The sequence below is a fragment of the Haliotis rubra genome, unplaced genomic scaffold (assembly GCF_003918875.1).
Source record: "Haliotis rubra isolate DU_JTF1 unplaced genomic scaffold, ASM391887v1 Scf1097, whole genome shotgun sequence".
Lineage (NCBI taxonomy): Eukaryota > Metazoa > Mollusca > Gastropoda > Lepetellida > Haliotidae > Haliotis > Haliotis rubra.
In genome coordinates, this window is record NW_025765000.1 from 153,585 (window position 1) to 297,763 (window position 144,179).

At 40.6% G+C, this 144,179-nt stretch overlaps 3 protein-coding genes and 3 long non-coding RNA genes across 6 annotated transcripts; 4 read left to right on the forward strand and 2 right to left on the reverse strand.

The window, feature by feature from the left end:
* Nucleotides 1–19,082: 19,082 nt before the first annotated feature.
* On the reverse strand, nucleotides 19,083–20,209 carry LOC124283906. Its single transcript, XR_006900432.1, has 3 exons — nucleotides 20,101–20,209; nucleotides 19,691–19,742; nucleotides 19,083–19,161 (listed from the first exon to the last, which is right to left on the reverse strand). It is a non-coding gene; the product is annotated as an uncharacterized LOC124283906 (long non-coding RNA).
* A 1,597-nt stretch (nucleotides 20,210–21,806) lies between these two features.
* Nucleotides 21,807–25,065, reverse strand: LOC124283888. Its single transcript, XR_006900429.1, has 3 exons — nucleotides 24,974–25,065; nucleotides 24,527–24,617; nucleotides 21,807–21,824 (listed from the first exon to the last, which is right to left on the reverse strand). It is a non-coding gene; the product is annotated as an uncharacterized LOC124283888 (long non-coding RNA).
* A 211-nt stretch (nucleotides 25,066–25,276) lies between these two features.
* LOC124283895 lies at nucleotides 25,277–35,659 on the forward strand. The gene is made up of 8 exons (XM_046719935.1): nucleotides 25,277–25,566; nucleotides 26,276–26,484; nucleotides 30,149–30,496; nucleotides 31,487–31,544; nucleotides 31,888–32,140; nucleotides 32,822–32,953; nucleotides 35,226–35,299; nucleotides 35,544–35,659. The coding sequence occupies exons 1-5, from the start codon at nucleotides 25,384–25,386 to the stop codon at nucleotides 31,984–31,986; spliced, it is 897 nt and encodes a 298-aa protein (XP_046575891.1). The 5' UTR covers nucleotides 25,277–25,383; the 3' UTR covers nucleotides 31,987–32,140; nucleotides 32,822–32,953; nucleotides 35,226–35,299; nucleotides 35,544–35,659.
* A 571-nt stretch (nucleotides 35,660–36,230) lies between these two features.
* On the forward strand, nucleotides 36,231–40,101 carry LOC124283840. The gene is made up of 7 exons (XR_006900413.1): nucleotides 36,231–36,417; nucleotides 36,669–36,792; nucleotides 37,471–37,647; nucleotides 37,891–38,034; nucleotides 38,141–38,352; nucleotides 38,746–38,808; nucleotides 39,358–40,101. It is a non-coding gene; the product is annotated as an uncharacterized LOC124283840 (long non-coding RNA).
* Nucleotides 40,102–40,104: 3 nt separating this feature from the next.
* On the forward strand, nucleotides 40,105–44,172 carry LOC124283831. Its single transcript, XM_046719862.1, has 6 exons — nucleotides 40,105–40,120; nucleotides 40,420–40,516; nucleotides 41,548–41,733; nucleotides 42,065–42,262; nucleotides 42,920–43,110; nucleotides 43,574–44,172. The coding sequence occupies exons 2-6, from the start codon at nucleotides 40,513–40,515 to the stop codon at nucleotides 43,847–43,849; spliced, it is 855 nt and encodes a 284-aa protein (XP_046575818.1). The 5' UTR covers nucleotides 40,105–40,120; nucleotides 40,420–40,512; the 3' UTR covers nucleotides 43,850–44,172.
* An 11,579-nt stretch (nucleotides 44,173–55,751) lies between these two features.
* On the forward strand, nucleotides 55,752–116,929 carry LOC124283848. The gene is made up of 26 exons (XM_046719879.1): nucleotides 55,752–56,018; nucleotides 86,994–87,058; nucleotides 87,390–87,497; nucleotides 87,619–87,771; nucleotides 87,888–88,029; nucleotides 88,330–88,513; nucleotides 93,173–93,221; nucleotides 94,172–94,274; nucleotides 94,493–94,609; nucleotides 100,694–100,768; nucleotides 101,175–101,291; nucleotides 101,603–101,866; nucleotides 102,971–103,109; nucleotides 103,335–104,508; nucleotides 105,022–106,216; nucleotides 107,160–108,562; nucleotides 108,839–109,520; nucleotides 109,629–109,745; nucleotides 110,014–110,327; nucleotides 110,420–110,527; nucleotides 110,836–110,992; nucleotides 111,207–111,390; nucleotides 111,607–113,219; nucleotides 113,378–114,661; nucleotides 115,096–115,602; nucleotides 116,144–116,929. Exons 1-24 carry the CDS (start codon nucleotides 55,865–55,867, stop codon nucleotides 114,592–114,594), a joined length of 9,834 nt encoding a protein of 3,277 aa, XP_046575835.1. The 5' UTR covers nucleotides 55,752–55,864; the 3' UTR covers nucleotides 114,595–114,661; nucleotides 115,096–115,602; nucleotides 116,144–116,929.
* Nucleotides 116,930–144,179: the final 27,250 nt, after the last annotated feature.

A 144,179-nucleotide genomic window follows, 5' to 3' on the forward strand; every position in this document is an offset into this window, starting at 1 on the left:
AGAGGTGGTCTTGATTTGCGCGCCCGAACTCTTCGGCGGACTCCTCCCCGCTCACCTCGTTTCCTAGTAACTTTTGATCCTGAATTTGAATTATTCCCCTTGTCTGATGCACATTCCGGGGGCAGTCTCTAAGTTCTTTCAACTCCAACGCGGTTTCCTTCAGCGCCAGCAGCTCTTCGCGTCCATACTGGTGCCAATGACGTCCATCTTGGTTCGCCGTTACGGAGTCATCTAACGGCCTCCAAGACAATGACACGCAGCGGACAAATATACTTAGCGTCATCGCTAAAATCACACACCGGTGGAATCCACCCATACTTGCAGGGTTGTTAAGCACAAAGATACGGTTCCTCAAATCTTACTGACTTGTGTAAATATAAAAACAATGGGAGTTGATGTCCGTCGCCAGCAGAGCAGCGCCATCTATGGTGAGTATGCATATTTTCATTGATAAATAGTCATGTCATAAAAACGATAAAAACACCCATGTATTTCCGTGATTGATAAGGTGAACACTTAACATGCCTTTGTATGTGTTTATGCGGGGTGCAATCATTATTTGGTTTTGTTTGCGACCACTTGGTTTAATGGCTATTTGAGTAAAGGTAATGGAAATAAATGTTTTGGTTGAGGAAACTGATTCTTCGTAGAGGCGGCTGAACTTACATATGAGCAAACAGTGATGTGTTGATATACCACGATTAAATCCTGTTGTTGTTGTTTTTATGTTATTTTGGAAATGATATTAACATGTTTATACTTGATGAATACATGCAATAGCAGATTTTCAAATTTTCGAAGCCAAGTCTCATGAATGACGGCTGGTTGAATGAGTCGTATTCAATACGTGAAGCAGGCTGATTATGACATTTTGTGATGTTTTCAAATCCATGAAGTTTGATAATTAACGCGCACTACCGCTGATTTTTTTCTGAAATATGCTGTTTCAAGGATTCGCTTCACTAGTCTCATCTCAATCTTTCTCAATCATCGTCAGTCATCTCCATCAATCATCAATCTTCTTTAAGGTGTTACTTACATATGACAAATACAACAATCCCTGCTGGATAAGGGAACGTCATTCCACCAGGTCCGAGGAAGGGAAAGTAGAGGGGTTTTCCATTTGGATAATCCTGCTTGTCTTCATAATCATCTTCAGCTTTCATCTCCTCAGTTAAAGCCCCAACTGGGTCAGCTTTTGCTTCTGTTATCTGGAAAGAAATTATGATTATTAGAACTCCATTTTGTATTGGTATTCAGACTATTCTGTAAGATACAGCTTTCATATAAGCTTTTGAAATTTGCCAAACACGTGGCATTCATCAGGCAGTTCTCACTGCATGATTCCACTGGGTAAAAATATATGTTTAATACACTTAACACCAGGACAAGTACCAAAATGAATGAACAGGACTTTGAAACAAAATACATGATAAATGGTTGCCAAGGGTCAAATTGTGACCAACAAGACATCGTTTCATTATATTCAGTGACGTCCTATCCAATTTATTTATCGTAAAATGACGCAACAAAGCTAAGAAAGATACGCTAAATATAAATTTGCTTTATTTCTCTCCTCAATAAATTACATTCTGAAAACTCAGATATCTTCCACCTCGCATCCATTACTTATAGTTTTCATGACACCAATTTTCGCACCTTTGTTCGTATCCCGTCCAACATTTCATTCATCTGCCCTATGAACTCTGTGCCCGGGATATTGAGGTTAGTCAGCTGATCCGTGATGGAGGACAGGTCCATGTTTTCCAGGCTGGTAATGCCGTTCTGTATAGTAGCTGTTTACAAATACACACGTATGGATAAAGACAGGAGGGCTTAAGATGGATTAAAGGAACACATAAATAGACTACTTTCTGTCACCTCTTTAAAACGCGCATTTTATATCATTCAGGACATGACCAATGAACCATTTATATTTATTCAGTACATTTTCAACACAATTTATCTATTTCGGAAAGATCTAATCGCCCCATTATGAAATGATCATCTACTAAAACCTGATCAGTTTCAGTTTTGGGGTATTCTGTAAGGCAGTAAGTAGAAAAATGAATTTGAAATATATCCATAATATTATTGGAAATACGGTGGTTCAGGATATTGATGAAATTAGCTATAACTCTCAGGGACATTTTAAACATTTAAGAGTGTGATATCAAAATATGAATAAGCATTTTTAACAAAATTTAACTTCATATGTCATCTATTACCCAATACATATATATCACGTTATACAATGTGTCCACATCTGTCCATTGCCTACATCTGTACATTAAGATTCAGTCGATATGTATAATTCTCAAATACATTTAAGGAAATCGGTCCCCAGGATATGTTTTGTCAAGCCAGTTTGGAGGCAGTTTTGTACTGGTCATTTGAGTGAGTGAGTGAGTTAAAATTTAACGTCACATCGGCAATATTGCAGCCATATCGTGACGAGAACAGTTGATATCAATATTCAAATCAATAAATGTCTAACGTAAAAACCTGTCATCGAAGGACAGTAAAACCACTAGAATATCCCAGCTCTTAATTCAAAACTAGAACGCTATCATGAAAATAGATCACGAGAGACAAGAGTACAATATAAGAACGGGCTATAGATCACCAGAAAGCTGAAGGTTGATCACCATCCGGTCATTTGAAAACAGGCGGTGACAACGTTAAACAAAGAATAACAACGGTATCGTTAGTCTATCCTAAACAGCCATCAACATAAATGCATTGTAAAACGACGTACCAGAAATATCCCGCTTGTGCCTGTGATGAAAAGCTAAATGCTTGATGATTTTGATGTCATGAAGACACATCGATCGGTAGCATGGTTTGACAGAAAGAGAGACTACCAGTCCGCCTCTCTGTATTTCCACAGAACTCTGGAGACTGAATGAGACTGGTCCAAGTCGAACCCCAGTCCTGGAGACACTGTTACCTATTACAGAGGCACTATTACCATATGTTATACAACAATGTGGAAAGGACGTTATCAATCATTATGCCAAACTTTCATTCGTTTCTATAATTCCTATAGCATATTTTTTAGTTTTGGTTTTGTTATGTTGGGAAAATAATCTATATGCTAGTTAATATATGCAATGATCAGATAAGTGCATGAGTACAATCGATAAAGGCAACATCTTGAGAAAGAAAAACATATTAATCTAATCATAAGAAATCTTTGTTAGGCAGATGCTGACTAAATCAACTGCATCGATAAATCAATAAGTGTAAAAAGTGGCCACATCTGGTATTCGCGAAAACGTGGGCATATCCTGTCCCTCTGTCATCAATTACAAACACAAGAAAAGCCAGGTCAATTGTCATCATAATTTATAACATGTCTACCATTACTTGCGAATTTAAAATCCATAGCGTTACCTTTAGGAGCAATCTTTCCTTCACCATTCAGTTCAACATCAACCTTAGCCTCAAGAGGATGAACCCTGACTTTCAATGAGATCCCACCCTTAATACGGCTCAGCGGTATATCAATGTGACAAGAGAATCCAAGACAATCTTCATCAGCTGTACACATCTGGTCATGTCCAAACAGGAAGCCAGTCTTGAAATTTTCACACACTGAAACCAAAATGCGACAACATGAATCCAACTAAGTTACATTGATATTTAAACTTCATACTAAAGACTGACTACTATGAAATTTAGAAAAGGGTATATTTGCTCAAGAGTGAGGAGGCACTTCGGACAGCGGCTCAGTTGTACCAGTTGTTGTTTAACGTGTTTTCGAATAATACTTAGTAACATGATGTACTTATGTCATCTTGACTTGGGATGAAAGCGTTTAAGAGGTTGGATACCGTGGTTTGTACGCATACCGTATGCGACGGGATGTGACAGTAGGAGCCCGTATTATGTTATGCAGTTATTTCCCTTTATCTTACTTCTAATCATACTTCATGATATTTTGGCCACACAAACATTTATCCTGAGGTAAACCTGGGCAAGAGTTATCTCCCCTTAATTTGGGTATGCTGTTTTAATTGGAGATAATGTTGATACTCTCTGGTAACATATTTGTTTTTGATTTTTGAATATTAATCTAGTCTGAATTTACTAAATAAAAATTCATTTTATACAAAAATCTTGTTATTATTAATCATTTTTTCATTGATGAATCACTGTTTCTTTTTTTAATTCCTGTTTTTTAAGAAGTTAATTAATCGGTGAAATCCTACATACAGCCCTTGGAAATTTATTTTCCTGCTTTATTTCATTTCAATACTGAAATATCTTTATAAAAAAACACATATTGAATAACAAAAGTAAACAATTTACTTTTAAGAGAACCTTTATTGACATATTACTTTTTACAGACCGTGCCACAAGGGGGCGCCACTTGTCAAACAAATGCCGTGATGACTTGCTATGTTTATTATATAATTAGATTCGGGACACATTTTTCTACGAAATGATACCAAATTTAGCAATTTCTTGACATTTTGATATTTGTATCCAACCTCCTTAAGTCATTAAAGCCCTTAGCGTGTACAGCCTTGGTAGAAACTCATGAGCACGGATGTGGTACTGGCAAATCAAGGTGCATAATTACGACGTATCTTTGCCCTCCGAAGTACACCGCCTTGTTCTACCATTCAACGACAGATAACGCAAGTCATATTAATATATTAATGACATGAAAAGCGCATTCGTGAAGAGTCAAGTCGTAATAACTACGAAACTAGCAACATATATTATATTTGGAATTATACTTTCTTAGGAAAGTACATATTGTAGTACTTTTGTTGGGTTGTGTCCACATTTGACCGCATTCTAAATGACATTAATATTGTGTATTCACTAAGCCATGCTATTTCTTATAACATATGAATAATGCTTTCCTTAATCAAGGAGTTAAACGGTCTCTAACATACATATGCATGGTTGCTATATTAATTTCTATGGATTATGAAACTGTAGAGTTTTATTGACATCGTTGTGTTGTTCTTACTTTTAAACATGGAAGTCTTCAGGAGAGACGTGCTGGCTAATCTCCCTCCTTTGGGTAGAATTCCAAATCGTCCAAGATGTTTACCAAGACCACCAGTAGCAAATGTTTTCAGATTCCCGATTGGTACTTTCTTCAGTAATGACGTTGCGTTTCCAATCAAACGAGACAGTTTTGGAAAACGGCTCTTCAAGCGGTCATTTGCCATTAACATTCCAGAAAATGCTCCAAAAGCCTTCCCCTTGACATTGGCTTTTATTGTTGAGAGGAAATGATTCATATGGCCCCTGAAATATATTCATCATAGATTTATTGCGCACACTTGAAAACATGTAAAGGTTTGTAAGTTGAAAAATGCTTTTGAATATAATATGATAGAAAACAATTTATGTTTTCACAATTATGCAAAGTTCATCTCAATCGCACACAGAATAATTATGGTAATTACCCTAATCCTGTGAACAGTTGTGTTACGTCAGACAGAGATCCGAGCTTACTGCTTATGAAGCTCATGGCCTTCCCTAGTTCCGAATCTGGGGGAATGATTTTGTTGAGCAGTTTAACAGAATACCCTTTCAGCCAGTCTAGTGCTTCTCGCTTCAGCTTTCCGATGACCTCTGACAAGACATTTGGCATCGATATCAGATCTGCAACCTGTCCGATGTGTTTAAATGTGAAGTCTTTGCATTCTTGATGCCAGACAGGTTTTAGTTTCAAAGTATCGACAAAGGGTGAAGGGTCCATGTAGAAGCACAAGTCATCACCCGGGCCTTGGGATTTCTTCTTAACAGCAAGATGGATGTGAGGCCAGTCACACCCGTTGTTGCCTCCCGATGTTCCTATTACCTGTGCCTGTTCAAAATGTTTATCCTCATCGCCAACTGAGGGATTAATGTTGGCTATGATAATCTCATACTGTTTGAAGTCTGAATCAGTTGGTTTGATGGTGACCTCTAACGCACCAGTCTTGCGAACTATACCAGCTACCGGGTTTATGACCTGATGAAGGAATAGTGCATATAATAATAGCTTTCCATATATTCACACAAATGTTTAAATAGAGACTTATCTTTACACAATTGGTTGATACTATTTGACCCCTACGACTGTTTGAATAACTGGAAGTATAATATTTGTGTTGGTTTCGAGCATGGAAATTCACACGATCAGAAATGGAATGGCTTTAAAGTTCCATATTCTGTGCTCTCAGGAAAACAGTACAAGGGCACTAGATGCAGCTTGGTTGCCTTTCACCGACTTGTTTTTTTCACTCATTAGTCAGAACGGATCCATCAGCTACTCTACGAGCGACAAAACAATACATTTACAAAATACTTTTACCATACTGTCAAAATTACATATATATATTTGTATATTCGTTAATGATGACGTATGTATGCCATCTGCCAATGTCCATAAACTGGGAAGAGTGTGTTGGTCAACAAAACAGTAAAGACGACGTATTTGCATGTATTTCACACAGACATTCAATAGGTTGTAACAGTGTTCAGTTAAACCCTCTTCAAATACTAGACACACACTTATTTCAAAACTGAAGAACAGAAATGTGTTGTAAAAATAATTAAACCTTGTAACAAAAGTGTCTTAAACTCCATACCTTCCATCCTTTATTCAACACGAGGTCGATTCCTGCAGTTCCATATTTGCTCCTAGTGTCAGAGGGATATGTCCCTTTACCGCAAATAGAATCTGAAGGACGTCTTTGACCAGGAAATGAGGGATGAAACTTCGATCCAAATAGTGACTGTATGGTGGACTTTATGTTTTCTATACTGAGGATTGTAAGTAGAAAGTTATATGTACTGCCTATGTACTTCGCTTTTCTGGTACACATTCAAAGCAATGCTATAAGAATTACGTCAATATAGAGAGACTACTACAGATCACAAACCTTCTTCAGGTGATGTTCAGGCTGGTTGAAGTGTATTGGCCATAAGAATCGAAACTGGGCAGCTGATATGCAATATAATATGTTTTCACACAAATTTAATCATATGTCAATAAGAATGAAGTTTTGGTTTTCATTAATATCCAGCCAACGTGCTACTTTGTGAAATCTAGAGATAAGACATCTTGGCAAAAGAAGGCATCTCCTAATGTGATCACCTTCTTGTTCGTGAGTTTATGGAAAGGAATCTCGCTCTTCAAGTTGCTCATAAAGTTGGCCAAATGAAAACGAGGACATTTGGCAGAGAACAATAACTCAGGTTTTAGGTATCTCGATGATGAAATATCATTTAAAAAAATTATATAGGTTTGTGTAAACCAGTGAGGTGCTACTTACGCCTCTTGAAACAATTGGAAGTTCTTTTGTATTCTTTCAGTGGTGAGTTTTTGATGGCCAAGTCCTTCTTGGAATGCTTGCGGTTCTTTGTCCCTCAGGGATTCAAGATGTGAAATGACTTGATTGGTCTGTGTCTCAATTTTCCTGTATATTTCATCTGATGAATCACCCTGTATATATGACTTCAACTTAGAGTCATATTACTGCTGATGTTATTCGCAGAATTCTTTAATCAAATTATACCAACATTCGATAGTAAATAGGGGCCTGTTACTGCTGCCCGTTATTTGAACCATCATACTGTCTGTTGCAATTGTAAACCTACAACTGTGTTTTGATATAGTCTGTTCATTGATAATTATTGACCATCTATGTCATTTATTAAATTTTATTTAAACTTTTAACTCTGTACTAGCCGATTTCTGGGTTAGTTTCTGCGTTTCAGTTTCCAAACATCCTCATACGAATATATACATTTGTCAGTTGACCGTTTTACCACTGTTGAATGAATCAGTTAAAGATACAGTGAGTTTGTACGTACCACTTTGTCGAGGAGATCATTAACCTGATCAAACGGTGACGGTGTTCTCTTCTTTCTCCTGTGTCTTTTGAACCCAGTCGACAAAATGCTTTTTACTGAAGATATGACGTGTGTAATCTCGCTTCCTGTTGACATCCAGGATGAACTTTGCCCTTCAACAATGTATCATCATCCTGATTTATGCTCTTGAAAAAGTAGGTGAGCCTATACTTTCAATGTAGATAGGAATTATAATCTTTTCAAAGACAGACATCGTATGAACGCATCATCAATTTTCATTATCATAACCCTAAAACACAGCGCAAGGGATGCACGTGCACTACATGGAGTGACATTGTTAATTTTGACAGTTTTCAGGAAGGTCGATAAATCACTGTAGTTCATTAATTTTGGAATCATCTTGCATCACACATGTTTGAAAATGAAAATCGTACACATACAAATTCCACGACATATACCAATCCTTTTTTAAGAGCGATTACTGTGCAAACAATTAAGGTCATAAGGAAGTGCAAATATGAATGCACTCTAAACATTCATTATGTGCATATCAACATTGATTGACTCCGATATATCTCCCATTTTTTTCAATCGTAAATTAAAAATAAAGTTTCCCTACTTTTTTAAGAGTATTTTATCATGGTGATTCTCTGCTTGTCCTTTTCTTTTTGGGAACTTTATTCCATACATTTTTTGTGACGATTTTCACTGACAAAAACACATACGATGAATAATTTATTAACTGTAAATATAAACATAGGTTGATTATTCGAAATTTCCTAGTCTAGAACCACCATGACTATTAATTTATGATTACACATTTTAAAGAATGAAGTTACCTTTCAGCAAAGAAGTTGCTTTCCTGATGACAGAATTTGCTGAGAATATTCGACCCATTCCAAGCTGGAATCTGAAATGTATATTTGTCAATTAGTAATGTCTTTAAACGTAGGTCACGGATTCGAGGAAAAACAAACGAAACTTCAGAAATAAATTTGCCAGAATATATATTCTTTAAAAAAACATTGGACATGTCAAACAAGACGCTTTGTAGATGTTCACTTTTGTTGACACTTGGTGTCTGAATTGATATCCCATTAACACATTCAGATTTCATTATGATAAATAATGTCCTTGAAATTATTCATATTTACCCAAGTTTGGCCTTTTCTAAGTGTGAGAACGCTTGCTTTGGAAATTTGGCTATTTTGCCCATCAGGCTGCTTGCTGTGTTGACACTGTCCATTATTTCCTTTTCTCCCACCGGCAAGGCCACGATACTTCCATCAGATATTTTCTGTAATTTCGAAACTAATACATGAGAAGTATTTGGGCTACATTTCAAAACACGAGCATATTCTTCCTAGTCTTCACTCTAAGGCCCCAAATCTTCCACATCGGAAACATGTAGCATGAACCATTTTGAGGTTTATCAGGTGCCTGTTGACCTAAAAAATTGACGTTTTGTTTGTTTCGCACTATATTTGCACAATAATCGATCTATATGACTGCTGTCTGTGAAACAAAGTATGAAATTATTCTATTTCTGTTAGCCTAACAAATGCAGGTAACAAACAAGTTGTATTAATATATTACTGCGACATAGAGATACCTGGTTACCTTGTAGAAATTGAGGGCATCAGTGTTTATTCCTTCTACCAATGCTTGCGCATGGTCCACGGCTTGCTGAAGACGAGTCACCCAGGGCATACTCTGAAACTGCTGAGTCAGCGTATTTAGTTCCAAAACCGAGGAGAGGGCCGCATCGGTTTTCACTGGGAGATCTTTTACTGCTTTTGCAAGAGGCTCAAAGTTGCTCTTCGTTGTTTTGCCATCTGGTTCCAAAAACTGAGAGGTCATCCTAGTGGTTTCATCAGTCATGGGCTTCATGATCTCTTTGGCCATGTCATCGAAGGCTCCTGCAATGTTCTGGACTAACCCAACGCTGATATCCTGAAGTGGAAAATAGTTATATGAGTTATTATCATATGCTTGTTACATTGCGAGGTCTAAGTACAACATGAAAGAGAAGAAGAGACTTGGTACTTACCTTAAATTTGTTTGCATTGTACTCCAGTCTGCCCTTGTAACATAGTTCAATGAGGAGGATGTCGATGTGAATGCCAACGATACTAATGTGTGCCTCAGCCCATAATTTGTCATGGATATCGATGTCCACGAATCCGCTTAGAGGTCCTAAAAGTAGATTACAAACTATAGTGAAAAACAAAACACATTACACAATGTTTATTTGAATTGTAAATATAGTTTTTTAAGCATTGATTTCAGTGACAGAGAAGTTGTTTCAAACAGGGCAACATGGTTATTGGTCGAGCTACTAGACAAGAAAAACGTAATACATAGCGCAAGTGAATTACCTGGGTTTACCCCAGAATGCCAAAAGTGGAATTCCTTTGGTGATTAAACGTCATTTACGAGAGAGGGTGTAGATAACGCCAGTCAACTTATTTCACAAGCCTTTCACAAGTGCTGTTTGATAACTGGAACCAGGATTTAACTTATTATCAGCTGTTTGCTGTTTACAGAACTTACGGAAAACTGCTGACATTTCGTTTTCAAAGAGGACTCCAAAACTGGCCCCAATGGCACTGCTCCCTATCTCTTTTTTCCAGTCCACGTGAGGCAAAGCTAATCCAAACTGGAAGAGAACAGCATCTAACACGCTTCTCCTCATTCTGGCAATTACTGGCCATGCGTAAGAGTGGCTGAAACAAAAAGCAAAATGCGCATTTCCGGAATTACCCTCAGGTCGTCAATATGAACGTGTTCAATATAATTGTGGCAAAGAAAATGATTCACAGAAACTGCTTTGAAGTAATTGTTGTATCTGTCTTTTCGATTGAATGAAAATGTGGTTGTCGAAATGCTTTGCACATGCAATCACGTTATTAGTCTATAACAATATATTTCGTTGTACGTTCTTTGCAGTAACCAGTACCTCAGAATGATGTTCTGTTGTTCACGTGTTAAGTTGTTTGCCCTTGGGTGCTTGAGGTACAGGTATCTGGCTGCTCGCCTAACAGTCTGCTTGGCGTCTCGAAGAGCACTCTCAAGCAATGCTCCCGCACTCTGTTAAAATGTTATCAAAATTCACAAGTCGTGTCGTGTTGAGTATAAATGATTGCAACTGAGCAACTGTAGAGCATACTGTAACTGACTGACAAGGATCAATGAAAAATCAGCAATAATTTAATTTTGAGTTCTATACTTCTTAAGGCTTTGAGGTTATCTGGTTGATCCTAACATAAATAATAGTTATTTTAATTTGTTTGATAAGTTCAGTAATGAGAAAATGACAAGTTATATACATACCAATGTATGTAACCTACGGTTTATAACTTCTTTGAGTGGCATTTTAGAAGTTGGGACGTACAATATTGAACAAACTTTTGGATAACAATTTCTTTTAATTCTTGAGTGCGACCTTTCGATACAGATTCTCCTGCTTGACAACGGTACAAGAATCTGTATCGAAACATTTAATATTATACGGTTTATATGCTCATAATTAATGACTAAAAATTACTTTTCAGAGTATTATGGAAATTGTTATATTTGTAAAACCTGCTCTCTGTCTTTACAAAACATGAAAATTAAGATATATTTCTTTGTTGTCTTTGTACCTGGTTACACCGATAGTGCCTTAGTGCCTCAACTGCCGCACGTCTCCAGTCGTGGTGACCGTGTCCAGGTGAAGTAAGGGAGATAATTCTGTTGAGTGATTGTGGATGACCAGCATTTCCAAGGCTGTGAAGCAGTATCTTCTTGGAGATAATGTAGTGACTATCCTTTTCAATACGGACTGACCTTTTGTGTCTGTAGTGAGGATCTATGAACAGAGAGCATACACTTTTAAATATTGCTGTGTATCATAGGTCCAAGTTTATCTGAGTTGGTTTAAACGGTATTCCTGTTATAATACGGTCTGGTAGTCTTTGGATCGAAAGGCGGAAATAATGCAACACCTAGACACATGCCGTCATGGCATAAGTTACCCTGACATGTGTGTACATTATGGTTTAAAACTGCAGTGAAAGATTTTTCTCCTTTAAACTCTTTGACATGTTATGGCTGATCGAACAATACACATTATTATCAAGATGTCCTGTGTCTTAGCATCAAAACACAAAAATAACAGACGCATCTAATATATCTTAAACTATCAGTATTTTGTAAAATATTGATTACAGTGTATAATTCAGAGTACAACAATGAGAGTTATCTTTACGCATTTCGTGTTTAGTGATCCATGACTCGATCTTCTCAACCAGTCTGACAGCATCTGAAGAATTCGAGTAGAGATGAAGGTTCCTAGCAAGAGATCCCACAGCCAAACACGCCCGAGTTTGTACCACTGTCAGATTTATTGAACCTGTCAAACATACATAAGAAACATTGTTAATAAAAAGATTGATACATACCCCAAGAAAGAAAGAACTTACAGTGTAATATATGAACGAATTGCTTTTTTCTTATAATGAGTAATATACAGCTGCTTACTGTCAATGTTTCAATGACATACCATGATGCTGATCTCCAACACCAAAGCAGTAACCCTCTACAGCTCGGACGACTTGCTAAAATGTGAAAATATATCATTTATTGGCTAGAAATAGTAATTACACACATCTATAAGCCATACACAGATTACATGGTCTATGATAAATTCAGTTGTTACAGACAAAAATGTTTGAAGAACATTAGTATCATTGCAGGATCAACACTACTTTTTTAGGTCAAGTTTCTTCTATATTCCATATATTCTATATAACCATTCACGGTTATATGCACATGTACCAACCATGATCGGCTTCGCTATTGCAATGCAGTGTATAAACACATGTCGTAGTTCCTCTTCGTTGGGGTCTGTCCTGTTGAGAACATGTTTGACGATAAGTTCTTGAGATATTTCATCAGCAATTCTGGCGACGATATCTATGAAGACGAGTCTTTCCACCGAACAGTTGGACTCCGCTGCTCCACAAGACACGTTAAGAACCGAGTTGACGAACTCCTTGTAGTCCTCTGGGTGAAGTGCCTGTAGAATCTCCCGGAGTTCCTGTACACACTGGGTTCGGTTAGCGTCACCTATACAACAGGTCAATATAGTGGAATATTATTGTACGTGTAAATACAAGAAAAATAGTCACGGCGGTACGCCCATAAAAAAACAATGTTTTTAATGTTTAGCAAGCGCCTCCTGTTTCATAAATTTGCAATTATTGCATGAAATATTTTCGTTCAATAGAATTTACCACTGTCACATTCTTTTCATTGGGAGAGTAGGATCCTCTTTACTGACGAGTTTTACCTTTCTCGGGATACATATGCACACACTGCAGGTAGTGAGATATGTTTTGTTGCACGTCTTGGATTCGTTTATGCACCTTTCTCTGCAGTGACAAAAATCATCACATTGCTGTCAGTAGAGAAAGCAAAGATTTCACAGCAGTGAGGGACATTCACCTCATCAGCGAAGCAAACGATACTTGGGATCATATCCAAAGGCATATCATTTGAGACTGAAACACTTTTAACCTCAAATAGCACAATCACCACAAGACTAATATAAGTTACCAGGGACCTGTTCTGTCCCAGAATACCAAGGATACTTTCAAGTGCACCCATCATCCAACACAAATTTCAAACCTGTGCACTTTCCACATACCATTTTGATTTCAAGTGTGTCCTGTGCCAGACCCTGCACATCTTTATCCATCAGTGGACTGTTGACACGGCTGGAATGAAATACACCATAAGACATATACCCTGTTTCCTAAGAGTAAACATCATCATTTATTATCGTCCACAAAACAGAAGGTTGTATATATGAGACGATACTTATTAATAAACTTTCAAGTCGTCCTTTAGTTTCAGACACATTTTGTGACAACATTTCCATAACAAACCTCTTTCCGTCCAGTTGTATGTTGGTTGTCGAAGCAGTCCATATATCAGGGAAATCTGTTGAATTGAAAAATTGTAAATGTAAATTATTAGCGTACACATGTCTATCATAATTACTCACCTTTCATGAAGATAAATATTACATATGTTTTCATGATCATTCTCATAATGTAATATATGTATAATGCATAATGAAATGAATTATGTCAGCTTTATCACCTACCTCCGGAGGTTGATATCTCGTGGACCTTCTCGCCCGGTTGTAAAGCTCTTGAAAACAAGATAAACCCATCAGCTGCTCCAGTATTCTTTATAAATGATTCTGTGGATTTTCTGTTAACTCACTCACTCACTCACTCACTTTATATTCTGTACTGAGAAAAATGACACGCTTCTTTTTATGCACATAAGTTTAAAAAAATATATATCATATCTTATTTTTACCAAAGACGTAAGAAAATATTTTAAGACACATGCCATTGAAGAACATCAAGATCACTTGATTAGAGAGATAGTAGCCGTGTTTTTCTGACCTTGCTTTTTCCTTTTTTGACGTGTTTTTCCTTCAGGAGGATCTTGTCATAGGCATGACCTCTGTGTAACGTCCCGTCGTCATGATAGTGTAGAGTCTGTGCAAATGAACATGTGTTATATTTATAAGGCATATAGAATAATAGTGCCTTAAATGTTAATGTTTTTGTTTGATGTTTGGTTCATTCCACCACACGATGAAACAATGCCCAAATCTATGACCATATGTCCGAATAATCTAAATATTTTAGATATTTAAATACTTACCTTACGCCGTGGTAATGTGCATGTTACCTTGCTCATTCAATACAAAGATTGGGAACGTGATCGATAAGTATCCTTGTTGAATTCTACCATGAAACGGAAGCACGCCCCCAATCCCGTCATGTGACAGTGAGAACATGTAGTTTTATCCTAAATCCTGAGGTCCGGGCAGGTAGGAAGCGATCCAACGTAATGTGCGTGTTGATCGGACAGTAGTGAGTGAGTGGGTGATGTGAGGGACAAATTATCATTACCGAGAGAGATGGTAAGGCTGCGTTAGTTGCTGAGCTACCACTAGCGGGCCAAAGTACTGAAGTCCCTGAACACCTTCGACAGCCATCCCTGGCTGGTGAAGACTGTATTAGATCTCCAGAAACAACACTCGATAATGGTTGGGACTCCATAATGGCATGGTAGACGCCAAGGCCCGAATCTCACGTGGGTTGATGGCGATGGGGGTGATGTGAACCAGCTGAGTCGTAGGCTGCGAGGATGGTCCAGTGAAGCCACAAAGCGATGGTGTTTTTGTCTACCTCACCCTTGGCCACAGAGGAGAATGGGATGAAAAAACGTCTCCTTGAGCGTCTCTTGGCTAATGATTTATTTGTGTCCTCTTTGAGGGCTGTGACAGGACACAGGACGAGTTCCTCTGCATCAGCCCTTCCCACTGTGGAGGACAAAGAAGGAACAACGAACATTCGGTCCGGTTGTCGACCAACTTGTTCTTGGCAAAGTCCAAGAGGAAACCCAAATGGATGGAACCATGATGTGTCTGTTAGAAGCGAATTCTCGTTACTTCTATGGGATGAATCTCACTGACTCTGGCTACCGTAGCGAGAGCCAGGAGGAAGGCTGTTTTCCTGTACAAGTCCTCAAAAAGCTGCTCTCGTAAAGAGATGCACGAAGGTGTTGCAGAACCATGTTGAGATTCTAAGCTGGAGGTTGGAATTTGAACTTCAGGTCCTCCAACTCAAAAGCTTTAACTATGACCAGAAGTTCAGGGATCTTGGAGACGTTCCTTTTAGACTTGGCGGCCAACACAGATTTGAGGACTGCAAAGTAGGTGGAGATCGTACCACCCTTCAGATGACGAGTATTGCACAGGTAAAGGAGGAATTCCGCAATAAAATGAAGAGAATCTTTGACTGGGTTCTTAGAACACTCTGCACAGAACTTCTCAAAACGAGGACCATTTGTCATCATACAGGTTTTGGGTGGAAACTCTTCGGTTTAGAAGACTCTGCCTCAGACATTTCACTCTATCATCCATCGCTGAATGTAATATTGGAGGGGCAGTGGTCGTCTAACTGGATGAATGGTGAGAGGAAACGTTGAATCAGTCTCCCTCTGAGAGTAAGATCTTGGAGGGACTGCCATTCCCTTAGTGTGAGCGGTTGTGACAGTCCCCGTAGAGTGAGGCCTAGGAACTTCTGTATGGTGGAACCCTGAGGAGGTCTTGGCCCATCAGGAACAAATCCCTGGTGAATGTCAGTTGTTGAGACCGTTCTTGATGGGACATTTTGCGGTTGATAATCCCACCGAGTTGGTGGAGAAGCTTGAGCACAAAATCCCTTGGTCTGCGTAGCAGCTGACACTACATCAGACAATCGTCGATGTATGGGTCAAACTCGATCCCCAAAGATTAAGGTAACAACTGATCGGTGCTGTGATCCGAGTGAAAAGCCACGGGGTCGTGGAAATGCCAAATGTCAGGACTTTCTATTGGTAATGTTGGTCGTCGAAAGTGAACCTGAGGAACTTCCGGTGAGGTTCGTCGATGGGTAAGTGACCAGCCAATCCTGTGGGGACAGCTTGTAACACAGCTGGTCCAGTGACAGCATGTGGAAATGTGGCATCACCCAAAGATACAGCTTGTTGAAAACCGCCAAGTTCTGTATCATCCGCATCTTGTCTGAGTTCTTCTTGGGGACAAAGTAGATGGAGAGTAGAACCCTGGGGAGTCTCTGGGCTCTAACATTTTCTCTATAGCACTCTTGTCTAGCAACGTCTGTATGTTGGCGGACAGTCGCTGGTGTATAGCGCGGGAATACTCGTGTGACCAGGGCAGGTTGGTCAGAGGCAGCGACTTGGCTATTTGCAACTGGTAGCCCGTCTTGAGGATATTGGTTACAAAAGGGTCTTCTAGGAATGTCCAGATGGACCAGAAGACCCTGTGTCTCCCGCCTACGGATATATCGTGGATATGGACGACTGGGGGCGGGAATGTCCTGCATATTAGCGTCATTTGTATTTAGGCTTCCAAACGGGACGACGTTAAAAGTCATTGAAACATTATCTGTCGCGGGCTCTCGGGGCTCCACGAACCACATCCCTCCTTGACTGGTAGAGGTTGAAAGATCTGGAAGTCGTTGATGACAGGTTTGCTAAGTGATACAAAGACCTGAGCACTATCTCCGTTTGTGTTATGCTCCGATCTTGTCCACAAACAAAGTCCACAAACAAAGTCTCTTCATCAATTCCTCCTGCCAGTAAGGAGTAAGCAGCCCAGTCCTCCGAATCACATTGGTGGTGGCTAGCACTGAACGGATGTGACCTACCACGTCGGAATTGGCCCTTGCCAGAGGAACATAGTGGCTAGGTGATCCAAGAGTGAAGTATTGTCCACAGTTAGATCCTATGACATTGCCTCCGTGGCCGAGGCGAGAACTGAGAGGCTGAGGCTTCAAAGTCCTGTGTAGTTCAGTGTCTATAGTAACACCTTCACATTCAGAATTGTATATTGGTGCTGTATGCCTATTGCAGTGTTGAGGCGAGCGTCTGGGAGTGCAGCACCGAGCGTCATGCAATGGTAGACAACGGAAAGAAAAGGGCACCAGAAATGGTCAAACACAAAGTCCAGACTAACCAAGGGAGTACCGAAAGTGAATAATGACACGAGGCGAGAAAAAAACAACCAACCAAAGCTGTACAGCAAGAGAAAACAGCAAACTGTTTGTAGAATTGTTAGATCATGGTAGGATGATACAATAGGAAAACCATACCATAGCAAAAACCAAAGATACAGTAAAATAACCAAAATTAGTTAGTTTCCCACGATTCAGGTCCAAAGTGTAGGTGATAAAGTGATGTGTTCTCGTTGTCATATGATGGTATTGGGGGCGTGCTTCCTCTTGCCGAACGACATCGAGTCATTGGTTTCATGATAGGATACTTTTAGGATCAATTACGTTTCATATCTTTGTATCGGATGACAAGGTAATATGCACATCACCATGAGGTAAGGCTAGTTAAACATTTGTTTTTTGACTAAGGCAAAGGGCCAATCTCGTGACTATATTTTTCTTCACATACCAGTTTCCAGGTCGTTTCGTATGTCACAAAATACAGATTCAGTCTGAAGTGAATTGACGATATATTGTTTAACCAAACCGCCACCACCCAACAAACATCACCAACAAAAGGGTGCAATGGGTGCCGGGGATATTGGAACGTATTCTTCCGTCCTTCATTCTTCTCAAAGGGGTCACAATTCCAAACAAATTTCTAAAAGCTATTTAAGTTGGAGACACTGATGTAACTGGTCATGCTCTAAAATGAGTTTGAAAGAATGTGTCTCAAATTGATGTTTTACAGAGTTAGAAAAATAGTTTGGTGATCTATACCTTCAGTTGTTGGCGATCTATAGCCAGTTTTATATTGTATTGTCCAAATAGTGCTATTAGTTTTAATTTTCCACACTAGTTTTAGTTGTAATTTTGATATTCGAGTTGTTTTACTGTCCTTCGTCGACAGGTTTTATAATATACATCTATTCCATTTCAATGTCACATATGTTCTCGTCACGATATGGCTGAAATATTGCCGATGTGACGATAAATTTTAACTCACTCACTCACTCACTCGTCACGATATGGCTGAAATATTGCCGATGTGACGTTAAATAATAACTCACTCACTCACTTTTACAGAGTTATGCCCCTTGCTTTATAATTTTTAGCACACTGCAAACGCGTTTGATAAAATGGTGTCTTAAATTAGTTTATACAGACTTAAATGGCCCTTGCTGCATGTTTTCATGATAATGCAAACCGCATGAAGCTTTGAAGTTACATGAAGTTCCATGCATATGAAACAGGTAATTATCAGCACTTAATATTCCCCGGAGTTACTTCCCTTGCTACCTGTTTTCTGAAATTAGCCCATTTTTTTGTCTTTTTGTCCGATAGCATAGTTTTTAAAGAGGACACATATTCAAGAACGTTATTCAAGACTGCCTTGAAAAGTCGACGCTATAAAATAATATTTTCTCAGGGCGTTTTGTCTGTATCTATTTCCTATGTACTCGTTTCATCTGATGACATAAAGCGATCGTAGTGTCTATCTGTTCTTAAAGCTTTATATGTGTGTTAATAGTTTACATATATGTATAGTTTCATATTATTCATTACTATATGAACAGTCACAATTCTAATGTGCCCGCGGGCGGGGAAAGTGACAAGGTTGTTTTCTTGTTGACAATAGTTTGAATCACAGAGTGGTCTTACCTTGTGGTGAGTTCTCTCTGCCCTCTCTCATGACTGAAGTGGGAACGAGTCAATGTTCTTCCAGACGGCGTCGTAACCACGTTGTACTTGTGCGTTAGATTTCCTGGATAAGTAAACCAAAGCATGTGTTATAATTGAACTAAATTTTAGTTTTCAGTTAAGCCATGAAAATGCATGTCAGCTGTGCCCGTGAGCATGATTTTACGCCGCTTTCAGCAATATTCTCGCAATATCACAGCGAGGGACACCGGAAAAAGGGTTGACACACTGCACCCTTATAGACCATTATGGTCTTCAGCTTTAACTACCGGGTTCTTCAGCTTTCGCTACTACGCCCAAGCGTCCCTGTATCGTACTGAACGCATGCACGTCATACTTGTACTGTTTGATTCCTGCTCTATGACACCGTCCTCAACTAGCGATGCAGCACAACACGTGGCTGTTTTCTACAAGGAGTAGCGGCGGTAGGGTAGCCTAGTGGTTAAAGCGTTCGTTCGTCACCTCGATGACGAGGGTTCAATTCCAAAAATGTGTGAAGCCCTTTTCTGGTGTCCCCCGCCGTGATGTTGCCGGAATAATGCTAAAAAGGGCGTAAAACCATACTGACCCACTCACTACAAGGGATAACTCACCTAGGTGATCTAGATCTGTTGTCTCATACGAGTTCGTGCTTCCTCCAGAGTCCTTGACAACAATGACACAAAATGTATACAATGCATGTAGAAATATGCCGCTACACGATGGGATTAACTTAACATTAATATTAATCACCGCAAATGTATATCAGAACAAACTCATAATTATAGAGAAGAAACATGGAGCACAAAGTATGCTCAACAGAGTAGCCAGTGTGTCAACCTGTTAAATCTAAGAATTTGATTTTGTACAATGTAATAGCTAAGCTCATACAAGTGCTTATAATATTATATGTGATTTTCATATCGATTTGGCCTTTCACACCCAATGGCATTAGTCTGGGCAGAAAATCGTGGATGCTTTTTCTCTGACATTGAAGTTTTACATATAGTATCGCAATGTATACCCTGACAGTAACAGAGAAAAGACTGGTGACAGCTTTCTTGATGACCACCAGCTCGTCCTCGTCTTTAGGATGGACATGGACCAGGTCAATAGATCCTTTAGTACTTGTCCGAAACAGGAATCTGCAAGGTGAGTAATAAAAACCTATAAAGACGTCTAAAGAATCAGAAGAAGTCTCCAGCAAATGTCACCCAGCAGAATCAAACATGATGGTACGATCACCATGATGCAGGTGTATAAAGAGACAGGTGCTATACACAAGTGGACGAAATACAATTGTTTGATGACCCATAACACATACAAGATCCTAAAACATCAACACAAGAAAACAAATAAAACAAATGAACAGACTCATGCTCAACAGCATTCTTGGGCGGACGTCTCAAGGCATGAAGACTTCTTTCAAGAGCATCCCTTACTTGTTGGATGGGATTGCGGTCAGGTGATCTCGATAGCCACTCCATGACGTCAATACCAGCCTTTTGCAGGATATATGTCAAAACAGCTGTGTGTGGTGTGGCATTGTCATGTTGGAATTGGAGGTCTGGACCATGAGCAGCCATGAACCAGCTCGGGGACAAGGAAATGGTGACGATATCCCGCTGCATTGACGTTCCCACAAATTACGATAAGACGTGAGCGTACGTTCCCGCAGAAAGCTATCCGAACCATTACGATACGACCACGAAATCTGTCAACTTCCTGTTCGCAGCACTGGGCGTGACGTGACGCTCACCGCACCGACGCCTCACTAGCACTCTTCCGTCGGCAAATCGCAGCGTAAAACGAGGTTCGCCTCTAAACACAACCCTATTGCATTCTCTTTGGTGCCAGCGCAGCTGCAGTTGTGCCAGCGTTCATTACGGTTTACCTCAGAATCAGGACGTCGGGCACGAAGATGAACAGCGCGCATGCGGTTTCGTGTGGCCTGGGCAGTTAAACGACCCCTACACAGCTTATTTCTGGTTGACGTTGCGGTCATAAAACATCACGCAAATGATGTAACCGAATTTGATTGCCCTCGACATGCATGTGGTGTCACACGTGGCCGTTCTGACCTGGGGCGATCAGATGTCGTACCTGTTCGATGCACAAGTGTCCTCGGTTTGTAAATAATTGTTGTCCGTCTACTGCATCTCATGGAACGTACAGCAGCCATTGTAGACTGGCCAGGTTGGAGAATGCCAAATGCATGTTCACGTTCAACAAATCTCAAATCATCCAAAGGCGCCTGATTGACACTAAGCGTACCTATATAACGTGTATGTCAACGGTTTGGGAGGGAGAACGGACATCCGCACTGACACATATGCCCACCTCACACATCCCTCCAGCCCCAACCCCATTTCAATCAAAACAAACATTTGTCAATTCCAAACTGATGTAAAGAGGTATTATATCGATCGTATATCGATTAGTGCCATTCAGGACTCACGTTAATCTTCCAAAACGATCCGTTCGGTGCTATGAAAATAGTGCTCGCTTATATTACCTGCTATTTATCATCAACTCACTCAGTTCAGTGCTTAGGGTCATTCACTTGTATAGTTTTTATGTAGACATAACCATTTCATGACAAAAGCACCGGGAAGAACTCTGTCATGGCAACACGTGATTGCTACGTTAACCACCTCCTGCTGAAGACAAAACCATAACTACATGTCCGTAACAGCTTGTAAAGATACTCACATTGTTTCAAATTCCAACCTTTTGGGTTACTGAAGTCTGCAAAATAGGAAAACATATTTGTTTTGATAGTGAATACACATTTTCGAAACCACAATATCAGGTAGGTGACACATTGCGACCAAACGATTCTCATTTCCCTCGGCTTTTACGATCATTATTATCTGAACATATATTATGACAGGGTTTATCTGAGGATTGTATACTGAACAAAGGAAGAAACTTCACATTTGGAGAAATGAATTAAATTGAAAATGGGTAGTACAAGGTTGTTTTGTTGTTTAACGCCGCACTCAGTAATATCACGACTATATCAAGGTGGTCTGTAAGTAATCGAGTCTGGACCAGACAATCCAGTGATTGACATCATGAGCATCAATCTACAAATTTGGATACGATGACATGTGTCACAACAAGACAGCAAGCATGTCCACCCGATATCGTTAGTCGCCTCTTACGACAAGCATGAGTTGCTGCTCTGACCCGGATCTTCAGGAATCGACAAGGTAGTTAATGTGGGCAAATACCATAAAGCTAGGTCTGACCTGGATCTTCAGGGGTCTACAAGGTAGTTAATGTGGGCAAATACCATAAAGCTAGGTCTGACCTGGATCTTCAGGGGTCTACAAGGTAGTTAATGTGGTCAAATACCACAAAGCTAGGTCTGACCTGGATCTTCAGGGGTCTACAAGGTAGTTAATGTGTGTGAAGCCAGGGTCTGACCTGGAATTCAGGGGGTCTGCAGGTAATGGGCAACAAATGCTTGTGGTCTGACCTGGACCTTCAGGGTCGACAAATACCATAAAACTAGGTCTGGACCTGGATCTTAGGTCTGACCTGGGGGTCTACAAGGTAGTTAATGTGGGTCATATGACCTGGATCTTCAGGGGTCTACAAGGTAGTTAATGGGCCAAATACCTGACCTGGATCTTCAGGGGTCTACCAGGATCATAAAACTAGGTCTGACCTGGATCTTCATGTGGGTCTGGAAACTACAAGGTAGATTAATGTGGGAAGGTTAATGTGGTCAAATACCACAAAGCTGGACCTGGATCTTCAGGGGTCTACAAGAGTAGTTAATGTGGGTCAAATACCACAAAGCTAGAGTCTGACCTGTATCTTCAGGGGTCTACAAGGTAGTTTAATGTGGACAAATACCACGAAGCTAGGTCTGACCTGGATCTTCAGGGGTCTACAAGGTAGGTAATGTGGTCAAATACCATAAAAGCTAGGTCTGACCTGACGCATCCATGACCACGCATTCCAACTGTGGTAAACCACGCGGGTGCATGCAGCACGCTCTTTGTGAAATCGCGACCCTGCACGTGTGCGGGTTCACGTGACCACAGTTTCATGTTCCTTGCTACCAACCCGTGAAGATCCGGGTTAGAGTTGATCTTCAGTTACCCATGCCTGTCGTAAGAGGTGACTAACGGGATCGGGTGGTCAGACAAGCTGACTTGGCCGACACATGTCATGGTATCCCAATTGCGTCGATCAATGCTCACGCTGCTGACTGCTCACTGTATTGTCTGGTCCAGACTCGATAATTTACAGACCGCCGCCATACAGCTGGAATATTGCTGAGAGCGGCGTAAAACTAGACTCACTCACTCCTAACTGCCAGTGTACTGGCTAGAGTACTGTGGCTGTTACGCGTGCCCTGAGATGCAGAAGACGGATCGCCCCAGGTCAGGACGGGGGCGTAACGCCACATGCCGGCTGCGTCAGTTGATGACCGCAAGGTGAACCGGTATCGCACCATTTAGGGAACTCGAAACTGTTTATGCCGATTCTGACCGAGGTAAACCGTAAAAGAATGTCTACGCTGGGCACAGTTGCACATGCACTGGGACCAGGAGAATGAAATGGGGTTGTTTATACGGTTTACGCTGCGATTTGCCGCCGGAAGAGTGTGAGCGTGGCGTCGGAACGCTGAACGTCAACTCCAGTGCTGCATACATGAAGCTGATCGATTTCGTAGCGGCAGCGTAATAGTTTGGGGAGCTTTCTGCGGGAACATGACCTCACGTCTTCTCGTAATTGGTGGGAACGTCAATGCAGCGGGATATCGTGACCATTTCCTTGACCTGGACCTGGTTCGTAGCTGCTCATGGTCTAGACCTCCAATTCCAACATGACAATGCCACACCACACACAGCTGTTTTGACACATATCCTGCAAAATGCGGGTATTGACGTCATGGAGTGGTCACAAGACCAACTGACCACAATCCAATCGGACACGCATGGGATACTCTGTGAATAGTTTTCGTGCCTTGAGACATCAACCAACCCCAGAATGTTGAAGTGCTGGGCGCCAAGTTGGTACAGCAATGGTGCAGGTTGCCTAACGCTGTGTTCATGGGTGTTCAATGAGACAACGTTGTCTTGCTGTTGTGAACACGAGAGGGGCATACGCGGTACAGAACAAACATCAATACAGATGAAACAAAATAGCGACCCCAGCATCCTACCGTTGACTTTAAAGGGTGCACCTGACGCAGCTTAATGCCTTATCATCGATAACCCGGATTTATCCCTAGCAACACACTATAGGGGTTCCGCCATATAGCTGGAATATTGCTGAGTGCGGCGTAAAACTAAACTCACTCACTCACTCACTAAAACTAAAGGGGTATGTTTGGGACATAAAGTGACACATGTGAGGTTTCGTTTTTGTGTTTAGTATATATGTATCAAGATGTTGTTGGACAACAATACACGTGAAAGAATACTCACATCTGCCATTTGCAAACTGCACAATACTGATCACACGTAACGAATGCAGTCTCCCGCCATCCTCTGTCGTACTGAGGGCTCTGATCTTGAACTGAAGGTATTCAAAAACACCAATGCGGTCATTAATTCCGTCAAAGTATTCTAGTTTGGCTTACAATTTTTGGGGGGATAATTTACAAGTCAGCGCCATAGAATAAGTTTCGATTATCTCCGAAACAGATTTCAATAGAAGTAAACGGTATATCTGTGATGAAATTGGTATATTTTGCAATATATGAAATTACTACACTGTTCAAGCTTGAGTCCTATATATAGTTAAGCGGTGTACAAGGCTGTGGGAAAAGCGTGTCGACCACTTAGTTTGAATGTCAGGAGCTGAAGGTTTCCTATAAATATTGAAACTTTGAAAATGCATGTTCACATTACAGGTTAATAATTACAACTTACCTTCAGAACAGTGGTGATATTTTTATGGCCGAACAGTTCCGACACAGAGGAGTAGGTATACTGATGGTCGTAGTCGTCTTGGAAGAAATACCCTGACTGTATGAGCACAGTAGCAGGAGGGGGTGGCTCCCCACCCAGCCGGCGCTCTTCATGATAGCGGTGTACGCGCAGCTCTGGAGGAACCTTAGCTAACAGCCTACTGTATATACCTGACAAGTTATTTTTATTATCCAATGCACTTACAGCAGTTTAGCAGGCGTTACAAGCAATGTGAGTGACAGAAAGATAACGTATTCAGTTTGGCTGGGTTTTATTTAACTCCTAACCAGAGCTGTCGAAAGAATACATTCTGTCTTATCAAGCGTATATAACAGATCATGGCGTACAGCTGAACACACCGCAGGCTTGTCATGTTGCGTCTGGTTTTCTTCTTTGTTATATCGGGGCTGTTCCCACACGACAGTCATTCTACCGACAACTCCTTCCACCACAACGTGGACTTCACAACTGACGACAATGGAGAACGGTTCAAGCTTCACAGTTCTGGTGTCCTCAGTGATGTTGTTGATCTTGATAGTGTTGATGGACTAAAGGTATGTGGGTATGAACGGTTGCAATGAATTGTGTGTACATATATAGTTTGAGTGAACCAATCTGATACTCCATGCAGAGATACGGGTTGTCCTTCCAAAACTATGACGCCACAGTCCGTTGCACATTTAAAGTTGCGTCCCGCATTCGTGCCAGGATCCGATGGTCGAAATTGATAAAATGCTGTTCAAAGCGGTAAAATTCAGAACATATGCATTTACTCGTCTATAACATTTCACAGATGACAGAAAGCATTATGGATTCTTTAGCACAATTTGATTTTTGTGGAGACGTTCTGGTTCTAATTTCTGATAAAGTAGATTAAAAATATGATCATATGTACATGTATGACCGAGTACCGTTGACCAAATCTGGCGTGGGTTGGCGTGTCTTGAGGACAATGGGTACACAGGCGATACTGACATTTCAATTCCATATTGCAAAGTGATTTACTTGCACGTTAGGAATATCTTCCTTTCAGGCCTGACATTGGTATAATTCCTTTTTTCTGCTTATTAGTGTATATCCCCGACAATATGCTGTTAGTTGGAAACTAGTTTCAATAGCCACCCTACAAGGGTTTCATATTTATGATTCATTTTGTGGATTTTGATCTGATTTTGAAAATATTAGTAGAAACTCGACATCTACTTATATTCAATTTTAATAATTAGTAACAAGAATGATCACGAGAGGACACATATTTTCCAGCGCCTCGTGTGTGTGGATGACAGGATCCTGTTGGTGACCACCCAGAAGGATGTGGGCAGGGACTGGAGAGTGGGTCAGCTCATCCTGGGGAGCACAACATGGAGGTGTAATGCGTCACAGGGATCTGGTGGAGATGGAATCTATGCTAAGATCTCCAGCATCTACTTTCCAACTGAATATCGTATTTCCATACACGTTGTCCCTGCTGGGTGAGTGATTTGATTAGTTTTATACATGATGTTCAGAAAGGAATTTCGACAACTCCAATGTTCAGCAAATGAAGATTTCATAAAGATCCAGATTGGCTTCTGATTCAGTGGTACAGGTTCATTACATCTCTGTCTCTCTGAATCTAAATCTGTAGAAGGAAAACTGAAATATCACGTAAACCCGAAATTAGGCCAAACTGTCGGGATCTCGCATACCTGACTCAAATCAGGAATGACGGAGACCGGTCTCACGTGGACCATCACGTACTGTCTGAGTAAGCTTCACGTTAAGGGAGGTCAAGATTTTCAAACCATTTCTGGTTGTGACATGTGTAGTGACTCCGTGACGGAGACCGGTCTCACGTCGACGATCGCGTACTGTCTGAGTAAGCTTCACGTTAAGCCATTTCTGTGTGTAGTGACTGTGACGGAGACCGGTCTCACGTCAACGATCGCGTACTGTCTGAGTAAGCTTCACGTTAAGCCATTTCTGTGTGTAGTGACTGACGGAGACCGGTCTCACGTCGACGATCGCGTACTGTCTGAGTAAGCTTCACGTTAAGCCATTTCTGTGTGTAGTGACTGTGACGGAGACCGGTCTCACGTCGACGATCACGTACTGTCTGAGTAAGCTTCACGTTAGGTGATTTCTGTGTGTAGTGACTGTGACAGCGTGGTGACGTTTTGCTGAAATCAGGAGAGCTGTGTGCAACGATTCTATCACAATATATCCAAGCATAGGTTGTCAAACACTAGCTCTCTATCTGTTCACCATTAAACTGTGAAACTGTAGGGACACCAAGTCAGTTTGTACTGGGATAGTCATTTTAGTCATTATTTAATAGAATGTTTCTGTTTCTATCATGCAAAAGTAATCATTTGAGTAAATATATACGGGACAAAAAAAGAAACAAAAAGAAAGTAAATCGAGATTGTTCATGTAATTGAAAATGTAAGGAATCGTTGTTTAATTTCAGTATGTCTTGGACCAGTTCACATTCCTTTAACAGTTTGTACAACAAAGTGAAGACAGGGCGATATATATATATGAGTGATATTTGGTTATAGTATTAGTCTCACCAAATGTTATACGAGCGACAACAACTCTAACACTCACATTCATTGCCTGTATACACTGGACATTAATGCACAACGTTGTCAAATATTCAGAAAAGTATTGGATGAAAACTCCCTGTAAAGTAAGTAATACGTGGAATAAACCTATTCGAAGTTTAGTTTTCGCCCTTCTAAGAAAGAGCAAAACCGACACGATTACAGATGTTTGGTACTTAAAATAAGCATTTCTTGGACATAAAGAAACTCCTTCAGGTCTCTGTTAGCACTATCGGACAGATATTACTTTTGGAAGGAAATGACACACCGGACGAAATGATAATATAATCATGACGCCTACCGGGGATACTTGGAGATAGTAAAACGGATGACAACAATTTAGGAGGGTCTCCTGATAACATTGAAGTGGTGACAGCGCAGCTACTCAAGCTTTGAGCCTTGATAATACCTGCAGTGGGGGCTCGGCTCTTTTGTGACTGAACCGCTTTCGTAAAATGTAGAGGAATACGACCAGAGACAATCATGGTTAATATATTACCTTGAATTAACTAATTTTGCATATGGGGGCAGTCAAAGAATAACCAGTTTCGTTATCTGCCGAAACAGATACCATTTAGCGTAAAACACGGCAGAATATAATAACGGTGGAAATAATGTGGATGGACTGACTGACTGAGTTTAGTTTTACGCCGCTTTTAGCAATATTCCAGCAATGTCATGGCGGGGAACACCAGAAATGAGCTTCACATGTATTCATATGTGGGGAATCGAACCCAGGTCTTCGGCGTGACGATGTTTGGATGATACCGTAGAGGGTGTTCACGAAAGGGACCTGCCCAGTGTCCTTCACTGGAATCTGTTTCCCTCTTCTTCTTCTATGACGTTGATGTTTCGTATTGCACCAGTTGAAATAGTATCGCCTGCATCAGCAACATACAGAACAATCCATCACAAAATGATTTATGTGCACATTGGAGCTCTGTTTGACTATAACAGTGTTTTTCGTGTTTGATACGCCAAGTTAAAATTATTATAGCAAATTAACAAAATTTAATGTAATTACCTTTTGAGATTTGAGGCACTAGTAACGTGCGCTATTGACTGATTAAATCCTTAAAATGTCCACCAACTTCATAATTTACATCAATGTCAATAGGAGCAAGTGGAATACGTTTTATGTTTTATAGCCATAGGGACTTGTATGGCATTGCCGACATCATGGATACATGCGAGCATGTGTAAGCGAATGTCCGAGACAGGTTAAACTTTGCAGTTTTGTAGTTTTTTCCCAACTATAGGTAGGGGTATGATGTTGAGAAACCTACAAAGTCAGGGTTCGAACCCACCATCACGAACACTACCCGTACCTAGCGAAGCAGACTACTGGGGTGTATTTTAAGAAATTAATGTATATTCATAACTGTTTAGCTTGGTCATGTTTGCAGGGTGTGAAACTTTCATACAAAGTCTCTACAACAACTGGAAAAACTTCAACTGCCAAAAGTGGCAGATATGATTTTAAGCTGTCGAATTTCTAATCGACTTTCACAAGTAGCAGACAAGTTGAATGTGTTCAAGACTACGATAACAGCTGTCTCGCGTAGGCCACCCCGATTTCATTGTTCAAGACCCGTGAAGATCCGGGCTAAAATAGGTCTTCAGCAACCCATGCTTGCCACAAAGGCAACTATACTTGTCGTAAGAGGCAACTAATGGGATCAGGTGGTCAGCTTCGCTGACTTGGTTGACACATGTCATCGGTTCCCCATTGCGCAGATCGGTGCTCATGCTGTTGATCACTGGATTGTCTGGTCCAGACTCGATTATTTACAGAGCGCCGCCATATAGCTGGAATATTGCAGAGTGCGGCGTAAAACTAAACTCACTCACTCACTCATGCTCTTCAACGTGTAAAAGATCCGCCAGTAGTGTAACAATATGTCAATATGAGTAACCGTACCATATATTTCTCAACACCAGCAATATTTCCATGTCAAGCATCATGTTAAGCCATCATCAAGCATTGTTTCGGTCACTTGTTTATGACCATGCCACGCACCGTCGTTTGTTATGAACATTTCATATCTTTTATGCAATATGTTTGTCCTTACTATAGTGCCTGGTTCTGACAGATGCCTTGATCACAGGTAGTGCAGTAGGGCATAGATCGAGAGTGAACATGACTGAACGATTAATGGTTAAAGCCACAATAAAATACGTTTAAGGTTTTATATAGCATTGCCATGTTTTCCTAAAAGAATTTGTTAATTCGATTTCTGTCGACATCAATTGTCAAGGAATGCGATTCAAATGCTGCAAAGAATGGGCGGACTACCCTTGTGTATCACAGAGAAGATATATGCTGATATGTCCTGTATTACTAGGGTCCAATAAGATGCTGTATATATATTTTATTAAGTGCTAAAGAACTCCCCCACGACCCCCACACTCTAAAGACAACCCCATCCCTATCCCCTTTGACATTGTTCTCTTGTAACAAGCTGCCAACTTCTCTGTTAATTCACGGAAATACGAAAAGGGTAGCATAACTAAACATAACTAAACCTAATGGCTGTTCTTTTATTTCAAGGCCTTATGACATGATAGAGGAGGCCAACATTCACTTCCGCTACAGCCCTGGACGATCGGATCTGCCCGTTGAAACCAAGCAGCGTCATCGCCGTTACTTGTCGAACATCCTCACCAAAATACTCGGGACTCTCGACTGGCACGCCAATTTCTCAACCAGAATACCCTTCAATGAACATCATAATCTAAGCAGTGGCCCAGACAAATACTTTGCAGTCCACAAGACCTCAGGTGCGAGACAGTTAAATGTGACATTTTCTCCGTCGCAAGAAGACCTTCTTATGCTGAAGGATGACTTCACTGTGAGGTGCATGGATTGTCATGGAGGAACAGACATGTCATATGTGTTGTGAGTATGTTGTTATATTGTATATCAATGTTGTTATATCACATATCCATGTGTTCAAACCAGCTAGAGCAAGAGTGCAGCAAGAGGTCTTTGGTGTTTTACATGTTGTTCTACATGACTAGGCGTGTAAGTATTTGGCCTAAATGTTGACCTGACAGTCACAGGATTGATAGTGTGAGCACTCATCCACGTCTTGACGGTATGAGGACAGGTAATCAACCAAGTCATCGACCCTGACCCGTTATCCCTTTTTCGGGTCTGACGACCTACAGAATCATTAAAGTGTCGGTAATTTTGAATTCTAACCTAACAAAAAGTCGACACCGTTCACGGATGGTCAAATGGCATAGACTTATTCATCTCATCTCACCTGAAGTTTTTCTACAGATAGAGGTTAAGGCTGAGGTCTACCAGTGTGAAGAGTTGCAAACTTTTTAAACAGGGCAGCCAGACTGGATGGCGGGTGGAATGAAAGGAGGGGTGTATTCCGTTTGTGCATTTATTTTTATCAAGCGTTGGCTTGAGCCACCTACTCTGAAGATGAGGGATATTCCACAGCTTTTTCGTTCCTTTCCGACTATTTGTTTTGCCATATACACAGACAACGCCCATAAGAATTGTATAATTGTGGTCCCAATTCATAGGAGGCTGCTTGCGATATTTGGTCCTTGTTGGATAACAGGCAAAGGTATGTATTGTTATAATCACTTGTGATTATATGAGCAGAAAGTTAGTGGGAGTCTGGCGAGCAGTTGGTAGAAGCATGCTGTGAATGTTTCAGTATTGGTGAATACAATTAGTACATGCATGTGTCATCTGATGTGCTAAGGATCCCAATCGTGGCGAATTAGGCATCCTAATATACGATCGGTGCATCGTTGAAGCTGGTGGACTCAACTCGCTATCAGAAATCACTCTACCAGTCCGTGATATTGCATATCTAGAGTATCTTGAATTTGTCAAGACAAACCGTATACTTTATCATTACAGTGAACTGCTCATAAAGAAGGTAAACAACAAGCCGAAACTGGTGAAATACATATCACAGGTGAGAAGTATCAGTATGTTACCATTCCTTCGAAGAAGAAGTTCATTGTATTTTACGCTTCAGGCCCACATACAGAGTAAACAAAATATACATTAACTTACACAAGTAGATGTTACATGCAGTATTGCATCAATGTGGATACAGAATATGTTTCAATGCGTTATTTCTTAAGATTGTTGCATTATTTAGCTTAGCAGTTATTACGAAGTTAAACCTTTCTCTGCAATGTCACCATTAAATAAATTAATGATACAGCTGATATATTCTGACTGAAATAACATTAGCTTCTTGATAAATAACAGATGTTCGATACACATTCACATATATATTTCTTGCCCCACAGCTCGAAGGTGAATCCCAACTACGGGCTGATATTGAAGTGGAGTTCAACCAGGAGATGGGCGTGAACTACACAACCCCCTGTGGGAGACTGGGCCGATAGAACTCATCCGCATACCCGTGGCTGTAGTCAGGCGACTACCTCCAGTGGAGCTATCTCTTGCTTACAACACACAAGCTCTGGCAAGCGTCTTTGGTTACCGGAGGCTCTGGTAGAGGCAGAACAGGGTTCAGAGCAAGTGGCAGATATACAATATGTGAGTATATGTGAAGTTTACTATGTAGATTAACGTCTTTACTACCAGGTGATGTCATCTGAGAGTATTTGTGTACTAATGTCATGAATGGGATGTAGACATAGGTCCTTGATTGCAATATGCAGTGTCAATATTGTGAAGATTCAATTGCTATATTTTCTCGTCTCTCGTCTATGACACGACAAAGGAGGCGATACACTTAATATTTTAGCGATAATATTCTTATCCTGTGCCTGTCAATGGTGAATGTGTGGTCACTACATCGATAACCCTACATATTTTCTACTTTCGTTCAGAAGTGTGTCACCTTTAGCTTGTCATAGTATGAACAACCTAAATGAAATTGATAGATTTCTCGTTTGCACCTCAAATATTGTTTAAACGTTTCTGTTTTATCATATTTTTCCTAAGACCTTTATCAATATATTTTTTAAAAATACGTGGATAGATACACAATATATCAATAGATCTGTTTTGCCCATCATATATGAGCCATATATTAGTCATATGTATTCTGACAAGGAACTTTATGCTACCTTTTGGTGAAACAATTATCAACGTTATCTTTGATTGTATTGTATGTTTGCATGGTGTACAGTTGGAACATTTGCTTCAGCCTTTAAGATCTGTATCGACACCACACAGCCTGTAGTTATTATTTCAATGCTTAATCCGTTGTAGCGCAGAAGTTTGAGGCATCATCATCGCTACACGGAGACATAACATCTCACGCCTGGACATCGGATGGACAGGACACAGTAGAAGATGGCTGTTCCTGACACATTCAACGTCACCGTCAATGTGTTCCAGAAGGTAGTAGTTGAATGCATTCTTTGATTTGTTTTAGCATGCATGTACCATTTGAGCTTTCATGTACCATTTGAGCATTCATGTACCATTTGCCTTGGACGGTCACTGGATATGTTGTGTATAAGGTTAACGTGTTGCAATGTCACTAAACTATGTTGGGGACTACGTGAAGAGATTTACTTCTGTGTCCCATAGAAGATGAACTGCAATATATATACTGAATCAAAAAGAAACTTCACATTCTTTCTTCAGGGCACTATTAAATAACAAGAGATGGTAAGATGGTTAAATTGTTATTATTTCATTGCTGAGATCTGTGTGATGTACTCGATACACTGACAGTGTCAGACATAATCAGTTCCATTAGGCTACACCGCCGTTCCAAAACATAGGTATACAGAATGTCGAGTCACAAGAATAAAAATGCGAAATTTCTCAGTTCAATATTGTGTATGGCCGCCCCGCACATTCACCACTGCCAAACACCGTCTCTCCCATCGACTGCCTGATGCTTGTGAACACATGGTTGGGGATTCTGCGCCATTGCTCTTGCAAGGCAGCGCCAAGTTCCTGCAAATTCTGAGGTTGGTTCCTAAGACCACGAAGCCTTCTCCCAAGTGCATCCCAAACGTGCTCTATTGGATTAAGGTCGGGGACCACGATGGCCAGTCCATGACGTTGATTCCAGCGTTTTGAAGGAAATTTCGTGTCAACATTGCGGTATGCGGCCGAGCATGCATTATCATGCTGGAACTGTAGACCTGGGTCATGAGCCGCCATGAAAGGAACGAGTTCAGGGGTGAGCACCTGGTCGTGGGAAGCAGCCGCTTTGAGGTTTCCACTGATGACCAGAAGTCGGGAACGTTTTTTCCCACAGAAAGCACCCCAAACCATGCAACTTCCGCCCCGAATCTGTCGACTTCCTGTAAACAACATTGGGCATACCGTTCACGACGTCGTCTCCAGACTCTATGCCTGCCGTCCGCGAATCGGAGGGTAAACCAGGATTCCAGTCTCTGTGGGTCCATCGGAGGTGACGTTGGGCCCACAGCAGACGTTGACGTTGATGAAACGGCGTCAATATTGGCCCACGATATGGACGTCGAGAATGGAGATTGGCAGTCCGCAACCGATTTCGAATGGTCTGTGAGGACAGTCGACCTCTAAACATTTCAGCCCTGGTTCTTGAGCCGGCAGAAATCTGTCACGTAGGTGACGTAGGACGATTTGACGGTCTTCTGCTCGTGACGTCACACGTGGACGACCCGACCTTGGGTGATCAGAAGTGGTGCCAGTTTGTTGTAAACGACTTCGCAAGTCATACACAGTACGACGGCTGCATCCCATTGCTCTTGCGACGTCAATAACTGATCTTCCCGCTTGCAACATGCCAACGGCACGTTCACGTTGCACATTTGACAATCATGGAATTTTGAAGTACCGTTAGAACTGTTGTTTAAAAGTGTTTTTTCAATTCTTGAGGCCAATGCAAACACGTGCATATGAAGAAAACTTGGATGCGAAGATCACGTGATCGACTGCACATGCAAAACCTGATTTGGCACTAACGTCATTTGCACGACGAATCGATGGGTTTGAGTGGGTTTTGCTAACGTTTTTCTAGAGTCGAAAGATAAGGATCCCATTTCGGATACATAGATGTATCATCAGAGAAAAACTTTTCATTTTTTTTTTTTTTTAAATTACATTTTCTGAAGTTTCTTTTTGACTCAGTATATAAGTCAAATGTGAGGTGAGGTGAGGTGAGGTGAGGTGAGGTGAGGTGAGGTGAGGTGAGGTGAGGTGAGGGTGAGGTGAGGTGAAATTGGGTTTTACGTCGTGCTTGAGAATATTTCGCTCATATGACGACGTGCATGTGTGTATGTGTATGTGCGGCAGCTTGTACTAGCCCAGACTTATGCTGGTTTTATAGTGCTAGCCCACTGAGATACCATGCCGCAGTGAAGCATGAATGCCCTACTCAGACATATTATGCTGACTCCGAGCCGACCAGTCCTTGTTGTACCCGTTAATGCCGAGCGCCAGACAGGGACCAACAAGTACCATATTTTTAACGTGTTTTGGCATGATGCGGTCGGGGATCGAACCTGCTACCCTCCGCTCTCAGGCGGACGCTCTAATCACTACACCACGGAGGCGGTCTCAAATGTGAAGGTATACCACTAGTATATGTATTACCGTAAACATATCATGATAACAGCAACTGAGACTGCAGATTGGCTTGTACCTAAACAACATGCTGTCATCTTTTCAGATTTTCTTCAACGCATCTGTTTCCTGGAAAGTAAAGGACATAACCATCAACCTGTACCCGCCAATGGAAATAATGTACACATGTATAGCGTGTTGTGATGTGTCTGTCTGTTCAGTGTATATAGACCTGACAGAATACAGAATAACTAGTGATGAAATAATCAAACAGTTTGTTTGGCAGATGACTAAATAATGCCGTACATATATACGCGTGTTAAATGTAGACTACCAACCTGTCAAGTCGCCTAACAATATATGTACACTGCAATATGTACCTTACCGTAACACGGTTAATACAGTATTGACTTTGAATTTACAGAGGGAAGCCAAGCATGAAAATGGAATCTGTCATTAGTGGACTTGAAGTATGCACTGAAGCGACACTTGCAGTAGATGGATTGTTCTCTGTTGAAAAGTCAGCTCTTTCCGTTGAAGCATTTGGATTGAACATATGGTAAGCACCGAACTTGCTGAAATAGAAGTCATATTGGATAGGATGGGTACAATCAGCAATATTTCCGAGTTATTTTTGGAAATGACACCTTGAGACATAGCGTTATGTTGTGACATGAACTTGCATTACCAGTATGCAAAGTAAAGGTATTTGTTTCAGGGATGTTATGTTAAAATCCAAAATCACGAAGAGAGACACTCACAGAGACCAGCCTGTCCCTGACATGTTTGGCCCATTGTGACGGCCCTGCAGAACTTGGGCCTCCACTCACCTGGGACCAGGTATTGTGGCAGAAATGACTGACAGGGTTGTACGGGGCAGCAGTCTCTTCAACAAGTAAGTTGACATATTTGAATTATTCTGTCCTACAGCATAATCGATAAAGAAAGAAAAAGTAATTTATGAAGGTAGCTTTACTTTATTTCTCTATAACCTGTGCGCCATGCGAACTTCATGCTTCTTTTGATGGATTCAAGATCATAACATCGGCAGCTCAAAGATTTTTTTTCTGTTATTTCTGTTTAAGGATTGTTCATTCTGTTGTAGGTTCGAGGTTTTGGAAGGAACAGACATTGTGTTTGCTGCTGAGGAAAGTGCTCTTTGTGAACTGACTCCATCAGCATGTTCTGTATCTACAACAACCATTCAACAACCATCTGTGCCAGTAGATATGTGACACCTCGTCTTGCCCGTGCAATCACTAAACTGAGTCACTTGGTCAGAACAGAGTGGACAAACGGTATGTATGTGGAGTTTCTCGTAACAGTTTAAACTTTGGTTCGGCGGTATATTTAACAAAATAGCGTTTTCAATGCACATTAAAATACTGTAACACTAATAACATTCGATAAATTACTCTGCAAACATTTTTTGGCAATTTAAAAAAAATATCAGCAGCTGTTCCGGACACCAGGAATTTGTAATAGCAACATTAGAAAACTATGTCCAAGAGACCATGTGTGTGATATAACTAGACTGTATCTCCCATAGCAACACTCATAGTACTAGCTGCCTGGGATGAGCCAAGCCCAGCTTTTTCCTAATGGTCACCATGGAAACAATTCACTACACTACGAAGGTAGAGCTGCTGTTGTAACCTTGACAGGATTTCCAGGTATGTCTTCGTAACTGCTGTAACAGACATTGCCATGTTCTTGTTTGGGCGCAAACACATCACTATAATATTCTGCATATTGTCATCTACGGTCATGTATCAAAGGAATACATATATATTATTTCAGGTGAGACAGTTGTGTACAAAGTTAAAGAAGCGTAAGATGTTTGTCAGGATCAACATTTTTCATTTCTTAGGTTACAAAATGCGTAAGCAAATATCATTTGCTTTTTATGAATCACCTTTATCGAATAACTTATCTGAATAAAAAAGTAAATCTCTCTTTGTAAGGATTCTGTTTAATCGTGGAAGCAGGGGTTTGGGGCCCAGCAACAATTCACTCTCTGTGCGATGTTTTTCTCTGTGCGAGACTAGCAATCCAGAGCTTAGATTTCCCAAGCTCTCTTAGCGCTACGATAGTCGTAAAGTACCATTCATTAACAATAATAACGCATATGTTTCCAGATTCCAGAGTTAAATGATAAACGTCTTCATGGTCATGTTAAACGTGCCTTTAGAAACAAATGCAAACAATTACTGCATATATATATGTTGCTTTAGGATAACCTTTGCATATATGTTTGGTTTCAGGAAAGCAATACGGTGTTACACGCCTTATGTTTACTCACTAACAAACCATATCTTAAGTGTGAATACCATCGATGTATCCTCCTATAGCCGCCAACACCGTTGACAATACGACCTTTGACAGACTGGGTTCCTTTGCGTCTGTTCTGGATTCGACTTTGTCAGCATCAACAGAGACCTCGCTGTTGTGCGTGGCAATGAAGAAGGGCGGTGGGATGAACATAAGTACGGACAAAGCGATGTTTGAGGATCTGATTGCTGACGATGGTAAAGGATGATACATGTCATCACTGATTTGTTTTGATCTGTTCAATATATTTTCATTACACTTTTTGTTGTTTGTCCTCTAGGATCTAAAGCGAACATTAGAGACTGTTGTGTCTGTCATATGATATTATCAACGTTGTTAAGTAAACGTATCTCGTCACAAAAGAATGAGTAAGCACATTATAAAACACAACATACCAAATATTTGTATTTTTAAATATATGTATTTTTAATATCTTCCAGGTGATGACACTCGTTTGCAAAGTGTGCGAAAGAGGCCCCTACTCTGAATGTAGGCGACACCATACCATCCGGAGAAAGCGTGGATGAAGCATGTGGGCCTCCTCAAGGTGCCCTGAGCAGGTTGAACTCTGAAGATATGCAAAGGTATGAAAATACAACACTGCAGGGCTTCTGACTACCCCAATGCATAAACTGTATACAAGAGAACATGTTTATTCTGTACACTAATAATTCCGATGTTCTGTTCTAGGCTGTATCACTACGACATGTGTGATGTTGTGTTCAGGCCTGAGGGGAGTCCCATCAGTGTGTGTGGATTCTCCACCCGAAGATGTAGAACACCTTGTCTACCCTCCATGAACCAAACAGAACCTTGGTCATATTGTAGCACCCGGCTAATGACTCCAAGGATGGCGCTCAAACTAAGACAACTCGCTAAACTAGCACATACAGAAGGCATAGGTACATCCATATAACAGACATGATAATATTTCTATATTATATGTGTTTGTTTGTTGCTTATCCCCGTACTTAATATGCCAGCTATATGACGACGCTATATGCACAATCGGGTTTGGACAAAGAAAGTCCAGCAGCTGATCATCAGTCTCTGTATACAGTTGGGATACGATGACATGCACCGACCACGTCAGCAAGCCTACATCCCGATGAAGTCAGTCGTTTCCCACGAGCATGGTATGCTGTAGACCAATTTTATCACAGATGTTAACGTGTTGGACAGACTATCACCAAACTAAACGTCAATAAGAGTATTTATTGTTATATTGATATTGAAGTGTGATTAAAAAATACTGTAGAAATATATGTATGTTCCGTGTGTTTATTTTATTGCAGGCGTGAACGTTGAAGGGCATTTACTGAGCAGTCAGACACGCCACCGCACTTCAGAGAAGGAAGGTATTATCATTTGTTTTCCATGAACTACTTCCTCTACTCAATAATACAAAATGCAGGAACTTCATGTCCAAGATTCAATGTTAATTTACTTGGTGTTAAGAATACACCAGGGACTATGACCATTCAGCATCGCACCCTTGATAAAGCCACCTCTTCTCATTTCTAAATCTATTTCAGTATATCTGTAGACGGTAGAGATAGTCAGTTACTGTATTTGAAAACTAAACGATTCCAGGGACCTAAGATAAATTATAGGAAACTCGTAAAATATTATTTCTACGGGTAACGGTCATGTGAATAGTTCTGAACAGCAACATAAAAATCATGTATGACTTCAGGCGTCTAATATCTGATATACATATATATAGTTTTAACCAGCCTGGACGAAAATGTTTAGAAGCCTCTTATTTTGCTAGTTTTAGCGAAATTCCACAAACAATCAAACAATTAGTACTGTCGTCGGCAATAAATAATTATACTTTTATCCGGAAAAGTTAACATATTTTGTGATGAATTCCCTCATGAGGCAATGATACTTTATGTTTTCAGAGGGCTGGGTCTCACAAGTTCGCCAATTTCAAGTTTAAATAGATTGGCAGTTTTGGCTGCATGCTCTGGTTTCGATTTCATGAACTTTTCAAGCCCCAATTTATCGAAGTGTTTGTCAAGAGTCAGGACGATTTCATTGGAATACGGGTAGGGATTTTCTCATGACGACATTGCTAGGCTTGCAGTTGGCCCTCTTCCAAATGAACAAACAGAATATCTGTACCCGGAATCTCTAGAAGATGAAGCAATATCGCCAAACCTTTTTCTGGGCGTTGACAAAGAGACGTATCTCTCTGAATATTACTCAATCAAGATATGAGCTGTCCCAACAGACATTATTTGCGGGTGGACTCATCACTGCTCATGTGTCTTGATCTTATTTCCGAGGAATATGGTGATAAAGTAGAAATTGTAAAAGGTTCTGGGTATCGTACACAGTCCGTCAACATGGTGAATTTTGACATTAGGCATGTGGAGGAAATGTATAGATTCCAAACAGGTCAGGCCGTTGAGTTGAGGCCACCTCGATATCGACATAATTCCGAATTAGTGTATTTGGCTAAGACATTGTTCAGATCCTGTACGCCCTTTCTGAGACAGGAGATGAGGGGGTTTAGTGTCAGGTGTCACCAGGATCGACTGTATGTGGATATCAGACCTCTTCAAGTTGGCAATGAACTGAACTACATCACACTGTGGAACACTGGGAACACTACCTACTACAGGCAGATATTGGACATACAAGAGGAGGAGTTGCTTCAGGGTGAGATAACTACTGGGTGATGTGATGATTCTGTCATAGTACTACTTACAAATTTACACCAAAATTAGGCCTAAATATTGAACTTGTAGGGCATGACGAGTTTTCCCCTTTTTGCGAACAACCGGTGTCATTACAGATTCTTAGCTATTTGCTATTTTGCCCTTTACACAAAAAGGAATGTATTTTGAAGATAGTCAAGACCAAATATTCTTTCGCACAGACGTTAATATTTTCAAATATCTATATTTATATCATTTCATGTTGCATAATTATTATTTTCAAACCAATGTTTTTTAAAGGTGGTCCTGTTATTCATCCTTTTGACAAAGGGATCTGCGACATGCATCCTCTAGGTAGTGCGAAACAATACCTCACCTTCCAGTTTCATCAAAATGGGTATGTAAGACGGAATGATTTCATGTGATATTGACAGTATTATATTAGAAATACTGTCCACGTATTAAGTTCAAAACGAGATTCGAACACACGAACAATGATACACCTGAGTGAGTGAGTGAGTGAGTGAGTTAATATTTAACGTCACATCGGCAATATTTCAGCCATATCGTGAGGAGAACATTTTACATTGTAATGGAATATGTATACATTATAAAACCTGTCATCGAAGGACAGTAAAACAACTAGAATATCACAATTAGATTTAAAACTAGTGTGGAAGGTTAAAACTAATAGCACGATTAGGACAATACAAGATAAAAACAGGCTATAGATCGCCAACAACTGAAGGTCGATCACCATACTAGGGACCATGGGGACTTACAGTACCTTGGCTACCTGCATGGACCCTAGTTGGATTTACACCATCCCTTCAGCTGCTGGCGATTGTAAGAAATGTTAGCTACAATTAAAATGACAAAAATGCTACGTTTAAAATCCTGGTAAGTTTAAATGGATTTTCGAAGTTTTGGGACTTACACGTACCCTCTCAGGGGACAATATTTTTACGATACTTCAACCCCCTTGAGAGTACAGCCACTAACAATCCAAGTTACTAATCAAACTACCAATTATTAAAACACAGCTATATACAGAACATATTAATCAAAATTCATTAATGAGAAATCAATTTCTTTTAAAAACCAAGAATTAAATGAAGATGAACAGAGTTAAAAGATCCTTAACAGTTTTAACATTGAAATATTTATCCCTTATGATGGAGAATTCAACACAGTCAAGCAGGAGATGCTTGACTGTGACTCTCATCAAAGGGATACAAAATGGAGGATCTGATACACCTGAGTGGTGCAACAGTGTAGAAGTGAATTGTGGCACCCCAGACGACTGGAGCATACTCATTGTAAAGAGTAACTGTCTTGAGATGAAATGCATATCTAGTGCTTACTTGAAACTGTATGTTCAAAGGCTATATCGTCAGAGTGTTAAATGCTGTTTGAATGTTTCGCCAGACTCTGCTCCACGACAGAGCAGCCGGCATTCTGCAATCAAACCTTACCATTCCGCAAGGAGGAGGCTCGAAAGTTGCAGGAGCGGAATGACTTCAGCTGCTGGATTTGGTCGCCTGCCCAGAGCGGACCTCAATCCAGACATACAGAAATGTCTTGTTGATTTGTGCGGGGGATGTCCGGCGACAGGTAACTTGGTTTATGTTTATGACATAAGGCACAAACCACAAAGGTACATATACGTCACAGATCAGTTACCATGATGGAGAATAATAGTAGTAGTTATCTACTGATAATTGATGTCTCCATTGTAACGGCAGAAATACATATTTTCTATACATATATTTGTTACAACTTGTAATTTGTTTGCATGTAATTTGATTCGTGTCATCTCAATGACAATTTGGTTTTATGGTTAGTTGTACATTTACAGGCTTCAACAAACTTGTTTCCAAGAAATACAACTCCTTAGATAGTTGTTCTGATAAACTGAACTATTTGCTACACGTTTGTGTTTCAGGTCCACTGTGGGATGAGAAAGTGAAAGCATGTTCTTTGGTTGTGGACAAGTTCATCAACCGAGCAACCAGAGCGTTCCCTGATCTGACAGACCGGGCGACCTTCTTTGACACCGAGACGGCAGAGTCCAGCGTCCACTCCCTTGCCTGTCATGATGGCAGCATCTGTGTTGAAAACATTCAGCTGTACTCTTTGTTAAGTAAGATTTCATTTCACCCAAATTTGTGAGGTGAGTTGAAATTGGGTTTAACGTCGTGCTGGAGAATATTTCGCTCATATGACGACTTAAGCTGGTTTTATAGTGCTAGCCCACTGAGATACCATGCCGAAGTGAAGCATGAAGCTGACTAGCCCTTGTTGTACCCATTAATGCCGAGCGCCCCCAAATTTGTGTTTATGTATGCTAAATGGATGCGGTAAACATTGTCTATTTATCACAAGAATCTCGATTGTTTGATTCCATCTATTCGGTGAGCATGTATATGACACCAGGTACCAGCCTGCAGTGGAAAGTCTATTGTTCACCCAACATAATACACGAGAAGACGACTTTCACATGTCTACTGTAAACCCTTTTGAGAGATGTAGTACGGCCTTGAGGTGGATGTCGCCCCTGTTGTGATAAAGCCATGTGGAGAAATATTCACATCATCATACGTGAAGAGACATTGTGTTTGGATGAACATAGTTTTGTTCTTTCAAACTCAATGAGGATTCATGGAAACGATTTCCTTAAATGAACACATATTTAATAATTAAAATACAATGATTTATGCCTTAAACTTGTTCTTCGCGGGAACATTATTGCATCTCTTTATTATATCATTAGCCAACTTGTAATATTGCTTGGTTCCAGTGCTGTTGATGACGTCACGTTATCCAACAGAGCCTTCGGGCAGTATTGAGGTTTTGATGTTCAGCTCCGAGAAGAATCCGATGCCATTGATGGAACTGGTGGAGCAGGAGATGGCTTACAGGGCTGCGGGCAGGGTTCGAGTCTTCGTAGATCACCAGGAAGATATTAAGAGCTTAAAAGGAATTCTGAAGGTAATCACGATTAGGCAGCATTATAAAACACATTTATCACAAATTTATGGATGATAAAGTTCGTACAAAGAAATATACTGTGTGCATTTTGTATTTCCAATGTTCACTTCAACAACACCGAGACTGGCATCAATTACAAGTCATGAGCGAATTGTGTGTCTCCACGTTACGGATAAATATGTTATGAGCTACACTGAATGGTTACATGTCCGTATCGCAGGTAGTGTTGTGTAGTTTGGCGTCAAGGCATAGGAACAATAGTCATGCAAAATAGTGTCACCTTTAACTGACAATGATTGACAAACGAAGATCAGCGGACATGCCCTGTTGCAGATTAAGCCATGAGAGTAGCTTCCCCAGGATGTGCCCGAAAGTAGATTCAAACAACATACTCCCTGTAACTACACATAGTGATGACTCTCACATACTGCACAGTTAATTTCTCATGGGTATTTTTTCGAAGGTTCTAATGGTCTACAACAAGAACGTATCTGAAGTCGAGTTCCATGTCTATGATGACCTTGACATTGATCTGATAAAGGCTGACGTGCAGCGCAACCTGGACGTGTGGGCAGGTCACACGTGTTCCGATCACAGCAGATTCGCAATATCACCCTTCACATTTCACCAACTGAGTCACTCCCGGAGGAAGAGAAGCCTTGCAAGGAGTCAACACAGGAATGAGGCTCGACAGAAAATATTCGACTGGGAGATGGAGTGGATGATGAAGCTTCTGTAATCCTTGAAATACATTTTGATATGATTATTGCAATAATATATAGGTTATTTTGAATAAGAATCAACCAAGGAGAACAATCTGTAAAACAGAAGGACACAGTTGCGTTGTACCTGTATGTGTGCTGTATGTTATCAAAGGTTACCTATCATAAGGACTTACCTAAACTGTCATTGCTTTTTCTATTCTTGGTTGGATAACACAACCAGAGATTTATCAATATTTAAGCTGATTGTTTGTTACAGACAACTTTGTATCATAATGTATTTACCCACAAGTGAAATAGCAGTGGTCTGATCTAAAGACTAATAAAACCTGTTATCAGTATAATTTTTAGCTAGTTGTTTTTATACCATGTATGGTCTCTTTCTCAAGAGACTTGCTTCATAGAAGACATTATACATAGGATTACAGTTGTGAGTGAGTGAGTGAGTCCAGCTTAAACGTGTATGGTGCTACTGAAAGAAGACAGAAGGAACGTGGGGTGGCTTCTGTTGTAACTAAACTGGCAGTGCCATCACTGTAACGAATCACATCATTGGAATCAGTCTCATTACAGCCTCAGGAGAGATCGAATTCATACCTTACATAGATCATCAATACTACGTCGTCCTTGAGACAAACTTCCATTAGGACTAGACATTCTGTAGCAGGTTGGGGTGAGTGAAACACACTCGACGGAACTTTCTGTTGATTGAGGATACCGGACGAGTGAGATGAGACTCCAGCACAACGATGATGATTATTCCATCAAGATTGAAGTACAATCTGGGGAACAATAGTGGGTTACGCAATTGGCACAGATGGGTAGGCATCATTCAGATCGTACGAATGTTTGGTATCGGTTCATGACAATCGTGTCGACTTCTGGGGATAGAATGGACGGAACAACGTTTTGTTCAGGAAAGCTCGTTGTCTTCGAAGCTTACCTCGACGAATAGCCGTCTAACCCGCTCAACCAAGCGATTAGACGGCTGACTTTGTGTGCTGGCGATTAGGTGCCTGACTCTGAGGGGTGTGGGTTCGAATCCGGATAGGACTTCAACCCAACAAAAGTACTAGAATTTTAATTTAATGAGAAATTGTAACCCCAAATATAACACGTGTTATATACATCAAATAGCCAATTCCCTGCCATTGAAGAGATATACTAGGCACATAAAGAAACTGTGCATACAAAATTTATAATCTAAATTTATCAAACCTGTATAGACACATAAGGATTTAGACTCAGAGGTTAGTGACATGTATCCAACATGCATGCACGTGCCACGTTCCGTGACGTCAGAGGGTTCGTCCTTGAGAGACGTGCAATACGTTGTTGCACGTGCATTCCGGGAAAGAGAAACAGAGCAAATGAATGCCACACAATACTATCACTTTGGAAAGCTCAACCTCTGCCCTTGCGATCGTTCAAAAACTTAAACGGCTAATGAAACGCATAGCATGCCAAGGCTCACGTCTGCACAAGGTCATGAGGCCATTGGGATGGTCCGTGGGGAATGTCTCAACGACAAGTGGCTGCACATTTCCACTGGAACACCATTTCGGCACTGGTGAGACGCTACCAGAACACAAATGGCGTCATCGATCGGCCACGTTCTGGACGTCCACGTGTAACAACGCCAAGACAGGACAGATGGATAAGGGTGACCCATCTTCGCCACAGGTTTCAGACTGCAGTGATGACTGCCCGAACCATCCCAGGACTTCGCCGTATCCACCCCAACAGTTCGACAACGTTTACGTCATCACGGGATCAGACCACGACGTCCCGCCATACGGCCTTATCCTGACACAACGTCATCGACAAGCTCGCCGAATGTGGTGCCGAAATCATGTCCGCAGACCCTTGTTTTGGTGGAGAAATGTTGTTTTACCGATGAGTCCAGGTTTAACATTTCCCATAGTGATCGACGTCAACGTGCCTATAGACGCGTGGAAGAACGTTATGCACAGGCCTGTGTCTTGGAGAGGAATCGCTTTGGTGGTGGTTCCGTAATGATTTGTGGTGGAATAACAGCACGCCCAAGAACTCCTTTGATGATTGTTCAGGGCAACCTAACTGGTGTGGGCTACAGGGATCAGATTTTTTCGACCTGTGGCAATCCTTTTCTGCAACGTCATGGCCCTGGGTTAACATTCCAACAGGACAATGCCCGCCCTCATACGGCAAGGTTTGCTATGGATTTCTTGCAACACCACAACGTTGACTTACTGCCCTGGCCTGCAAATTCACCGGATCTCTCCGCATGTTTGGGACGTGATGCATCGACGTCTACGCCGTCTTCCTCATCCGCCAGATAACGTCCTTGACCTTGCAACAGAACTTGAGAGAAGCTGGCGTGACATCCCACAAGCCTTCCTTGCACGTTTGATAGGCTCTATGCGTCGTCGATGCACTGCTGTTCTCAATGCCGATGGTGGACATACCCGTTATTGAGCTTGTGACATGGTCGTTTGACCCCTGTCCCGCTTGTGGACTCGTGACGTCATTGTGATTGACTTTTCAATTGAAATTCTCCCGACTTGTTATGGTCTCATGATCCCTCCATTAAAGTTTATATGTACCTTTGACATTGTTATCGTACTTAGCAACTGGGATCATATTTTGACAATGCACAGTTTCTTTACGTGGCTAGTATATATCTACTTGAACTTGAAATTACGGCAACATGTGAGTCCCCTCAACTGTTTCATATTTATATCTATGCATAAAGATTAACAGGGACAATAAACTCCCACACGGCTGTATGACAGAAGAGGTGATTTCAACTTCCCTATAGTCAACTTTCCTTCATGTCGAACAATATTACAACAGCTCCAACCTTCGGTGTTCACAATTGTTGAGGGACAATCAAGCATGCTCCTCTATTAATCATGATTTCGTACAGTTCTTGCTCAGAAGTTGTTTGATCAAGGTAACAAGATTCAAAGCCCACACGAAGCTTTCGAAAGGTATTATGATAGAAATGTGGAGGGCATTTTATACTTTGATGAATCTGTGAATAAAATATATGCCCGATGTAATTCTATGTTTAAACATGCACCATCAGTTCCCAATTATCTTCAGGTGAACTGTTGACTAGGCTTTTTGAACATGTTTATGATCAGTACAACTAGTCGAGCAGGATACGCTCAACCTTTCAACACCTGGTATCATCACTATTTGATAGTGATTCCTAAACACATGTTCTGTCACTGTATATTATGACGTCAATCACTTGATTGTCTGGTCCTGACACGATTCTTTACAAACTGCCGTCATTTAGATATAATAATGCTGAATGCGGCGTTCATCAAGCAAACAAACGAATATACAAACACCGATGATATGGTCAGAATTGTACAATCGACTCTGCTTTCAGCAGTGATTGCATACGTATGTGGAGTGAGTGAGTTAAGCAATATTCCAGCTATATGGCGGTGGCCTGTAAATAGTCGAGCCTGGACCAGACAACCCAGTGAGCATGAACATCGATTTGCTCAATTGGGAACCGATGACATGTGCCAACCAAGTCAGCGAGCCTGACCACCCGATCCCGTTAGTCGCCTCTTTGACAAGCATCGGTTACTGAAGGTTCATTCTAATCCGGACCTTCACGGGTTCGTATGTGGAAAGGGTTCAGTCGCTTCTATATAAGGAATAAGAACATCGGGTATTTGCGCAAAGGGATAATATTACTTCACATATGCTTAGTACACGCTATATTGTGAAGGCTGCTTTGTGCAAGCATCCATCACGTAGTTTCCATTCAGTTCCTGCAATCTCATGCCTGCTGACGAGCTAGCTGACCCTTCTCGTGTTGTAGTCAGCACATCGATGGTTTTATACACGCACGCAGACGCACGCACACACCCACGCACATATATATATTTTAACTCACTCACTCACTCAATAAACACACACACATATATATATATATTGAAGAAATTATATCTGTACAAGGATCTTGAGACTTTTGTCTTTTGTGTATAAATATATTAACAAAAAGTACATCAGCGGCTTAAGTGTCAGGTTACGGTTCATTAATATACATGTAAGACCAGGCGACGTCATGACTGTAACCCAACCTTTCAGTGCTGGACGTAATGCTCCTAGACGGACATATATTATTTTCTGGGGACGTTTACTGTCTTAACAGAAGGGTGCGTTGTGAAACATTAAGCAACACCAAGCAACGTGCCACCCTGCCCGTTAATCTTAGAAAGCTTGGTATAAAACATAATCGATATGCCTTCCACTACACCGTGATAAGTGATTACAGCGATATATGGAATGTTTACATTGTGGAGTCTAGTCGACGTGATCGATTAACTAAAATATTAGCGTCTTGCTTGAAGTAGGTAAATATGTTACTTATCATTTAATGCGACCGTAACTCCATACGTGACTACACAAACATGTAATACTTTGGCAGGACAGAAACCGAAACATGAGGGTTTGCTGATAAGTTTCGACAGACAGGAAGAGCACCTGGGAGAATCAGGATGTTTGCCTTTGTCTGTGCATACTGTGACAAAGGTAATCCTTTTAGAGTATATGAAATGGTGTCGCGTGTGTTATTAACCTCCCATATCGCCCTGACGCGGCTTTCAGTGTGAGCTATTCCACCATTGTTTAGTTATAGAAGTATTTTTATGTTGATTGATTATCTTAGTGTTGATAAACCAATCGATTAACTTCATGAACTGTCGGCTAAGCACAGGAGATACGGATAGATAATGGCATTTTACCTCCCTGTAGAATAAAACCTGAATGGTATTCACCTCACAAGATTTCAGACACCAGACATTCAATGATAGCCCTGAATACGTCATGTTATTGAGCATACACCAAGGTACCTGTTCCCTGTGACATCAGGGTAGGTGGGCTAACCTTATAGTAAGCGGTTGCACATAACACAAAGTGCATGGGTTCGACTCCACACATTGGTACAGTGTGTGGGCTCTATTTCTAACGTCCACCTTTGATATCACTGAACAATAAGTGGCATCTGATAACACTCACTCACTCACATGACACCAATTCCAGTGTTAACTATGTCTAGTAAGCATATGAATTGTCCCATAACAACTAGAAATGCCGTTTTCGAGTCTTTGAAAAAAGATAATAAGCTTAATTGACCAGTTGTTCTCTCCAAAGAAACCAAACAACCAACGGTAATGCTTGGGACAAATATCTTCCGCCGTTCTCTTGAAGGCCTCGTACCCTGTCCGTTATCATTACTAGTCTAAGCAGCCTCTGAAAAGATTTTACCAAAAAGGGCATCACCAAGTGAGACTGGCAGATGGCAAGTCATGGGAATGCTAGATTCCGGTACCTCGCACGTCAACGTCCACACTAAGACCTGGAATTTATGAATTTATAACGTAATCAACAGAACAACCACTTGAGATACCATCGGCATTGTGGACCCGTGAAGATCCGGGTTGAAATTGGTCTTCAGAAACCCATGCTTGTCGCTGACTTGGTTGACAAATGTCATTGCATCCCAATTGCGCAGATCGATGCTCGCACTGTTGATCAATGGATTGTCTGGTACAGACTCGATTATTTATCAACCGGCGCCATATATCTGGAATACTGCTAAGTGTGGCGTTAAATAATAACCAAACCGTCAGCGTTGTGCCAACAACCCGATCCCTCTACAACGTTGTGGGAACATTTGACCACTTTCTAAATGGCACTGTGTATTTCCCACTTTCGGTCGTGGGAGCCGTGTCAATTAACACATATCAGAGGGGTACACAAAGTCCGCAGTCTAGACTACCAGTTGACCGACTTCCATCTTTGTGGAAGCTGCGGTGGTTGAGCGGTCCAGGCGTCTGACTTTGTGTGCTGGCGATTAGGTGCCCTGACTCTGGGGGTGTGGGTTCGAATCCCGGAACAAAAGTACGAGAGTCTGTACTTTTTACTAAGAAAGTGTAATCCCCAATATACACACAAGTTACATTTGACTACTTCCTAAATGGCATTGTGTATTTCATATATTTGTGATGTAAAGCCAAACCGAATACATGACTACTTTTATTAAAACTCAGCATTATCATATTGTAATATTGTGTTTTTAAATACAATTAGCTTAGAGGCATTTGACACGAAGAAACATTCAAATCAGACCACCCCGCCCGAAACAAAAAATACATAAAACAAAACAACAAAACAACAGCTACAAATTACAAACAAACAACAACACCCCAACAAACAAAGAAAACTTAAACGAACAACAAAACAAACAAAGAACACAAATACCCCCTCAAAAACAACAGCAAAACAACAAAACAAAACAAAACAAAACAAACAAAAACAAGAAAAACAAAACAAACAAACCCAAACAAAGATGAAATGGCTGCAGATTACGACATTACGTTTGCATGTAGCGGAGTAAGACAACATGCATTGGGTTCTATAAGTGATAAAATATTTTTGATAGTTATCGTATTCTCTACTAAAAGCATGGCTGGTTGTGCGATTCCAACCACATCAAAAACATGTCTTTATTACATTGATAATACCAGGTCTGAAAGAGTGGAATCTAATTGTGTCAAATTGTATTTACTAGTAACATATGACGAAACGTACCTATAAAACAATTTATATATACTTCAATTCTAAATATTTGAATTGCAACACCCTTAACTCTTGTGTCAGCTCAACTGAGGAGCCCATGTTATCGGTTTCTTGATACGTTTGAATTTGGTTTGCCTGAGTAATAGACATCGATGACCCTCATATACACTTGTCATAACGTGGTTTTCTGAATGTCGTTGAAATAGATCCCTATTTGTTTCTGAAATTCCCAGGGAATTATATGATTAGCTGCAGATCCGACGTTCCTTTCACCGAGTCGTCACTTGAGTACATTGTACTTTATTTGTGTTATGTTATTTGAACAGGATATAATAATGTATCGATTGACCCACTTTGATAAATCCTGGGCTTTTACGCCGAACTCCACGCATTGTTTACTCTTCACATTGTAAATTGTTAATGGTTAGGCTTTCGAACAAACTGATAACACCCATGGTATTATAAAAAGTAGATGTTTGCCCTGCTCGTTGAACAACACTGAGTCTTTAAGTTTCAACAATATGATAAACAATACAGTCACTTATCTTAAAATCATAGTCTACGGGTTAAATGGTTAAACATCTGGGGTAATCCAAAACAGAAATACCATAGATGTGTTACCAGGTATATCTCGATCAGAAGAAAACAGAAAGCCACGTGGTAATGTACTTCAATGATAAAATCATATGGATTATCTCCCGAACACAACAATACTAGCGAGAGCAATCGTTGGACTGGTTGAGTTTCCTTTTTACAAATTCATGCATATGTAACACCAAAGAGAAATAGGAAACTGATGTTTTGGACGCCAGTATGCCAAGTTGATCGTAGTTTTGCCAAATCAAAAAGTGTGATTTATGAACTTAAGGACAAGTAACGTCAACGGGTGGTGTTACAATTAATAGGGAGTGGCAGGCCTAAACATCCATACTCAGACTCAACAAAAGATAGTCTCATTACATTAATCACACTACGCAACAGGTTAAAATCGTCAATGGAGAATTCCGTATAATAACAGGAAGACACTGCCTTAAAATATCTGCCTGTAAAACAGAGTCCACACATTTGTGCAGGTCAGGCTACTTAAGTGTCTCGCCGCAAGATGTACATTTATCGCTCGAGTTGTTTGTTTCAACAATACAGGTGTACCACAAATCGATTTGTAACACTGAGAAAACAAAATTTAAATAACAAGACAATCCTTGTGGCGGTGTGTGGTCCTGTGTGTAGAGCTCAGGTCACAATCAGTTGAAGTTAAGCAACGTTGGTCGCGGACAGTACTCGGATGGTTTATCGTGTTTGGCAGCTTGACTCCTGAAAGTTTCTAGGACTTCAGTCCTGCCCACAACGAAGCATATGTGACGCATGTGGTCTCACCTTAGGCAAGTGAGTTTGTTCAAAATTGCCTCTGTCCACCCAACAGTAAAATTGGATACCTGGTATGATACGATGGTAGTCTGAAGTTGAACCTTGAGCAGGCCTGACAGGCGACCGGTTGTATTCTTCACAGGAGTGTTCTGTACTCGTTGACCAGGGGTAATATGTCAGCGCTTTGAGCATGCAATGTGCATGGATAAACGCGCAATATAAATGGACTATTATTATATTAAAGGTTTGTCCCCGCAGGCTAATGCATGGATACGTGAGAACCTTGTATCTTTACTACTGGACAGTGATTAATAAACACATACATATGATAAGTAGGAATCGAACAATAGACTCTTTTTATGTTTTCTGGTTTTGGAAAGGGTCTTGTCGCCACCATTACTTTGGCAGAGTAACTTGTCAAACAAGCAGTGTTCAGGGTTATACTAACCACTTCCAGATTTCGTTGTAGACAATATGTGAAAAAGAATTCAAGTTTGATGTGATTTTACACTGGAAAACTCGCTTTGTGTAAATATATAAACGTAGAATGCTTCACAAAGTCATTTGCGACTGCATCCTCGATAATCTCCCGGGTATACGTTCCGTTAAATCTCCACTATACCCTGGATGCATCTACGGATTTTATAACCTCCTTGGCTGGCTTTTATCCAATCAGGTGTCTACGCTGGGAAGTTGAGCGTACCAACCACAAGTCGCTTTCGCTTCTTAAATTATCTAACCGATTAAACTTGGCAACACAGTTTTTGCAGAGGTACCCTGAAAGAGGTAGAAGGAGTTCTTACATATATGTGTTTAATGTTTCAGACCTGTCAATTTGTCTGTTTGATTTCCCCAAAATTCTGAGTCGCACTGCGAACAAACCTTCGCGGCTGCGACCGCTATCTTTGTTGACACTAGCAGGCTCGGTTTTAACGGCGGCTTAGCTGATTGGCTACTGTGAGAATGCGGAGCCAGCCAAAGGAAGTAATACAATTTTCGGGCAGAGCCGTAGATGCATCTAAGGTATTGTGGAGATTTATCGGAACACATACCCTGGAGATTATCGAGGATGTTGCGACTGGTTATATGTCTGTTATAATCACACACGGTTCTGTTAATTCTACGGTTGTCTGGAAGTAAACAGTTTGGCCATGCATATTATTAATTGAGACATGAGTTTACTGTTGTGTCGAACTCGGATAACTCGAAGAATTAACGCAGTTCCTTCAATTTCCACAAAACAATGTTTAACGATGTTTTCTATCATATTATATATAGCTAAGAAAACCGACAAGAACGCCTTAGTTGAATGTAGATACGGAAGGCTTGGGCTGCAGGGGATACTGTGCGACTTGAAGGGAAGTACACTCTGGGAAGCTGCAGTCATTCCTCTTGCACTGCATTTGTGTAGGGAGATGTGAATTGTGAATCTTTAAGCATATATCTAAATAGGAAACAGAAAGTCAGTGTCACTGTATTTCAAGTTTTGACGGGTATATCAGTCTTAAGGAAATGGTGGCTGAAAATGGATCTGTGACTCAGTTCCCACTCACAAAGTAACTGAATTGCTTTTGTATATCTTGAAATGCTAGGCAACTGGGACAACACATCTCGTATTTTATAGATCGATTGACATGTTCCTTGTTGCCTACTTAAGATTGTTTTAAAATATCTCGACAGTGTCGTCTAAGAACAGGTTTTGCAGACTGTTTAAGAGCGAATCGCGATCATCTGTCATGACTGGGGCGAGGGAAGGGAGGACTGTTGTGCAATATAACTTATACACAGCTGCAGGCTAACAGCTTGCTATGTGTTGTAACTATCTTGACAGTGAGTGCGTGAGTGAGTGGGTGAGTGAGTGGGTGAGTGAGTGACCGTTTATAGCCACAGTGGCAGTATTTCCAGCCATATCGTGACTTAAAATTGTTATAAATCCACGATAAAGGAAGGGCAGTAAATCCAACCAGTATAACAGTAATAAAAATGCATCTAGCATATATCTCCAAAATAGGATTTCAAATTAGGACAAGACAATATAAAAGGGCTGAGAACCGCCAACAACTGAAGGCAGATCACCATGCTAGGGACTATGGGGACTTACAGTACTTTGGCTACCTGCATGGAACCTAGTTGGATTTATACCATCCCTTCAGCCACTGGCGATTGTACTGATTTTTAGCGATGGTAAAACAACACATTCTAAGATTAAAAATGTGTGTAGAGCTAAATTGACTTGGGAAGTTATCTTGACATAGACATATATCTTAATGCTCCTGCATATGTCCAATTAGCAATGTGGTTCTCAGTCTGTGTGATCTACTGTCATACTGTGTCATATATTGTGCCGTGGACAGTGGCTCTCATGTCCAGTCCGCTAAACATACACTAGCTTTAAAAAAATGTACATAGAACCACCATGATTATACATGATTAGCATAAAAGCCTGTTGAAACAAAAGAGAACGACTACATCAATCGAGTCGTTAAAATGCAAAATATTCTAATTTTCGAAAAAAGCTTGGAATGTTTTTCCATTTGTGTGACTTGACTCGTAATACATGGGGATCACTAGTCATTGCAGTACCGCATTATTCAAAACCATCACTTTGTCAAAGGAAACAAGATAATGATGAAATTACACTGTGTCCGGCAAATATTGACTTCGTTCCAACCCATCAGCGAGAATGTCCATAACGAACGGTTTTTCACAGTTCCCCTTACCACCATGACATATATACTGTTGACACACACACATAATCTTGTCTTCTTCAAAAACACAGTGTACATAGCTCGTATAAGCTGACGTATGGCTGGAGCCTGTAGACCAAAATCTAGACTGTCGTGAAAGAAATATATATTATTTCTACATACTATTTCTTTGTACTAATTACAACTGCAAAAATTTAATGTAGGTAGTATATGGATGTTTATGCTGTTTCATTGCATACATACAATGTTCTTTACAAGGCAGGAATGTATTTTTTACTCTGTAGGGTATATTACTGTACAATCTGATACTGAAGAGTGAGTGAGTGAGTGAGTGACTTTAGTTTTACGCTGCACTCAGCAATATCCGAGCTATATGGCGGCGGTCTGTAAATAATCGAGTCTGGACCAGACAATCCAGTGATCAACAGCATGAGCATCGATCTGCGCAATTGGGAACCGATGACATGTGTCAACCAAGTCAGCGAGCCTGACCACCCGATCCCGTTAGTCGCCTTTTACGACAAGCATAGTCGCCTTTTGCGGCAAGCATGGGTTGCTGAAGACCTATTCTACCCCGGATCTTCACGGGTCGATACTGAAGAGGAATTTGATGTTGTTTTTGGTTGTACACAACCTTACAGCTGGACCAGTGTGTATTATCGCAACATCAATGTGCAATCTGCAAGTCCATACCTAAAGAAAATATAATACATTTTATCATCATTATAATATGGGCCTAACGAACTCTGTTGAATCAGTGAACGCTATTGTTTAGATATGTGGCACCAGCATTAGGAAACAATTTACCGGGCAGTCTTCATACTTGAAGCAATTTGTCAACATTCAATTCAGTAACTTCGTTTCATCTGGTTCATGAGAACTGTTAAAGGGACTATGACGATAGGAATGTACGCAGGATAAAAGATCCTGCCGAAAGGAAGTCCCAAGTGTTATTGAAATATGATTGGACCTTGTCTGAATGATAACAGCACATTCTGCTATTGGCTGCTTGAGCTATGTGATAAGCCCCTTGCACGATAATAACATGCACTGCGTTGTTTGCGCAAGACAGACATGTGTAGGACAGCAGACAGTGAACATGTACATAGACACATGGACGTCAAATTAAACGTGTAAACTGTGACAGGTAAACACTGTTTGGGTGACAATTCAGACAGTTTCGAAATGTCGACATTGTTCTTGACATTGCTCATATCAACACTTTGTTATCGACTATACACGTGGAACATGTGTGGCCGACTGTGACTGGAGTGTGGGAGAGTGGGGAGAATGCAGTAGATCATGTGGTGGAGGGCACCAAGCCAGGAACAGAACACGTTGTTGTCATGACAACGAGTCTACGGCATCATGCCTGGAACGATGTCAGCGCAGGTCGATTGGCGATGTCCCCAGAAATCTACAGATCATGCAACAAGTTCTGCTTCAATGGAGGGACGTTGGATGAAGACACTGGTCAGTGTAGGTGCAGGCAGGGATGGACAAGCACCTGCTGCCAGAGAGGGTAAGGAATTGCTTTAGAATGTTTAAGGAATGTTAAAACCACAAATATCGTGTGGTCAAGACTGTTTGTTTGCCCTTTACTGCTGCAATATTCCAACTATATGCCAGTGGTCTGTAAATAATCGAGTCCGGACCAGACAATGCTGTGATGGACGTCATAACCATCGATCGTGTCAATGGAATACCATCTTATGAATCTACCTAATTAGTGTCCGGAACATCCGATCCCATTAGTCGCCTTTCATGTCAAGCATAGGTTGCTGCAGACAAATTCTTACCCGGATCTGAATTTGATAATCAGTGATTGAGTCAATATTGCTTAACGCCGCATCAGCTATGTTCTTTTTCTATTTTTTATTGATTGTTTTTATTTTTAAAGCATCATATATTAGCAATAAAGTTCCACGATTAATTCCCTGTACAGTGTCACGTGGATAGACATACCAGGGTGTTGGATTAAAAATGATAGGTCATAATTAGTAACACAGTTGTCATAAGTGTTAAAGACTTAGATTTTACTTTTCACTTACAGTTTTCCGGTATGTTTCAGTATTTTATAATGTAATTTTAGATCTTTTATGAAAGTGTCTAAAATTACAATCACTTCCAGTGACTTTGCAGCGATACACTATAAATTTAGCAAACATCAATACATAATTAAATATTTTACAGTCTTTATGATCAGAGACTCCATTAAGGCCATATAATACAACATCTCTGTAATTTTGATATACCTTATCTTGAATATTTGCTTTTGCCCATTTAAAATATGAGAAAGCCGGAATGGCAAACCCTGAGAGCAATAAAACATATAATTTCTGATAGTGTCAATATTGCCACAGTGTTCACACAGTCTACTATCTTTAACATTTAACTTGTTCAGATATAGATTGCAAGGCAAAATTCAGTGAAGAATTTTAAGATGTAATTGTTTGTATTTCATTTTCTAATTCTGATTCTTGTACAATTTCCCATTTACAAGTATTCTCTTCTGCCACAGAACAAATATCATGCACTAAGCTGTACCAAAACTTGGCATTATCAGGAATATCAGCAACTTTTACACCCTTGACGTGTGGGCAAACATCCCTCGGAAAAGAACCAGTCATATATTTATAATAAACATTTTGACCAAATTGGAATACAATCTGTATTTTCTTTGGGAAATTTCTAGTCCATATTATCCCAGCTAATGTTTGTCTTTTCAGGAAATTTACATTTTTCTTAGTAATTGTCAAACATAAATAATACCTGCTTCTTTCCAATCTAACTCATCTAAGGTTTTTTCTGTTAATAAGCACCTATTTATTGTTCCAAATAATTTGATGAAAAATGTCAACATCTGTGTAAAAAATGGAATTTCCAGATATTCAAGATATTTTTATAAAATAGTGGAATGGTTAAATTCATATTTTGTAAGTCAAAGTTTCAGTTTAATAAAAACTCAAGGGAGACTACAGTTGCAAATATAGGTTGAACTTGATAGCTCCAAAATTTCTTATTCTTGCAATATTTAGAAAGCCATACTAATAGTATACTGAACCGCAAAAGAAACGCGAGTTTCAAAACCAAAATTTTGTTCTTACAAGGTTGTGCTTTTATTGTGATTGTAAAGTTTTGTTAACATGTTTTTCAATCAAATTGACAGTGATTACCAAAATCAGTGTGTTTCCTGATGAAAGAGCATATCAACCAAACGTACCTAAAAAGACGTGGTAAAAGGTTCCGTATGACATTCGTGAAAATGAAAATGCACATGCAGATCGTGACAACCCCACCAATGACAGCGAGTCCTAAACTCGCCTGAAAGCATTCTTGTGTTGACACAATCGCCATACCACGCCTAACGAGAGATGAGAGGAACCAAGCCTTGGGACGATTGCAAGTTTGCCAGGCTGCATGGAGGGTAGCCAATCATTTTAATGTTCATGTTAGGACAATCTACCGACTGCAGGAACGGTATCAGGCCACTAACAGCATTCCTGACCGTCCACGCAGTAGACGACCTGCAGTAACATCACAACGTCAAGACCGACAGATTGTGCGCAATCATATGCAGAATCGCTTCACCAGACCCACGGAAACAGCTCGCCAGACCACTGGGACTCACAAGAGACCCATTAGTGCCGTTACAGTGCGTCGATGTTTGCGCGAAAGTAACCTATGCTGTCACAGACCATGTCGTGGTCCTGTCCTTACCGCTCGTTACCGCAAAAACCGACTGCAATGGGCAACTCAGCATCGATATTGACGTTATCGAGAATGGAGAACTGTGCTTTTCTGATGAATGGCGGTATTGTGTTTCGACAGCCAATGGCAGAGTGAGGGTACGCGAAGGCATGCGGAACGGTTTTCAAATGCGTGTGTTGTTGAAAGAGACCCGTGGGTTGGTCCAAGCATCATGGTGTAGGGTGGAATCGATCTGAACCAGAGAGTTTGCCCTGTGGTGTTCCAGAGTCACGGTCCAGGACGAAGAAATGGCATGACAGCTGCTCACTATACTGACCAAGTCATAAGACTCCACGTTGTACTACATTCTGAACGTCGCAGAAATCACATCTTCCAGCAAGACAACGGTCGTTTGCCCCCTGCCAGACTGAATGACCTTTAACCAAGGCCGACAGCTCCGGCTGGACTCGATAAGTCATTAAGCAGAGTACGGACCCAAGTACCTATGGTCTTCTGCAAACGGCTAATTCATTCCATGTACAGACCACGCAACGCCGTCATCGATGCCCATGGAGGCCAACACGATACTGACTTTGAGGTATCTTAGTGGTACCATTTTTTGGTAAATTTGTTTGTGTGAACCCTGGATGTGATTTAGGGGATAACTGTACTGTGTTTGGCGAATTGGGGACGTATACCGGTGGTTATATAGCCGCAAATTTAGTTATATCGGCGACGCGCAAGCGTCCCAATTGGTATACGTCCCCAATTCGTCAAACACAGTACAGTTATCCCCATTCTAATTCAACTCGTTTTACGCTGTTTTTCGTGAAAGAAATTCATTATTGAAACCATGTCAAAGTTCCTCTAGGTCAAAGGTTAATCATATCCTCCTTGAACTTACACCATCGCCAGAAAAAGTAGTTCCCTTTTCAAACTACACACGTTTATTATGTGCGCACAGACTAAATCTGACAATGATGAATAGATCATAGTATTATAGATAAAATGGAAGGAATTATGATGAAACCGCCTCTCTAGTTACAGAAATGATCGGCCCGCTGATTCCTTAACTACGGGCCATTATCAGTTCTGTTGTCAAATGACGTCACAGCAGGTGACGTCACGCTCCATAATGACGTCATAATCTTGTTTCAAGATCTAACAGTGTTGGGTCAACAGCCCGTTGCGAGTAAGTTGTTTGAACTTAAAATTAAATTTATGATACTATTTTGTCGTTTTAACACAAATTCCACCCATTTTAGCTGGATAGGGCAGTTAATTGACCTATGGCTTCTGCAATGACAATGTCCTGCAAAGCAGCGTTACCCCAAAAGTGTAGGGATACAGTTAAAGGTTTTGGTGAATCGGTTTTCAAATTGCGACCGTATATGCTGATTATACGGTCGGAAATTTATAGCATTGACCAATCAGAACTCGTGTTACATACTAAGTTGAATTAGAATCGCCCGAATATGTGTTAACCATAATTGTCAAGTTTAAACGCAATCCTCCGTTTTGATTGTTTATTAGAGCGAGTTAAAGTGTATAGTTTAAGAAACCACTATCGGTTCGCGTTTCTTTTGCGGTTCAGTATAGTTTAAGGGCTTTATTAAATAAATCAAAACCTAAAGCTTTAATGCCCTGATTTTCATAACCTTGTGTGAGACGATTTCTTGAGTTTGAGTTTCACGAATTGTATAATCTAAAACAGACTTTATCCTACTTTTGCTAAAACTTTAGCAAACATTTTATAATCAATAGTAAATAAAGTAATAAGCCTCCAATTTCTCAAATATTTTACATCTTTATTGGGTTTGTCAATTACTGTTATAACAACACGTCTTTGCGAAACACTTAATGTATGTATTTCGGAAGAATATTCCAGTGATTTATTAAAGAAAACTTGCCAAAAATATTTATAAAATTCACTGGTTAAACCATCACAACCTGGCGTCTTGTTCGGCTTCATTTGTTTTAAAGCACTTATATAGCTCATCGAAATCAATATCTTTCATAAACATGGGCTTACATGGATCTTCCTCTTGAATCTGAGGTACATCTTGATCAAAATACTCTCAAATGTCTTCATCAGTCTTTGCATGAAGTAGAATAAAAATCTGTAATTTCTGACAGTATATCTTGTTCATTTTCTATTCTGACACCGTTACCAATTCTCTAATTCTCGGAGAACTTTTACTTTATTTGCCTCTGTCTTTCTAAATTGAATGAATGAGCCTTCAGCTCTTCGTTCATAAAATGAATTCTAAATCAGTCTGATTTTCCTCATATTCGTTTTGTAAGGTTTTCATCATACTATCCTGTAACTGATTATCTAATATGGATAACTTCTATATAAGTTCTCTCTCCCTTTTGGACTTCAATTTATATTTAGTTGTCATTATTTTGAATTTTATCCAATCGAAGTGCATTGCTGGGTTTAAATCTTCCTTTACATTCTTAAAAAAGTCTTAAGTTTATCTACATACTCCTTATCTTGAAGTAGTGAATTATTAAATTTCCAAAAATTAGGCCTACTTTTCCTTTCCTCATAATGTTGTAAAATCACAGCTTTATGGTCAGTACGAATGCTGGGTTGTATACAACACTTTAGAACTGTTTTACACAAATTCAAATAAAATGAAGTCTCTAACGCCTAAAAGAAGACAAAAGAAACATAAGCAGCCCGAGACCGGGGACCAACCTGGAGAAATACGCAAAAGGGGACTGCTCTCCCCTGCACGAAGATCGCTCGGAGACGGACGGAGAAGCAAATGGCGGCAATGATGATACGTCAGGACCCGAAAAATACGGACTTGAAAGAGGTGTATGATGCCGTTATCAGCTCTAAGGAAGAGCTAAGACAAGAACTCAGAGAAGAACTCTATTGACTTCATATCTAAGGAAGCAACAGCTATGTTGTAGCTATTTGCGGCGAGAGCATGTCTTTCTAAATCCGATGTTGAAATCACTAAAACGTCAGTCCAAACTGAACTCTGATATACAAATCTATATTTTTTCATAAAGTTTGATTTCATTTTAATACGCTGAAATCAAGTAATTTGCAACTTTTCTGAGTGAGTGAGTTAATATTTAACGTCACATCGGCAATATCTCAGCCATATCGTGACGAAAACAATTTATACAGTAAAAAGTGAAAACATTTGGAAGATTAAAACCTGTCGACGATGGATAGGAAAACTACTAGAGAATCACAGAATTGAATATAAAACTAGCGAGCAAAGCTAAAATATTCCAATTATAGAAGACAAAACAGTATAAAACACGGACTATAGATCGCGAACCATTGAAAGTAGATCACCATACTAGGAACCATGGGGACTTACATTACTTTTGCTACCTGAATGGATCCTAGCTGGATTTACACCATCCCTTTAGCGGCTTGCGATTGTAGGAAAATTTAGCCAACCGTTAAAATAACAAAAAAACTACGTTTAACATTTGGTAAATTTATATTTCCAACATTTCTGAAATGTTAACATAAAGTCGGAACATCTTTGAAGGAAAACGTTGTCTGATATGACAAAAATCAACACATTCAAACTAAATGTGCTTGATACTGATGTGCTTGTGGCAAGGATGCATCTTCATCTTCTCCTTTCAATGAAAAGAAAAGTGTATAGAAACTATGTTGCCTAATCACAACCTCATCTTGACGAATTAGTCCAGTATTGTACCTAGACTAATAGCGTTCTCTGCAAAAGAATTTTGAATGTCAAAAATTGTCCATTAAGGCATTGAATGCCATAGTGCAATGCTTATCATGAAAATGTTCCATCTTCAGCACTATGTATCATAATTTCATATAAACACAAACTAACATCAATTATATCCTTAAAGTTCTTCGTCCGGTTCCGACTATATTAAAACATGTTAAGAAATATGTCAGAATCCTGTAGGTTACTAAAAGTTGAAGAAGTTCCATGTGCATATTTCAAAATCCTTAAGTAACCCCTAATATATTTTCATAGTGATGTAGCTGTCCATGATGATAATAATGATGATATGTCAGTGCTACTAATGTTGAGAAGCACCTTTCAGGTAATTAAAAACACGGTTTAGTTTGAAAGGGTTTACCAAAACGCAGCCCGCATGCATGTGACGCACGCTACCCACTCATACAACAGAACGCCGTATCTCTGCTTACCGCTCTCAGGTATAAACCTTGCAAATATGTAATCTGTTTCATCCATAAACGCTGACATGACGAGAAAACTTTCCTTATGACTTGGTCTCTGCGTACCACTCTCGGATATAAACCTTGTAAATATGTAATCTGTTTCATCCATAAACGCTGACATGTCGAGAAGACTTTCGTTGTGACTTGGAGGGCAGATAGTGGGTATGCATGCAGCTGCCATGTCATTCAAGACCATTGGAGCTGATGCAGGAATGTATCTGTTGGTGATGCTTACAGTTGTTATGCGGGTTTCTTGGGATAGCTTGATTTCATCTGTGCGGTCTATGATGATTTCAATGGTTCCCTCACGGGGTACATTTGTGAACAGGTCGACCACACCATACCTGGTTAATCTGCCTGACTGGGTAATGTCGAGAATCTTTAGGATGAGAGGAGGCGGGCAAGAACGTTGGCTGCATTGTAGTGGATTGTATCCCCGCTGCAGACTGGAAGACGGATTTTCACTGGGTCTTTCCTAGGGCGGATTGGGCTGAGGGGTGGAGCATACAATATGTCTACGTTGTGCTTGTTTCCTTTAGTCAGATATTCAATCTTACATTAGATTACTGCCCTTTTAGAAGTATGACTCATTTCTGTTCATGTCACAGTACGATGTCGCATTGGCCATACAAGATATACACATGGATACGTATTTAAAGTTGAGGATCCTCCGTTTTGCATCCCTCGTGATGAGAGAATCACGGTCAAGCTTGCCTGTTTGACTGTATTGAATTTTCCATCACAAGGGGTTAAGTATTTCAGTGTCAAAACTGTGAAAGATCCTTTTTTAGTAAAGTTAATTATCATTTGCTCATTGAGTTTTGAAAAGAAATAGAGTTGAATATTTGTTGTTTTATTATGGTTAAATATCAGTACAATCTCCAATGGCCAGTTAGGGCCTAATGCAGGTGGCCAAAGTACTGTAAGTCCCCATGGTCCCTAGAGTGGTGATCTACCTTCAGTTGTTGGCGGTCCTCAGCGCTTTTATATATTGTCTTGTCCTAATTTGAAATCCTGTTTTAAAGATATATGCTAGTTTTATTTCTTATTTCTGTGATATACTAGTTGGTTTTACTGTCCTTCGTCGACAGGTTTTAAAATTTGCGCATTTATCATGAATTTATAACTATTATAAGTCAAGATATGGCTGAAATACTGCCGCTGTGACTATAAACTTCCACTCACTCACTCCCACTCTCAGTTCTGAAACAGGGTTGTGCTCATTTACGTTCTCGGTGTATGCTTGTGTTAATTCAATATAGTGATAACATTGTCAGCCTATTGGTTACAGTGTTCGTTCGTCACCCGAAGACCTGAGATAAAAGTACCCTCATAGGTATGTTTTTGTTGTAACTTGCTCTGATATTGCTGGAATATTTTTAAACGCCTCATAGAACTAGTCAAGAGCTTTAGACTAACAAGACACACTTATTTATACATTATAGGGGATACCTTCATCACATTTGGGTGGGGCATGTTGGCCACAAAGAACAGGTTCGTTAGTGAACATCATCACTTTCAAGGATGCAGTGAACCTTTCATACGTTGACATACATGAGGAGAACATGCCGAATGTGACGCATGAGTGACAATAATTATGTCCCGTGGTCATTTGTTCACATGTTTTTCATACCTTTGCATTTGTTTGTGGGTGGTGTAACTGGTAGGGCAGGTTACACTCACCTTTTCGAGACTACTTGTCATTTGATACAATTAATAACTCAGATTGTTAGTGGCTGTATCCTCAAGGGGGGTTAAAGTACTGTAATATTATTGTCCTCCTGAGAGCATACGTAAGTCCACAAACATTAAAAGTAAGTTGAAACTCTCCGCTATTTTTAATCGTAGAATATGTGTGTTTTTAAATGTATGGCTAGATTTGTCTACGTTGCTATAACGGCTGAGGGGATGGTGTGAATCCAGCGAGGGTCCATGCAAGAAGCAAATGTACTGTAAGTCCCCATGGTGCCTAGTATGTTGATCTACCTTCCGTCGTTGGCGATCTCAGCCACATTTTTATATTGTAATCGGCAACTGAACTAGGGACCATGGGGACTTACATTACTTTTGCTACCTGCATGGACCCTAGCTGGATTTACACCATCCCTTCAGCCATTGGCGTTGATGCTGACATTAAGCCATACATTAAAAACACAACAATACTACGATTAAAAACCTGGTACACTTAAATGGACTTCAAATGTTTTGGGACTTACATACCCTCGCAGGTGGACAATAATTTTACGCTACGTCAACCCCGTTTGAGGGTACAGCCACTAACAACTCAGTTACTAATTCAAACTACCAATAATAAAATATATATCTATTTACAAATCACTTAACAAATCTAATTCCTTTAAAATGCAATAATTAAATGAGAACTGACACTATTAAAAGATCCTTCATAGTTTTACTTTGAAATAGTTATCCCTTGTGATGGAATATTCAATACAGTCGATTTCTCATGGATATGGAAAGGAGTTTCCGATATATCTATATATTGACACATACATACTATTCCTCTATTCGTACCTAAAAATAATATTACATCAATACATATTAACAGAGGCAAGAAACCTTTCCACATAAATAAAAATATCTCCTAACAGCATAGTCGAGTGTACTATCAAGTATATGTATTAATGAATCACTATAAAATCGTGATGCTTGTTTTGCCGAAAAAGCTTAGCCTACATTGCCCCACCAGTCGCACCCGTCATAAACACATGCAGAGGCTAATCAAATGTTCACCTGAACAAATTCGGGAACGTATGGATGCCTACTTCTCGTCTAAATTGTTGCAACCCCAATTTTCCCTTGATATTATGAATAATGCCGAGCATTTCACACAGTTTTCTCAGTAAACTTCAGATGACATATGTATATTTCTTTACAAACTGTCCCAAATCCGATAGATATATAACGATGTATATCTTCACTACGTTTATTCGCAAATGCCTCATGAATCAACCAATGACGTTCTTCCTTAGTTTGTCATGTGTTTCAGTGGTGTGCAACCTTGAAAAATCCCGTTTTGACAGAACTGAATCCAACACTTAAACTGATACTTAATGCCAGTAGATTGTCAGATAAAACGTAATTGATAAGTCATGACTCACTTACATATCGTATGTACTTATTTCCATAAATAACACTTCCAAAGCTAACACGTATGAACATACATGTGTCGCAAACAGTGACCCAATATGAACGGTTACATTTATCGAGTATTTGTGCGGCTGTTTACCACATCACCAATGGCAACTGTCTTTTAAGCAGACAAGTATTCAATCTCGTTGATTTACTGAGCTGTTAAAAGCTACTTCAATATGGCAGGATTAAGATTAAACTGTGTTTTATCCATTTCACTCTTGCTTTGCAGTGTATGTGTATAGTTGCACGAGAATGTATTTACTGTTAGCTCAAAATTATCGATTCATTAAATGTGGTTAGTTTTTACGGATAAACGAAAATTCTAGTGCTAAAAGTACGAATGTGCATCAAATCGTGATACTCATTGTATATTGAACGATCGATCTAGGCTCACCGTTTGCTTAGAAAAAGGTTAACGCCGCTTTCCGCACTATTCTAGTGTTGTTGAAAGAGCTTAGGTTTGAAATGAGGTCGAAACCACAAATACCTTTACTGAGTTGATTTGACAAGGCAAGCTACACATAATATAATTATTGAAGGGTCGCCCATATGAATGACTGGTAGAAAATAAAGCTGCTTTAATCATATTTAGAGTTGACAGTAAGACAAACTTTAGTTGTTAGAGGCTACAATCATGATTAACGATTATGGCATTAGCACTGGGAACAACATTTAAACCACAGAAAATAATGAAAAAAGTAAGCAAACAGTGATAATTATTCCAACAATTGTAGATTTTCATGCATTAACACAGATCGTTACAAGTGAACGCAAACCTATCACACGATCTGCGCGTGTAAATCGGGGTATGGGCACATGCAAATCGGGGGACAAGCATGTGCTTTCAGGCCTCGCTGACAGTAAAAATGCGACGTCTTCTGAGTATTGAAAATCGAGATCGAGCTATTGGCATGCTCAAAGCGGGTGGTTGCCAACGTCAGGTTGTTGCACTCAGGCGACTGGAACTGTTGCTCATTCCCGTAGACCTGAGCGTTCTAGGGTTACCACATAGAGACCTCTTCAACCTTGCTCTACGCAACCGATTTCTGACGTCACGTCATTTGAGAGATGAACTCCAACGCCACCAACGTCCGCATTAGTCAGTCAACAGTAAGAAGCAGGTTACGTTCAGCTGGTCTCCGTTCCCGACGTCCGGCTGTTCGTCCACCACTGACAACACGTCACCACCAAGCACGATAACTAATGTGCACACGTCATCAGCGCTTGAATCAACGTCCTAAGTTTGGTTTATTGATGAAAGCCGGTTTAAACGGGACAGCGATGACACGAGTACACGTTATTGTGGGAAATCTCACTGCACTGCACTGCACTGCGCTACAGAGATGAGATAGTGGCTCCAGTTGTGGTACCATTCATGAGGACCATTCGTCACTACAGAGGTCCCCCAATCCTCCAAGATGATAACGCTCGACTTCACCGTGGACACGTCGTCAACGACTTCATTGAGCACGAGGGCATTAGGAGAATGAACTGGCGTTCTTGCTCCCCCGACTTTAATCCCATTGAACATTAATGGGATGAGCTGGGGCGCCGCGATTACCGAAGACACCCTGTGCCACATGATCTGAGGACACTTTAGAGAGCTCTGCTCCAGGAGTGCATGCCATACCCCAAGCTTTTATAATGAACCTGGTAAGGAGTATGAGGTCAAGGTGCACAGAAGGGATCGACAGCAGGAGCAGTTACACCAGATACTGACTCTGTACTGCAACCAGGAATTTTGACTACTGCTAGTGAACTTGCTTATGAAGGGTATCCCTTAAACTGTGCTAGTCGCAGCGCCCTTGTGCTTCTTTTTGTTATAACTGTTGAAATGAAACTCAATTCAATCATTATAAGTCACCATGTCTCTAATATTTGTTTTAATTTCTTTGCAGATCTAATCTAATTAATATATATAGGTGACTCTTCAATACTTGCGCCGATTATATATTTTTGTTTGATAATGTAGCTCTCTCATCTCTTTATTGACTTTTAAGCAATATCATTTCTAAAGGCTCGGTTTTGGTTACTATGTGAAAGTGAAACGGTGGGCAGAGTTCCTTCACACTCGCAATTTTTAAAAAATGTTATCCTCAAAAAAATGAAAGTGTACTCAAAGTCAAAAGTTGAAGTGCACCTACGACCGCTATAATCTTTCTCTGGTTCAAATTCACAAATTCATTTACAAGATTATCAATGGAAATATTCAATAGGACTTTGCATATTTTTAAATGTAGATTGTGTTGTCAATGTACTGAGTTTAGTAAAAAAAAAACAGTTTAAATGGCATGGCTTGTTCTTTATTTCATCGTCCTTCTGCTGCATGGAGCTTTGACTCTGGTGCCCTTCATATCCAGGAGTGTGCTTTTGATGAAGGACAGGGCCCATACACAGACCTCAAAGCGTCATTTGTTTTCATGAAGGCAATGAAGCTATTCAGATAATTACAACAGCTCTTGGCAGTGATATATACTCTTAAAAAGAAGTAACGCCAAAGTGAAAATTGCCTCAAAAATTTAGATATGTGGAAACTTAGTGTTTCGAACGTTGAATATGTTGTGTTATGGAGCTTACAAAATAATCGTTTGGAAAACGATGACTTTGTACACAGATGGGTATCAGTGAACAAAATGCTGTGGTTTTGAGCCATTTACGCAGTGGCATGGTATGCACATGCGTGCACATGCAGCATCGATCAAAACGTGACATACCAGATCCGGTAGACCCCGAGTCAGAACTCCTGCCCAAGACCGCTACATCCGGTTGCGCCACCTACGCTAAAAGAACGATTTTTCTTGCTGCCTCCACTGCATCCTCAGTACCGGGACTGCGCAGGATCTGGGACCAGACTGTCCGGAACCGTCTACTAGAGGGAGGGTTGCGACCATGACGTCCTGATACAGGCGTGATTTTGTCCAGGCAGCATCGCCAGCTACAACTGCAATGGTGTTGAGCGCACAAGGTATGGCCTCAGGGACGATGGAGACACGTATAGTTCAGCGATGAATCCCTATTCATGCCCTGCAGACAGAATGGAAGGATCCGTGTCTACCACCGAAGAGGTAAACGCTTCGCAGCAAATTGCATACAGGAAGTGGACAGATTGGTTTGAGTGAGCGTCATGTTGTGGGTAGCCATCTCATACACCGATCACAATTGGTGCATGTCCAAGGCAATGGAACGGCCGCTCGACATATCGACCATATTCTCCGTGCTCACGTGCATCGCCTTGTCGACCGCCAGAGGGAGCTGTTCCAACAAGACAAGGCCAAACCTCACACAGAACGTGCTACAGTGGACTACCTGGCCAATACCAACATCAATGTCCTCACCTGGCCCTCCAGATCCCCGGATCTGAACCCAAATTAACATATGTGGGATCAGATCGGTAAATGTGTACGTCGACGTCGTAATCCGCCATTGACCCTTCAACAGTTGTTCAACATGCTGCAAGAGGAATGGAGAAAAAAATCCTCAACGAAACAACTGATTCGGTCTGTGCCAAGGAGGTGTCGTGCAGTCCTAGCAGTAAGAGGTGGTCATACGCGGTACTAACGTGAAATGTGCAGGGGATACCAATGTATTACTCTACAAAATGTCAGTGCTATACCGTTAATTTTCGTTGATTTACATGTGATTGAATAAGAACCTGACCACATTTCTCAGTGATATTTCACTTTTGCGTTTCTTTTTATAAGATCGTACTATTGAGAAGGTTGAGCAAATTAAAGGTATAAGAAGTATGAGGACAACGGGGAGTCGGACGACTGTACATTTTGGATGGTAATTGTCAGACCACGTCATGGAAATTATACCTGTTCGCTACATGTTTTTAATCGTAGTATATGTGTTCACCAGAGGTAATCATATTGTTTGATATGCCTGAAATAATGCCGACTTGACTTTGAATTTAAATAAATTAATTCATTTTGGATAGAAGTGTTACAAACCGATGTCCTTATGCTTATTGTATGTTATATTTCACCTCAATTTTGCCAATACTATTGCTGTCAAGGGCTGTTGAAATGATCTGAATAACTTCATTGCGGCCTGAAGAATGAAGGAAGTAAACGATGTCCCGAGCTGCGAAAAGCAGCCGTGGTGGGTGCTGGGTAACGCTAAGCGCTCTTCAACCCCCCCCGTTGTTGATTCGGGGGTATATTTGGTCCACCAACCCGTTCGCCGTGGGTTGGCCCCCTGTGTCTGGAGGATGGGTGGTTGAGGGCTGGGAACCTGAAACCGTGTTCCTTTTGCCAAACCCACCACTTCGCCCCTGACTTCACTTAGACGGGTGGTAGAACTGGTCCGGTTCTATCAATCGGCTGGTCACGCCAAGCCCTGTGCATAGTAAATATTGTTTTGCATAGTTTAATTAATTTTTGTTGTTTTTATTCTCAATGTTCAAATTATCATCATATTAAATTGCCTAGAGTCCTATGTCAGAAGGCGGTGGCTCATGGGCCAATCTGGTGATGCTGACCTCTGAATAATGGTTGTCTCCAATTTCATGTCTAGGACCGAACCATTTTGACATTAAATTGGTAGATAAATGCAGCTATTCATGTCATATTCTCTGGAGTATAACACCCCTGTATCCCTGGTGTCAGCATCTTGGATACCCGATGCATATTGACACAGTCCTTGTTGACACTCCGCGGTGGGTGGGGAGCAGGGGTACTGAATAATTTTCCTTTCATCATGACTCACCAAGAAGCTGGTTCCTCTCGAAATGAGAAAAAGAGACGTCTGGTTGAACTTGATCATCCAAATGATATTAATTCTTCCAATGTTCATTCCTGGGCTCGGGTTTTAGTTATTGAGGCTTCAGATTTTTTACCCATTAAACTGAATCCATTTGCTGTATCGAAGGCTATCCATGGGATATGTGGTGAAGTTAAAAATGTCACCCGTCTCCGTAGTGGTTCACTTCTGGTGGAGTGTGCACGGAGACTACAATCTCTAAATCTCATGTCTGTCAAAACATTTGCCAATATAGAAGTTGTTGTTTCCGTGTTGTTTAATTCTTGCCGAGGCATCATACGTGACAGGGCACGTTGTCTATATGACATGACTGAAGAGGAAATTGCTACAGAGCTTAAAGACCAATCCGATACAGCAGTTAAATGTTTCAGCATAAAGAAGGATGGCATCATAACAAAAGCAAACATTTATCTCCTGAGATTTGCCAGATCAACTCTGCCACAGTCAATCAAAGCAGGTTATTTTAACATCGGAGTGGATGTGTATATCCCCAATCCACTCCGGTGTTACAAATGTCAACAGTTTGGCCATGGCTCCAACTCATGCCGTAATTCTACAGTGTGCCATCGCTGTGGTGATCATCATGATGGCACGGTCTGTGGGAGTGATCTTTAATGTGTTAATTGCAATGGGCCACATCCTGCTTCATCTCGGTCATGCCCTGTTTATCAAAGAGAATTGAATATAATGAAAATAAAATGTGAAAAGAACATTCCTATCTTGAAGCCAATAAACTTTACACAAATCAATCTCCAACTCCATCTCTCATATCACGTACCCTGCTGCAGTCATACGATCTGTAGCAATGTCCTCAGCTGCAGGCCAGACTGACAGAAAAACCAGTATTTTCATCCAGAAAACCTACTTCCCAACCCACAAAACCTACTGCCTTGGTCACTGTGTCGACGTCTGGGTATCAGACGGATATTCAGCCTGAGACGTCACAAACCATTGCTTCACATCGAGCAACTTCACAGCCAGCCACCGATTCATCAAGAAAGAAGAAAGGGAAAAAAAGAAATAGAAACACTCCATCTACTAACTCTTCATTAACACCTATGAACCTCTAGATATGGAGACAAGCCCCTCACAGCCATCTCAGCATAAAGGAACTTCGTCTCGTCCACGTTCTCCTATTGTACCCCAATGAGTTGCTCACATAATATTATACAATGGAATTGCAGAGGCCTTAGAAACGATTTTATTGATCTACAATTATTATCCCAAGATTTTAAACCATCAGCTTTTAGTTTACAAGGGACAGCCTCAAAAGTACGGATAACTTTGATTTTCGCCAGTACAATTCATTTCATTCGTTTTCATCCACAGGTGATAAAGCCACTGGTGGTGCTTCTATTTTGGTGAGGCAGGGTGTTATTCATAGCCCTGTCCCCCTTAAAAGCAATCTTCAGGCTGTTGCTGTCCGTCTTTCTTTACAAATAACCTTCACGGTCTGTTCTTTGTACCTTTCTCCATCTTCGGCTCTTCAGCAGTCCGATCTGCAGGATCTATTCGACCAGCTTCCCAAACCCTGTATTTTCATGGGTGATCTTAATGGACACAACCCTTTGTGGGGAAGTACCGATACTAACAACAAAGGGAAAATCACCGAAGGCTTCATTTCTAATAATAATTTATGCATCTTAAATGATGGATCAGCCACTTATTTGCATCCTGGTTTTGGAACGTATTCTGCATTTGATCTGTCTCTCACAGGTCCAAATATATATAACGAATTTGAATGGTCAGTCCATGATGACCTGTGTGGAAGTGACCATTTCCCCACAATACTTTCAGCTATAAACCCGCATGATGATCCACCTGCAACAAGGTTGAATTTTAATAAGGCCAATTGGCCATTATTTCAGAAACTGTGTACTGACAACTTGAAATCTGACTTTTTTAACAATGCTCTAGATCCGATTCAGTTATTATCTGGTAAATTGATGAATATTGCTGATGAAACTATTCTAAAGTCCTCTGCAATTCCACATATCCGTAACCATGGTTTAATGATGACTGTAAACAGGCCAGAAAGAGTTGGAAGAAGGCAGACAAATATTTTCGCCGACATCCTACCGCCCATAATTTCGATAAAGTTAAAATTTTAAATGCCAAGGTTCGATGCACCTTTAAACAGAATAAACGTCAGTCTTGGCGAAACTATGTTTCCAAAATAAATTCACTCACACTCAAGCAAGACAACGGTACAAGAATCGGTATCGAAACGCGACACTCACGAAATAAAGGAGTTGTTATCCATAAAAACTTGTTCCATATTGATCTGAAGGATGGTGACAATGTATTGACGGATAAGGCTGACATTGCCAATAAGCTTGGTGAAACTCTCGCCAAGCATTCGTCTTCATCAAATTATGTCCCGGAGTTTCAGAAACATCAGAAACAACAGAAGAACAGAATTAATTTTAACTCGGACAATGGTGAAGATTATAATGAATTATTTTCACTGCATGAGTTATATACCGCCCTTGAGCAAGCTCATGATACATCAACAGGAGCTGATTTACCTGAATCGTGTTTGGAAACACTTCTAAATATCTTTGATCAATTATGGACTTCAGGGAATTTCCCAACTTCTTGGCGTAATGTCATTGTTGTCCCAATACCAGAGCTGGCCGGGATCATACTGATCCATCAAATTACAGACAAATCTTTTTAACGAGTTATGGAACGAATGGTAAACAATAGATTAACATGGTATCTTGAAACCAATAACCTTATTCAATGTGGTTTCAGGAAAAATCGTAGTACCATAGATCATTTGGTACGATTGAAATCCTTTGTTAAAAATGTTCTAATAAATGAGCAACATGCTCGAGAAGCATACGATACAATCTGGAAGCATGGCATTCTAAAGGATTTACATGATTTGGGTTTGAGGGGTCGTTTATCTCTTTTTATATCACAGTTTTAAGAGACGGGCAATTTAAAGTCTGTCGGGTTCAACCGTGTCTGACCATTACAGTGAGGATCAGGGTGTTCCACAAGGCAGTATTTTGTCTGTGACACTCTTTAGTATAAAGATAAATAGTTTATCAAAAGTTTTATGTCATTCAATCGATGGATCAATTTTTGTGGATGATTTTAATATGTCTTGCTGTGGTAAAAATATGCATACTATTGAACGGCAACTGCAGATGTGTTTAAACAAAATAAATAAATGGTGTCTTGAAAACGGTTTTAAAGTTTCTAAATCTAAAAGTAATTGTATACATTTATTTTGGAAATATAAGCCTCATAAAGACCCAGAACTATTTCTAAATGGCTCTCCCATCAAAGTTGTTCAGGAAGCCAAGTTCTTGGGTTTAATTTTTTACTCACATTTAACTTTTCTTCCAGATATCAAGTCCCTTAAAACTAAATGCCCGAAGGCACATGACTTGTTAAAATGTCGTTTCCAATTCTAAGTGGGGAAGGGATCAAGCTACCCTCCTACATCTATATCGATCACTGGTCCGTTCCAAACTTGATTATGGTTCCATCGTTTATGGTGGAGCCTGCAAAAGCAACCTAAAACCTTGAAGGATTTACATGGTTTGGTTTGAGAGGCCGTTTGCCTCGTTTTATATCACAGTTTTTAAAAGACAGGCAATTTCAAGTCCGAGTGGGTTCAACCCTGTCTGATCATTTCAATCAGGATCAGGGTGTCCCTCAAGGCAGTATTTTGTCTGTCACTTTATTTAGTATCAAGATCAACAGTTTATCCAAGTTTTTAAACGATTCAATGGATGGATCACTTTTTGTGCATGATTTTAATATTTCTTGTCGTATATGCATACTATTGAACGGCAATGGCAGTTGTATCTAAGTAAAATAGATGAATGGTGTCTTGAAAACGGCTTTAAATTTTCCAAGTCTAAAACTAATTGTCTACTCTTTTGTAGAAAATATAAGCCGCATAAAGATCAAGAACTATCTTTAAATGGCATTCCGATCAAAGTTGTAAAGGAGGCCAAGTTCTTGGGTCTAATTTTCGACTCTCATTTAACTTATTTGCCGCATTTTAAATCACTTAAAGCTAAATGCCTGAAGGCCCTTGATTTGTTGAAAGTTGTTTCAAAGTGGGAGGGGGATCAAGCTACCCTCTTCCACCTATATTGATCATTGGTCCGCTCGAAACTTGATTATGGTTCCATCGTTTATGGTGGAGCCTGCAAAAGCAACCTAAAACTATTAGGTTCTGTCCACCACCAAGGTCTGAAACTTTGTCTTGGGTCCTTTAGAACCTCTCCTGTTGACAGTATCTACGTCGAGGCCGATGAGCCATCTCTTACACAACGCCGTACAAAATTATCCTTGCAGTATGTAACAAAACTATATTCTAACGACTCTAATTCTGCATTTCACATCTTTAATCCTCTTTATGAGGATTTGTACAACAAGAAATCTTCTCTTGTTCCCTCTCTTGGGCTCGGGGTTAAGCCATTCATTACTGCTGCCGGCATAGAGCTGGAAAATATCTCTCCTTCCCGTCTTCTTTCTTCTCCTCCTTGGCAATTGGTTAGGCCACAAGTCGACCTTACACTCACTAAATTAAAAAAAATCAGAAACTTATGACTTACAATATAAACAAGAATATAATCAATTAAAAAGTAAATATAATACATATAAATCCTTATTTACAGATGGGGCCAAGGATGGTGGCGCGGTTGCTTGTGCCACTGTCATTGGACCAAGAACAATTGTCTTCTCGATTTCCTGATTTCCTCTATTTTCACAGCAGAAGCAAATGCAATACTAACAGCTCTTAAGTATGTTATATTTTCTGATTCTCTTTCTTGCCTTCAGGCTATAAAAAATCTCTCTTGTAAACATCCACGTTTTATTGAAATAATTGAATTGTATAATGATCTTGCAACTGGCCAATACGACATCGTCTTTTGTTGGATACCCAGCCACGTTGGCATTTCTGGGAATGCAATGAACGATCTTGTTGCTAAGGCAGCACTCAACAAATCTGTGACACCACTTCTTATTCCATACTCTGATTACAAAGCTAACATTAGAACTTACATCCGTGATCTGATGCAAAAGAAGTGGGACACCCAAGTAGGTATTAACAAATGACATGAAATAAAACCCTATATTGGTTACACCTACTTGGGTTGTCAGTCCATATTTGAAGAGATCATCATGCGACGATGTCGCATTGGTCATACAAGGTATACTCACAAATACTTGTTAATAGGTGAAGATCCTCCGTTTTGTATCCCTTGTGATGAGAGAGTCACAGTCAAGCATCTCCTGCTTGACTGTGTTGAATTCTCCATCATAAGCGATAAATATTTCAATATCAAAACAGTAAAGGATAATTTTAACACTGTTAATTTTCATTTAATTATTGGCTTTTTAAAAGAAATTGATTTAATAGATGTCATTTTAATGTATGGCTCAATCTCAGTATAAACCATCCCCATGGTCCCTAGTATTGTGATCTACCTTCAGTTGTTGGCGATCTATAGCCTGTTTTTATCTTGCATTGTCCTAATAGTGCTATTAGTGTTAACCTTCCACACTAGTTTTAAATCTAATTGTGATATTCTAGTTGTTTTACTGTCCTTCGATGACAGGTTTTATAATATACATATATTCCATTTCAGTGTAAAATGTTCTCGTCACGATATGGCTGAACTATTGCCGATGTGACGTTAAATATTAACTCACTCACTCACTCACTCAGGCGAAAATCTAACATTCCAACGTATTGACAGGGTATTCTTTACTACGGGGAAGGAGCCAGATTAGCCACTGCTTGGAAATTTGCCTTTGTTCCCCAGGCACGACGATGCGACGGGCTCTGCGATGTGAAAATTGCGACACTGCCCTCCACGTCTGCACACGGAGGTCGGAAAGATGGTAGTGCATAGAGGGATAATTCCGACCTCCACCATGATCAAGCACTTGGTTGACTTGGTGCTTAGCTTGTGTAACGGCGCGTTGCTCGTGCTATTCATCATCCGTTCTCCCGAAGATGCTCGATGTACAGACGGCCATGGTGTAGCAGAACTGAAACAGATTCAGTCTTGACAGGTGGCTCAAAGGCGACTTTGTTGGAACCAAGCACAAATGTTGGTGTTGCATAGGGGGTGAAAGGCCGACCCTTAGAGGAAACGCGATGGTGGTGAAACGATGGCTGGCGCAGGCAAACCAGTTCGAGTCTTCGCAGTGGCTCAGAGGCGATTTGGCAGTAAGCAAGCTCTAACGGTGGTGATGTTTTGCTGAAAGCAGGACGAAATGCTGGTGTTGCATAAGGGTGAAGGGGCGACCCTTAGAGGAGAGGCGATGGTGGCAAAACTGTGGCTGGCGCAGGTAAACCAGTTCGAGTCTCGGCAGTGGCTCAGAGGTGACCTGGCAGTAAGAAGGCGCAAAAGGTGGTGATATTCTGTAAAAGCAGTACGAAATGCTGGTGTTGCATAAGGGTGAAGGGGCGACCCTTAGAGGAGAGGCGATGGTGGGAAAACGGTAGCTGGCAGATCCAAACCGCTCGAGTCTCGGCAGTGGCGACTTGGCAGTAAGCGCAAACGGTGGTGATGTTTTGCTGGAAGCAGTACGAAATTCTGGTGTGGCATAGGAGGTGAAGGGGCGGCCCCAAGAGGAGAGGCGATGGTGGTGAAATCTTTGCTGGATCAGGAAAACCAGTTCGAGTCTCGGCACTGGCTCAGAGGCGACTTGGCAGTAAGCAAGCGCAAAGGGTGGTGATGTTTTGCTGGAAGCAGTACGAAATGCTGGTATGGCATAGGAGGTGAAGGGGCGGCCCCAAGAGGAGAGGCGATGGTGGTGAAATCTTTGCTGGCGCAGGAAAACCAGTTCGAGTCTCAGCAGTGACTCAGAGGCGACTTGGCAGCAAGCAAGCGCAAAGGGTGGTGATTTTCTGCTGGAAGCAGGACGAAATGCTGGTGTTGCATAAGAATAAGAACCCTTAGAGGAGAGGAAAGGGTGGGAAAACGGTAGCTGGCGCACCCAAACCAGCTCGAGTGGCTCAGAGGCGACTTGGCGGTAACTGAGCATGATTTGCCGTGTCAAATATTTGCAATTCACTAAGGTGTGGCATGTGGGAAAGGAGAGTTCTTTTGCTGTAGTGTCTACAGCTATATATGTGAGGCACCCAATTGATGGGTAGACGCGAGGGCATCACATGCCAGACGGACATTGACGTTTTCTGACGTTTATTATGCATGTTGATGTAAAGTGTAGTATGTGTTGTTCATCACGTGTAGCAGCTCCACTGCCATTAACAACAGTACCTGAAGAAATCACAGAGATCTCTTCTACCACGACGACCTTCCTACGTAGATTCATCTGCGCCTTCACAGCAATCAGACTTTGAAATCAAAGTAGTATCCTTCCAGGTTTCATGTTTCGTATTATGTATTTGTGCTGACATATTTGAATTATCAGTCCATAATGTAATTTTGGGGGTATTGAATTCGTGAGTTATGGTTATCGATGTGGGTATATGACTGTGATGCACAAATGCTTCGTCCTTGTGGTTTTAAGAAAGCAGAAACCTGGATAGGCGAACAAGCCTATGGGCTTATATTAACGCCGCTCCAGTACATTGTTCATAATTAATAGCTGGAAATAGTTTGACAACAAAAGAATAATACCATAACAAATATATGATTGAGTAAGAAATATGTTCGTTGTGGTGTTGGTTATGCCTAGCAACGAAATGGGCTGCCGCAGAAAATCACGTTACATAAAATTTGTCTTACACTGAATATATATGTTGAGGGGATAATCACTAGAAGCGGTTACTTTTAGAAATGAACTGGTGTAATGAGTTAAGAATGTCACTATTAGTTGAGTTATTCAATGCGCCGTTACCGTATAAAGTAGTTTTAACATCATATCCTTCCATATAAAAATACACAGTTGTTCTTAAATTTTGATAGTTCCGACATGTAAAAAGGTAGTGAATAACGTCTTCGTCAAATAACCACATGAGCACCTGGGTGTGTCCGATATATGCCGATTATATTTGTCTGCTTTTAGATCACTACAGCCGAGCTTGAGGCGACAATGAATGATTTGACAAAATCTAGTTCCAAACTTCAAATCAAAGTAATTGTGAGTTTCTGTTGTGTTTATCATGGTTTAAATTAAATCAGGGAAATAGCGTTAACAGCTCCATGAGGCAATGAATTCCACGTCATAATCGCGCTCGTTAAAAATGATTGAGATTATTTTTGCGTTCTACAATTAATAGTTTGAATGGAAGTAGTATTTCTAAGATTATAGTTACTTTGTTCGAGTACTCTACCTGGTACAAGATCGTTCAAATTATCAGGAGTCTATCAATGGCTTTACTTATATCGCAAAATACGGCTCTAATTTCCTTTCCTTGATCTACTGCACCTGCGATGAAGTTATATAGATAAGTTAATTGATTTACTGTAGAATCGCTAGGCATAAATCCAGATTGTAAGTTTGACAGAATATTGTTATCTCTAAAGAAGTATTTAAAAACGCATTTTTCAAAACCTTAGCGACACAGCTAGTTAGCGCAACTGGCCTATAGTTTGAACAGTCGTGCTCATCGCCTTTCTTATGAAGCGGAATTACCGAGGCTAATTTCCAAAATGAAGGGAACGTTTTATTACGAATGGAGATGCTAAACAACTTAGCTAACAACGGCGTTAGAGAGACTGAAGATAATTTCAATACAATGTTTCGAATGCCAGCTGGCCCCGTGGCTTTAGATGCATCTAAACTCAAAAGAATATCTCGAACATCTTCAATACTTATTGTGATTCGTCCTTATCATGTTGGTCATACAAATGGGCAATGCAAAACAAAAAGTACAAGTTAACACCGTCTCTCCCTAAACTAAAACACTAGTGAGTGAGTGTGTGAGTGAGTTAAAATTTAACGTCACACTGGCAATATTTCGGCCATATAGTGACGAGAAATGTTGTACATACACAATTAATCACAAGTCATCAACGGACTGTAAAATAACTACAGTATCACAAAAAGAGTTAGTATTATTTTTAAAAGTAGGAAACTATTTTAGACAATACAATGTAAAAATGGGCTAGTGATCGCCAACAACTAAAGGTAGATCACCATACTAGGGACAATGGGGACTTACAGTGCTTTTGCTACCTGCATGGACCCTAGTTGGATTTACACCATCCCTTCAGCCGCTGGCGATTGTAGGAACATTTAGCCGACAGTTAAAATAACAAAAATACTACGTTTTAAAAATCTGATAAGTCTATATTTAAGACCTTAGTATGGTGATCTACCTTCCGTTGTTGGTGATCTATAGTCTATTTTCATATTGTGTTGTCCCCTATAGTTAAAATGTTTTAGATTCAATTACTAGTTTTACATGTATCTGTGATACCCTAGTTGCTTTACTGTCCTTTGTCGGCAGGTTTTTATAATATCTATATATATTCTATTTTAATGTCAAGTGTTCTCGTCACGATATGGCTGAAATATTGCCGATGTGACGTTAAATAATAACTCACTCACTCACTCTATATTTAACTGTGAAGGTTTTGGGACTTACGCACCCTCTCAGGAGGACAATAATTTTACAATGCTTCAACCCCCTTCGAGGGTACAGCCACTAACAATCTAAGTTACCAATCTAAACTATCAATCATAAAAGGCATATATTTACACAAACTCTTAATCAAAGTTCAGCAATTAAATCAATTTCTTTAAAAAACAAATAATTAAATGAAAACTAACAGTGGTAAAATGATCCTTAACTGTTTTCACATTGAAGTATTTATCCCTTATGATGGAGAATTCAACACAGTCAAGCAGGACATGCTTTGCCGTGGTTCTCTCATCACAAGGGATACAGCGGAGGATCCTCACCTTTCAATAGGTATGCATGAGTATATCTTGTGTGGCCAATATGACATCGTCGTATGATGACCTCTTCAAATGTAGACTGACAACCCAGGTAAGTGTAACCCATATAGGGTTTTATTTCACGTAATTTATTTATACCTACTTGGGTGTCCCACTTCTTCTGCATCAGATCACAGATGTAGCTTCTAATGCTAACTTTGTAATCGGAGTATGGGATAAGAAGTGGTGTCACAGATTTGTTGAGTGCTGCCTTAGCAGCAAGATCGGCCATTGTGTCCCCAGAAATACCAACATGGCTGGGTAACCAACAAAAGACGATGTCGCATTGCCCAGTAGCAAGATCATTATATAATTCAATAATTTCAATTAAAAGTGGATGTTCGCAAGAAAGATTTTTAATAGCTTGAAGGCACGAAAGAGAATCAGAAAAGATTATGTATTGTTTATAGTTACGGTGTTTATTAATATATTTAATATAGAGCTGCGAATATAGCATTAGCTTCTACTGTGAAAATAGAGCTGTTATTTGTTATCGAGAAGATATTGTTCTGGATCCAATGACAGTGGCACATGCTACCGCGCCACCATCCTTGGCCCCATCTTTAAATAAGGATTTGTATGTATTATATTTATTTTTAATTGATTATATTCCTGTTTACATTGTAATTCATTAGTTTCAGATTTCTTAAACTTTGTATAGCTAATTTGATACGACGTTGGTTAAGGGATGGTTCATCAGCCTCAACATAGAGACTATCAATAGGAGAGGTTCTAAAAGACCCAAGACAAAGTCTTTGACCTTGGTGGTGGACAGAATCAAGAAGTTTTAGGTTGCTTTTGCAGGCTTCACCATAAACGATGAGCCATAATCAAGTTTCGAGCGGACCAATGATCGATATAGGTGGATGAGGGTAGCTTGATCCCCTCCCCACTTTGAGCTGGAAACAACTTTCACCAAATCAAGGGCCTTCAGGCATTTAGCTTTAAGTGATTTAGTATGCGGCAAACAAGTTAAATGAGAGTCGAAAATTAGACCCAAGAACTTGGCCTCCTTTACAACTTTGATCGGAATGCCATTTAAAGATAGTTCTTGATCTTTATGCGGCTTATATTTTCTACAAAAGAGTAGACAATTAGTTTTAGACTTGGAAAACTTAAAGCCGTTTTCAAGACACCATTTATTTATTTAATTTAAACACAACTGCAATTGCCGTTCAATAGTATGCATATTTTTACCACGACAAGAAATATTAAAATTATCCACAAACAGTGATCCATCCATTGAATCGTTTAAAAACTTGGATAAACTGTTGATCTTGATACTAAATAAAGTGACAGACTACATACTGCCTTGAGGGTCACCCTGATCCTGATTGTAATGATCAGACAGGGTTGAAACCACTTGGACTTGAAATTGTGTGTTTTTTAAAAACTGTGATATAAAACGAGGCAAACGGCCTCCGAAACCAAAATCATGTAAATCCTTCAAAATGCCATGCTTCCAGGTCGTATCATAAGCTTTCTCAAGATCAAAGAAAATTGATACAGCTTGTTGTTTATTTACTATAGCATTTTTAACAAAGGATTCTCAACGTGCCAAATGATCAATGGTACTACGATTTTCCTGAAACCACATTGAACATTTGTTATAAGGTTATTGGTTTCAAGATACCAAGTTAAGCAGACACAGCTAGTTAGATATATCGGTCTGTAATTCGACGGATCTGTATGATCCCTGCCTGGTTTTGGTATTCGGACTACAATGGCATTACGCCACGAAGGAGGAAATTCTCAAGACGTCCATATTTGGTCAAATATATCTAAAAGTGTAATCAGACATGGTTCAGGGCAAGTGTTTCAGTGATAATGTATATTATCATCACCCGCTGCAGTGTCATGAGCTTGCTCAAGAGCAGTATGTAGCTCATGTAATGAAAACACTTCATTATAATCTTCACAAATTATTTGATTCGAAATTAAGTTCCTGTCTTTTCCTGTTGTTTCGTTTATCTCTGAAACTCAGGGACATAATTTGCCGATGATGAATTTTTGGCAAGAGTTTCGCCAATTTTATTTGCAATTTTAGACTTGTCAGTAATTACATTATCACCTTCAACGGCAGACTTTGAACCTTTGCCTTTAATTCTTTGAACCATTTTCCATACCTTAGACATTGGCGTGCGTGAATTAATTTTGGAAACATAAGTTCTCCAAGATTATCGTTTGTTTTGTTTAAAGGTACGACGCGCCTTTGCATTGAGTATTTTAAATTTATTTAAGTTAGGGACAGTTGGATGATGGCGGAAATAACGCTCTGCCTTTTTCCTCGCTTTTCTGGCTTGTCTACAATCTGTATTAAACCATGGTTTTCGTACATGTGGAGTCGTAGAGGACTTTGGTATACACTCATCAGCTATTTCATATTTAAAACATCAGAAAAGGTTTGAATGGGATCAGTTATATCACTGAAACATGCAGGTCGCAGTTTCGATTTACAAATAGTTTGATATAAAGACCAGTTAGCCTTCGAAAAGTTCCATCTTGTATACGATCGAGAATCAGATGGAGTTATTTCTGAAAGGATAGTTGGGACGTGGTCACTTCCACTAAGGTCATTATGAACGGACCAATCAAAATCACTTAGGAGGTTAGAATCTGCAAGAGACAAATCCAGAGAAGAATAAGTGCCAGTTGCAGGATGCAGATAGGTGCTTGAATCATCATTAAATATGCACAGGTCATTATTGGAAATGAATTCTTCAAGTATTTTGCCATTAGTATTAGTATTAATACTGGCCCAGAGTGGGTTGTGACCCTTTAGGTCACCCATAATAACACATGGCTTTGGGAGTTGATCATAGAGTGATTGAAGATCAGTCTGTTGAAGTGCCGATGAAGGTGGAATATACAGAGAGCATAATGTAAATGCTACACCCAGAGTAAGTCGCACTGCAACAGCTTGGAGATTAGTGTTAAGTGTAACAGGGCTGTGAATAACATCCTGTCGTATAAGGATAGTAGAACCTCCAGTGGCTCTATCACCTTGAGGGGAAAAATAATGATAGGCTTCAAACTGACGTAAGTTAAAATTATCTGTCTGTTTCAGATACGTCTCTTGCAGACAGAACGCTGATGGTGTTAAATCCTGGATTAACAGCTGTATTTTATTAAAATTTGTCCGTAGTCCTCTACAGTTCCACTGCACGATATGTTTAGATAGACCTATGCTTTAGGTGGATTAATAGGGGATCTACCCCGCACCTTTTTCAAGGGCGAAATGTTATGTGCCCCAGAATGAACGTTTTCGGACACGTCCATGTCCTCAAGTGATCCGTATTTGCTAAATAATTTGATTTTATCATCGGACCCTTTTGGGGCTCTGCCACTTTGTTTCTTCAAAGAATCTGGCTTCGGTTTGCCTTTGTTTTTAACGATATGTTGAACGTTTGACGTTGATTGAGTCCTTTGAGCTGACTGAGAAAATGTGTCACCATCATGAGATGGTTGTGCTTGGATTTGGGCCTTGACCTATACTTTCTGACAAGGGTTTTGACCAAATGGAACATTCAGTTGTTATTAATACATGCCAAAGATGAAAAAATGAAAAAATATTTTTTCGAAAACTTTCAATTTACACTCGCTCGCCCATGGGCAGGCCCTTTGGCCACTGTTCGCCCATGGGCAGGCCCATGGGCGAGCGAGTTGAAAGTGACAGTTTTCGAAACATTTTTTTTTCATTTTTTCATCCTTGGCATGTATTTGTAACAACTGCATGTTCGATTTGGTCAAATCCTTTGTCAGAAAGTGTCCACAGTGCGTAGAGTTTCTGGAGTCCAGAATTAAATTGTGACGTGTTATAAACATATAAGCCAAGTCATTTCAGAAAACATTTTCCAAAGTGTCTAAAACGTGTGTATCAAAATATACATACACAAGGCTTGGCACCGGTCAAGGTGAAGTAAGGGCCGAAGTGATGTGTTGGACAAAGGAACGCTGTTCCTGGAACCAGTACCCTCAACCAACAGAATCCCGTCCTCCACCGACACAGGGGCGCAACCCACGGCAAACGGGTTGGTGGACCAAGTGTACCCCCGGGTCCACAACGGGGCGTTGAAGAGCGTTTAGCTTTCCCCAGTACCCACCACGAGGAGGTAGCTCTTCACGGGTGCCACTAAAACACTATCCCCAAACCGATATAACATAAAATTAACGTGAAAAGGCAGTAAGTCCTTCTCTCTCTAATCTAAAACGCTAACCCAAACCCAAATTACATAAAATTCAAACTAAAAGCCTACGGCCTTCTCTTTAAGCTAAATCACTAACCCAAGCCGCAATAACATAAATTTAAAGCTAAAAAGCATTAATACAAAGAAAGTTAAAACGCAAAATAAACAATAACAACACGAAACAAAGAACTAACACGTGTTTGCCACTGATATGGCAATGTCCCCCACCGCTAAAGAATGGAATATCTATATTTACCACTTTTTATTTTTTGGTCACATACAAGATGCCTGAAATGACTGGTGTCTGCATAATCACCCAATGTAGACTGTCAACATAATTGAAAACATTGGGTGCAATGTTTTATGATATATCGCGTTTAAATATGTTTGAAAAGCGGTCAAAGTGTCGTGGTGACCTTGAAGGTAAGGTCAAGGTCACCAAAATATAGCACTGTCTGCGTAATCCCCCAATGTAGGCTGTCACCAAAATTGAAGACATTGGATACAACAGTGCATGAGATATCACGTTAACAAGAGTTTGAAAAGTGGTCAAAGTGTCGTGGTGACCTTTAAAATAACACACTTTTTAAAGTCCTGTTTCAAAGCCAGTCCACTTTGCCATCCTGAGACATAGCTTTGTGCGGCGACTTGATCAAGTCTGTCCCCCTCCACGTGGCATCCTTACTTCCGTGCGTGGGGTCGGAGGGGCGACTGTCGCTCGGATAAAAGCAGTGCTGGATGCCCTTGATGCAGGTTTTCAGGGCATTGTTTTCTTTCAAGTGGGAGAGAACGACGTGTCGGCGTCAACTGATCCTCAGAACCGGGTTGATGACTTGCTGGATCTTCTGGACTACCTTCGGAGGAAACGGCCGGGCTCCAGAGCAGTGATAGGAAGTCTGTTCCCGAGGGTAAAACCAAGGAACATGACGGTCTTTGCCTACAAGCGGAAGGTGGAGGAGGCGAACCGGCGCTTGAAGAGGATGTTGCGACGCCGTCTGGATGCCACCTTTTGGGACCACAGCCAGACATGAGGATGGGACCTGCACTGTTAGCCACGGATGGCGTCCAATGCCAAGTTCTGGTTTTCCATTCGTAAGTGTATCTGTAGGTATGTTTAAACGCCCTTGCCCTTTCCGGTAGATGGTCGTAATTCCAAAACTCAATAATTGTGGTTTCGATCCATTGTGTTTATACAGAAGTGGCAAAGGGGTTCGCTGTTCGAACTTGCTGTTGTGGGGATGGCGCGACTCATCGCCGGTTGTGAGCCGTGAGCCCACGCACTCACTCGCTCACTCGCGCACTCACTCACTCACTCACTCACTCACTCACTCACACGCTTCTATGGAAACAATGTTCGCCGAGGAAGGCTCTTTTCTTGGTAAAACCACAAGATAACAGATGGCCAAATGAGCGTGGGCGTCCATCCAGGTGCCCAACATCGACCCCGTGACAATCCCAGGTGCTTCATGCGCGTGGCAACATTTTCATATATGATATGCGTGCATATGTTTCTTTCTTCGGGTGAGAGGCAATTAGTGCAAGCGGAATGCAGAGATCAAACCCGCTTAGCTTCGGGAGGCTTTAAGGGTGGGAAAACGTGACGACACCCGTTAGTGTCGCACATGACGTGAACGCCAAGACACAGAGCTTTCAATCCATAGTAACAACAAAACCCTGTGGTTGATGTACGAAACATAACGAGTACCTGCAGTGTGCAAAACTGCCGTAAATCGGCTTAAATCAGGCTTAAAAGCGCCCCGGCGTCGAACCTGTTAAAGATGATGATACCACCAGTTAGTTACAACTTGAAACGGCTGGCTCGTATAGTTTCTGGCCTGCAGAGATATGCTTCTTCTAGATCATTATACTTTGAAAACGGGATGGGATTGACTATCTGAGAGAAGAAGGGTGAAAAAATTATCGTTATTTGATAAGATACATACAGCCCTAGCTCCAAGTTTTCTTTATGATTTACTCCCTCCTGTAGTAGGTAGTCGAACGAATTATGAATTAAGAAACTCCAGTAAGTACACTCAACCCTGTACAAGACTACGATATTCGACTCTATCCTTTTTTCCATCAACAATGAAAACTATCAGAAACTGTAACTCTGTTGTGTCTTTTAAAACTGCAGTTCATGTGAAACAAAAATGTGCACCCGTGTATTTCTCATATGGGAAAAGGAAGCTAAATGTTTTGCATACAAGATTAAGATATATGACAAGTACACTTAATTATGATTTATTCAAAATTAATGTTAGAAATGATGCACTTTGTCAGTGTGGCCATAATTGTGAAAATGCTTTTCATTATTTTCTTGAATGTCCATTATATATTATTCAAAGAGAACAAGAGGGCTTATTTAAGTTGGATAACTTGTGCCCAATCCGTTTCTTAATTGAATAAAATATGTTTCAATCAATCAACCAGTTAGCCCTGGGAACCAGCTTCACGTCGATGTGCAACATGTGAATGGGTTGTGTATATTCAACGTCCACGCGACGTTTAAAAGATGATCGCCGAACAAGGCTCTTTTCTTGGTAAAAAGACATTCCCTCAGCAAGTTGTTGTCCAGCAAGTAATTCCAGGTTATCCATCGTTGTTTCAGTTTCTACGTCCTATAAATTCACTTGTATCTCCTCAAGCAGAACATACCAGGAACTTCCTTCTCAGGTAACTGAATACTTTATTGTTCTCTAAGTCAAAATTGCTTTTGTATATGCAAATGCAATATTTGTTTTCAAAGATTTATGCCAGGCTCCTCTGTAATGTACATGATTGCCATTGGCTTTATCATGTATATCTTCTCTGAAGTGTTGACAAAAACATGAGCAAGTAATCAACAATTAAGAAGCCAAATATTCCTTAGATATTGTTGCCTTGGATATTCAGGAACAGACGTCGAAATTAATTAATTTTTGCCTTCATGACTAATGCGTTGATATTATACGGTGATTCATACATACACCATATCTCTTTTTACCACTATATAACCACGTTACAGGTAGCAGATGGACCACAATCTCGTTCTCTCAACAGAGTCTATGTTGTCAAAGCACAGATGCCAAATGAACATTTCACCAAAGAAAACTATGTGCCTCTTGACATAAATGTAAGTAGTGATACAGCAACATTCAACAAAATAATATTTTATTGTATGTCACATTTCCCTACCTGGTCACAGATGATCAGTTGACATGACTTAAACTTATTATTTCCTGTTGTCTTTACAGATAGTCATCAGATTATGCTCACATCACGTCTACAGTATAGATGGGTGCACGGTCGACCAGATATCGACATACCTGAACTTACTTCATAACGGCACGGCAATGTCCAATGAGAGGATTGGGTATCTTGGAGATGTGTGCCATGTCTTTCTCGAGGTAAAGCGTACTTTGAAATATATCCATATGTGAAGATCATCGTTTATGGAACACTTGGTAATATGATGGTGTCCTGAGTTTATTGTTGTTTCCCATAAATATCTTCACATTTACAGATTCCTTTGTATGACAGAACACTTGAGTATGTCTGGATCCCAGAATTTCTCGATGTAAATGGACAGTATTCACACTTCCACTGCTCAAGGGAGTTTTCACATCATTTTGTCCTTGGGCGATACCGACGACGGGCCACTCGAAGTAAGATATGTTTAGCCTTTTCATGGTCTTTAAAGTTGACTTTTCTCAGACCTAATAATGGAGCAAAGCATTGTCTCCTTTTCCGAAAATTGATCTTGTTGAAGACAGCCAAACACGGGATTTTGAGATCTGCCCTTTCTGAAACATTAACCTCTGTTAAAAATTGCTAATCAGTAACTGCTAGAGTTATATCCATGTACACAGTGTTATAATGTTGCCACATTGGTGGGTGAGCAAATTCTCTAGATAAAGATGTACTGACTGGTTTTCAAACCTCGAACCTCGCCATGTCTTTATTAGATCTGAAGATTGTCATACGGACACATAAAGGCCACTGCGGAGGTACTGGTTCCGTCGTCTACATGAGAATTAACGGAGACAAGGGCAACTCTAGCAGCATGGTCATGTCTGGACACTTTCAGCAGGGAGATGTCGATACAAGTACTCGTAGTATCAATGAGATAGGAAGAATACGGAGTATAAGGTGAAATATATATATATATATATAGTGTGTGTGTATGTATATATATATATATATATATATTGCATAGATAAATAAAAACAGAATGCCTTTTTTCCAACATGTTTCGTTCCTTACTGTAGCGGTTACAATCTCCCTGAAGAGTAAAGAACGTTGTGAGAAAAGGCTTTTATTTATCTATGCAACATTGAATGACTGAACACCTGTACTACTTTGGACATTTTGTGCGTATATATATATATATATATATATATATATATATATATATATATATATATATATATATATATATATATATATATATATGTATGTGTGTTGTGTGTTAGTCCAGCCAGAAGTTAAATAGACATTTGGAATATTCGACTTGATCCAGCTTGATCACCGTTTTCTCCGCATTTAGTGAGCAGGGCATATATGTATTTCAGATAGCGGCGAGCAAGTTCGCTCAGTATCACCTCTGTAAAAGCATCGTGCAACTTGACCAAATTAGTCAGCCAGTTCTGTACCTGCCTCAGTTCAGTTGTAAGTGACCGCCACCGTGGTGTAGTGGTTAGAGCGTCAACCCAGAGAGCGGAAGGTCGCGGGTTCGATCCCCCGACCGCGTCATTCCAAAAGAGGACCGCCTCCGTGGCGTAGTGGTTAGAGCGTCCGCCCGGAGTGCGGAAGGTCGCGGGTTCGATCCCCGACCGCGTCATACCAAAAGACGTTAAAATATGGTACTTGTTGGTCCCTGCCCTGCGCTCGGCATTAATGGGTACAACAAGGACTGGTCGGCTCGGAGTCAGTATAATGTGTCTGAGTGGGGTATTCATGCTTCACTGCGGCATGGTATATGAGTGGGCTAGCACTATAAAACCAGCTTAAGTCTGGGCTAGTACAAGCAGCCGCACATACACACACACGCACGCGCGCGCGCGCTCATGCATGTCGTCATATGGGCGAAATATTCTAAAGCACGACGTTAAACCCAATTTCACCTCACCTCAGTTGTAAGTGGTAATCTTAATTAAACAAAATGAGAAGAACAGGAGTAAGAACACGGCAGCACGAGCTGCCGGAACGGGTGCTATAAACTAAAATTAAAGCAATCCTTGACGCTATCACAGCACTCAAGCAATGGTTTTGCCAGTTCGAGCAGTTATTCCGAGTACTTTGCAGAAGGCAACAGATGAGCAAGAAGTAGGCATATTTGGTACCATAGGGGAATGCATTTTTCCATCATTTCCAATCAAGACAATCACTGTGATGTTAACTTTGGGGAAGACCAGTATTTCATATTGTTTTCCCCATCATAAGGGATAAATATTTTAATGTTAAAACTGTTAAGGATCTTTTTAGTACTGTTCATGTTCATTTAATTCTTGCTTTTTTAAAAGAAATTGATTTAATTAATGAATTTTGATAAATATGATCTGTACATATATGTATTTTAATTATTGGTAGATTTGATTAGTAACTTAGATTGTTAGTGGCTGTACCCTCAACAGGGGCTGAAGTATTGTAAAATTATTGTTCTCTTGAGAGGGTACGTAAGTCCCAAAACATTTCAAGTACATTTAGGTATACCAGGTGTTTTACTCGTATGGTTTTTGTCATTTTAATGAATGGCTAATTATCGGTATAAACGCCAATGGCTGAAGGGATGGTGTAAATCCAGCTAGGGTCCATGCAGGTAGCAAAGGTAATGTAAGTCCCCATGGGCCTTAGTATGGTGATCTGCCTTCAGTTGTTGGCGATCTATAGCCCATTTTTGTATTGTCTTCTTTAATTGGAATAGTTTAGCTTTGTTCGCTAGTTTTATATTCATATCTGTGATTATCTAGTATTTTTACTGTCCTTCGTCGGCGGGTTTTTATAATATCTATATATATTCTATTTCAATGTCAAATGTTCTCGTCACGATATGGCTGAAATATTGCCGATGTGACGTTAAATAATAACTCACTCACTCATATTGTTTTCCTATCAAATTATGTCTGCTTGATACTTTGAAGATAGACATGCAACTGGGTCATCCCGTTTTGGGACAAATGATCCATGAATTAAACAGCGGTTTCAAAAACACCATAAAATCCCAGCGCATAATACATGACACAATAGCCACGTCACCTCTCTACTCATCCCTTGTGTGACCTTAACACAAACGTTTCAGGTATATATGTGTGGAATATCAAGGCCAGGATGGCCCTCTGTCGAGTCACCGTCCCCCAAATGTTGTGACACAACGGTACAGAGGTGGTAGTGGGTCAGTGCTGTTGACACATCGACGATCTCCACTGGAATCGGATCATAAGTTCGAATGTCCGACATGAATCCAGGAATCAATGTGATGGAAGCAAGATCATTCTGTGAGCGCAGTAGACATTCTACATAGAGGCTACTGTAAGGTAGCCATTTTTAAGAACCCGATGGCAAAGTGACTGGGTGATTGAAGGTTTCAAACCTAAACAGACATAGAAGGCAACTTTATGTCAAAGTCAGTCCAAGCTGAAATATTTTAAAGGCGCTGAAACTCTCGCAGTTCTCTGAAGGCGATCTTTGTATGTAACCATCTTGCCTTACCTTAGACACACCAAGATGCTCATGAATAATGGTTTTCAGTCCCAACAGATATTAGGAATTCCTTAGAAAGTTCCGAGACTTTTATTCGTCGGTCAGACAAAAAAAATTAAAGCAGTTTCTATAGCGGCAATGGTTTCCGGTTGGGTGGCATCTGAAGGCCTGTCTGACCTGGGGCCATCGTCCCCTACCCTACCCTTTTTAAACTGTAGAGACCAGCTTCGAACTGTGGGATAGTCTGGAGCATCCTTACCCACCACTTTACACATGCGATCATGGAATGCATGGTTGCTTTGCATCCCTCCTTGGTTAGGAAAAGCGCGTTGTTCATGCTTGAAAGAATCAATGATTGTCACCAACCTGGTGACGCCACCATATCTAACTTATTGTTGTGGCTGGAACTTGTTATGACGCGTTATGTTATGACTAGTGACACACCTGCCACAAGTTGACATTGTTCGTGTAAACATAAATGCCCAAGTTGCAAAACGTATTGAATGCCCATCGTAGTTACAAGAAAACTATAGTTACAATTTTCACTGCCACATGAAATTATAATTCTAGTTTATATTCGAGTGAGTGAGTGAGTGAAAATCGTAACATCGACGATATTTCAGCCATATTGTGACAACATAAAATCACATACTGAAAATAAATATATATATTTTTCTTAAAACCCTGGCAGTATGGCAACTGGCATACAACAGATAAAATGAAAAACTAGTTTGAGGTCATAATAAAATAATAACTTATTATTCCACCACACACTATTAAATTAGGCTATAGATCGCCAGCAATCAAGGTAAGGCTACCATACTGGGGTCCATGGGGAGTTACAATACGCCTGGCTCCCCAGTCGGATTTACACCCTCCTATCAGCTTCTGCGACATTGTCTTAAAATGACCTCTTCAAATCAGGACTGTCAACCCAAGTAGAGTTAACCGATAGCTGGTTTAATTTCATTGAGTTTATCTATGCCTTCATGGGTATTCCACATCTCTTTGCCTTAGATCACGGTTGTAAGATCTTAACAATCCTTTATAATCAGTATATGGGATAAGTCCAGTGCTGCTTTCAGCAGTATCAGCTGTGGTGTTCACGATGATTCAAACAATGATTCGTATTGGCCCTAAGTAAGATCATTATATAGCTCTATCATTTCACGAATAAGACAGGAAATCATTAGTTCATGGTATATTAAATTGCTAAATATGTTTATATTGAGCAGTTATGTATTTAAAAACTGTTTATAGAGCGTTCGGTTCTGCTGTGATAATTGACCTACCATTTGGCAATCTGGTAGATATGGTTCTGGATCAAAGGACTGTAGCGCAATACCGTCACGGTCCTTGGATCTATTAGTTACATTTATAGATTTGTAAGTATTATGGTTACTTCTTCATTTCAACCGGCCTAGGAACATCAATAAACATATCAGGTTTTAACTCATTTGATGATAATATTTGAAACAAAGGCCAGTTATTTTGGTTAAGTTCCATCTTGATGATGAAGGAACATCTGATGGAGTGAGATTGGTTGGAAAATGGTCATAGGCCGTAACTTCCTGACCATTCAAACTCATTCAGTTGATCAGATTTGAAATGGTCTAGATCTGGACTGTGTGCTGATCATGGCTTGACATAGATGTTTCACTGTTGGAAGAATAAGGTGACAATCATTGCACGATGAGGACGAGTATTCTCATCTTGAAAGATGAAACATAGCACAACACAAAGTGCCATCACTGTCGTAATGATGTTGCCCCGCTACTATTCACAATATGGGGCGCAGAAACTGCCCAACACTCATTTGGAGGTCTCAAAACTCCATTCCTTAAGTCATGGAAAGCGAGGGTGAAATTTGATTCGTCCGAAAACGTTAGCTCAACGTCGATCTCCCCTGTGCTGACCTTCCCTACGGTGTTCGATGTCACGTGTCATATCTGTGCAGGCGATTTCTCATCTAAATGTCATTCCAATACATATATGCGGTCCTATTGACGTCTAGCACGTCATAGGAAATCAAGCGGCTTCATATAGTTCAACATAAAGTTCTGGTTTTAATTGTTGTCACGTGTTCTCTAATGTTATTATATGTTTCAGGATTTGGCATGATAACACTAGAAGCAATGCTGATTGGAAGTTGGACTGGGTAATATTTGTATTCTGAGTTTTCAAATGTGTCTTCATATACTCATGATTGCAGGTTTGTATCAACGCTATTTTATGCTCTTCCCTGACAACGACGCTCACCATCACTGTCGTATAAATCTTCTATAGGCAATACGTTTGGTGAATGCATCTTAACCGGCAGGATTATGAATTAAGAAACATAGTGCGCTCTACCACCATGTAAAGTGTAATAAAGCACACTTTCGCCCTGAACTATAAGCGATCGAGTGCTTTAACGTTATAATAGTTCAGGGCGAAAGTGTGCTTTATTACACTATACATTGTGATAGAGCGAACTGTATTTCTTTTCTAAGATGCCAAATTTAAGACTTTCTAAGGATAATTACGATTAATCTAAGGCAGAAAACAAACGACGCTTTGGGTGACCTAAATTAAGAATCCTCGCATAGGGCTAACTGACGCGCTGTTCTATTGACGCGAAAGTACCGTGAGGATGTAAAATTGTCGAACTGAGACTTGTTATCCGTCGGAAAACATAAACGTAATGTTTCCACTCGTGATGTTATCTGAGTGAAGCAACCGCAAACCAGAAACGGGATGCAACGGAACAGTTTACTGGAGGAGGCTGTACGAGGCGATGACAACTGACATGCATCGTGACGTCGGTTACATTGTGACGTAATGCAAACGTGTTCGATTACGAGGGGGTAGACTAGAATTGCGCAGTGACGCCCACACATTGTGACGTAATGCAAAAAGTGCACATTATCGTCTGATAAAGTACTGTCGGCGCCTTTGCTCTTTCACCGAAGCATCTTAGAATCGCTATTATTGTGCCAAATATGTGATATGTGAAATCTAATATTTCCGTGCTTTAGAACATAACTGGCTTTCCCAGGAATGAGGAACTGTGCATATCTTCACGGGAGGTCACATGTAGAAATATCTCTTGACACTTCTTTTTTACAGGTGTACATTAATGAACTTTCTGAACCGGGTGTAAAGTATACGTTTGGATGCTACTGCTGGTTAATTGGCAATAACAATGCTAAAGACCTCACGCATACTACAGGTAGGTACACACTGAACTTATGAAAACTTAATTAAATTCAGAGAGAGTAGTATTATAGCGTCAAAATCAATCACATTTTATGCAGTGCAAATGTCAACCACTAATTATGTCTCTTACATACAACATAAATCGATGAAAATATATCTGAATAGCATGTACATCAATTATAATGTTGTGTTCAATTTCATGATTTCTATTTGTCTTTTGTTTTGTCACAGGATGTCCTGTCATACCAAACTGTCAAACACAGCGTTGCCGGACCTGTCATACATGCAATCCACCCAATAAATACAACGTCATCTTCAACTTATCAGGAGGGAGAACAGAATGTGCACGTAGGTTGGATTTCGACTTCATATATACTACTCAAAACAAGTTAAGGGTCATGCGATATCATCATGTAATGTTACTGATGAGGTTGGTTGCATTACATATGAATGAAATTTTTACACCCCGTGTATGGTACGTCATTGAAAAACATTGCAGAACCTGGATAAAGGCTGCAGATAACCGTGGTGCCAATAGTCATCATGTGGTAGGGTGTTAAAAAATGAACAAATTGAAACATCGAGTGCTTCACAAAAACTCCACCACTGTGCATGTTGAAGATGATGTTTCATCATGAACAGCATTTGCAAGTGATGTTCGTGGAATTAGTGCTGTGCATGCTTATTTTCCCTATAAAACTTGCAATTGTCACATTGCTATTGTCACTTGAAATTCAACAATGGCAAGACGTCAACTGAGCAAGACAGACAGAGGAAGAGCTCTTGCCTGGCTTCAAGATGGTGAAACTCAACGCAGTGTGGCTCGGAGACTAAATGTGAGTCAGAGTGTCATTGGAAGGTTTTGGCAACGGTTTCGTGTGACTGGAACGCTGAATAATCGACCACGTTCTGGCAGGTCTCCATCAACAACTCCTAGAGAAGACCGATACCTGACAAATATGGCCGTCCGACAACGCAGAGTAACTGCCAGACAACTCCGTGACAAACTGAGAGCTGCCACAGGTACCCTGGTATCTGATGAGACCGTCAGGAACCGACTGAGGAGGAACAATCTTCGGGCACGGCGACCAGCAGTACGACCATCACTCCATCAGCGACACAGGGCGGCAACGTGCTCAGTGGGCGTCAGTTCTTCTCTCCGACGAGTCTAGGTATACTCTACAGTTCAATATGATGGTAGAACTTGTGCGTATCGGCGTCCAGGAGAGACGTTTGCTGACGTCAACGTCAACCAACGTTTGCCATTTGGAGGCGGGGGTATCATGGTTTGGGGTGCATTTTCCTTTCATCAAAGGACACCTCTCTATGTCATTAATGGTAACCTGACAGGAAATCGCTATCTACGGGAGATTATCAGGCCCCTTGTTTTGCCATGTTTACAACGTATCGGCGTTGGATCCGTATTCCAAGATGACAATGCCCGACCACACCGTGGCCATGTCATGACGGACTTACTTAGACAGAACAATGTTCAGCACATGGAATGACCGGCATATTCAGAGGATTTAGCCCCTATTGAACATGCTTGGCACGAGTTAGGACGTCGCCGTCGTAGCAACCACGCCCCTTCAAACAACTGTGCAGAACTGGCCCAGTATCTCATTCCAGAATGGCAGGCAATACCCCAAGCCTTCTTGCAACGTCTGGTGAACAGTATGAGACAGAGGTGTACTGCTTGTCTTACTGCTCGAGGTGGTTACATCCGTCATTAGTCCAATGTTGGCGTTTGAATTTTCACTTCTGACAGTAGGTCACTTTGACCTTATTGATCAGCAATCACTGACATTCCTGCTGTTTTTGTCTCCCGTTATTGTTATCATGAAATGTTGGCTCGAGTTGTTATATGATCGCTACATTTCACTGTTATTTATATTTGTAGTTATGGCCATTAACAGTTGTGACCCTTAACTTGTTTTGAGTAGTATAGTTAAATAGTGTCATCAGTCCTCACTTCCGATCCCCCACATTGGCATCATCTACATGGAATATTGGGATAAACATTTGGCAGGTGGTAGTCATCCAACTGCACCGTGGTTGTATATGAATCGGAGTTTTTCCTTCGATTTGCAAACTCAAAAAAAGGACTTTTGACCGATAAAAATGTTTAGCTTCAGGAAAATAAGGTGCTCTGGTATCGTCCAATAACGGTCAAATTCCCTTTCACTTACATTCCCACAGTTGGCCTTAATTTGAATTGGTTTCATGAGTTGATGACACGTCGTTAACAATTGGCGATGAATTGCAAGACTAGGGAGTCACAACCGTCAAGTGTTTCACATACAAACGAAACGACACAAAATATAAAACAAGACACCTACGTCAGAAACGCCATCCAAAAATACAAAAGTGAAATATTTTAACAACAGCTGTGGCAAGTTTGCCTTCTAAGTCAGTCATGTCTGTTCAGTGCCAGACAGATGTACTAGTTGGGGTTCCACAGACACATAGTCGTTGATACTTTCCAGTTCAACCAAGTAAAAAGAATGTACACCTGTGAAAATGGGACAGGATTAAATCACCCCCTCTAAATTTGACTCTGTAGTGTATCTGTTCAGGATATCAATACATGTTGATCAATAATATTTTTCTCATATATAATACCATTCTCTTCCCACAGAGGATACTTTTCATATCTTCCTACGAACCTCTGTTCTAATACGGCCCGTACTGTAAGTCCCCATGGTCCCTAGTATGGTGATCTACCTTCAGTTGTTAGCGATCTATAGCCCATTTTTATATTGTGTTGTCCCCTATAGTTAAAATGTTTTAGATTCAATTACTAGTTTTACATATATATCTGTGATACTCTAGTTGCTTTACTGTCCATTGTCGGCAGGTTTTCTAATCTCTATATATATTCTATTTCAATGTCAAGTGTTCTCGTCACGATATGGCTGAAATATTGCCGATGTGACGTTAAATAATAACTCACTCACTCACTCTAATACGGCCCTTTCATGGTTGCAATCAGATTAAGTTGTGCAATCAGCGACGTTGTTTTAAAAGTAATCATTCGCAAGGGCTCGGTAATTTCCGTATGCTTCGGGAAAACTGGAACCTCTTCCCCTGCTTGATGCGCACACGTTTCTTCTAGACAGAACTCAGTCATGTAACGGCAGATCAATGGCGTCTCCATCGCCTTCGTTGACAACGGACATGCTAGCCATTAAGTGTCTTGTGTGTCACATCAACACAAGTCCCCGGCAGAGGAGGGATATGTGTTGCCCCATATTTGCTTGCATTAGTCAAGTTGGATCTAAGTCGATGTAACACGTGTTCTGATTGGATAGAAAAACGGGAGATAATTCGTGTTGCGATGTTTTGCCGCTAGGGGATTTTACTATTAGAACAGTGGTTCGTAGGAAGATATGGCAAGTAACCTCTGTGGAAAGAGAATGATAAAATACATAACTTTTAAGTTTCATCGTTTAAAGAAACCGCGCATAATTGTCGCAATTCCAAGAGGAAATATCCTCTCGGCAGATCCATGTTCGTCATAAATTTATCAACTTAAAGTGCACTGAAGAAATATCCTTCAGAAATATATGTAAAACAGTCATCAAATTTTTACTCAAATACCTAAATATATAAAGATGTACTCAACCTGAAATATATAATCATTATCATAGTAACATTCCACATTCAACGCAATAGTTTACAGCGAAATTTAGTCTTGTATATTGGAAGGACAGTGTGTTACAACTACCAACATTTTTGCAAGTGAACGAAGTTTCTTTGACCAATTCATTATAAATAATGAGAACAGAAACGGACTAAGAACACGACCTTGTTGTACACCTAGGGCTATTTACAATGTTAGATTTACACACACAGAAGCTTTCACAAATTGGTACACAGACAGAAACACTTTATCCATGGGTGAACCAAGTCCTTCTCTTTCGAATAAAACCAAATGTTTTGTTTGTTGACAGAATTGAAGGCTTTAGAAAATGTAAAAATGATCTTTCAACGTTTTTTGTTTGTTTGTTTGTTTGTTTGTTTGTCTTGACTATAGCTCAATTTGTATTCTCACTATAGGAGCTTGGGGAAACTGAAGGTCACAGTGAATCTTCTGGAATTGTAATTAACTCTTACGCTGTGGGTAGTCCTTTTACGCTGATGGAAGAAGGTCACTTAACTAGTTCATGCATTATGGATCAGATTGTTTATCTGAGATGACGTCTAGTGACCTCAACACATGGTGATAAATTTTCATATTGATACATTTATAGTTTGTGAAATTGTTTTAAAAAGGCCGTTTATACATTATTAACATTTTTATAAAGTCATGAGTGAGGACAGGACCACTTGAGTAAATTCCCCGATAGGAATTTGTCCATCTGAGGACACATAATAAAGCCTAAAAAGCCTCCAAAAAATGCAAAATAAGAGCCAAAGGCAAGATGGAAATTACAATATGTACACCTGGAAAAAGTTGAGCACCCCTAACTATGTTGACCGCAAACAGAATTAGGTTTAAGGTAAGCTTGCCATACGTATGATAATAATGTTCATTTAAGAAATTATCACTGCAGTGTACAGGGTGGGGAGAGTTTTTCAAACACACTCTGCGGAGCATGTCAAGAGGCAAACGAACAAATTTCAACCAGAGCAATTCGTGCACGTGTCACATTTAACCTGCATGGATTACAGTGTTCAGTAATGTTTCTGCCACCATGGTAAGAAGATTATGAGATGGCCAGAGATGGTAAATTATTGGTATGCATTACTCAGGCAATCTCCTTTAAAGCAGTTGGTCGGGAAATGAATATACAGTACACAGTTGTCAGTCGTTAGGTCAGAAAAAATACAATGAACCAACGTTCTGGACAACTCATGGTGACGTCAGATCGTGAAGACAGTTCACTAATGAGGCTCACTCGGCGACATCCATTTGTCACAAGCACTGTTCTGAAGCGCCACTGGTTGGTTACCTGCTCACCGGGTCTCCAAGAGAACAGGCCGGAATCGCAAAAGAAGAGCAGGATACAACTGTAAACAATCACCACAAACAAGCACATTTTGCTTAGTGTTTACCACGGTTTGGTTTGGTTGTCGTTTAACGCAGCACTGAGCAATATTCCAGCTATATGGCGGCGGTCTGTAAATAATGGAGTCATGACCAGACAATCCAGTGATCAACATCATGATCTACGCAACTTGGGTACGATGACATGTGTCAACCATGTCAACTAGCCTGACCACCCGATCCCGTTTGTCGCCTCTCAAGACAAGCATGGATTGCTGAAGGCCAATTCTCACCCGGACCTTCACGGGTTGTTTATAACGGCAAAGCTGAAATCTGATGACATGGCGAAGAATACATTGGTCTGATTGAACCGATTCTTTCTTCGTGATGGAGTGAGTGAGTGAGTTAAATTTAAAGTCACACCCGAAATATTTCAGCCATATCGTGACTATGGGTGTTGTGTATTAAAACTAAACTTAGGCAATATAAAAATCCGTCAACGAAGGACAGTACAATATCTAGATTATCACAGATGTAAACTAGCATGTAGCCATAAAACAATATTTCCACAGAACAATACAATATCAAAATTGGCATTAGCTCGCCAACAACTGATGGTAGATCACCATACGAGGGGGCATGCATGGGGACGTATAATACTTTTGCTACCTGCATGGACCCTAGCTGGATTTACACCATCTCTTCAGTCGCTGGAAATATTGAGGAATTGTAGCCAAGTTAAAATGACAAATATTCTACGTTTAAAACTAGTGGTAGATAAAATATACCTTGAATGAGATGGACTTACTGTACCCCATCAGAGGGACAATATTTTTGCAACTGATGGACGCTTTTTGAGGTAACGAAATTGAGCATTGGCAGTAAGAAATATTCAACCAAATGTTGCCTTTGGTGCAGGGTCCGTCATGTTATGGGGATGTGTCTATCATCACTGTAAACGTGACTTGATGACAATACCTGGACAAGTGCTGGATCCATTATTAAAACGTTGAAGTAAAATGTCCTTTTTGTAGTCAGGAAATTACTGCAGCTTTGCCAAGTACTGTGCGTGCACACCACTGATGTTGGCAGAAAAAGACAACTTTGTAATAATTACGGGAATGCCCAACTTTAACGTATAAGAGATACGCAGAGTGTCCAGGGTATGAATGATCTCCACACGATTGCTTGTCTTCTTGTGACTTGAGATGTAATGTGAGATGAGAGGAAAGAGTTAACTCCCCTTAAATTTGGTACAATACATTTTGATAACTCAGATGAAATAGTGGGTAGCTCCTCGAAGGGGTTTGAAGTAGTGTATAATGGTTGACTTCCGGAGAAGGTACATGAGACCACATCATTTACGTACCGTTTTGATACACATTTGTTAATGTAACTTCGTTGATGAAGTAACTATCTGACAGAATCATTTTGCATTCCAGCTTCTTGTCGGGATATGGGAAGTACAGTTGAAATGTCCCTGCAGTGGTTGAGTCTAGACAAGGAGAGGTGTGACCGTGAGTGTATTCATTAGAGCTACCTAAAAGTTGTTAAAATGTGCATAACCCTACAAATCAAGATCACCAATAAATTGTTTGATAATGATTGACTTCAACTCACATGGAGTCTCGAGTACTGAATTTCACAAAATCTTTACATATGCATCAGTTCCTAAGGATAATGAAACTGTAAGCTAGACGTTGTTTGTCGAATATAATTCGATATCATTACATTCTAGTGTTGCAGCAAGGTTATACGTTTGTAGTGGACCTTTTATGTCAATCCAATTGGATGTATTACATATAAATCAATCAACAGAAATCATTATGAACGTGAACTGCATCTGATCCTCATATCCCAAGATTTATGTGTAACATAATTGATATTCACCCAATACACAATACCACTCTATGTATATTCCAGTGACTTGCTCATACGTGGACAACAGGTGGTGCTGGCCTGGCAGCTGTTCCAGTGGTCTGATGACATCCTGCTCGTGTGAAAGTGGATTCAGGAAGTCAGGGAACTCCACCTGTGACAGTGAGTGTTTCAAAATTTAAGAACTCATCACAGTGGGACCCCGTCCGCAGTAGATGGAGAGACGTGTATCACGATGTTGGTCCATGGTTTGCCTTTGATATATCAATAATCTTAAAGTTGTAATTATTGAATTTGGTGACTAGCGATCAACTGGACTGCATTTCAAAAGCATTCCTCTAGCTCGCAATTTGGGTGCTGCTTTCATTCATTGCCTTACCACTCCTCGTGTGATTTCAATAATAGTCGCTTAAACTGCATTATGCATATGTTTGCCTGTATCCACACAAACACTCAAATATCTTATGTTCTAGTTACCACAAAGGCGGATTTGCTCACTTGCAACGTTGGAATAGAAGACCACAGACATGAGGTCAGGAACAGTACCAGTATTGGCAACACCACAGACTGTTATTCACAGAGAGACGTATATATCAACATACAACCTGAGTCAATGTCTTTCAGAATAACAGCTGAGTTTCATAAAAAGGTATTATCAACTCCGCCTGTATACATCAGCAGAACCTATATCGGCGTCGTGGACAGTAACCTGAGAGTTACAAGAACAGATCTCACAGGTAGAATGGACTATTGCATCCGATCAATATTGAGTGAGTGAGTGAGTGAGAGTGAGTTTAGTTTTCAGCTTTTAGCAATATAGCAGAATTATCACGGCGGGGGACACCAGAAATAGGCTTCATATATTGTACCCATGTGCGGAATCTAACCCGGGTCTCCAGCGTGACGGGCGAACGCCTTAACACCGCCCCGAGGGAGTGAGATGTATTAAACACCTTTTTGAACGGTTAAAACAGGGTGATTGTTGGTTGCGGAAGGAAAGTGTGAAGTGATTCTTGCATGTTGCTTGAGAACGGGTCTGGTGCATCAAACCCTGAAACATAATCAGTTCGAATTTGATTTTGATTTTGTTGTCTCGTCAGGATCATAAACTTTAAAAATCCGTGACCCTCTATCTATCAATGGAGGGTACATATAACGTCACTTAACCCTATTTGACTGAAAAAGGCGTTCATGATCTATATTAGCATCACATATATGTCAAATGGGTCCTGAATAGCTATTGTGATTTGCCATCTTGAATGAAATAAAATATATTATGTTATGGCTTTCAAGATAATTTGTTTACAACTGTATAATATATATGCCTCAAGAAATAGCCATCCGTAAAATGCAGAGACAGTGTGCCGACCCAAAAATCGATTGCTGGTGATTCCAGATGATTGACTAACCTACAAAAAGTCTTTTAATCTTTGTATTATTGTGTTGAGATCCCAATGTAGATTATAGTATAGATAAACAAGTCTTCAAGCCAGCAAATGAAAAGATTTGTCCCTCACTGGTCTCCCACTGTGCCGGATAATTTAAGTCACTTTCCATATTTATGTTCTCTTCCTCGGGAACTATGTTTATGTATCTGTCTTGGAAAGGTGATATATGCCATACAATCATATCCATATATTTCTGCGCTACTAAATTGATCACTGATGACGACCCATGAGAGCATCCAATATAAAAATAACCCAAGCAGTTTATGAACCATTTCTTTATGAATCACTTTCAGTAAGTTCTATTACTAGGTGGTGACAAAAAGATAAAAAGGATATTTTCTTCTTGATCCCTGAAGGCGAGAGTGTCTCAATCAATATCTTTACATGTTGAAGGTAGACAACACATTTTATCTTCCACCACGTTGAGGGGAGGTGGCAACTGCAACAAGACCCTGTCGTCTTTAACACCTTCACCTCTTATGTCCTGTGACAGAGTACTGCTTGGTTCATCCTCCCTGCAAAATGGAGAATGGTAACTTGTGTAACTGTATGTTCATCTCCGCGTAACTAAAGTTGATATTCACTAATGGTAAATAATTGTTTAATGTTCATTCATTTTGTTGTCATCTGTCCACTTATTGGATAACTGATGCAGATCTATCGTATATACAAATACTATCACACGTTCTCAGATACATAATCATCATTAAACGTGTCATTTAAATGAAAAACAACACATTTGAAATTATACTTTCAGGTTATGTGGTCTAATTAAGGTCTTTTCTGGGGGTTCATTTGATTACAAAAACTTCACAGGAGACATCGTTGGCAACAAGAGATTTACACCGCTTCCCGAAAGCAAGATCATCTGCTTTAGATACGACAATGCTGCCCCAGTTCACTGTACACGAGATTCAAGATTCCCTTGTTCCTCTGACAGCCCCATGCGTCTATCCACAAGAACAACTAAATACCCTAACATCACTGTTGGTGTGTCAGGCTGGGTAGATCCCTATCCTGAATCTGGAAATCCAGAACAAGCCTCAGGAATGAAGTATTTTAGGATGGATATTTATGGTATGAAACACCTTGGCCCTGATACGCTGGATGTGGACCATGGCAACCATGTGTTCAAATCAAGCCAGCTGACCGGAAACAGTGTGAACATCACAGTCTCACTCCCATCAGAGCCTGCCATGTATGTTACATATGTGGAAGTCCACGATGTTGCTGGAAATGTCAGATTTGCACGACGTTTTCTGTTGTACGATAATTCATCTGAACTTCAGGTTAGGACATCTCGAGTATTGAGGGTCATATCTGCGTCAAAGGATACTACATATACTTGGCAAACTCACCATGGGAACATTCAGTTAGACTGGAAGGAACGTTATCATAATGATTATTACATAACGAATAACTATTTTTGCCAAGTGAAACGAGACACAGGCAATGGTATATCAGGTGTATATGATCAAGTGACGGGCATTTTACCTGTCACCGGTACTGTGAGTATCAATGGCATCACAAGTTTCAAGTACAAATGGAGTCTCAACAATGGTTCAATAACGTCATGGGAATCAGTTCCAGATTTTACCAACCAATCTCTGAGTCTTGGTCTGAATCTAACGGATGGTGAATCATATGAAATCTGGATTGAAGCCCAGGACATAATGATGAACACCATTGTAGAGTCTGTAGTTGTGCACATAGACAGGAGTGTGGCTGACATCGCTGATACCTGGCTAGTTAGAGATGGAACGAGTCAGGTATATGTTCACAACAACACAGATCTCTCCACGATGGTTCTTCAGTTTCGAGCTTGGGATGTCCACAGTGGGATCACATCTGTCTTGTGGGCGCTTGGAACAACTGATGCGGCCTCAGATCTCGGAAACGGTGCACTTCCTGTCCGGAAACTCGATGCTCAGGTAATACCCAGTTGAATTTGGAAACAAATGGAGTGTTGTAACATTTATTTATTTCATATTGGGATTTATGATAATCGTATTTTGAGTTTGATTTATATTATGAAAAGAACCTCGCCTTATTTGGATATTCCATGCATGCAAGAAGATCAGATGTGTTAATAAAAATGGGCAATCATTTTTGTCTAGCTCTGAACATTACTCTCAATGCATATAAAATCGCATGAGAAATGTTAGTCCAGGATACACTGATTCGTTTACTAATTGGACAACTATCATCCGATGTTCAAATACATCTATTCCCATTACTGCCAAATACATTGCAAGTGTTTATATAAAAAAGGTAAATTCATTTTTTAATTAATAAAAGTGAACTAGAGTTGGTACTGGAATGATGTGTAGGGTTTTAGTAAACGAAATTCACCGGCATCACAATGCGTAATAGATCCATCATATCCGTTATAATGTATATGCCCTACAGGTTTCACGTTTAAGGAAATATTTGTTTGTTTTCAGGTTAGGTGTCCACGAGGGCCAGATTGTTACTGTCCATCTGTTGGGCCCTGTGAATTCCAGAATTATACACTGGACCTAGGCAGGACTTCTCTTAAAGCCAATAATACTAACACGGGCCAACACAACAGAGAGTATTACTTCACCCTCTTCATAACTAATGGGGCCATGCTAAAGAGTTTTGCTCACCTGGATGTGCTGGTTGATGAGTCTCCTCCTGTTGTTGGCATCGTTCAAGAAGGGAGCATTGATGGTCCAGACATAGATTACACCAGTGAAGGGCATATACTGATCAGTTGGCGAGGTTTTATTGACCATGAGAGCGGTATCCGATACTACATCGTAGGCTTAGCAGACAAATGCCTTAGTATTGATGAACTGAAGCAAGTAAACACCAGCCATGTCATCATTCGAAAAGCAACAACAGAAAGTTTATCACTAGTTTTCCCTAAAGAAGGCAGATACTTTACTTCACTTGCTGCTGTCAACAATGCTCTAGAGCCTTCTGATGTTACCTGCTCAGATGGTATTACATTTGATCTCTCCCCACCAATCATAGAAAACATTACCCTCCACCAGGCATCTGCTTTATCTAGTCTCCAATGCATATTTGATCAACCATGGCTAATTAACTCTAATATGACAATGGCTAGGCTTCCAATGGTGCAGGTGTGTCAGGAAAGATGTCTTAACAACCCAGACATGAATCTGCGTTTTCCCAAAGTATATGGACGTTACATAGACAACGAGACAGCTGATAGCCTGTGTAGGGATCTACCATATCTGAATGAGACTGTCATTTATGTGCCGTTTCACAAAGTTGTTCTGAACTGGAGTCTTACTGAAATCGAAAGCCAAATTCGCGATTCCTTCGTAGGGTTTGGGTTTGATGCGTCGACATATAACAAGCCAGATCTAGCCAACTATAAACCTACCCATGGGAAGACAAGTTTCCACAGTCATGAAACTGGTTTTGATAGTAGGATGGAGTTTTACATATTCATCAAGACAGAAAACAAGGCTGGCGTCTCGTCAGTGGCAACCCTTGGGCCTGTGATGATAGATGACACTCCCCCAGACGTTCACGGGACACTAGTTCCAGAGATAGTTGGGGATCATATCAGAGTCACCTGGACCAATCACACATTCTCAGACCCTGAAGAAGTACATCAGCAGTTCACAGTTACATACCGGGCGGGTAAGTCTCAGTTGCAAGGTGAACGTATATATTTTTAATGAAATTTTTAAAAATACCTTTCCCTTCATAATTTCTGTTATGCCTGATGCATTGACATAATAATACCTTTGTTAGTACTATGTTATCTGTATATTAGCGTTGCCTTTAATCTGACACCTTCCGGAGGCATGCACCTAAAACTTAAGTGTGACCTTCAACAACACAATATATATATGCCCATTTGTTTCAATTTTGAAAACACTGGGCAGAAATGTGCAATTTAGGTGTGACTGAAGCGTGATGTAGACTTATCCAAAATAATTATTGAAAACAAAACACACATTTAGATCATCTGAACTGAAAGGCAGTATATGTACTAGATCTGTAGGCCATGTTTACAGCATCTGATGAAAATATATAAGTACTTTGATAAGTCAAGGTGAGTTTTAATGGCATCTTTATGCCACTGATAGTAATGACTTTTGCAATCTGCACTCAAATGTTTAAAATAGCTGAAAATGTGTCACGGATAAACGTACTTCGTTTTAATTCATGGACATGTTTCGACATACAATCTAATGTCGTTGTCAAGCAAGTGGTACATGGGAAGTAATATGGGTGATATATATACATGAGATATTTGTACAATGGATGAGGATGAACAACTCATTTTCGCCTCATCCCTCATCCATTGTACAACCATCTCATGTATATATATATTACCCACGTTACTTCCCAAGTACCACTTGCTTGACAACGACATTAGAATCTATGTCGAAACGTCGCCTATAATACATTAAAGAAGTTGTATATCCATAAAATAGTCCTCATTCTTCATCTACCCAACTTCTAGAATGCCAATCAAAGAAGAAAACATTAATATCTGCCGTATTTTCCCCTGTAAGCACCCATGCTATGCTGTATAGTTGATAACTAGTTGAAGTTGTTGTATGATGTGTTACAGTAATGGACGAGAACTATGTTACACCAATACTGCAGACTCCTTCTGGGGCAAGTGAGGTGTGTAAAGCTGAGGGACATGCTGGCTGCATCCAGTACCCAATGGTCCTTCTGCAGCGTCAGGACTCAGAACTTGGAAAACGATGCCTCTTTGAGTTGTATGTCTACAATTCAGCAGGCCACTTCACTACTGTGAGAACAGAGTCAATCCGTCTTCCGTCACTATTCCCTCCTGGTCCAGCTCTGGTCGTGGATGTAGATCCTTCATATGCCAACTCCTTGACAGACGTGGACTTCCACAAGCAGTATTCAGCTTGTGCTCACTGGTCTGGATTCAAACATCACAGAAACGTCACTTTTGAGATAGGCATCGGGTCAGCAGCGGGTATGGATGACGTGGCAACGTTTACTGGTGTCACTGGGACGGATATACAAACAGCTTGCATCAAGTCACCCACTTTCTCGACGTTTGTCAAGTACTTTACATCTATTCGGGCGAAATGTTCGGGTGGAGAGACTGTTTCGTCATCAGATGGATTTATGATTGTGGCAGATGTTTCTCATTCCATCTCTGTCTATGATGGCCCTACATGTGAACTAAATGATGAAAGGCTGGTTAACTTTCTTGATTTACATAACTTTTCTCACAGTATGAGCGTTAACGTTACATTTGACAATCCACTACATCTTGGGCAGCACTACAGTGCTGTAGTCAGAAACATCACAACATTTGACGGCTTCTCATTTCTGTCAGATGATGTATTCACCACTGGAAGCAACATGGTAGATAATTCAACTTATCATGTAGAGTTTTTGCCTCTTACAACAAATCCAATTTTTTTGTTAAGGTTCGCAAAAGGAAGTAGTTACAACATTGAAGTGTACAGGTGTGTTCAAGATGTTGACTATCAGGTTCCAACGACATCCTACAAATTACACTGGGAGGGCAATAGTGAACACACGCATTTTGCCACCAATTACCATCTCAGGTTACTGGAAAGGACATGTAACAACGAATCTTCGGAAGCATGTGTCAGAATCATCAGCGAGACAACGGTTACAGCAGGAAGAAGCACAGGACATTGTTTCGAAAATCTAAATTTAAAAACAGGACACCATTATTGGGCTTCTGTATCGCCTTGCTATGGACACACCTGTATCGCAGGACAGTTGTCTGATGGCGTGATAATATCTAGAATTCCAGAGATTGGGAATATCGTTTCTGTCATACAAGATGAAACTGGAGACTGTACAAACATATCTGTTGAAGTAGGAAGTATTGACTGCGGAGAGTCCTTAAATATATCTGGGAGCTACATCATTCAATGGGCAATCGTCAAGTCCGAATCAGATATCAGCCCAGTGACAACATGGATGCAAGAACATCCTGGCTCTTGCAATGTCAAGGTGAAAAAAATGTTGATGATGCGTTTGATGATATCAGTAAGATATAACTATTATTAAATATAGTTACTATCAAAATAGTGTACGATGTATATCAATGAGTGAGCGAGTTAAGATTTAAAGTCATATCGGCAGTATTACAGCCATATCGATATATCAGTGAACCACTTGACATAACTTCATATTCTATGATTGTGTGAAATATATCGTAAGTCCTATTTCCTTAGGAAAGCAAATTGTTTTATTGAACAGTTGAATAGGTATTCGTTCTGATTTCAGACCTCCAGATGCTTGAAGCTACCGATCCACTCTTATCAAAAACTGTTCACGTGTGTACGAGTCTTCTGTCCATCTGGGCAGTTTGGTTCTAAATGTGCTGAACTGACATTGAACCCATACGCTACGTCGTATAGTGAGCATGCACTATTTGAACTGCCTGCAGATGATCGGCGACTGGCCAATATTGAAGACATTCTCCACAGTGAACGACTTGGCACAAGGCTAAAGCTGCTACATGAGCTGGATGTTGACTTCATCAACAGCCGCAGCAGAGTGTGTTCTGTCATCACCAATACAGCTTGCCGCAACGTCACATGGTTCATCATGAGAGGAATTCAACAGGTCCCAGTGTATGACTGTGATTCGGATATATCTTGTTTGGCATGGAAATTTACACAAACTGGATTTGTCAGGTTTGGTAGGATTGACTTTGACGATTCCGAATCTTATTACATATGTGCCAATGTCAGTGAAAATGCAAAAAGGTATTTCACCATTTGTGGAAATGGATTTGTGGTGGACAAGAGTCCCCCTGTTGGAGGTTCCGTTAGTGTTACTAACGCAGTGCCTGGCTACATCACCGATCCCTCAAGGATGGTCATTACCTGGTCCGGGTTCTCTGACAAGCTGCCACATGGAGTTGCATATGCCCACGCAATCAAGTCATACTCCATTGCTATCGGTATGAAGCTGTTTTGAACATACAGAGTAGAGAGAATGTAACAAATGATATAGCAAAGTTCTACACATATTTTCTCTTGTACTTTACATTTCATCCTTTTGTTTGAAGGGAACTATCCTCGTGGTCAAAATGTCATGGCATGGACAAAGATTGGCGAACGTACATCGTTTCAAGCTGAGGGGCTTTCCATCAAGACTGGAGAAGTGTACTATGTCGCAATCAAAGGTGATTCAACTGAAGGAAACAAACTCAGCAAAATCATGTTCATAATCACATGAGTTAAATCCAACTATATCATGAACATGTGTTATTGACTGAATATAAAATTGTGATGATGACACATCTTAGGGAAAACAAGCCAATAGTAAAAGGATATTAAAAGTCAGCTTGGTGATGGTAACACATAACCTTTTCTAATCAGTGGCATTTGAAAGGAACATTGTTTTTACTTGTGTATATAGAAAATTGCTTCAACCAGTTTGATATTTTTCAGCTGAAGATCATGTTGGTCATACGACAGAGAGTATTTCTCCTGAAGTAGTAGGCGATCTTACCCCACCTGTCTGCGGTGAGATTCAGGTTGAAGGGCTGTACCCGCACAAGAAGGTTTTGAGGACAAAGACACTTCACATCAACTGGAGAGATATCCTCGACCCCGAAAGTGGCATCGAGTCCTACCATCTGAATATTTTCACATCCGTCAACACAGAAGTGCCACCTCTACGTTTTGGAACAAGAACCAAATCTACAATTATTGACATTAATGATACATTTATTGAAGGGCATGCCTATGAAATCAGAATTCAGGTAAACACTAGGAAGAATTAAATAAGCAATAATTGTTGTATTTGCTTCTTGTTACACAATTACATATATGTTCCTCACTCTTTGAATTCTAGGCCACCAACAACGCCCAGCTTCGGTCTCTGTGCATGTCCAAGTCATTCACCATTGACAACTCCCAGCCATATGCTGGTATTGTTCGAGATGGTTATATTGGAAGAAAGGTGAGGGTCGTTTTAGTCTGTATACTGTCATTTATATTAAATTATAACCCATCTCCACTGACAATTAACGAGGTGCTTTCGGCATGCATTTTACTTGTTGTTTGAGTACTTTACCTTCATTGATGGAGATTTAGCGTCACCTAAACGTGGTTGTTCAATATAATTATATTTTGCTTTTTGTTACATTTGTATTTATGTCCTTGGGTTTGGTGCTTGGTGGTTCTTCCTGGATGGCAGGTCTTTAAATCCACATTGGTTTATGCAAACTATATAATTCTAACAAACTTATCACTTGTCTTTTACCTAAGGATGAGGTGGACTATCAAAAAAGCACAACTGAGTTAGGCAGCCATTGGACTGGGTTTCATGACCCTCACTCTGGGATACAAGGCTACAGAATAGGACTTGGGACTTTACCAGGCGTTTTGGACGTCAAGCCTCTCCTGTCTGTTGGACTTCAGACAAGTAACTATGGAGCAATTTAAATGTTAACGGAGGACATCCACAAAACTTTAGTTTTGCAATATTATAGCAAACTGTCAACGGGAGCACCAGTCATTGGCTTCACTCACTGTACCCTTTTGGGGAATCGAAACCAGGCTTACCGTGTGATGAGTGAAAGCTTTCATAACTTGGCTACCTACACATGAAATCTCTAATGTGTGTGAACATGTTTCAGATCATAACTGGACAGATGCCTTCATCCCTGGAGTGAAGTATTACAGTACAGTTGAGGCGTGTAACAATGCAGGGCTCTGTGTCACCACATCTTCAGATGGTGTCGTTATGGACGGATCTGCTCCTGCAGCTGGTGTTGTTACTGTTGGTCACACTGACACTCATAACAAATACCACGGTCACAGGTGACTGATTTCTGAAACATTTTAGTTTATTTTGTGTTTTTTGACATTTGCAAATAATATAAAGACTGTCCATTGTTGAACTATATTTATTAACATAAATATGCGGTTTATACACAATAGCAATTATGAGTGGCATACGTTTCGCCAATGTTAACTACTTACAATGTTTATGAACTTTATATACATTTATACTTCAATGCCATTCGTCCATTGCAGATCATATGTCCACAGTAAATGGGTTGGTTTCGAGGATGCTGAGACAGGAATCCACCATTTTGAGTGCTGTATTGGACATAGATCGGGTTCTTGTGACATAATGAATTTCACCAACACTGCCCTCTCCGATTCTTATTTGGCAAGTGGGCTGCACCTACCACTCTCTGTTCATCTGTTTGTGACAGTAAGAGCATACAACCCTGTAGGTCTGTTTGTCGAAGCTGTCTCCCCCAGTTTTGAAGTTGATGACACTGCACCTGTAGTCATCGATAGACCAGTGTTCATATCAACAATACCAGATGGTCCCGAAAACATCACCATACAGTGGGATAACAGTGTCCTGTATTCACGGTGGAAGTTTGTTGATAATGGGAGTCCAATACATGAGCACATACTTAGCTTTAAAACTCACCACGAGTCAGCAGTAGCAGTAGAACAGATTACCTTAGGACCACAGAACTCGTACTTACTGATTCTGCCGAAGGAACAGCGACTTAGGAATGGAGACAAATACCAACTGTCGGTGACATCCTGCAACCGTGCAGGCTTGTGTACAACGTCACACAGCAGCAACATTCTGATTGATTCTACATCTCCGATAGTGGGAGGCTTTAAGCCACCACTAACGTGGCAAACTAGCAGTGTCAATGGATCTGAAGTAACATTTGTCAATCTTACCTGGTATGGTTTTTCAGATGCAGAATCAAACATTTCCTGTTATCAGCTTAATGTTGGAACGTCGTATGAAGGTGGCGAACTAACAAATGGTACGGTTACAGTCAATCATGACCCATCTGTGAAGGATCAGTCAAGCACAATCCAACTAACACAGACACTTGGTGGAGGAGAAATCATTTTATCTATTTGGGCTGAGAATGATGCACATCTTCTGAGTCCTGTTGGTAAAGTTACCGTCTCAGTTGTAGCAACAGATCACAAGAGGAGACGTGAGGGAACACTGGAACTACAGCGTCACTCCTGTGACACTCACTACTGTACTGATGACTGTACATGTGCAGTGGTTGGGCGGAAGTGTAATCCACCTTCCACACCCGTTACCTGTCGTGATATGTCAAATGTCACCTCACACAGGCTTGTGGATGTCCAAATATATCCAAGAGCCCATAACCAGTCTGGCCTGTACATTACATCTTCTCTGTCTTGTATTGCCGGGTATTGGGAGATGGATACAACATACGATATTCAACGATATGAGTGGAGCATGGGGTTGCTTAACGAGCCTTTTGGGACTGGAATATTTAGAACTAATGAGGAAAGTTTCTGGTATGATGTAGGAAGGAGGACTGAGATAGTCCACTGTCTGCCATATGGCCGAGCCCTAGAACACGGAGACGACTATGTAATCTACATCAGAGCCTGGTCCTCAGATTCTGAATACAGAGTCTTCACATCCCCGAGTATAAGAGTCGACCATACACCACCTTCTGTGAGAAGAGGTAGATCACTGAAAGATTCAGATTCAACATGCAGTCGAGACTTTGACGTCTTCAACAGCAACCACACTGACATAAGTGCCTGTTGGCAAGGATTGTTCCAGGAAACACAGACAAGCATTGAGGAATACATAGTCTGGGCTGGTGTTACAAAATATGGTAAGTGAATCATCTCTACATATGATTCATATATTTATATCTATATTTGATTGATATAGATATGTTCGTGTTGGATATTAAATATTGGGAGTAAATTCACATGCTCATATTTTTTGTCCATGTCACAGCATGATAAAATAATATGATATTTTTTCCAGGTTCAGACCTCTTGCCATATCAGACTGCAGGACTGACTACAAACATATCCCTACCAGTGGTAAATATGACTCATGGTACCAAGTATTATGTTGGCATTCGTGCCATCAACACCTTGAACATGTCTGCTACTGTCATCTCAGATGGCTTTGTGATAGATGCAGACATTCCAGTTGGTGGAAATGTGTTCAACACTGAACATCATCAAAGTAGATTCACTCAGTCTGATAACTCATCCTTCGGTGTCTCATGGCATGGATTCCAGGATCATCACTCTAGTGTGAAGCAATATCGTGTTTACCTGAGGGAAGACAACTCATCACATACTGTTACCAACACCACGGTGACACTCAGGAACTCAGTTTTCTTTGATGACTTGAACCTAGAACATGGACAATATTACACAGCTTCTGTAGTGGCAGAGGACTTTGCAGGACATCTCAGTGACGAAGTGACATCCCTCCCCGTGTTAGTTGATGTTACCCCTCCATATGGATTTGTGTGTAAGAACTTCACAAATATCTCCATCACCAACATGACATATGAGAAAACTGATGTTGGATCTGGTTCCTTGAATGTATTCAAGGTTGATTTACCTCGACAAACCGGGTCACATTATCGTGTGAAGGTTTGCATTCAGCGGGATCATCTGGATCATGAAGAGGCTGAGTTTGCAGTGGGTGGCATCCACATCCAGATCCCATTTGTCCTGAGATACAACCATACATTGCACTGTGCGGAATACCAGTTTACACTTGATACAGAAACTGTGTTAGTCGCAGCTCTTTTAGAAGTCACAATTCAGAGTAAAGAATCGTTCCAGGATGCAGATATAGAAATAGAGGAATGCATAGACAGACAGAGAACACAGGGATCAGATGCTATAACAGCACGACAACTGACGCCCTCACTACTAGGTATCTGCACCAGGATGATGGACCCAGAAAGTGGCTTAATGAACATACAGATTGGAGCTGGTACAACACCAGGAGGGTTTCAGCTTCAGCCTCTTCGCCATGCAGAAGCTGGCTTTCACCAGTTGGTGGAGGTGACTGTCCCCCATGGGACGCCAGTTTACACAACAGTCATCGCTGAGAATGGTGCTGGACTGAAGACGCATTATCTTTCTGAACCGATTGTACTCGACCACACTCCACCCACAATATCAGATGTAAAAGCCTACCTGGTTTATTCTGGTAGCAAACCTTCTCAAATATAGTACGCATCTGGAACCTGGTCAGTTGAAGACGAGGAATCGGAAATCTCTACATGCTGGTGTGCTCTTGGTAAGTGTTTGTTGTAATATATACCAACGATCTACATACCCATGTTACCATTATCCATGGTGTAACATATGTTATATTTGCGATTACACTTTCTTAGTAAAGTACAGATTCTAGTATTTTTGTTGGGTTGAGTCCCATCCATATTTGTGGAAGTCGCGGTGGCTTAGCGGGTTAGGCGGCTGAGTTTGTTTGTGTGCTGGCCATTAGGTGCCTGACTCTGAGGGTGTGGGTTCGAATCCCGGATGGGACTCAACCCAACAAAAGTACTAGAATCTGTACTTTACTAAGAAAGTGTAATCCCAAATATAACCTATGTTACATTTGACCACTTTCTAAATGACACTGTGTTATCATAATCCATGATGTTTCTGATTTTCTCTTACTTATATTTACCCCTGGAACGTATTGTTAAAATATGTTATTTATGTTTATAGGTCACATGAGGCTGTCATCTGATCTCCATAGCTGGGTTACCTCCGAGAGCGGTACATCATGTCAGATAACGGTCCCACACCCATCCCATGGGGTCAGGCTCTACATGACTATACAGTGCACTAACAACGTGGAACTGGACACTCTCGTCTCATCAAACGAGCTACAAATTCTCTTCAGGCCACCATCCGCTGCTGGTAGTGTGGTAGACTTTGTGGTGCAGAACAGGTACAGCCAGCATGGGAAACACGCCCCCCAGTCTATCATGTCGTCTCTCGCATTTCAGTGGACTTGGCCAGACCAGGACACCGTCAGTCACTACCAGTGTCGAGTAACAGACATCGAAGTATGGATGAACAGTACCCTGAGATACTGTGAAATGTCAGGTGTGCGCCTGAAGGACGGGGAAAGATACACAGGCGTGGTTCGTGCAGTAAACATGAGGCAGCAAGTCAGTGAAGCAGTATCAGCATCTGTCACAGTAGACAGCACAGCGCCAGTACTAACAGGTACAGTGAGACTGTCGTGAGGAGTGTTGCCGTCTTGCCACGTGATAGATTCATATTATTGAATTTACTTGTACATACAATGTAAAATGTTATCCCCTCTTGTCTGAAGAAATGCCATACAACATTAATAATCAGAATATAATTCCCATGGTACACAATATACATTGTGGTTTGCCTTAGTCCGTCCTTGTCCTAAGAACCATCTTGTGAAGACGTTGAGTTCTTTCACTGTATGATCTGCCGAAGGAGTAGTAGGATCATTAGGCTGATCTGTTTACCTTAGGCATATCGACCAAAACTAGCATTAACTAACTCAACCGAGAGTCGATTAGGCACATAGTAACGTTACTGACATGATCGAATATAGATAGATGTCGTGTGCTGATCGTCGTTTTCTGTACATGATGTTTTCCCGGTGTATATAAGCTTGGTAGAATATGATAGCAAACATTAACTCTGGGATCTAAAGTAACGATAAATAATCAGTGAGTTGATGCCTATTTACCAACTGATTAATGCTATATTATGTTTACATACGCAGGAAGAAAAGCGTTAGTTCAATGGAGGTCTGACAGTGTGAGGGTTTTCTATGGCGATGTGTTTTATGCCAGAAGAGACCACCTGACCTACACCATCAGCGTCGGCTCCAACAAGGGCTACAGCGACTACATGCATCTGTATACTCCACGTCACAATGACGTCACAGTCAACGTCCCTGGCATCACATCAGAGATTCACGTGACACTAACAGCTCAAGCACCTGTTGGCACTTATGAAACTTACTATGGGTCTTTCACTAGAAGCTGAAACTAACGGTCGCAAACATATTGCCATCACCATAATGAAATAACCAATCATATCTCGTGGTCTTTGTTTTCCTGTAACAAATGTGTTTTTTGTAGTTTATTTTGATATATCAGACCACTGTAGATTGAAACTATTCGAGTGTATTTTTCTACATGGCGTAGTTAATAATTTCAGTAGATATATAGCAATGTAATCAGAAATCAAAACTAAACGATTACATAATGCGTGGTGAAGAACGATACTGGGATGACGCATAACAGAACTGATATTGGGGAAGCCTGTGAGGCAATACAACGTGATATATTCTTCCATAAGACACAATGTATGAATCGTTGAAAATGAAGGAAACCCTAATACCACGTAATGAATAATGTGCTTTAGTGTGTGTATAGATTACATATAGACAGTATTACACCATATTATTAGTCAATATTGCTGTACAGAAAAGTCATTGCTTTTTGTAGTCACTTGATTCGTATGCTATACATTGTTGCGTTTGATTAAACATCATTTTATTCAATAATCGCATTCTTATTCTGTTCATGCTATATGACCACTGAAAAAACTACAAGAGACCTCATGGTCTGATTCGACATTGTTATCTCCAGATGTACAATATGGCAAGGATATAGACTGTATGTCGACAGCTTTACATTGCATATAAGTGCATGTCTCCAATATGATCTGATCATAATTGTACTCTATATAGTCAAACGTTCAAATGTTGAAAGAAAAATTCAGTGTTATGAGAAAACGTACTCAGGTAACAATATTTGAAATTCTGTACTTCTTTCCCTTTTCATCGTTCCAGTCCAGTCTTTGCTGTTTTCATTTCACAACTCCTGAGGCAGCATGCTCCTTTTACCCAGAACGCCAACCAGACGTTGTGTAATCAAGTTTACAACGCTTCAGTATAGCCTTAATGGTAGATATGTGGAAGATGTTGCAACTTGATTGATACAAATGATACGTTCCCGATTTTATTCAGGTGAACCTTTGACTAGCCTTTGCATGTATTTATGATGAGTGTGATCGTTGGAGCACGATACACTCACTCTTTGGCGAACACTTAGTATCATTACCAACATATCTGTGTAGCCATGCTCATGATAGAGTCGAAAGCGTGCAATCGACTGTTCTTTGAGGTGTTTCTCTTTGATATAGAACGGGTCTTGTCAGGTCTATTTGCATACGACGTTTGTCGTCTTTTGATACTTGGTATTAACTTTTATATTTCCCGATCCCTTTCTTGAATATTTCAATATTCAAAACCCATCGGATCGTAATGATAAAAAACCCCATTTAAATTGTTAGGTTAAGGTACATTCCAATACATGTAAGACCAGGTAGGAGCGTGCCTTCCGAAATAGCAGCTATGACGAGCACTGTATTTTTACCTGATAATTTATACAAAAACCCTTCCGCCATCATAGTGTCATGATATTCAAAGACACATCTTACACCTGACATGAATTTTCACTATTCGGGGATAGCTTATCTAACTTTAATAGAACGTGGCGCCCCTTTTCAACATTTAGCAACTACACAGAGAACTTTATGTAGGTCACATAAATCAAATCAATAGAACAATAATTTCACAAACTCCTCTAACTAACTGTTGTCACTCGCAGCTGTTATCACTCAGATATATACCTGCATGTAACAGTTGTATAAAAACACATCAGGCAACACCAAGCAAGGTGCCACCCTGCCCGTTAATCTTAGAAAGCTTGGTATAAAACATAATCGATATGTCTTCTACTACACCGTGATAAGGGATTACAGCGATATTTGGAATGGTTTACATTTTGAAAGCCAGTCGACGTGCTTGATTCACTAAAATATTAGCGTCTTGCTTGAAGTATGAAAATATGTTACTTGTCATTTAATACAACCATTACTCCAAACGTGACTACAAAAACACGTACCCCTTTCGAAGGACAGAAACCGAAACACAAGGAGGTTCGTGAGACAGGAAAAGCACCCGGGGGAATTAGGATGTTTGTGCTTGTCTTTGTCTATGCATAAAGTGACATAGGTAATCCTTTTCGAGTATATGAAATGGCATAGCGTGTGTGTAATTAACCTTCCAAATTGCTCTGACACGGCTTTCATTCCACCAGTGTTTAGTTATAACTTAGATAACGTATTCAAAATCGCTTGAGAGTGGAAGATTAACTTCATGAACTGTCGGTTAATCACAGATGATACGGATAGATAATGGTATTTTACCTCCCTTTAGAATAAAACCTGACTGTATACCCCTCACAATTTAAATTTCCCTTAATACTCCGTTTCTATTTTTGTTTTGGTAGTAACATAATTCTTTCAAGATTTCAAATTTTTGTTCCCCCTCATTTCTTAATAAGTGTACTTCCCCGTCGTCGAAATACCTTAGCTGTGCGTGCGACGCTAAATAAAGTAAATAACTAACCTCACAAGACTTCAGGCACCAGGCATTCGATGATAGCCTGAATAAGTCATGGTATTGAGCATGCGTCCAAGGGTGATGTGCTAATTACTATGTGACGGAAGGGATGGCTGTCTAGCCATGAAATTAGCCTTAACGTTAAAGCGCTTGCACGTCTGACCAAATGCATATGTTCCACTCTACACAAGTGTCAAATCCATTTCCGGTGTTCGTCGCAGTCTTATATCAATGCAATGCAATGCAATGAAATGAAATGCATTGTATTGAAACATATGTGAGTGAATATTGACTTACTCCAGAACCTGCTACAATCAAACGATACCACTGTCTGTATTTCATTGAATCATAAAGGATATAATACTACAATCCATAACCAGTTATCTGCACAAGGTATGACCATCGTTTCTTGCTTCCGTGTACACTGACATGCAATTAACATGCAACTGAATCTAACAACCGTCATATGTTTCCAGGTGATCGGTTTTATTAGTTCCGTTCCCAGGAACACTCACTGGAACCGGGGACCTGTTCTGTATAGTAGTCCCCACTCGCAATCGGAATGCTCGATATGATTTGAGCTTAACATTTACATTACATTACATTACATTACGTTTATATACATTTATTTTGCGCTCAGGCGCGCTGCTGATCTCCGTATGCAATGCTGAACAAATGAGTTTTTAATCTGGATTTGATAATCTCTACCGATCGAAGAGAGAAGGGTAATTTGTTCCACAAAGCTGGCCGACAACCAATTTACAGCTGGCAATTATATGTTTCAGATTATGACACACAGACAAACAGAAAGGCAGTATTTTTTACTGTTTAAGGCCCCTGGCCCATACAACATACACAGGAATTTGGGTACAGATTTATGCATGCAAACTAGCGATTGCATTAAAGAATAGTAATAATGCAGAATTAATTTCGTAGCTTTAAAACTTTACTGAGATATTTTCTGATTTGTTTAAACGTATTTATGTTTTCCGAAGACATCAGGTTTAAGAACTTGTTGAAAGTCGGTGGATAGCAGTTGTTATCAGAGAAGCAAGTTGTTGTTCTTGACTGTACTTGTCACAAACCATCCTTACGTGATATTCATCCTCAATGAGAGATATATTATTAAAATGAAAATAGGTGCCCAGTCTTTCTTTACGTGGGGTATTGGAATGTTGTCCACTTTCTACGGCTAATTTAAAGTTGTTGCATCTAAATCTTGCAATGGCTATTGTGTAGTATAATGGTATTTCAGGTGAAAGCAGATATTTTTCAGTATTTAGTAGTGACTTGTACTGGGAGCAATACCGAATTTAGAAGTTTTCTGTGAGAGATAAGTGTCAGTTCTGAGTGAGACAGTCTTGTAATCTCTGTTTAAACATATCATGTTTTTGTATCTCCAATCTTCTGGCTTATCTACACAAAGCCAAAGCCATATTGAAAGAGTAGAGCCGTGATGTTACTAGCCCATGACATCTCCCCACAAACACCAGTAGCTGACTGCTCTACAAATGTAGTAATACAGCAGTGGGGTGCTGTCAGACTCAATCAGAACTATGTTGTTATTAGTGCTCTTGTTAAGTCTCCGATATGTTCATATTTCTGCACCATAGCATAATATAGGAGTTATCATACTGCCAAATATTCTAAACAGGTCTAAATATCCAAACGTTTGTAGTATTAGTATTTGAGCATTGGTTAATTTGTTACATGTAGGCTCAGTGGCAAAAGTTCTTGTGAAATCTTTCAGTTAAAAACATATATGGAATTTTGGATGGACAAAGGGAAAAAAGGATAAAAAATCGTTATCACCCATCCATATATTGCTAGTTTTGCATGATTGTTGCGAGAAGGAACAAATACTCTGGAGAATTTGCTCTTTTAAAAGGCCACATATCCAATCCGATATCATTACTATTGTAAGCAATCTTCTGTAGATTGATCGTTTCGCTCACATTTAACCATCATTAAGTAGAAATGAGTGAGTGAGTTAAAATGTTACCTCACATCAGCCAATATTTCAGCCATATTGTGACGACAGAAATTCATTAATTAAAAATAAATGTTAGAATTCTTCATAAAAGGCTGTCATCGAAGGACAGTGTAACTACTAGAATATCACATAGATTATTAAAACTAGTTTGAGAAAAACAACATATTAAGCTATTCATTTACAAACACAATATAAAAGTGGGCAAGAGATCGCTAGAAACTAAAGTGAGGCCACCATACTAGGGACCAAGTAGGAATGACAGATGGCAAGTCGTGAGGATGTCAGACTCCAGTACCTCGCAGCGGGACGTCGCAAGTCAATTCAGCTACCACATCAACACCCTATGAATCAACAGAACAACCACAAAACACATTTAGTGCATTGGCAGGGGGTGAAAATAGGTACTAGGCGGACTAAAGCATGAAACTTTGCAAAGTGCTGGGGAATATCATGGTAAAACATATTTTTGGGGTGTGCCCGATGTTTTGGGCCCATTTTCCGAAAAAACAAAGATGGCGTCCAAGATAGCCACCAAAAAGCAAAGATTTCCAGTTCGAACACTATATGACTCCCCCCACCCCGCTTGATTATAGCAAAACAGAACTTGCACAGCGCCAGGGTACATCAAGTATTTGGGACGTCGACAATACAATATAACAACGGGCTATAGATCGTCAGCACTTGAAGGTAGATCACCATTTTAGAGACCATGGGCACAAACAGTACTTTCGTTACCTGCATGGGCTCCAGCTGTATTTACACCATCCCCCTTCAGCCGCTGGCGATTGTAGTCAAATTAAGCAAAACATTACACGGACATATATTCTCCAATTAAAATACGTAGTTTGAAAAAAAATGGAATTAAATTGGAAAAATCAGTACAGTCACATCAATTTAGTGATAATACGAGGTGCTCGAGTAACTTAATGAAATCTAATGAGATCATGACGTCATATTTACTTACGAGTTATACTGTCAAACGTTTTTGGCAATGAATTAGAAGTGGATTCCAATTAAGTCGAAATGTTGTTTGTTTAACATATGATGACACAATCCTATTTGAGGCTTGGACCTATGCTCCGAATATCAACCCGTGAAGGTCCGGGTTAGGATGTGCCTTCAGTAACCCATGCTTGTCTTAAGAGACGACTAACGGGATCGGGTGGTCAGGCTCGTTGACACATGTCATCGGTTCCCAATTGCGCAGATCGATGCTCATACTGTTGATCACTGGATTGGCTGGTCCAGACTCGATTATTTACAGACCGCCCCCATATAGCTGGAATATTGCTGAGTGCGGCGTAAAACTAAACGCACTCACTCACTCCGAATATCAACATATGAATTGTAACATTCTTATCCAAGTCTCGTTTAACAGAGAAGCCATTGTGATCGATTTATATATATATATATATATAATCTTTGCTGTGCTTTACATGATAGATATCGATGACCCTTATATCCATTTGTCATTACATGGTTTTTCTGAATGTCGTTGAAATAGATCTCTGGCCGAATGCTTTAGTGCATTGTAATTTATTAGTACAAAGTTGTTTGAGCAGGCTAGCTTCGGGTAGGTAGAAACTTATCTCTCGATTGACCTAGTTTGATAAGTTCCCTGGGGTTTCACTTTGAACTCCTAACACTGTTTACTCTTCACATTCTTTACGCTCAGGTGTATCAATAAAGAAACATAATAACACCCTTTAAGACGTTATTACCACCATACCACAGTGTACACGTATGTTCTATATTGTATTCAACATCTACCTGTGAACAATGGCTCTGTGCAACTCACCTGAAAGCAAGACATCCAAGGACGATTGTGACCCTGACATCAACTTACAATAGGTGGCAAAGATTTGGATGGGATAGGCAACACCAGGAACGCTAACTTGCGCCATTATTTCGCGATGTATTCACGCAAGACCTTGCACTTCTAACAACGACGTTTGATAATACTGTAATGATTATGAACGTTAAAGATAACGTCAGAGTCAGTCTCTTTGGGACATATGTACGAACCCAAAAGAAAACTTGTCCCTTTAGGCTACCGAAAGATTTTGCCCTCATTACATCCACAGATATCAAATATGGAATACCTTTTACAAGTTTATGATTTAGTCACGATATGGCTGAAATAATGCCGATGTGACTTAAAATTTTAACTCACTCACTCCCTCACATTTACAAGTTTACTTTAAACATTTTTGAAAACATTGCCGGGGCCTCAAATGTTGCAACCTTGATGGACAACTTTATATAATGTATGGCACCCCATGCAATCTGCGTAGAAAGAGTATACAACGAAGAGTTATAGTGTTCTGTTGGTCCCGGATATTTCAAGTTATTGTCGGTATATCAGTATCAAAGTGGACTGATTTTGTCGTGTATAAAACTCTAGGCAATAGCGATCACGCACCTTGTATTTTAGCATTGATGTATATGTTGAATTACTTTTCATAGTTGTTTTTTTACGCCGCTTTTCGCAATATTCCAGCAATATCACGGCGGAGGACACCAGAAATGGGCTTCACACATTGTACCCATGTTGGGAATCGAACCCGGGCCATCGGCGTGACGAGCGAACACTTTAACCACTAGGCCACCCCACCGCCCCACCAAGTTACGAGAGGAGGGGGAGTGTGATGTATTTAGACACGCAGACACTGCGAATACAACATATACAGAGTCGTAGGATAATAGCTTGCTACAAGTTACAACTATCATGATATAGATTATTAATGGCTCATACCTACCTTGAGTAAATGCTGATGGGGTCTTCACGCTCTGTGATTTGGTTAATGCCTGAATCAGACAAAGACCGCATTTCCCCGAATCTGAAATTTGCAAACGAGGGATGCTTTAAATATAAGCAACATTTTTAGGTAAATATCAGTTTCCCAAAATGTGCCAAAATATTTCAAATTTCAGGAAATACCAACAATATCGTTGTTCTATTTCATCCAGGTTGTTGTTTAATTACAGGAACGTGTAGCAGAACGTCGACTTGCCAGATCACGATGTAAAGTTTGCTACCAACCTGCAGGACATATAATCACAGATGACTTCTCCATTGTGGTCAATAGCAACCTTCGTCAACCATTTAAATATGGATCAAAATATCGTGGCCAGACTCCTACCAATTGGGATTACAACTTTAAAATCATTATTGATGCTGTCAAAGCATATGTCAAAAAACAGTCCAAAAGAGGAGAAGAACCTGTGGAATGTCTTTCAGAGTGGGTACATAATGGTGTGATTGGTGAAATACACTAACGGAAAAAGAGGAAACATAATTGGAATAAATTCATTTTGTCCAATCCAGGCGTCATCTGTCACAACTGTACAGTTGAGTTGAGCTTTACGTCACTTCGGCATTTTTCCAGCCATATAGTGACGAGAACAAGTTTGCATTAGTAACACAACTGTACAAGCACAACTGTACAAGCGACTCTGCTTTTGGCAGAGATTTCTTATGAATATGGAAAGTTTTTGTCGCTTCTATTTAGTCTTTAATAAGCCTGATCAAGTGAGTGAGTGAGTTAATATTTAACGTCACATCGGCAATATCTCAGCCATATCGTGACGAGAACAAAGCCCGATCAAGAGTAGGCATTATGTGATATAACAAGTACTCACATTCCTAAAATTATCCGTCTCTTACTAGTCTTCATCTTCAACACAAATTCTATACCTAATGATCTACGGTATGTCACCAACATTCAGTTATCTAACTTTCACCCTGTGGTGTTTGTGAATGGTACTTTTAACCCTGTTTATAGTCTGTTTGCAGTGAAAACGTATCGATGAATTTCACTTTAAACAAAAAAGTAAAATCAAATAATGTGAAAGTAACATTGCGAATCCTCATAATTTTACCTTGCCAATTGAACATTAAAATCTCAGAAGTTTTTTCAACTTAGGATAAAAGTTGTTTAACAAACGATCATAGTTTCAAATCGCTATTATTGGTAGCATTACAAGGGGGTATGCACACTAAATGAAACCCCGAGAACAAGAAGGGTTGGTTTCTACGGTAGTCTAAGTTAACGCTCACCACGGACCGCACGTGCATTTGTTTCACTATTCCAACTACTGCGCGTACCTCCTTGTAATACAAACCAATAATAGCGAAATTACGTTTTCACTGCAAACAGACTATAGATATGTAGTATCAGCATTCTGACACAACGTACGAGGCAGTATTCAAATCTGAAATGAACTACGACTATGAGAACGTTGGGAGCACAGACACACCCGAGAGGTGGAGACAAGTGTAATCTGTTATTGAAATATCATTGGATAGGTCTAAATGATAGCACAGCCTACTTTGCTATTCGCTGTTTGAGCTCTGCGATAAGCACATTGCACGATAATAACATGCACCGCGCTGTTTGCCCACGTCAGACACGTGTATGATAGCAAACAGTTAACATGTAGTCATAGTCAGATAAATGGTGGTAACTGTGACGGTGCATACACTGTTTGGGTGACAATTCAGATCTTCGAAAATGTCGAATTTTTTGTTGATATTGCTCATATCAACACTTGGTATCGACGCTGTACGTGGAACATGTGTGGTGGACTGTGACTGGAGTGTGGGAGAGTGGGGAGAATGCAGTAGATCATGTGGTGGAGGGTACCAAACCAGGAACGGAACACGTTGTTGTCATGACAACGAGTCCACGGAAGCATGCCTAGAACGATGTCAGACCAAGTCCGTTGGCGATGTCCCTGAAACCTACAGAACGTGCAGCAAGTTTTGCTTCAATGGAGGGAAGTTTGATGAAAACACTGGTCAGTGTAGGTGCAGACAGGGATGGACAAGTATATGCTGCCAAGAAGGTAAGGAAATGATTGCCATTTGTTTAGGAATGTTAAAACCCATGTACAGTAACATATATACATCAGTAAATAACAACATTCTTTGAAAAAGACAAGGCTGGTATACACATGGACTGTATGTATACACGCATTTGCCCTTTCTTACACCCTGCATATACTTAGGATATAAGAGGAAACTGGAAGGAATGATCCTGAACTCGTGGTTTTGTACAACTCATTCACGCATATTTCATTTCTGCGAAGCATGTGACCGGAACTAGATATGTAAAATAGAACATGATTGGGGACATTCCACCTTTTCCTATATCCTATAATATCCAGTGATTTTTATGTGGCATGTTGTCTGTATACACGGTGGTGTTTCCTAAGTAAACAATGTTGCGCAACCGTGAATGAAAGTGATATAATGATATGATGATGACGAGAACAGTCATACTCAGCTAAAATGTATACATCTCCAAGCGGATCTGTGAAGTGCACACCATAAGCCTTGTTAAAACTGTCTTAATTCTTCTCGTCATATGAGCGAAATATTCTCAAGCACGACGTAAAACCCAATTTCACCTAACCTTAATTCTCCATTCTCGTTCAACTTTGCACGCTCCTCGTAGGAACTACCGTTACATTGTTTATTCCGCAGGTCCATACTTAAAACATGTGCCAATTCATTCGATAGAACACACATTGAAATGTCCGCCAACATTATAAATACAATCTCCGAAATGTCGTTATTGGTGGAAATAGGACATGTCCTGGTATCTATGCAGATAACATATCATAAAGATGGGCAAATTTGTGCATTTTGAAGTAGCTGTCATATCCAGGAAATACTTGACAGAAGCCGAAGAGATAACAACTGACGGTTGATAATGTATTAGAAACGATAGTCCTTCTCCACGTCATACATGACCACTGTTCTCAATGCAGGGAGGTACAAAAGACCACTAATTTACAAATTTACTAACTGGTTGTCATTAAGGTCTCTCCATAGATTACCAGTGTTGGCATGGAATGTCGGTCTCCGATTCGTTCTATTGCGTATTAATTGGTGTCCGATATCATCCACGGTGCTCGACTGGGGATGCACACACAGATCATAGATGGCACTGAAGGATGAGACACCATAATGTATGTGGACGTCTGATGTAGTCCAATTCAGTCTCTTCTTCTTCCTCAGTGCGCCACGTTTCCAAATCACTGTTTTACAGTGAGTGAGTGGGCATGTTTTTACTGTGCTTTTAGCAATATTCCAGCAATGGGGGACACCATGTGGGGAATCGAACCGGGTTTAACCACTAGGCTACCCCACTGCGCCACTGTCTTACAGATGTAAAACAATTACATAACAGATTGGCATACTAAAGTGTTATACCAGACACTATCTACTGTAAGATACCAAGTAACATTAAACCATTGTAGCTATAGCTGTCTTGGATTGTCGCATAGTTACCAAATTGAGTACACCAGGGTTCCATGAAAAAGGGGTTTGCGAAAGTGATTCACAAATCCCTCTGTCGAACACAGAGCAAGCAACCACTTTTCAATGTAATTAGTGTCATGCTAATTAGTGACAATGTCTGATTCCAATTATGTTTGTGATTCACAAAAACAAAACATTTTAAGAAATATGTCAGAGTCAAGTTGGTATTATGAAGTTAATATCATGATTTTGAATATTTATTAATGATTTTTTGTGATAATATTATCAGTTTATACATATTCGAGGCAGTCGGATAACCTAGTGATTACAGTCGTCATGTTGGAGTTCACCCTTAATTTGCTCAGGTACATTGTGAAGCATATTTTCTGCTGTTCCCTCCTAGAAACTGTTGGGTCAGGGTATGTTGGCAACAAAACGGCTTGTTAACTGAGTTAACTTGGCCCCTTGATTACTTTCAATGCACCAAGGCTCAGTAAAGCTTCATGGCAGACCCTTTGAGGCCATTCATAATTTAAAGACTAGAAAGAATGATGTCCGATACAATTTCCTATTTTGATTAGTATCATATGTTGTTTTCATATATGTTTTCAAACGAACACTTAACAGGCGTTTGCTTCAGTTTGTGATAAGGGCCACTGGTGGGACAGGATACGCTTAGCTTTTCGTAGACACCAGTTGGTGTCATCACTAAATGATGGTGATTCATTTACACATGCTCAGGACATTGTCGAAATCACACAATCGGCATTGATATTGAGGGGGTTATTTCACCTTTCAACCTTCCATATATACTCATGCCAATAATGGTTGTCACCCCCTTCAATTCTTTAAACTGGAGAGGGGCTGTGAGGTGTGTGGGGGGTTGGTGTGGGGAGGGGGCTGACAACCATTATTGGCATGAGTATATTTCATGGCACCATCAACGTTCTTCTCCCAGTACGTTATTATTCATTTACATCAATTGATAAGGGTGATTGGCGCTTTGTGACAACAGGTTGCTTTGTGAAACATATTTGATGTGTAGAATAGACCTTTCCAATAAGTTCTTATCTCCCCCTGCTTTATTATACCCCCTTGAGAACTCTTTCGCAAGAAGAGATAGAACGGCGCTTGACGTTCACTTCCGGAGATGTTTTTTTTTGAAAATGAACGGAACGAACACGAAACAGCGACATTACTGCACCGTCTGCTCCAACTATGGAGGAAAGGAGATAGAAGGACGGGTAGTGACACTACATAGATTTCCAGCAAATGAATTATTGAAGAAAGCTTGGATTCGGCGGCTCAAATTGGTGAAAAAAAATTACAAACACAAGACCACCCAACGTCTTTGTTCTGAGCACTTCAGGGATGGACATTTCAGACGGAACTTAATACCATCCATTTTCGGGAGAAAGACGTTCAACACATACCAGGTAAAGTCAACATAAACATTACACACACGTTCTCAATTTTCGTGTTTTCGGACACTTGTCATTTCTCTATATTTTTATATAATGTTTAGTGTCAACCTTCGGACAGAGAATATAACTACATGTATTTGGCAATGATCATGACTGATCTGAAAGGAGATTCATCACAATTTTCGGAAAGAGTTCCGCCCGTACCCCCACCCCATGAAAACCAAAATTACAAACTAACAGGCATACCTCACCCTAAATATAAATTCAGTAAACTAGAACAGGTATAAAAACAGTCAGTGAACTTATTTCAGTGTTGGAATAATACACCGTGGAAGGACTCCTGGAGCAAATATGTACTAGGTACAAAAGTGGGGTACATGCGGAACACTTTCCCAATTTTTTTGCTAGTCATGAGAATGGACACCATTCGTAAGGATGTGTGGCTCAGTCATTATGAACTTTTTATTTATGAAATTTTCAGTTTGAACACGGCTCTGATGAGAGTACCATACCAAGGGAGGCAGCCAAACCAACAGGTGACTGTGGAAACGGGAATGAGCATTCTGTGTCAGACCATCAGCAGATTAATTTGAAGTCCTCGGGATCAAGGGTGGAAGCTTCAGTCGTCATGCATGACTATTGTGGACAGATTGAAGATAATATCACAAGTCTGCTTGTAAACAAGTGTGAACAGACTGATTTTCATCCTGTATGTATTGATGCATCCACTCAGACAGATATCTTGGATAGTTTCTATATGACTGTTTCAACACAAACATTGAATGATGCTATCGAAATTCCGATATCAAAGCCAAAAATGGTTAATGTGGAAATTCAGTGTAACAAGCCTGTGCTAACATATGAAGATGTCTCCTGCAGTGAAAAATTCTCATTTTACACAGGAATCCCTAACCAAGGAGTGTTTAAAGCCTTATTTGATGAGATGGATGATGCCATAGAGCATACAACTAGAAGTAAGTATTCAAGTGAATCGGAATTAGGTCGTCCACGCACCTTAAGATTAGTGGATGAGTTTTTCTTAGTTCTCATGAGGCTTAGACTGGGACTATTACTGGAGGATTTGGCAGATAGATTTTGCATTTCAAAATCAACATGCAGTATCATTTTTGACAAGTGGATAGACTATTTAAGTATAAAACTGTCTTCTTTGACAGTATGGCCGTCAAAAACTGTCATTAAGAAAACAATGCCAAAGAAATTTAGAAAATACCCTGATACCCGAGTTATCATTGACTGTACAGAAATATTTACCGAAACACCACAGTCCCTGACAAATAGGACCCTCCTATACTCCAATTATAAGTCGCATATGACTTACAAATCGTTGATTGGTATTAGTCCAGCTGGGGTAATAACGTTTGTATCTGACCTTTGGTGTGGCAGTACCAGTGATAAACAGATTACCAAATTGTGTGGTTTGCTGCATCTGTGTGAACCTGGGGATTCCATAATGGCTGATAAAGGATTTCCCATTTCTGATCTGACTACTCCCTTAGGAGTGAAATTACACATCCCACCTTTTAAGACAAAAAGAGGTTTTTACGAAGAGAAGTGGAAGAAACAAGACGCATTGCAAATTTAAGAATTTACGTTGAAATGGCAATTAAACGTGTGAAGAATTTCAGGATTGTACAGGGGGTCATTCCAATTACTTTGGCAAAGAAAGTCACAAAAATTTGGAAAGTGTGTGTTCACTTGACAAACCTTCAGCCTCCACTTGTTGGCAAGAAGTAATAATACTGATAAACTTGCACTGTTGAGCTGTGTGCTTTGTATTTCCAAATCCAGTGCAAGGTAGTGTGGTCCTGTGTATATAACTGAGGTCACAAATCAGTTGAAGTTAATCAACGTTAAGTGCAGAGTCCTTGGATGGATGATGGTGTTTGGAAGTTGAGTCCTGAGAGTCTCTATGACATTAGTCCTTCCCCACAAAGAAGCACCTGTGGCACATGTGGTCTCACCTTATGGAAGTGAGTTTGTTCAAAATTGCCTCTGTTAACCCAGCAAAAAAATGGGTACCCGGTGGTGAGATAAGTCATGTGACTATTAAACTTCTAGTGCCTCACAGGCAGCTTGGGTTATCTGGGGCAATGTAATAAGCAGATTCACATTACAGCGTCCAGTGAGCAACTAGTGAGATGGATACTAGGTGCTATGTAAATGAGTTATTATTATTATTATTATTAAGGTATATCACCCAAACTCAACCATCAGCTGTCTGATTCAGACCATAACATTGATGTTCAGAATATGTATTATTATACTGATATATTTGTGCTTTGGTATTTATGTAATATATCTAAGGACTTGATGTGGTCCAAAGGAATTCTAATTTAAACACTGGAATATTAGTTTGCATCTATAATCATGATTATGTAACTAGTCCGGTTCATGTTATTCTTACCAATGTCTCCTGGTTAAACTATTGATTCATACTATGTGATTCATGTATTGGTGTAAATAAAACTGGCTTTACATTTTTCAACAGCATTTCAGTTATCTCTGATTTGACATTTACGACAGGACACACCTGGTACTATGTGAAAATTGAGAGCTCTGGCTTATACCGATGAATTATGGGCTGCTTTTAGCATTGCACCCTTCCCTCACTTACTTACTGTATTAGGACATAACTTTTCTGTTGTAAACATTTCATGCACCCATAGGTCTTGTGTGTGCCTTTCTGCTTTTATCAGGTCGGACTTCCATCTAATTAATAATAGTAATAATAGCTCAGTCAGTCACTGAGACACTTGAACATACATATATAACTCACTCACACACTGACCTAAGACACATACACAAAGCTTACTTAGGAAACAAGTTATTTCTTCATCACTTTCAGTGCCAGCATCTGGGAAAGAGCATGTACACTGAAGTAACAACCCTTAATTGATTGGCTTTCCAAGCCAGGGATTGAACAGTTGAATTCTACAACTGTCAATAACTAAAATTAACAGTTGGTAATAGAAATGAAACACAGACTCACTTATAACAGATACGTTTTAATGTCATAAAGCCCTTACTTCAACATTTGTAATGGTAATCATTTCACTGAGTGACATTGCAAGTAATGATATCATGAAGTATTTCACAAACAAAGACCTGGGGGAACAGACAGGAAAATGTTTACATTATTATTGAAATGTGAAATAGCTTAAGAACTAAAATTCACATAAGTAGTAAAATTTACATATAACCACTCAGTGAACGAAACTTTCAATAGTATGTGTTATCAATTCATACATTTTGTCAAGCTTGAATGAAAATGTTTGAAGTGAATAGTCACTATACATGTAGTTCTAAGGAAAGAATCTAAACCAACCACAGTACTCTGGTTTTAACATGATATAATGGACATAGTGTATGTGTACATTTAAAGTCGTTCATGTCCTTACACAGGATGCAAACGCTTTCCTCGTTTCACACGAGTTGTGAAAAGCTCTGGCAGAATGGCTTTAATATAAAAGTCATTCAGTAGAGAGAGGCAGCCCTCCCAGAATCTTGAATCAAAGTGTATTCTTTCCACATGACAATCCTTCAGAGTCCATATGAAAAAATCACACCAGTTCATTTGGGATAGAGCCATTTGTCCTTGTATTTGGTAATAGTATGTGTGGCCAACTTTCAATTTAATTTCTCCTTCCTTGAGCGAAGAACAGAATTGAGGATCTTCCGCTGCCTGGTGTACTGTGGAAAGCCGCCACTTGTAAGGACACTTAATTTCAAGAAGTCCAGTTTCATTTTCCAATGTGAACAACACCATCAGGACTGGATCCAAGATGAGGATAGTCCTGATGCACCATGAAACCACATGTAACAACCTTTGCATTCAGGTCATGTTTCTTCATCAGATTTGCATATTTTCTCCTTGCAGCCGACTCATGAGTACGTCCCCATCTCAGAGCATCATTATCAAATGGTGAATATGCAAAAATGGTCTTTACAGCATTATCAAGGCATGTTGATGTTTTCAGTTTACAGACAAGGCCAAAATTGGAAGAGGTTAATCGCCCTTCCCTTGCTGAGCTCTACATGATATTGTTGGATTGTCCACGTGTGTTCTTCTCAATTGTTACACAATCTTCTTTTGAGATGGACAAGGCACTGAAATACTCTGAAAAATACCTGATACAATCTTCATTTTTCAAATCACAGGTGTCTGCATAGTTGAAATCAACTGAATGGAGGGGAGGTACTGATACATGGGATTCCTCAGTCATACTGACAACAGACTCTTGAGTCAGTAACCACCCTGCATGTGGAAAATGTTCACAGAGTTTTGGAGCAAATCTGTCCACATTTATGGGTTTAACCATCGATTTATCAGGAGCATTAGTAGCATCTTGCCTTATAGTTGTTGTCTTTTATGTTCTATCCACTTGTGTTTTGTAGAATGTCATATCTTGTGATTTAACAGGACTCAATTTACGTTTTCGTGGCTGGTTCCATTTGCATTCCTGTGAAGTAGATGCATGTAATCCCTCAAGTTTCTTTTCTGAGATGTCAACCAAAGCATACAGGACAGCAGCGACATGGTTTCAAGATTCTCCTTCACTGAAACAGATAAATTGTTCACTGAATGTCAAATTGAAAATGTACAAAAATTGACATTCACAAAACACAAATTGGATAGAACATAAAAGGGCAACAACATATCTGATAATAAATATTTCCACATGCAGAGTATTCAAGTCTATCTTCTTACCAATATCTGAGCCTGTGTTAATAACTGTCGAGCACGATATCAAAGACAATGAAGAATGTATCGGCATTGGCTGACTTAATGGCATATTCACCATTTGTTTCGTCAATCCCCGAACTGAACTTCTTGGTGATCCTGGCTTTACACCAACAGGCATCGAGCTGATATTGATTATTGTACTGTTCGTCTGCGAATGACATATTCGATAAAGGCTCGTCGAGAACATGAGCGACGATGCACGTACGCGCTATCATGTTAAAACAATGATGCCGCTTAGAACTGCATGTATGGTATTCACTTCCAGGCATTTTCGTCGAAGCGCATTGATAACACGCACAGATTCACTGATGTTATATCTACTTATTGAACACGGATTTAGCCAGCTTTATTTCGCGGCTGTCTTTCTCGCTTCGGCAAAGACATTAATGATGCGTGTTTCTATTACTGGCTGTGTTTGGTTATTGTTGATTGAAATTCGGCTTTGTTCGTATCTTGTAAGTTGTTACTTTCATTAGTATGTTTTAATAACAGGTGACTATCGTTGTTATCGAATAACTGAAATGTGTGCCATTTCACGTAATTATGCTCCGCTAAAGCTGCGGTGAAGATGAGGATGGAAATCTGAATTCACGCAGGTGCAATACCAGTGACGTCTGTTGCACGCCAGGTCGAATGACGTTGGCTGAATATCGGCTTATTTAGTCGCCAATGCGACAATGAAGGTCGACTAATGTACGATAATGTTTGACAATAACACCGTTATCACCGATCAAAAACTCTTCCCCATGTTGATTTTTAATGCTGCCATCTCAATGTACTTCATGAAGGCTGGAATTGGGTCGCTGAATCCCGCTTTCACGGTAACGCTGCGCTATTCCTGATAAACACCTGTGGTATGCTATGACGCGCGCGATCGAACAAACCGGGATGGTGATTATCGTCATGTCTGCTGATGATGATCATGACTTACGAATACCATTCCGTTTCCTGTTGTTATGTCAACAAAATAAAGTTCGCTACGTGATAATTGATCCTGAAAAAGGTGAGTGTTTCCTGCAATACATACAACGATCTCTTATTCAACGCTGTATCTGTTCTGGTTACTGGTGGGGTGACTTTCGTGGAGTAATGCAGTCGACCGCCAAGCTATAGTTATTCTACTGATAAACTTAAACGTATATCAAAACGAAGAACCGTCCGGCGATGTGATTGTTTCTTGATACATCGTCGATATCGGGTATGTATTGTTTGGTACCAATAAACCTATTTCAATTCATTTATTCGCTGGTAGTGTCTGTTTCCGAACATTTCATCGTTCATTCATATCCGGCACGGCGCGAGAATTGCTGGAAGGTCGCATCAATGTGTTCTGGCTAACCGATGGCATATCCTGCCGATAATTTAACGACGGAGATATTTAACAAATACTTAATATTGCAACTCCAGAGGAGCAACGTGGTGGAAGTTCTTTTACCTCAATGCAACGTAAATGAAACTTTGCTGGATTTGGCGTATGATACTGTCGGAAATAAGGAGAACCATTATCGACAGCCGTGCTCGTTTAACAAACCGCATACCTGACTATCTTCTGGAACCAACATGATAATCCGACTACTATAAATATCGCAAAGATAAATATTCCGAAATCGTGATGTTTCTTATTGATCTGGTGGAATCGGTGATCATGATGGTGGTTGCTTGATGTTCGAGTTAAATGGAGTTTCCCGTGATACCGGCTATTGTCTTACATTGAATGCTGTTTGCGTCACGTAGCCGAGCGTAAAACACCGATGAAACGTAACCGCTCGCTCGCTGAAAAACATTGATTTGGCGCGAGAAGGATTGAATCCATGAATTATTCGGTATATTGTGTAATGCGTCGGGCATATTTTGCAATAGTCGAACCATTCTTGCGGCGTCGACTTTGACAGAATTATTATGATGATTGTACACTACCAAATGATCGTTTCGGTTATCAATACGGATATGTACTCCAGAAGTTTATGTCTGTTGCGTAACGTCGAAGTTCTATGATGTTGGGAACATTCGAATTGTACGAAGTGACTTTATTCAGTTCGAAATACGATAGTATTGGTAGATTCGCTCTGTTGATGGCTGTTATCGCGGTTGCTTCTATGCAACGACGTACCATAAAAAATCGCGGACATGAAATACCGGCGTGCGTAAGGCGGTCGTCGTATGCGAAAGGAATGCTGTGCAATACGATGACGTAATTCTTTCAATATTATGTCGCCGATGATTTTCGAAACTTCCATTGATGATTCTGGGCGCATACTATGATGCGTTATGCATCGTTGGCGATCGTCGTTGTTGTGCTATTTCGGGTATCGATGTTTTGGCATCGTGATAACATCGTTGACTGACTGTTATCGCGGAAACGTGTATCCATATGGTTAAATTTCGAACGGGCATTCTGATTTTATATCTGCTATTGTTGAAACGGCAATTTCATTTATTGACCGGTTTGACGAAGATGAATAGTAAATACTGGCGATTTAACGTTAACATCCTGAGGACCAACTTCGGTGCAATGACGGTATGATTCGCAATTTTCACGTGTTTGCCGCTGATGCGGGTTAGAAAATAGAACTTTGTTCGTCGCGATGACGGATATTGCGATATTGACGGACCAAATGTCGCTGATCGATAAAGATGAAATTTCCATTCATAGCCAGCGGAAGTCGCTGTTAACGCTGGCTATGACGAAGCGGCTTTCAATTTACGGGTATTCTTTCTATTTTCTCTGGACGTTTTGACGGCATCAACAACTGTTGCAAAATGATCATTCCTCGGTTGACGAAGATGAAGGGGATCATTATGCGGTGGCTGGCTACGATACTACGTTTCAACGACCTGAAACGATGTTGATCACGGTGGCGCGTTTGATGTTTGTTAAAGCATCCTCGTTGCAAAGTTCGATATCTTTGATTCGATCGTCACAGGCGATGGCTGATTATGGAAAGCTCGATCGACAGGCGCTCGTCATTTCTGGAACGTTGATATCCATGATGACGATATTCGGCTGTATCATCGATATTTGGATGCGTGGATGCTGTCTTCCGGACCGAACGCCTTCGTTTGGCTGCGGTGCCGCCAGGACGCGGGCTTTACTGAAAATGTTTGAAAGTGAAGCGGCTGATGTTGAGGACATTTTGGGCCGCCGACGATATGAGGTGGCGATGCGCTGATACGAGACGACTGATGCATTACCCGGTGACCATCGGCGTCGTTATTCCCGTGTGCATGGCGCAGAGACCTGATCTTTGCCGCCATTGGCGTGGTCGAGATTTTGTCGTCGGATGCTTGCTCTGACATTGATTGCGGTGAATCGATGACCAAATATGAAACATGTTATGGTGAAACGTTCGCTGTTTCAACTTTGCGCCTGACGTGACTGTGCCGAAGTGAGCCGAGCTCAGGTCAATCGGGCTAACTTACTGCTCCAGGCGCGAAAAAATGAGCCACGATGCGCTAACATTCGTGAGATACTGACAAACGTCGGCATGTGATGATAATTATGAGATGCGTCATGGCGCAGCTGGAATTCGCTGTATAATCGTCGCAACTGCTGCTGAACAAATCCGCAATTCGTGCCGGTGCACTCAGCCCGGTGATACTGCTGATCGGCAACAGCCAGTGGCGTGAGTTATTCGTTGAGCACTTCAAAGGCGTTTGTTGTGCGTCTTTTCTTATCGCGGTGTTGACAATTTAACCGAGCTATTGGAGTACCGTATTTTGTGACGACATTAGAAGACGCCTACGACGGTCTGGCGCTGTGTTTTGCTTCACTGGTACTGATGCGTCTTCTTCCCCGGCTTTGCGGGGACTCATCTTCAATGCGGCCCGACTATGACGGTCATGGGGTATTTGCCGATACGCATAGTCGACATCTCGCGATACCGCGGTCTGTGACTTCGCAGTTTCTATCTCTTTGCCCTTTCTCCTTGTCGTTTTGGCAATGACGTTTTCAACCTGAAACCAGTTTGCCTTCGATGACGAAGAATTCAACATTTACGGTAATGTTCTGTCGTCTATTATGGCTGGTATTACTTAATGACTGAAATGACGAAAACGATCAATCACAGTAACCAGCGATATCAGTTGTAATGACGGCCTTAGTGACGCTGCTGTTAACAGTAACCAATGCTCGAAAATACTGTTTAGCGGCGGTATGCTCTATGTTGCCGTGACATATCGACGCTGGCAGCGGATGATCTGACGGCACTTGCTGTGCTGATCAACCAATCGTAGTATCGCGATACTACTTTCGGCTAACGGCTTTGGCGTATTGATGAAGCCGGAAGGCCAAAAAGCATGGTACGAAGACTGATACCACTTTCGAACGTGCCGCGAAGCATTATATACTGAAATATTCTTCATTATACGGCTGGCGTGGACAACACTTACGCGTGCCGTGCATCGTATACCGCCAGTCGATCATGACTTTCAACGATATTTCGAGCTGCTGAAGCAAAGTGAAACTGCGAAGTGAACTAAACGATGCGATGAACTGCATGCTGTCAGGCGCAGTAAAGACCACTGCTTCTCGATAATCTGAAACGCGGAAACCACTTCGTCGACGTGAAATCGAATTAAAAGCCGGCGTCATTGACATTAAATATTAAGCAAATGTCAAATGTTGGCTCCATATCGGCGGAACTGGATACCGATTCCATTACGGAACGAGCTAACCGACGCGAAGCTTCAACGAACTGTCGTGTGCGCGACAACGATGATTTTGCTGACCGGGCAACGTTATTACCGGCGCTTTATGATGGTAACGGGTAATCGGCCTGTTCGCTATATCGGCGTACAATGCGTTTCGTGCTAAATTGCATTGCGTGCGTGTTTGATTTGTTTGACGGTGGAACGCCTTTAGTGGAAGAACATGGCGAAATACGTACGCAACCGGCCGCCATGATATTCGCCCGGTGACGCGCTTGTTACGCTGGAAGTCTTGGCTGGAAATTTGATGGCGTTAAAGTAACCGATAGCCATCGGGTACGTGGGTATCGGGAACGCAAACAAACGCTGATTGCGTCTTCGCTCGGCCGCCAAGACCGGCTTTCAACAAAGGTGCGTGTTGACGAAGCCTTCTATTTTCATGCCCGGTGATCATCTGACTTTCGCCATTAATGTAATCCTGTCGCGATGTGTTACATACCGAAGCTTTCTATAACGGTGAGCTGCTGCTGATCTCTTTTGTTTGTTGCATCTGTCGGTGGTGGCTGGCTTTGCGGTGATTGGTTGAGTTTCGGTATTGTTCTAACCGATTTTACCTTTAGCGAAATTGGCTGTCACGACGATATGTATCGAGGGTATGCGATGCGTGGGGTTTTCCAGGTACGTTGCGATCGAAGTGTCGGGCGACGACGTCATGGGTGGATTTATCAGAGAAACGCCTCGAAAGGCGGTCGTGCACGCTTTCGACTCTATCGTAAGCGTATTTACTGGTGGTAATATTCGATTTATCGTGTGGCTTACATTACGCGCCTGGTAAAAATCGGTCGTTGTGTCAATCGGTTGCGGCATCTTCCATTAACGTTATTAACGATTCTGATACCTCGGAAGAAACGGCGGGCTGATGCCAAATTTCAATATTGCTGTATGATTATAAAGATCGCCATTGGAGCATGCATGGCAAACTGTCGACACTGCTGCCGCTGGAGACCTTCTTTCTTCGGTGATGCGCCTTAATGGTGGTGAGCCGTTGAACTGAAAACGAACGCAGCAATACAGCGCGGGCTTTTCTGTGCGACGACTATTGACTAATGGTGTGATACTACTCATATGTGTCTGCTGCGTCGACCCGGGATGAATATGTCGTTATTATGCTTCCCCATCTTTCACGCATTCGTTTGGTTTTGATTTCTGTTAACTATCTATTTACGCTAAATGTATACGCTCGATCAGTTTCGATCTGATGATGTGACAAAATGAGCTTGTACATTTGAAGGACCTGCGAATATGTTGATTCTGAAGCAATAACGCGACGGACTTCGCCAATTCGGCTGATCGCGTCTGATACGACAACCGCATGTCGAACCGATGAACATAACATAATCGGTTGGTAGTGAGCATCGGCTTCGCTGATACATCTCCGGTTTTGCTTGTCACTAAATGCCAGCGAAAACGCGACGTCTATCGTCGTACTGTAATCGACATCGACGGTGGATAATCTTGGTTTTTTGTAAACTGATATCTACTACTCCTTCGACGATCTTCACGATGATTTGCCAGAACAGGTTTATTGTGTATATTGACGGTCCCATATTCACGATTATTGGCTGAATGAACATCGTTGTTTCGCGTTAACTTCGACACGCTGCGCGAACCACTTTCATTCGGTACGCTGACGTTTCTATTCGAAGTGCTATCCCATGCCCTGATGTCTGTACTCGACGCTGACCGGAGCGACGGTAATGTATGATGGATTTCCATGCTGGCTGTGTTTGCACCGGAAGAATTTGTAATGGAACACGATGGACAGTGTCCATTCCCGTTGAACTGTACTGGTCGTAATGATAGTTGACATCTGTGTTGCCGAAAACGTAAATGATTGAAGAGGCATCGTAGTTTTTGGTGAAGAATTGATTAATGTACTGACATGGGTTGTATTTGGGTTTTCGAAAGTGGCACGGTGGGTTGGGGTCGTCACCGGACAAATGCTGCGACGGACGAGATCTGTTTAAGAAATTAACGATACATGCATACATGAAGCGGTATCGTGTTGGGCGTATTGATCGAAGCGCCGGCTCTATGTTCATTAAACTTTCTGGTCATCGGTAGAAGATGACGTCGCCTCGATACCTATTCTTATGCATTCCTCTATTTCATATCCTGTTGCGACAACTGCTGCGTCGAATCTCCGGGACAAAATGCGGATTATTGAATTTTGTCCATGATACTGAACTTGTCGTGAAGTGTTGGTGATGAGCTGGTATCGGCGGGGAGATGTCGCTGTTCACTGATAACTGTAGGTTGTCGGCGATATTCGAACGCGATCCCTGGCTAATGATCTTTCTCTATCTCACGGGTAACGCCTGATTCATGCATGTGGTCGGTGGAATATCATATTGTATGAAAAATGAAGCGTCGTATCTCTGTAATATGGTCGTATCGGCGAGATACACCTGCGCAACGATATATATTCCTCAATGGCGTGAACGGACCGTTATAACTGGGGTGAAGTGTATCGATCGACTTACTCGGGGACTTTCGTCGGGACAATTCTGATATCGAACGACCATAAATCGGACCTCGGTCCTCGCTATAAACGAAACCGTTGATTCGGTCTGAAATCGTTATCTTATATATAATGTTGTCATCGATACCGACGATGAACTGGTGGACATTTGATCACGGGTAACGGTGATGAAGGTGGTGCACTTCCGCTGCTATACGATCGTGGTGTCTGTCACGTCGTGATCTGCTGACTGGTTGACTACGGCCTGATAGCATCATTCTCGGCAAACTAGTGTTGTGATGATCATGAAGCGTTTGATTCTGCGTCTGTTCCTTCGTCCATTGACTGGTTCGCCACGTTAGTGTTATTAAAACCTCCCACTATCGGTAGCTTACGACTATTCTGAAGTCGCGGGGTAATGATTATGGACGAAGTATGTCGTATTGGTCCCATTATCGGCGCTGTTATCCTTTGGATAAAATCTTGATATGAACATGATGACACGGGGTAAAATAAAACAAACTCTGCAGTAACTTGCGAAACGAATGTTTGGAAAACCGCGATATATATGATCGATACGGCGCTCCAATAGCGAATAACGTGGTATGAAGCTCGTAAACTTGACCAATGAAGTGGCGGTATAACCTTCATGGTAGCGTATTTATGTTAACCAAGCAATGGATATTTAAGCACAAAGATCTTCGAAATCGTGTTTGACCAACGGCTATTAAAACAGTCGTCCGCTGATAATGGTAATGTACTGTATTACTTCGCTCCGTTTTTACGTGAAATTTCTGTTATTGACCATTATCTCTCATCATATGCTAAAGTCTCAGACCAACATTAGAACCGATGGGGATATCGAAGGATGACGGTCAATATTCTGTGATAATTTGTGATATGACGCGATAATGGTAAAGAACATACCATCGGAGAAACCACCAGCTAAAATCTGAAAACAAATAGTATATTGAACGAATGACGATCGTAAAATTAAGTGATATCGAACATTGGTGGCTTTACCTCGTTATTATTAATTGTATAAATCCAATGCTCGAGGGTAATACTGAAGTTGGATACTGAAGACTGACTATTCAGAGTGGTATTGTAACAGGCCAATTACATATTGTCGAATTTCGAGTTAATCTCCGGTTGATGGGGCTCCTCAAAACGTACTTCAACAGTCTCGGGAGAAGCTGCTCTCTGATAGGCATGACTGGCTCGACTGGCGGGCTATTTTCGAAATGTTCCTTTCAATGCCACTGATGAAAAGGTTGTATTCATATTGTTTCTAAAGTCATCTGTTACCGGTCAACACATGTTCTCGTTGGTTGCTTTCGTATTGATATGGTAACTGGTTTATTGAATCACGATCAACTGAAGCGTTGAGACGTATTATTGAAGCTATCATTTAATGTTCAAAACGACCTGTAATGGTATGACTTTTGATGCGATGACGCCGAGGCCAGTTGGTGTTCAACCGAGCATAGTAACCTCGAAATCCATTTCCTGATATTCCCTGCTGACATTGTGGAATTAGAATGGTCGAAACGAAACCTGACTGAAGCCGGTTTGATGTCGCTGTCAGCCAGTCATGACTGCAGCCATTGAAGTCAATAATTAACCGCTGTGGAGAATATTGGCTCGGCCGGTCTGTGGTGAAACGGCATAGTTCTTCAAACTGCCGAATGTTGCGTGTTTGTTGCGGACGCTTTCAATCGGCTGGTATCACGGCACTGCAGACTTCGCGCGTCAGCGACTGATAAACATGACCGATGTGACGGCTTTCCTTCCGCTGACGCGCACTATGACGAAAGTTATAATAACGTAAATTTTTTTTCGCGGCTGACCAGCAACTGAACTGTGTCGTGACTGATGTGCCGATCACTGCTTCTTCTTTGAAGCCGCATCGGCGGTGAAACGATGTTCTGGTGAATATTATCGCGCCGTCGACCGCGAGTATTATTGAGCGTACGAAGCCGGCAATGTTGACTGTTTTGTTTGGTACCGGCAATACCGTTCGACACCGTTGTTGCCCGGAACCTGATGGTCGGCGTCTTGAACTCTGCCGACTGCTGAACAGCAAAAATTGTTACGTGACCTGAAGTTAATGTTCGTCGTCACGACGTGGTATTGATGACGACTTTAGCAGTTGAATAATGTACGGCAATGTTTGGTTGTAGGGTGATGACGCCTGTCGGTATAATTGACGAACGTCGCCTGGTGAGCGTCGAGAACGGCTGCCAATAACCGACTCCGCGCTGTATCCGAACCGACGGTAAAGGAACCGAGCATGAACGGGTGTTGCAGTGGCCTGCTGGTAACCGACGCTGGTAACTCCTCGGTAGCCTCGGATAGCCAACTTCAACTTAATGTGTTATGGTGACGTTTCGACATGAATTTCTGTCAATGGTTGTCGAGCAGGGTGGTGGCAGGTGGCGTGGTGTGCTATCGCTGTACGTGGGCGTAATTCCGTGTCGACGCGCTGGCGGTAACGTGGTATGTCGGCCATGTTATGAATAACGATAAATGACACATTGTGCCGTTAAGCGCTTAACAATCGAAAATTGCTGCTATGACATGACCTGCCTTTATTCGAATCTTCCAAATGATGACGGATAATTTCGGTGGGCATTTCTGCCCGGTGTTTCAAAATTGTGTTATTGTTGTTGGCGCATAGGTATTCGAGCAACATATCACGAATGACGCCAGTGCCTTTATTGATGGTAAATCGAGTACCGAAAGTGGGAAAGGTGACTTTTTAAAATTTCGTGCGTAACCGTTCGCCTTGACATCAACTGGTCACATCTCTGTGATCCCGTGGCTGGTCTGCAACGACTGCTTGTTCTGGTATGTGAAGCTGATTTCATATTGAGCTTCCCGTGAATATTTATATTAATCGCGGCTCGGTTACGCATGAAGCTGTTTGATTTCATTCGGTGAATCCCCGCGAACATCGAGCTGTCTCTTTTGAGCTTTGATGTTTCTACGCCATTACCAGCAGTATTGAAGCCTGGTATGATTGATGATCGATGTCTGAGCGGGTGGCATCCGGGAAGATAGGCGTTGTTGACGGCGGTAAAATCACCTTCTTTGGGAAAACTTAATTGAAGCATTACAACTTCGGTTAAATCGACTCTGGGCGATGCGATATGCTGTAGCTGATGTGCCGCTTCGCTCCTTCGCCATGCCGGACCATCAATGCTCAGCAGTATGTAACGGGGTGAGCTTTCAGCGGCTATTGCGGTGACCCATTGACTTTAATGCCTGGGTCCGGTGTGCGGCCCAACAATGGACGGTTTCTTTCTGAAAACTTTCTTCAAGCGATGCTCTTTTGTTGTACGCGGTTCTTTGCTAAGGCTCCCTCGTTCATTGCTCTGGCCAAAATGATTTTAAACGCTTACGGCGATGTCATAATTGTTGAAACGACCAGTTGATCGGTCGTAAAACAAATTGGCTGTATTCTCGTGCTGCCATTGAATGATGCTTCATTTTGTGGCATCGTTCTTCTTGCGTGATCCTGCTGGAATCAGAGCTCGAAGCACATCATGAAGTGTTTGTTTCAATTTAACAATTGTTACTGACGTCGGTTCGGTGGTAATGATCGACATCTGATCTGTGTTGTCATATACTGAACGTCGGATTTCATGATTCGAACTCGAGAACGGAACGCTATTCCTTGACAGTTATACTGTCGATATAACGGCGAAATAATAATCATTGT

What these genes read in the sequence shown, in the direction of transcription:
- LOC124283895 (XM_046719935.1), top strand. Translation starts at nt 25,384, where the DNA reads ATGTTGCGTCTGGTTTTCTTCTTTGTTATATCGGGGCTGTTCCCACAC. An exon ending in ATAGTGTTGATGGACTAAAG is followed by an intron (nt 25,567 to 26,275) that starts GTATGTGGGTAT and finishes CATATTTTCCAG; the next exon opens with CGCCTCGTGTGTGTGGATGA. An exon ending in ATACACGTTGTCCCTGCTGG is followed by an intron (nt 26,485 to 30,148) that starts GTGAGTGATTTG and finishes TTTTATTTCAAG; the next exon opens with GCCTTATGACATGATAGAGG.
- LOC124283831 (XM_046719862.1), top strand. An exon ending in TCAGCTGTACTCTTTGTTAA is followed by an intron (nt 42,263 to 42,919) that starts GTAAGATTTCAT and finishes GCTTGGTTCCAG; the next exon opens with TGCTGTTGATGACGTCACGT. An exon ending in GCTTAAAAGGAATTCTGAAG is followed by an intron (nt 43,111 to 43,573) that starts GTAATCACGATT and finishes ATTTTTTCGAAG; the next exon opens with GTTCTAATGGTCTACAACAA.
- LOC124283848 (XM_046719879.1), top strand. Translation starts at nt 55,865, where the DNA reads ATGCCTGGAACGATGTCAGCGCAGGTCGATTGGCGATGTCCCCAGAAA. An exon ending in AGGGAGAACAGAATGTGCAC is followed by an intron (nt 94,610 to 100,693) that starts GTAGGTTGGATT and finishes TTTGCATTCCAG; the next exon opens with CTTCTTGTCGGGATATGGGA. An exon ending in GTACTATGTCGCAATCAAAG is followed by an intron (nt 109,746 to 110,013) that starts GTGATTCAACTG and finishes GATATTTTTCAG; the next exon opens with CTGAAGATCATGTTGGTCAT.